The sequence below is a fragment of the Protopterus annectens genome, chromosome 1.part2 (genome assembly GCF_019279795.1).
Source record: "Protopterus annectens isolate FY-2018-M chromosome 1.part2, PAN1.0, whole genome shotgun sequence".
Lineage (NCBI taxonomy): Eukaryota > Metazoa > Chordata > Ceratodontiformes > Protopteridae > Protopterus > Protopterus annectens.
The window spans coordinates 928,331,884-928,476,062 of NC_056727.1; the positions used below are offsets into that span (position 1 = coordinate 928,331,884).

At 44.1% G+C, this 144,179-nt stretch overlaps 1 protein-coding gene and 1 non-coding gene across 2 annotated transcripts; both read right to left on the reverse strand.

The window, feature by feature from the left end:
- Positions 1 to 33,399: 33,399 nt before the first annotated feature.
- On the reverse strand, positions 33,400 to 119,754 carry SRP9 (signal recognition particle 9). The gene is made up of 3 exons (XM_044059814.1): positions 119,560 to 119,754; positions 114,537 to 114,605; positions 33,400 to 34,963 (listed from the first exon to the last, which is right to left on the reverse strand). Exons 1-3 carry the CDS (start codon positions 119,629 to 119,631, stop codon positions 34,844 to 34,846), a joined length of 261 nt encoding a protein of 86 aa, XP_043915749.1. The 5' UTR covers positions 119,632 to 119,754; the 3' UTR covers positions 33,400 to 34,843.
- TRNAV-UAC lies at positions 41,960 to 42,032 on the reverse strand. The gene has a single exon. It is a non-coding gene; the product is annotated as a tRNA-Val (tRNA).
- Positions 119,755 to 144,179: the final 24,425 nt, after the last annotated feature.

Genomic DNA, 144,179 nt, shown 5'->3' on the forward strand with positions numbered 1-144,179 from the left:
TTCAAAAGGGGGCAACCTCAATTTAGATAATAAAAGGTTCAGATTCCAAGGTGATGTAGGAGTTCTAACTGGTGGTCTAATATGGAAAGATCCTTTTAAAAAGGCCTTACAAAGTCTGTGAGCCATAATAGGTGCCCCACATTCTTCCACATGAAAGTTGGAAATGGCAGCCAATTGCACTCCTTAAAGTGGCAGGAGAAGCTCCTTGATGGAACAATTCTGTTAAAAAAGTACAGTTTTGTACCTACCAAAAATGTAGATGTTCGAAGATCCACATTGCTGCAGTCCTTACTTATGGGTAGTCCGCTGTCCTCGGTTGGCCCAAATACCAAAGTATTAGGCTGACGTCAGTCATGGGCGCCTAGATCTGACATCAGAGCGTCAGGGTATAAAGGCGCATGACCGACGTCATATCCTCAGTCTTTTCTTGCCCCAGATGTCAGAAGGCCAAACCAGAAAGGCCACAGCCAAAAACAGAATACCTCCCAAAAACATGCCCAACAACAACCATCACCTAAAGCATAGCACCAAGTCAAACTACAGTGGGGAAGGAGGGTATTGACTGCAGCAATGTGGATCTTCGAACATCTACATTTATGGTAGGTACAAAACTGTACTATGTTCTTCATCTCACATTGCTGCAGTCCTTACTTATGGGTAGAATCCCAAAGCAATGGGAAAGGAGGATGGTAAAATCATAAAGCATTAGGGGCTGCTAAAATGCCCTGTAAAATTGCAGTGGCAAATCCAGCCCTAGACTTAGAATAAAGAGGAAGGTGGTAATGTTTAGAAAAAGTATGCACTGAACTCCAAGTAGCTGCCTCCAAAATGTCCTTTGTAGCTACCCCCCTTAGAAAGGCCGTAGAAGTAGCAGTAGTCCTAGTGGAATGAGGCCTGATTCCAGCAGGAATCTCCTTACCATGATGGGAATAACAGAAAGAAATACAAAACCCAATCCATTTAGAAATAGTTTGTTTTGAAACAGGTTTACCCTGTGAACCCAAAGCAAAAGAAACAAACTGCTGAGACTGTCTGAACTCCTTGGTTCTGCTCAAATAATAATGCAACTGCCTGTGAATATCCAAAGTATGCAAACTTTTCTCCCCTTTATTTTGGGGGTTTGCATAAAAAGTAGGCAAATGAATAGTTTGGTTTAAGGCCACACTAGAAACCACTTTAGGCATAAAGGAAGGATTAGTACGCAAAGATACCCTATCCTTATGAAAAAGCAGGAAAGGCTCCACTGCCATGAGGGCCTGTAATTCAGAAACCCTTCTTGCAGAGGTAATGGCCAACAAAAAAGCAGTTTTCCATGAAAAATACTTTAACTCGGCAGTAGCTGCAGGCTCAAAAGGTTGTAGAGTAAGTTTTTCCAACACAAAATTGAGATCCCAAGCAGGAGTAGGAGCTCTACTTGGGTCTTATATTCTTTGGCCCCTCTAAGGAATTGCTTAAAACAAAGGATGAGAAAAGATTGGTGGTTCTGTATTGGAACTTGAGCAGAAATGGCAGAGGCATGAATTTTTATAGATTTAAAGGATAGGCCTTTATCCAGCATATCAGTCAAGTATTGTAAAATCTGGTACTGCTGTGTCAATTCCTTTGTGCCTGTTCCTTTGTGCCTGTTTCCTGCCACAGAATCTCTTCATCAATTTTCCAGCATAATATTTTCTAGTACTAGGCCTCCAAAATAACACCCATCACCGCAGATTCGGTGAGAGGTGTGGCTTCAGGCGACTACATTATCCACCATGGTGCCAGATTTAAGGTCTTGAGTTGGCTGTGCAGGATTTGATTGTTCTGGCTGGGACAGTAGATGAGGCACTTGAGGTAAGGTCCAGGCTGGGCAGTGAGACGAGCTCCTTAGGATTGGAGGCCAGGCTGGGGCAATCTCAGTATCATTTATTGGCTTCTCCTGCCTGAACTTTATGAGTAATCTTTGAGGAGGAAAAGGCATATACTGTTGGTTTTTCAGCTGAAAGATAAGGCATCCACTTTCTCATGCTTGTCTATGACAAGACCTTGCAGAATCTTAGTGGGCAGTTGTGAGGTGAGGCAACATGGGATCTATGTCCGGGCATCCCCTTTCCCTTATTACCATCCTGGAAGACTTGTGGATCCATAATTTCCACTCATGGGGATCAATGAGGTTTCTGCTTAGTTCTGTCAAAGTATTTGTCTTTCCTGGCAGGAATTGCACCTGCAAATGTACTTGGTAAGCCAATGCTATGTCCCCCAAAGTCATGGCTAGTATGCAAAGGAGGCACGAATGAGTGCCTCCTTCGTTTGTTTATATACCACATGACCATGGTGGTGTGGTATCAGTAGTTGTCTCAGATAAAGTATGCCCTTGAAGGTTGTCAGGGCATTTTGAACAGCTAGCATCTTTTTGATCAATACGTAGATGCATTTGGTTTACAGACCATGTGCCTTGAATACATTTTCCTGCCAATGGGGCACCCCAGGCATAATCCGGCTACATCCATTATTAATGTCTGTGTGGCTGGGGTAGAGTAAATGGCTGTCCCCGGGTTGTGGTGATAGGCCAATCACGCACCATCAAAACTCCTGTTACAGGCAGGAATGAGAGCAACAGTTATGTACTTACTCATAACAATCGAGTGTTATGTGGTCCATCTCACCTACATTCCTTACTCACAGGTTCAGAGCAGAGAATCAGCCCAACTCGGCCAAATTTCTCTAGCACGAAGTCTCCAATTGGGTGGACCTAACGAGTATCCCAGAATGCACCTCACCCTAGCCCCAGATCCTGTTTGTAATGATAACGCCATAACCCATACTCAAACAGCAGAAGAAATTCCAACCAGATAAGGAGAACTAAAGCACTGACCCTGAAGGGTCCATGAGCCACATATTCTTCCAAATCTTCTAGGAAGGGGCAGGTGGAGGGTGCATAGGAATGTAGGAGAGATGGACCAAATCAATCATTATGGTAAGTACATAAATAGAAGTTATGTCCTTACCATAACGCTCCATGTGGAGTGTTCATCTCATTTGTTCTACATTTGTTCGAGCCGATCCTCGCTCGCGTGTCGGCCGCTTGCAAGCTCTGCATCGAGAAGAAGCTCGAGACAACCCAATACCCACAATCCCCCTCTGCCTTTACCTCAGATCTAGTTTGCAAGCAAACCAGCAGTCAGAGAGAGCACACTCATGCCAAAATTACACAAAGCAAGAAATCATCTCTCTCTCTATATGTATATATATATATATATATATATATATATATATATATATATATATATACACACACACACATGTACATCATACATATACAACCACTGCAAATGCAGAATACTCCAGACCAGGCACCAAATGAACGTTCTTCCTGAGGGTGGGAATGTAAGAACAAAGGCAAGACGAACACTCCACATGGAACGTTATGGTAAGGACATAACTTCTATATGTGAGAGTGTTCAATCTCGCCGCTTGTTCTTACACCTGGCAGCCCTAGCTCCATGTTCCTGAGGAACTCACGAGAGAACGTTCTTGAGCACAGTGGAACCAAAGGTTGCCCTGTCCCTAGAAACCCTGTCCACTTTGTAATGAGAGATGAATGTATGTGGTTTAGCCCAAGTAGCAGCTGCACAAATCGTGTCCAATGGTAGGCGAGCTGCATGAGCCAGGGATGTAGACACTGATCTTGTAGAATGTCCTTTAGGTTTGTCAGATAAGTTTGATTTGAAGAATCATAAACGTATATAATACAATCAGTTAGCCATTTGGAAAGAGTTCATTTAGTAACCGCTACACCTTTCCTGCTGTCAGCAAAGCCTACAAAAAGTTGATCAGATTTCCTGTGATCCTTTGTTCTATCCAAATAAAACCTGAGTTGTCTATGGACATCCAATTTGTGTAACATACACTCTAACTTATTAGAGTGATTCTTGAAAAAGGTAGGTAATTCAATGGACTGATTAATATTATTGATAGAGCAAACTTTGGGGAGAAAGGATGGATTAGTGCGAAGAGACACTCTGTCAGAGTGAAAGATCAAATAAGGGTGTTTAATAGAAAGTGCCTGAAGCTCAGACACTCGCCTAGCAGATGTAATGGCTACCAAGAAGAGAGTCTTCCACGATAAATACTTCAATGGACAAGAGGAGGCTGGTTCAAAAGGGGGCAACCTCAATTTAGATAATAAAAGGTTCAGATTCCAAGGTGATGTAGGAGTTCTAACTGGTGGTCTAATATGGAAAGATCCTTTTAAAAAGGCCTTACAAAGTCTGTGAGCCATAATAGGTGCCCCACATTCTTCCACATGAAAGTTGGAAATGGCAGCCAATTGCACTCTTAAAGTGGCAGGAGAAGCTCCTTGATGGAACAATTCTGTTAAAAACTCCAAGATCTTGTTTAACGGAGCTATGACAGGGTCCAAATGATGTGAATTTGCCCAGAAGACAAAACGCTCCATTTACTAGTGTAGGTCTTTGTAGTGGAAGCTTTATGAGAAGCCACTAGTATATTCTGAACTGCCGTGTAAGAGAATCAGACCTGGCTAAAGGAAGCGGAGCAGCCAAGCTGCTAGATGGAGTGATTCGAGTGAGGGGTGAGGAACCCCTGACGAGTGAGTCAGTAGATCTGGCTCTGGGTCCAGGATCCAAGGTCCCCGAATGCGGTGTTGCAAAAGAAAGGGGAACCAAATTTGACGAGGCCAGAATGGGGCAATGAGGATTATCGTCCTTTGTAGGTTGTTGGCTTTCTGCAGAAACTTTGCAATCAGGGGAAAGGGAGGAAAAGTGTACAGGAGACCCGGGGGGCCAATCGTGCACCAGCACGTCCCTGGGGACTTGCCCTGGAGGGGGTAATAGGGCAAAGTAGCTCCTGGATTTGGCGTTCATTGGAGACGCAAAAAGATCGCAGGAAGGCTGGCCCCACTTGCGAAAAATCTTCGCAACTGACTGTTTGAGGGACCACTCGTGAGGCAACAGGATTGCTCTGCTCAGCCTGTCGGCTATGACGTTGGATGACCCCAGGATGTGCGTTGCGATCAGAAAGCGACCCGTGGACTCCGCCCATTGCCAAATTCTCATGGCCTCTCTGCATAGCTGATAAGACCTGGTTCCCGCTTGCTTGTTTATGTACCAGACTACAGACATGTTGTCTGTCTGAACTGCAATAGTCCCTAGAGGAAGAAGGGGAGCAAAGTGTTGCAACGCTAGAAACACTGCCCTCAACTCTAGAACATTGATGTGCAGACTGTACTCGAAATTGGTCCATTCACCTTGGACTGTCTGTCCCTGAAAGATGCCCCCCCCCCCCATCAGGGAAGCATCCGTGGTCACCGTAGCTGTCGGCGTGGGTAGCACAAATGGTCTTCCGCTGGAAAGGTTGCAAGTCTGAAGCCACCAGGTTAGATGTGATTTGCATGTGTTTGTAATCAGAATTTCATGTGTCAGAGGTAGCTGTTGGAATGACCATTGTGCAAACAGTAGCCATTGTAGAACTCTCATGTGCAGTCTTCCCAATGGTATCGCAATGAGAGAAGCTGCCATGAGACCCAAAACCTTCAGAACCAGTTTTGCTGGGGATTTTCTGGATGACAGAAGGATAGATATGTGACTTTGTAGTGAGGCTATCCTTTCTGGAGGGAGCCTTATAATTAAATGATGCATATCTAATTCCGCTCCTATGAATAAGATATGCTGTTATGGCTGTAGTAAAGATTTTTCGAAATTTACGGAAATTCCGAGGTGAACACAAAGTTGTCGAGTGTAATCCCTGGCCTGTATCAGTTGATGCCGGGTGGTGGCAGAAAGGAGCCAGTCGTCCAGATACGGAAACACCTGGAATCCTAGGCGTCTCAGATGAGACGCTACCACTGCCATGCATTTGGTGAAAACCCTGGGGGCTGAGGTCAGACCAAAGGGCAGGGCTCGAAACTGATAGTGACTGGCTCCCAGCTGGAAGCGCAAATGATCTCTGGACACCCTGGCCATTTTGATGTGGTAGTATGCGTCCTTCAGATCTATTGAGCACATCTAGTCATCCTTCTGTAAGAATGGAAGGATCGATTGAAGCGTGACCATTCGGAACTTTTCTTTCTTGACGAAGGTGTTGAGGTTGCTTAGGTCCAGAATCGGCCTCCAGTCCCCTGTCTTCTTTGGAACTAAAAAGAACCTTGAGTAAGTTCCGAATCCTATTTGGTCCGCTGGGACTGGTTGATGACTCTTTTTTCTAGCAGCTTTGAAATTTCTATAGCTGCTGGGTCTCGCAGATGGGGCGGCACATCTGGGAGTCTTCTTTGGAATGGGAGTGGATAGAAAGGGTATTCTGTAACCTCTGGTAACCACGCTTTTACCCAGTTGTCTGTAGTAAGATTTTGCCAGGCCTGAGGGTATAAAGCTAGCGACCCCCGACTGCCTCCAGAGTAGGACAGTCGGGCCTCCTCTCAGGAGTGCTGGAAAGGTTTTCCAGGGGTGTATCCCTGTCACCTTGATTTGCGGACCCCTCTGCCGCCAGGGCGGAGTCTTCCACCTCTGCCCCTCCTCTGCCTCTAGAGGGGGCATCACCCTGCGTGCCTGGGAAAGATCCTTGGGGTTTTCGAAACCACATTTTTCCACCGCGTTGCCCTTTGGGGTACGGTCTTGATGGGGTGGAAAAACGGACTCCGACAGCAGACAGAGTCTTTCCCTCCTGTTCACACCGGGTAAGGGTCTCCTTTTACTTTGGGGCCAAAGAGTGGCACCATCAAATGGGGCGTTAGTAAAAGAAGACTTGAAGGGTTCCGCAAATGAACATGAGCGCATCCAGGATTGTCTACAAAGAGCAATCGCTGAAGCCGCTGCCCTACTTGATCCTTCGGCTGCGTATGAGATCAGCCTCATGGATGAGTTAACAATGGATGTAAGGGTATTGAGATGTGCTGTAACTTTCTCTGAAACAGCAGCATCTATAGTACCCTGCAGGGTATCTCCCAACTCTTTGATTAGATCCCTCTGTAGACGTGTAAAGTGGGTCAAATAGTTCAGGGATCGCATAGAAAAAGCCGCTGAACTAAAAATGCGCTTACCATCGTCCTAGAATCTTTGTTAGGCGGATGGACAGATGAGGAAGATTCCAACATCTCCTTTTTCGTGGCCGCTGCCACCACCATAACGTCCACTGGAACTCCCTTTGTGAGGGAAGCCTTGTTTTGGGGTGCAGTAATATACTTAGGCTTTCTAGGGACTGGTTCCACCGTGTCAGGTGTCTCCCACGCCCTTCGAGCAATCAGCTCCATTAACTCATCGAAGGGTGGAGTGACCCAGGAGGAGGAAGGGCGAGCACCAAATGCCTTCAGCAAGACTGACTCATCCTCAGAAGGGGGCAGGGACTGCCAATCACCTCTCTGTTTTAGGATCTCCAAGATGTCAGCAAGAGAGACATCCTCTGAAAGTGACTTTGGGGACCCTTCTGACTCATCCAAGTCAGTGTCAGATGTCAATGATTCTTGTGGAGAATCTAAGTGTCTCCTCTTACACAATCTTTTCTTCGGGGGGGGGGCATCCGAAGAAGCCTCCGAGGAAGAGGGGGCACCCTCCAGGGGTGGCTGAGACACAGGTGCTCGACGCTTTGGATGTGGCCGTTGGTGCAGAGGAGGATAACAGTCCTTTATGGGGAGGAGAGGCTGCTTCTACTGATGTGGTTGTCTGGGTAGACAACACCTTCCTCATGAGATCGAAGGCCCCCGGGTCCCGAGTCGAGGTATCTCCCGGTTCCAAAGAAATGGGAAGAATCTCCGAAACATGCACCGAAGGTATCAACCCCGAGGACGGAACAGAGTAGATCCGAGCAGCGGCCCCGAGAGGGAGAGTCGGAACCGAAACATCGGTCCGACTCTCTGTCCTGGAACCAAGGATGGATCTTCGGCTCCGAGACTCCGGTACCAGATCCGACGGAGTCGAGGTGAATGGAGCCGACCGAGAAAATGACGGTTCTGGCACCGAGGGCTCCACAATCAGTAGATCAGCCTCTTCCGGCTCCAAAGACTGGACAGGTCTCGGAGGAGGAACAGATGGAGATAAGGGAAGGCCTTCAAGTCTCGACACCAATTGGGTGGAAACAGAGATGAGTTTGGATAAGGCCGTACTCTCCATTAATTTCTGCACCACGCGGTCAACATCGGTGTTGGAGAGGGGCCTGGAAGAACGGGTCGAAGGAATCGAAGACGGAGCAGACCTCAACAGTGTCGGGGGAGGGAGCTCCGTCACCGGTTCCAAGACTCGAGGCTCAGACACTAACAGTTGAACACTCGGTCCAGAGGTCTGTGGAACCGGTGATCGAACCTTAACCAAAGAGCTCGGAGCCGATGACTTGGGCCCCGACGTCTTCGATTCCTTCGAGGATTTGGATGCCTGGTCTGAAGCATCCAGAGCCTCTTGAAAAGAAGGATTTAATAAACCCCTATCCATGAGTGTCCTGCGCCTATCTGTCATGACCCTCCCACTGAAAGAATGACAAATAGAGCAGTCTTCTTGCAGATGGAGAGGGCCAAGACAGTAGACACAGGAACTATGATTGTCAGTAACTGACATTTTTTGCCCACATTGGCAACGCTTGAATCCAGATTTAGCCTTCTCAGACATCTTAAAGTTAATGTGGAACAAAAGGGGAGAAGTCCAGTCCAGCTAGCAAGTCCAATCCGGTGAAATTGTCAAATCCAGTTAAAGAAAAAATGTCTATCCGGTAGTCAATTCAGAAAGGGGTGGTAGGCCCCAAGGGAAACTAATAAGTTTAAAATTAAACTTAAACGGAACCGAGAATTCTTCAACCGTACCACACACACTTAGTCACTAAACAAACTTTATAGAATAAATTTATCCTGAAATAACAAGAAAAAAATCTTAATCTTAGCTTTAGTTGTTCGAGCTCGACCCAGTGATGCGAACGCTGCAGCGGCAAACTAGATCTGAGGTAAAGGCAGAGGGGGGTTGTGGGTATTAGGTTGTCTCGAGCTTCTTCTCGATGCAGAACTTGCAAGCAGCCGACACGGAGCAGAGGATCGGCTCCGAACCCAGGTGTAAGAACAAACGGTGAGATTGAACACTCACATCTGCTGTTACGGGGTCCTATCTCACCTACATTCCTTACTCACAGGACAGCATCCCCAGCACCTCTATCCTGGGAGGCTCATAAGAAGATACTCCTGAGAACACTAGAACCAAAGGAAGCCCAGCCCCTAGAAGCCAAGTCCAGCTAATGAGTAATAAAAGTGCTGGGAGAAGCCCAAGTGGCCCACAGCACAAATCTTATCCATGGCAAGCTACTGCTGTAGACATAGCCCTGGTAAGTGAGCCTTGACAGGGAAGGGTAAAATTCTGACTGCTGATGAGTAGATGAATGAAATAAAATCTCTAATCCATTTAGAAATTGTGCACTTGTAAATAGGACAACCTGCTCTGTTCTCTGAAAAGGCAAATAGTTGATCAGATTTCCTAACAGGACTAAGCATATGTAAATAAAATCTCAGTTGTCTGTGCAAATCCAACTGATGAAACCTGAACTCTGCTTTATTGGAAAAGTTCAGAAAAAACACTGGTAGCTCAATAGATTGATGGAGATAGACAGTGGACGAGAGAAACTCTGTCCTTATGAAAGATCAAATACAATGGTTTAATGGACAAGGCTGAAGTTCAGATACCCTCCTGGCTGATGTAGTGGCTATCAGAAAAGCTGTCTTCCAAGATAGGAATTTTAAGTGGCAGCCAGTTCAAAGGGTGGTGACATAATAGCTTGTAGTACAAGGTTAAAGGGCCATAGGAGTACAGGTTCAGAAACTGGGGGATGAAGTAACCAAGCACCTTTTAGAAAGGCTTTACAGAGTTTGTGGCTCATAAGATGTGTCGAAATTGCAGCCAACTGTACTTTAATGGTAGCAGGCGCAGAGCCCTGACAGAACATGGTTAAAAAAAATCTAAGACCAACAGAATAGTGGCTGTGAAATGGTCCAAACCTTGGGCCCGAGCCAAATGGAGAATCTCTTCCATTTGCTGGAATAAATCTTCCTGGTGGAAGACAAGATGTGCACCACTTCAGGTGAAAGGGAATGCCACCTGCCTAGCGATGGAAGTGTAGCAGCCAGGCTGTCAACCTGAGAGTTCACAGGGATGGATGAAGTTGTCCTGACATGTGAATCAGGAGGTCTGGCACTGGATCCAGAGTCCACAGACCATCCAGTGCATACCATTGAAGAAAAGGGAACCATACTTGTCGAGGCCAGTGTGGAGCAATAAGTATCATCCTGCGTCCCAAGGATATGGCTTTCTGCGTCACTCTTGGTAACAAAGGAAACAGAGGGAAAGCGTAGACCACACCGTGAGGCCAATCATGAGCTAGAGCATCCCTGGGTGATTTCCCCCTGTGGGGGAGTGAAGTACTTGCTGCATTTGGCATTGAGGGGACTGGCGAAGAGATCACAGCAAGGCTGACCCCACCTTTTGAAGATCTGAACCGCCAGTCAGTTGTTCAGGGACCACTCCTGAGGCATCAGAATAGCTCTGCTTAGCCTGTCCACTATCACATTGGACTTCCCCAGAATGTGCTTTGCCACTAGGAACCGTTGGGAAGACACTGCCCACTGCCACACTCACACGCCCTCTCTGCAGAGGGGATAATATTTGGTTGGCCCCTGCTTGTTCAGGTACCACACTACAGCCATGTGGTCCAAGTGAATTGCAATAGTTCCCAGAGGTAGAGAGTCCTGGAGTGCTCGCAACACCACTCATCTCCAGAACATTGATGTGAAAAAAAGTGTACCTCTTGATCTTGCCAGGTGCCTTAGACCATCCTGCCTAAATAATGCCCCCTCCCACCCCATCTGGGAGGCATCCGTGGCCACTGGAGGCATAGGAACTAAGCTCCTTCCTGTCCAGACTGGAGGAGCATAGCCACCAGAGGAGGTCCTGTTTGCATCATTCCGTGAGAAGTATCAAGTGGGAAAGAAAAAGCTTTTGAAAGGACCACTGAACCGACAAGAGCCACTGTAGGATCTGCATGTGTAACCTAGCCAGAGGTACTAGCATGATGGTGGAGGCCATGGATCCCAAAGAGCTGAAGAATTAACGTGGCCTGAACTTTTGAGAGGCAACAGTGCGTGGATCTAAGACTGCAACACTCTTATCCTGTCCTGTGGCAGAAAGGCACGCATTTGAATAGAGTCTAGCTCTGCGCCTAAAAACAACACACTGAGGGCTGCAAGGCAGCCTGCCCAGTTCAAGTAATTCCTAGACATTGGCAAAGTGAGATGGTCGTCTGCCTGGCTTGGACGAGCTGGTGGGGACGGCAAGAAGCCAGTCATCCAGATACAGAAACACCTGGAATCCTAGACGTCTCAATGTGAGCAGTCACCACTGCCAAACACTTGGTATACACCCTGGGGGCTGTGGTAAGACCAAAGGGCAGGGCACAAAACTGGAAGTGACTGGCTCCTAGCCAGAAGCATAAATGACTCTTGGATGCCTTCTCCATTTTGATGTGGTAGTAGGCATCCTTGAGATCGATGGAGCTCATCCATACTCAGTTCTCCAGCAGTGGAAAAATGGACTGAAGTGTGACAATTCAGAACTTAGTCTTCAGAACGTAGCGATTTAAATCGACAGATCCAGAATGGGTCTCATGTCCCCTGTCCTTTTCGGCACCAAAAAGAGTCATGAGCAAGTTCCTGATCGGACATAGTCTGAGGGAACTGGCTGGATGATGACTCCTAGCAACTTGTAGTGCTGCTTGATCACGTTAACTGGGTGGGATGTACGTGATCCTTCTGACTGGAGGGGGTGTCAACGCAGAGAGAATAGTGTAACCTCTGGTAACTATTCGGAGCACCCAACGATCCTGGGTGATGCTTTCCCAGGCTTCCGGATGTAATGAAATTCAGCCCCCAACTGGCACCGGAATAGCACAGTCTGGAAACAGCTCAAGAATGCTGGAAGGGAGAACCGTAAAAGGAACCACAGTATCCAGTGTTGCAGGGGGCCCCCTCTGCCTCTAGGATTGAGTCTTCCAGAATAATCCCCCCCTGCTTCTGGAGGGGGACTCACCTTGAGCTGCAGGAAAGGACCTCAGAGACTTTTTGAACCACATCTTCCCTCCTCTCTGAGCCTTGGGATAAGGCCTAGAAGGGAGAGAAAAATGGGCCCCTACAGCAGATAGGGTCTTTCCCTCCTGTTCACATCTGGTGAGGGTGTCTTTCACTTTGGGTCCGAAAAGAGAGGGCCCATCAAAGGGGGCATCAGTGAAGGAAGACTTAAAGGCCTCTGCAAAATGACACAGGCACATCCAGGCTTGCCTTCTGAGAGCTACACCTGAGCTAGCTACCCTACTCACCCCTTCCGCTGCATAAGATATGAGCCTTATAGACAAGTTGACAATGGACCCTAGGGTAGACAACTGGGCGTTAACAGTCGGTGCTACCACCTCAGGCATGTCACCCGTCAGAATATCTCCTAGCTCCTTCAGGAAAGCTCTTTGGAGCAAAGTGAAATGACAGGTAATTCAACGACCATAAGGTAAAGGTCGCCAAAGACAGGGTACACTTCCCATACCAGTCCATACTCCTGGACTCCTTGTTAGGAGGGTGGACTGAAGAGGCCTCTGCAACTTGCTGCTGCCGCCAGCACCAAGGCATCTACCAAAACCCCTTTGGTAAGGAACTCTTTGCCCGGAGGAGCAGACAGGAACTTGTCTGGGCACCGGTTCCATAGAATCAGGGTTCTCCCACACCCTTCGACAAATCAAATCCAGGAGTTCAAAGGGTGGAAACACCCAGGAGGCGGAGGGTTGAGCTCCGAAGGGCTTGAAGAATAAACTCCTCCTCAGAGGGGGTCTTGGACAGCCAGTTGCATCTGTCTCAAAATCTCCAGGATGTCAGAGACACATCAGAGGAAGAATTGGGGGATCCCTCTGATTTCGAGGTCGGTATCCTAAGTGAGTGACTCGTCCTAGGATCCTAGGAGTCGATGTGCTTCCTCTTGCATGACTTCTTACTGGGAGGCTCCTCAGGAAGCGACTGAGGGGCCCTCAGAAAGTAGGGGACCACTCAAGGGGGTATCTCCAGACCTTCAGGCTCCACCATCCATGGAGAGGTGGACATCAGAGGCTCTAGCCAGGGTGTAAGGGGACAGAGTGACCAATGCATATGATCTACCTGATGACCTGGCCAAGGCGCTCCTCATGGCCTCAAAGGCCAGTTTCCCCCCCAGAGCCCTAGGACCAACCAGTCTCAGAGACCACGAGCAGAGTCAAGATTCCTCAAGCCAAAGCACCGAGAGGTAGGCTTAGAACTGACAGGAGTCCCGAGGTATCCCCCTCAGGTCTGAATGAGGAAACCAGAGTGCCAAAGCCAGCTCTGATAGATAACCCCAGGTGAGTCTGAGCCAACACCAGAACATCACTCTGTGCAGAGCACTCCAGCTCCAACAACACATGGGTGTGTAGAGGAGAAATCATCTGTACAAGAATGGGAAGCAGCTCTGGCACCGAAAACAGTTTAGCTAACACCAGCAACTGTAGGAGCCTCTGGATCACCCTATCCACATCCAAATCAGACAGCCTAGAGGATTTGGAAGAAATAGGAGATATAGATCTCCCGACTGGAAACTCATGCCTGACGCTGGGTGACCTGCTCTGAAGAGGTTCCAAAAGTATCAGAGCAGAGGTCTACTCCAGTACAACAGATACCTCCTGCAGCCCTGAGGACAATGGAGCAGAGGAGGAAGTATCCATATCAGAGTCCTCCTTCTTCAGCCCCAAGGCCAGTGGAGCCAAGGAGAAAGTATCCAATTGACAAAACTTCTCCGATGGCTCCGAAAAAGCAAACTAAGCCGGAGATCTTTTCTTGGCCTTAGGAGGCTTAGACTTGGTAGTAGAAGGGAGAGAGGACTCCACAGCCTCCTCAAAGGAGGGCTTGATCAGACCCTTCAAAATCAGTTTATTTTTACGTTCCTGCAGTACCCTAGAGCTAAAAACATGACAAACTGCAGGACTCTTGCAAGTAAGAAGCACCAAGACAATAAACAGATAGAGTGCCCATCTGTAATGGACATTTTATAACCACATTTTGTACACTTTAAACCCAGGTTTATGTTCCTTTAGTACTTTAGACATGGCAATCAACCACGCCACACACACAACAGAGTCAAACACAAAAGGAGGGCAGGAAGACCAACAAGCACTTAAAAGGACAAGGAAACTAACTTAAAACACTTCCTAAAAGGGAGTTAACCACTAACAACAGCATAACACAAGGGAACACACTGGAGAGGACTAGGTCCTAAATGGGCCTAGCCAGTGAAAACAGTAGGGATACCACAAAACACTAAACTCTCAAAAAACCTCACAACTATTCAGTAAGTACAAGATTAGCTATCAAAAAAGCTTCTGTCAAAGGAAGACTGCTAAAATACTAAAAGTATTTTAAAAAGGGTACTTTGCCACAGCCAAGCGAGACCACATCCTAAATCTACGAGCGGCAAACGAAATCTGGGGCTAGGGAGAGGTGCATCCTGGGATACCAGGTTAGCCCAGCCAATTAGAGACTTCATGCTAGAGAAATTTGGCAGAGTCAGAGCAGAGAACCAGTGAGTAAGGAATGTAGGTGAGATAGGACCACATAACATCTATTGTTTCCAGGCTGTAGCAATGAGGAGTCCAAACACTTTTTAGGTACCATTGAAGTTTCCGCATATGCAGTCTTGCATATGGAATTAGTAGAACGCAGAATGCCATGAAGCCCAAAGCCTGCAGAATTTTTCTTGCAAAAAACTGGGGCGGTGTTGCCAACAGTTTGAAATAGGTAGTCCGTTACCTTTGTCTGGCATGAGATAAGCCATCTGGGCAGTTGTATTTAAGCTTGCACCCAGGAATATTATCTCTCGAGAGGGTACTTGTTTTGATTTCTGTTCGTTGACTATGCACCCTAGGCATAGCAGTAATTTCATTACAGATGCTGTAGTAGAATGTCCTTGTTCTCTGCTTGAATGAGGGAGTCGTCCAAGTAAGGAAATATTTGTATTCCTGTCTGCAGAATGCAATTACTGGTGCCAGGCACTTTGTGAAGACCCTGGGTGCAGTAGATAAGCCAAAGGGCAGTGCAGAGAATTGGTAGTGCACTGAGCCAGCTTTGAATCTGAGGTATCTTCTGCATGTTTGTCTGATCTTTTAGATCAAAAGTCACAAGCCAAGCCTTCTTGCCAACATGGGCAGAAGCTGCTGTAGAGTCAACATTTTGACTTTTGTAATATCCAGGTGTGTTTAGAATGGAAAGGTCCAGTATTGGTCTCCAGGCTTTGTCCTTTCTGGGTACCAACAGTCAAATAAAATCCTTGTCCCTGCTCTTGCTCTGGTACTTGTTGAATGGCCCTCATGTCCATTAGGGATGAGACTTGTTTTTGTGCCTCTGCCCATTGATGTTTTGGCAAGTCTGGCCAACCGTCTGCCATTGGCAGTGTATGGAAGTGATGTTTTGGCAAGTCTGGCCAACAGTTTGCCACTGGCACTGTATGGAAGTGAAACTTGTAGCCTTATGACACTAACATAAAGACCCATTTGTCCTGGGTTATGTGCCAATTTTGAAAAAAAAAATGCTAGTTTTCTAAAGGTGCTGCCAGAAGATAAGTGTTTGGCACAGGCAGGGGGAAGGTATTGGGACTGTTTCCTGTATGGCTGTGATTTGTCTTTTCCAGTTTTGAAGGTAGAAGCACCCCATTGTTTAGACCTGTACGAACCTCGGGGCTGGGATCTGCCTCTAGGGCATCTGTATGTGCCCCTTTGTGGCCTGACACTGGAAAGGACCAATTCTTTGTAGGCCAGTGTCTGCTAAATCTTGGTGGCTATACCCGTAAGAAATCCTTCACTGTTTGCATGGATTTAGCTTTGTCCTCCATTTTCTTTAACACCAAACAAAACCTCATGCTGTAATGGAGCATCTAATAATTTTGCTTTAACATGATCGGGTAGATTTTGTTCCTTTAACCAAGCATGTCTCCTAATGACAGAACCCGTAACTGCGGCCCTGCAGGAGGCCTCCAGAGAACCAAAACCACATTGCAAAGTATGCTTTCCAACTTTTTCAGCTGCATGCAATAATTCCTTCATTTCTTTGTTTTCTGCACATTCAGAATTTATCAAAATTTTTGTATAAGCAGTGACATAATATATTGCTGATATTTGAGCATATGAAACTGACAATTTAAAGCCCTTATTGCCAGGGTAGCAGAAGTGTAAATTCCCCCCCATCTGTCCAGTACCCTGGAATCCCTGTCAGAGGGAGTAGGGATTTTTTTTGCAGTGGAAGCCTTGACCCCTTTGGGATCCTGAGAGATAGTTTCTGGGTCAGCAGAAGGGTTTTTGAAAAGGAATTCATGAGAGTCAGGAACCCTGTAGTACCTGTCCAGCTTAACAGGAGCTGGAGGCAAGGAGTCAGGGGTCAGACTGGACTGTGAAAATACATCTACAATGTCTAACAGGTGGAATAGCCAGGGGCCTGTGTTGTGATAGTAAAAGGAAGTCTGAACCTTTTCTTAGATTCAGAATAATCTTGGCTCTCCCAGTGGAAATGCACCCTCATGGTATGTAAAGTTTCCCCCAAAAGAATAATCCTCAGGAGGAGAGGCTGAAGGGATTGATTCTTCAGCATCAGAATCCGCATAAGGAGGAAGAGAATATTCCTAATCAGAAGAGGAATCAGATGAAATGAAAACCTAATCTGAAGATTCAGGTTCTGTCTCTTGCCTAGGCCTTTATCAGGAGGAGGATGGGAACGCCTGATCAAAGTAATTAGGTCTTCATGCATAAAAAACAGATGCTCGAAATGGCTGGAGGCCTGTCCATGAGGCTATTGCACTAGTTTCAATGTCAAGATGCTTTAGTCTTTGCCTTTGAAGCTGAAGTCGTTTTAACATATAATTGAGTAGATCTGAAAACACCTTTAGAAGCAGATGCCTGCTCAGCAGCTTTGCACCCATCTGACGGGAATAATTTCCTAAAGGTCCAACACCTTAAGCTTCCAGCGGCCTAGTCAACTCCACATGGGGGTCTGTAGTGGCCTGCAAGTCTAAAGTAGCGGTCATCAGGGGCTGCAAAACCACCTCAGAGAACCAGCAACTGGCTTAGAAGCCCAGTCAGTTTTGGACTTCGGATGCCTGTCCTTTTCCTTGCGTTTCTTGTGAATTCCGGTAGTCTGATGGCTATCCACGGACATTGTATAGTTAAATCTTCTGCCAAAATAGTGAAATGCAAAATCGCACCAACGCTTAATAGTGCATTGGTTAAATCTAGCACAAAACCGACAACTAGCAACATCGGGGTCAAGGGCTAGGCAAGGAATACAGTAAGAATGAACGTCCTTATGAGGTATTTGCTTCCCATAAGAAATACAATTAACTTTTTCTGACATCCGTCTGGAGCAAGAAAAGTTTTCCCCAACAGGGTACTTGGCTTTTAGTGAAGACTTCAGATCTGAAATTTGAACACAAAAATCTCAGGAGTCAGCCGACCGGCACTTGCCAACTGCTTTTGCTTCAGGCACCACGCAGCAAGAAAGACTGAAGAAAATGGCAACGGCTGCATCTTTTATACCCCTGGTGCACTGACGTCAGGGAAGAGGCGACAGCAACCAACGCCAGACCTAGACTTTGGAATTCAGGCCAATTGAGCATAGCCTGCCAGCAGGATAACCCAACTGTAATGACTGCAACAGTGAAACACGAAGAACATCCAGACTTAGCAAGGCCAGTAAGGAGCAATGGGGATCAGGGTACTCCAGTTTTGCTTTTTTTTTTTTTGTCACTTTTGGAATAAGAGGAAAGGGTGGAAAAGCATAAAGGAGTCAGAGACCAATTGTGGGACCAGAGCATCCCTGGGTGAGGAATTAGGTCAAAGTAGCTGCTGCATTTGGCGTTCATGTACATGGCAAATAGGTCGCAGCAAGGCTGGCCCCATTTGCAAAAGACCTCTTCTGCAATTTCTGAATTCAGGGAGCACTCGTCAGACATCAGAATTGTTCGAATGAGTTTGTCTATTGGTCTTCCCCAGGATGGGTGTTGCTACCAGAAAGCACTGGGTGTCCATAGTCCATTTCCAAACTCTTAAAGCCTCTTGACAAAATGGGTAAGATTTAGTTCCCCTTTGCTTGTTTATGTACCACACTACAGACATTGTCTGATCGCAATTGTCCCAGTGGGGGAGAGCTATGAAGTGCTTGTAATGCATATAGCACCACTCCCATCTCCAGAACATTTATGTGCAAGTGGTTCTCATGATCCTGCCAAGTAACTTGGACCATCCTTCCCAGATAATGCCCACCCCACCTTATCTGGGAGGCATCTGTGGTAAAGACTGCATTTTCTTGAGGGGAAGCAAGTGGGCGACCTAGATGAAGTTGATCCATACATAACCACCATGTTAAATCCTTCTTGCGGGAGTTTATGAGTATTTGGTGAGACAGGGGGAGATCCTGCATTGACCACTGGGCAAATAGTCGCCACTGAAGTACTCTGGGTTCCCCTAGCCTGTCACCACATGAGAATGGTGGAAGCCATAGGCCCTACGACCGGAAGGACTATCCTGGCCTGTACTTTGTCTCTTCAGCAAGAATCTGACTATTCAATCATTTCTGGTGTCAATTTTGCTGTCATGGTGGTTTAGTCTATTTCTGAGTCTAATACAATGTGTTGCGATGGAGATGAGGCTGATATTTTTTTTTTTTTTTAGGTTTATTGTAATGCCTAATCTGGCACACAAGGATAGAGTCTCATCACTGGTTCGGATTAGTTGGTGCTTGGTGGTAGCAGTGAGGAGCCAGCCATCTTGCTATGGAAACACCTGGCACATATGGTAGAGACCAGTTTACCAGGGGATCAGAAACTAAGGGAATAAGGTAACCTCTGGATATTCTGGTTTGTACCCAATTATCTTGGGAAACTTGTAGCCAGGTGCTGGGTACAGTGAAAGACAACTCCCCAACTGCCTCCAGAGATGGAGGGTCGGGCAGCACCTCAGGGGCATATGGCAAGGACAGAGAAAGTATCTCATCTCCCACCTCCTCTGGAGCAAGGTCAGAGTCTTCCATTATATCCTCCCCCTCTGCCTCTAGGGTTGGGTTGACCTTGTACCAGAGGGAAAACTTTATGGGATTTACAGAACACATTTTCACTCCTGTTTGACCCTTGGGATAGGTTCTAGAAGGAAGGGAGAAAGACAGACAACAGATAAGGTTTTCCTTTCTTTTAGACTGCAGGTAAAAGACTGACCAGGTGTGAACAGGAGAGTTGATCAAAGGGGACATTGATAAAGGAAGACATTAAGTTACAGAGACACATCCAGGAATGGCTCTAGAGAGATTCCCGCTGCAGCTGCCCTGCTTGCTCAGTCCACTGCACAGGAAATCAGTCTCATGGAGGAGTTGGCTATAGCTGTAAGGGTGGAGAGCTGCACAAATACCTTATCAGTGGATCCCAAAGCAACTGAACTCTGAAGGGAGTCTCCCAACTCCTTCAAGGAGATCCCTTTGAAGTTTAGCAAAATGGGACAGCTAATTCAGCGAGTGTAAGGTAAACACCACTGAAGGTACACTTTCCATACCTATCCATCCTCCTGGACTCCAGGAGGATGGACATTAGATGTCTGACAACTCTTTAGTGGCCACTGCTACCACCACAGCATCCACAGAACCTTTAAAAAGAAGATATCTTCCGGAGCAGTCAAATTTGTTTGGCCTCTTCAGGACAGGCTCCACTGTGTCCAGGAAGGTCCAGGCTTTCAGAGACATGATCCCCAAAAGTTGATCATAAGGCAGCATCACCCAGGAGGTGGAAGATCAGGAACCAAAGGCCTCAAGGTACACAGATTTGTCCACGGAAGGGTTAGAGATCTTCTAATCATCCACAGAAGGGTTAGAGGTCTTCCAATCACCCCTCTGTCCAAGGATTGCAAGGATGTCAGCAAAGGAGACCTCCTCAGTAGGGGATCTAGGGGACTCTTCTGACTCCTCCAAATCAGTGACAGACTGTAGTGAGAACGTGATTTTTCTTACAAAGTCTCTTCCGAGGGAGCTCGCCAATGGGATAATCTGGGGAGGTCTCTGAATAGGGCACCCCTCCAATGGGGGCTGCTTGAGTCTCTTGTTTCCCTACGCTGAGTGGGTGGCAGCGAAGAAAGAGTTGCTGCCGGCAGGACATCTGGTCCAAAAGTGGGGCTCTGGCAGTGAACAAAGCTCTCTCTTGCTTGAAAGGCCCCTCCACCCTGCTCCAAAGACTACCTCTCCTCCAAGGAGATGGAAGGTCAGCTCTGAGCAGGAGGGACAGGATCCAAAGCAAACATGGGAACAGAGCTCATAGAGCCAAAGCACTGAGAGGGAGGGTCGGTTCCAAAGGAAAATCAGGGTGACTATCCCCCTCAGAGTAGACTGGAGGGCCATCGGCTCCCAGATCCCCCAACTCCATACTGAGCTGCTGAGGATAGTTATCAGTTCTGAGAAAGCAGGAAGAATTCTTAGAACCGAAGGATCCAACACAATAACCCGAAGCGCTCGGCTCACAGAGCGAAGCACTCTGAGGAGGAGCAATATACTGGGGATGGGATGGCTCCAAAGCCTTTGGGTCCAGAAGAGCTAACTTTTTAGCCAGAGCCACCTCTTGACCACCCACTCGATATCCTCATCTGAAAGTGTCGTGGAGGACAGGATATCTCCTCCTTTCTAAAATAGACCACCTCAACATTGGTGAAATAAGAAGAGCTAACTTTTTAGCCAGAGCCACCTCTTGACCACCCACTCGATATCCTCATCTGAAAGTGTCGTGGAGGACAGGATATCTCCTCCTTTCTAAAATAGACCACCTCAACATTGGTGAAATAGGGTCGATAACTAGGGGGTCTTGATACCGAAGAAAGAGACTGCACACAGCCAGAACTCCTCGGCTCAGTTGCTTTAAACTTTTTAGATTACTCCAAAGCTGGAACCAAAGATTTTCTCTTCAGTTTTGGGAGCTGACCAAATTCCATCTGTTCCTGGAAGGAACTAGTCATAAGACCCCTATCAATTTACATTTTCTCTCATGGCAAAAGGTACAGGGTTCTTGTAAGTGAGCCTCTCCCAGATGGTACACACAGCTGGTGTGACTGTCAGTCAATGACATTTTTTGTGAATGCTTGTCACGTTTCTTGAACCCCAAAGGGTGGTATTCCTTATGTTCTCTAGCTTTCTCTATGGACACACTGCCAAGAAAACAAAGCTACCAACTATAACCAATAGCAAAGTTATGGAATTCCTTTTATTTAAAAAAAAAAAAAGAAGATTACTAGCACTTGGGGATTAAAGGCCCTCTAACTAAAACGGGCCGCACAATCCTAAAACAGGGAATAGGGGATCAAGCACTCACACAGGAAACAGATGACTATTAAAGTAGAAATATGAAGAAAGAGAGAAATAAGATTTATCAAACAATCTTCTACTTGGCCAACAAGCCAGTAATGGAGACAACCTCATAGCTTTCGCGGCAAACTAGATCTGGGGAATTGCCATGAGGCACCATGGGATAGGAGTTAGCCTCTAACCAATAAAAGCTCTCGAGTTTTAGTATTGGGTGATTCTGAGCCCATCCAGCAAGAATTACAGCGAGATAGGACTACATAAAGATACGCATGTTCCATCTGTGTTCATCTTCATTCATTACTGATGGGGCAGAGTCCCTAGCTACTTTGTCCAGGGAGGCCCTTATGGAAGGCCATTCCTGAGTACCACTGAACCAAAGGATGCTCTCCCCATGCATACCAAATCCAATTTTTAATGAGTGATAAAGGTACGAGGTATAACCCAAGTTGCAGCTGCAGACATAATCCATTGAAGCCCTTGAATGAAGCCCTTGAATGAAAAAGCTACACAGGTCTCTACTGTTCTGGAGGAGTGTGCTTTGACTTTATACTCATTAGAGGAATTTGATTAGGGTGGTAGACAACATACACAATTTCTCAACCACTTAGATAAGCTCACTTTAGAAACAGTTTGCCCAATTTAAGAAATGGAAACAACTGGCCTGATTTACATACTCATTTAGTTCTGTCCAGATAAAAATCACAACTGTCTACTGTCTATGTCCATCCAGCAAATGAAGGCAGTATTCTCCTTTGAGTAGTTTGGGGGGGGGGGGAAGACCAGTAGGCCAATGGTCTGGTTAACTGTCAATTCTGGGCAGGAAGGGTTAATCTGAAGTGATACGCAGTCCTTAAGGCACTTTATGCACAAGGCCTGAAGCTCAAATACGATGGTCTTGCTGAGGTGATGTTCTTATCCTGGAAATCCCTACTTGTAGTAGCTATCACAAGTGGCAGCAGGTTTGAAAGGTGATAGAGTCAGGGAGGGAAGTATTAGAGCCAAGGATTGCAGTACTAGTGTTAAACACCAAGGTTCAATTGGTTCATTGAAGGGTGGTGCGACATGAGAGAACCCTTACAAGAAGGGGTTAGAGAGACATAATGGGAGATTAAGGATGAGTCTTTGAATCCATTATGGAAGTCTGAGATAGCAGCCAAATGTACTCTAATGGTGGGGGCTGCTGCTCTTGAATGAAGACCGGACAAATAATCCAAAACTATAGTAACAGGAGCGAAGAAAGGTTCCAATTCTCTGTTAGGACCAAATAAGGAATCTTTTCCACTTGCCAAGATAGATTTTCCTGTTGGATGGTTTATGTGAAGCCAGAAGAATGTTACATACTGGGGAGGTAAGGCTATTCTACCTGGCAATTACTGGAAGTGGAGAAACCAAGTGGTCAGCTTGAGACTGGCTATGTTTGTGTGAATCAACCCCTGCGGGTGTGAGATTAATTCCAGAGTTGGATCCAGAATCCATGGTTGGCATACTAAGTGAGGCAAAGAAAAGGAAACCAGATTTGTCAGGGCCAGCAGGGTGCAATGAGGGATTACTCTGCTTCTCAGCCAAAGGGCCTTCTTTAAAAATTGTGGGGTCAGGGGAAGGGGAGGGAAAGCATACATTAGTTCCGTGGGCCAATCGTGCATTACAACATCACTCTGACTCCCCTGAGAGAAATTAGGGCAAAGAAGCTGCTGCATTTGTGAATTGCTGGAGGCACGAATAGGTCAAAGAAAGGCTGGCCCCAGCAGCTGAAGATACTCACTGCTATGGCGGAATTGAGGGACCACTAGTGAGGCAGGAGGATGCATCTGCTCAATCACATTGGAATTCCCAGGAATGTACGTTGCTATCAGAAAGCAGTTGGAAGCCATCACTCATTGCCAAATTCTCATGGCCTCTCAACAAGGAGACTTGGTTTCCCCTGCTTTGTTGCTGTACCAGACCACAGACGTTGCCAGACTGGATAGCAGTTATCCCAGATGGGACAGATTGGAATGCCTGCAATGCTAGAAGCTCTGCCCTCAGTTCCAGAACACTGATATGCAAGTTGGCCTCCATAGTTGACCAAGTGCCTTGGATCATCTTTCTCTGAAAAATACCCCCCCCCCCTAGAGAAGCGTCAGTGGTGACTGTGGCCTTGGGCTGAGATGGGGAGAAAGAACAAAGTACAGTTTTGTACCTACCATAAATGTAGATGTCCGATAGACATGCAACTGCAGTCATAACATGTGGGGTTGTCCTGCCTCAGGCAGCCCTCGGTCAGCCGGATTCCAGTCTGGGTCCGACGTTGGCTGATGTCGCAGCGGCTGGAGTACATAAGCATCAGCCGACGCCATTTTCTTCAGTGTTTCTTGCCCCAGATGCCAGGTGCCCTCCAAGGAAGGCTGTAATCAAATTGGAAGACAAAAACAGGATTCCAAACAAATAAATGAGCAATAAAACAAATACACCATAACAGATATCCCCAGCTAAGAGTAACAGGGATAGGAGTGGACCCTAGGCATAGAGGGGTATGGAGGGAGGGAAAATCCGACTGCAGTTGCATGTCTATCGGACATCTACATTTATGGTAGGTACAAAACTGTACTATGTCCTTCAAGAATGCAACTGCAGTCATAACATGTGGGTAGAATACCATAGCTTAGCTGGGGGAGGAGGTATGCACTAGGAAAAAGATGGTGTGGCAATCAAACCCTGCAGGACTGCCGAAGCAAAGCCTGCTCTGGATCTGGAATATAGAGGGAGATTGTAGTGTTTGGAGAATGTATGCACGGAGCTCCATGTAGCAGCTTCTAGAATGTCCTTGGTAGGCACCCCTCTTAAAAATGTTGTAGAGGTGGCTGCAGCTCTGGTGGAATGTGGTCTGACATTGGCTGGAACAGTCTTTCCATGAAAGGAATAACAGAATCTGATGCAATGTCCAATCCATTTAGAAATAGTCTGTTTTGAAATTGCTTTTCCTTGGACTGCAGGGGCGTAAGCTACAAAAAGTTGTTCAGACTTCCTACTGGCCTTGGTTCTGTCCAGGTAGTATCGAAGTTGTCTGTGAATGTCCAAGGTATGCAAAAGTCTTTCCCCCTTATTCTCAGGATTGGGGAAGAAAGCAGGCAGATGAATGGCTTGATTTAGAGAAACCCTAGATACCACCTTTGGCATAAAAGTAGGGTTGGTCCTTAATGAAACCCTGTCTCTGTGGAAAATAATAAAGGGTGGTATTGCCATTAGGGCCTGTAGCTTTGAAACCCTTCTTGCTGAGGTAATTGCCAACAGGAAGGCTGTCTTCCATGAGAGAAATTGCAGGTCAACTGAAGCTGCTGGCTCAAAAGGTAGAGTCAGTTTTTCTAAGACAAAATTGAGGTCCCAGGCTGGCACTGGGGCCTTTCTTGGTGGCTTAATGTTCTTGATTCCTCTGAGGAATTGTCTTAGTAAAAGGGTGAGAGAAAACAGGAGGATCCGTGCTGTATCCAGCTGAAATAGCAGATGCATGTATCTTTATGGAAGAATATGAGAGGCCGTTCTTTAACATATCTGCCAAAAATTCCAAGATAAGTGGGATGTTCAGCAATGAAGCATCATGTCCCTTGCTGGTATTCCAATTGCTGTATCTTTTCCACTTTGCTAAGTAAACCTTTCTGGTGGATGGTCTTCAAGCCTCTGTTAGTATCCACTGAACTTCCTTAGAGAAAGATAAGCTGAAGTTATTTATGGGATCTCCCAAGCTGTTAGCTGCACTGTCTGAAGGTTGGATGCAGTGTTTCGAAATTGTGTTGAGTCAAAAGTACAGGCCACTGAGGGAGGGCCCACCTCCTGGTGTGACATATGCTCCATAGTAGTGGGTACCAGTGTTGTCTTGGCCAATCCGGAGCTATTATGATTCCCTTGGGCTTCTCTGCTTTGATCTTTAGTAATACTGAGGTCATCAGTGGCAAAGGTGGGAATGCATAGATTGCTAGGGAGTTCCAGTTGAATGAGAGGGCATCTATTTTCCAAGCTTTTGGATGGTATGTCTTTGTGCAAAATTTTGGTAGAAGATGGTTAAGGTGAGAGGCAAATAGGTCCACTTCTGGCTTGCCCCATGTCGAAGTGAGTTGTCTGAAGGCCTTCGGGTGTAACCTCCACTCGTGTGGATCTGTGAAATTCCTGCTTAGGAAGTCCGCCAACACATTGTCTTTTCCTGGAACAAACTGGGATTGTAACGATGTTTAGGCTCAGTGCTTTCTCCCAAAGCTGCATTGTCAGTCTGCAAAGGGGGTAAGAGTGGGTGCCCCCCTGCTTGTTTATGTACCACATCACAGTGGTGTTGTCTGTCCGTATCATTAAATGGCCTTGCTGGAGTTGGTGTTGAAAAGCCTCGATGGCATGCATTACTGCCAGCATTTCCTTTTGGTTTATATGCAGATGTGTTTCCTTTGGAGACCATTGTCCTTGTATACACCTGCCCTCCATGTGCGCCCCCCATCCAAGGTCTGAGGCGTCTGTAGTCATGGTCTGTGTTATCTGTGGTTTTTTGAATGACATACCTGTGTTTTCCTGGCTCACCGAGGCCCACCATAGGAATTCCTTTTGTAGGCATGGAATGAGTGGTATGATTGTCTCAAGTTGTTGCTGTGCTGAGACCAAATGCTTTTTAGGTACCATTGAAGCTTTCTCATGTGTAGTTTCGCTAATGGAACCAGTAGGATGCCATGTAACCCAGGGCTTGTAGGAATCTCCTTGCAGTCATCTGGGTGAGTTTTGCTAAACCTTTGAAGTAATGAGTTAACCTCTCTTGCTTGTCTTCGGTCAGGTAAGCCATCTGAGAGGCTGTGTCTAGTTTGGCTCCTAAGAAGGTTACTTGCTGGGATGGCTGCAGTCTTGACTTTTGGAAGTTGACTGTGTATCCCAGAGCTTGAAGTAATCGTATGACATAATCCAGTTTTTTGTCAACATCAATTTGTCGTCCGCTTGTATGAGGCAGTCGTCCAGGTACGGGTAGATTTGTATACCCTGGAGCCTGCAATGAGCAATTACTGAAGCCAGGCATTTTGTAAAATACTCTGGACGCAGTAGATAAGCCAAATGGCAATGCTGAGAATTGATAATGCTCTGGCCCTGCAAGAAATCTGAGGTATCTTCTGCAGCTGTGTCTGATGGGGACATGCAGGTATGCCTCCTTGAGGTCCAGAGTAATCAGCCACAACTCCTTGCCCAGCATGGGAAGGAGTTGCTGTAGAGTCAGCATTTTGAACTTTGGTACCATGAGAAAGGTGTTTAATGCGGACAAGTCCAGTATTGGTCTCCATTGAGATTCTTTTCTTGGAACAAGGAACAGTCGAGTAAAATCCCTGTTCTTGTTGTGGAACTCTTTCTATTGCTTTCATTCGAGTCAGCAGAGTGATTTGCTTGATAGCCTCTGCCCTTTGATTGTGTGGTAGGTTTGGCATGCCTTGTTTTCTTGGTAAGGTATGAAAATGAAACCTGTACCCTCGGTCTATAATGTCCAAAATCCATTTGTCCTTTGTCAGTCTGTGCCAGTTTTCTGCAAACAGAGATAATTTCCCGCCCAAGGGAGTTTCTAGTTGTTCCCTGGTGGGCGGTAGTAGAGGAAAGTCATTGAGTTTGTGGTTGTTGGGCAGGTGAAACCCCTGCGTCACTTCTTTGGTTTCCTGGCTGCCATTGTCATCCCCTGTAAGGGCCTCTGTATTGGCCTCTTCCTCGGCCACGTCTGTTCTTACCCCTTTGAAACTTTTCTGGATTAGGAAAGGACCAGTTTTTCGAAGGCCAATTCCTACTGAATGTGGGGGGTTGAACCTGGAGGAAATCTTTCACAGTCTGAACTGATTTTGCTTTTTCTTCGATGGTCTTTAACACATCCTTAGCATTTGCACCAAAAAGCTTGTTCTTTTCCAAAGGTGCATCCAGAAGTTTTGCTTTTACATGATCTGGTAGAGGTTGATCTTTTAACCAAGCAGGTCTACGAATCACTGCCTCTGTCATAGCTGCCCTACATGAAGCTTCCAGTGCATCATATCCACACTGCAGGAAGTGATTGCTTACTTGCTGAGTGTTATGTACAGCTTCCTGCAAAGTCTTCCTGTCTAAAGGATCAGGAGAAGCTAATTTTTTTGTAAATCTTCTAAGAGGTAATCCTGATATTGTAACATATGAAAAAGGCAATTTAAAGCTCTCATAGATAAGGTAGTGGATGTGTAAACCTTTTTGCCCCATCTCTCTAATGACCTTGCTTCCCTGTTGGAGGGCAAAGGATTTTTTGAGGTGGAGGCTGAAACTCCTTTAGGCCCCTGTGAAATAGTTTCCAAATCAGCAGAATGGGCCCTAAATAAATGGGAATGAGTTTCTGGGACCCTGTAATACATGTCTGGCTTGGCTGGAGCAGGAGGAAGAGAATCAGGGGTAGCACTAGAGTCAGAATACAAATCATCCAGAACATCAAGTACAGGAGGAATAGCTAAGGGCCTGTGCTGAGGCTTCTTAAGGAAAGTCCTAAGGAGTTTCCTAGAATCAGAATATTCCTGACCCTGCCACTTGAAATGTTCCCTCATGGTGTGCAGAACTTCCCCAAAAGAAATATCCTCAGGAGGGGAGGCCGAAGGGATGGAATCTTCTGCATCCAAGTCCTCATAAGTCTGGAAGAGCTCTTCCTGGCTATCAGAGTGGACAGAGCCCTCAGAGTCTTCATCTGAAGGAGTAGGGTCAGAGGGTTCAACCCGGGGCCTTTTATCAGGAGGAGGCTGGGATGCTCTCTCAGGATGGGCCTGTGAACCTCTAATCATGGAAATTAAATCAGCAGCCATGGACATAATTCTCCGGAGTCGGCTGAGGTAAGGATTTAGAAGTAATATGCTTTGTTTTGCTGGCTGCCTTAGCCCTAGTGTAGGCCTTAATAGACATGGTCATAGGAGGCCTGGCAGCTCCACGTGCAGGAGTGACCTTGTCTACAGCAATGGTCTCAGGCATTTCCTCAGTTTCGGTATCCGGAGGAAAGTCTATATCTGGCATCGGAGTAATGACTGGAATGGGAGTCGTCAGTAATGTGGTGTCTTCGGTTCGGAGCGGTGGAGAGACAGTCTCAGAGGGAACCGGAGCACTCGCGCTAGGTTTTGGCGTGGAGTCGGTGGTAGACGTGGGCCGAGGATGTCAGTCCCGGTCTTTTCGCTTTTTGGGTGTTTGCGATGTCGGAAGATCCGACGGCATGGTGTAGGCAAATTTATCGCCGAAAAAATCTTCAGCGAACTCCACCCGGCGCCTGAGAGTGCGCTTGAAGCGAGCACAGGCTACACAGGCCGGGACGTCGTGGTCTGGGCCCAGGCAAGGAAATCCTTGAGAGGTATTTGTTTACCACAAAAAAGACAATTGTTAACTTTCAGTAATTTCTGACATCGACTGAGGCAAGAAAAGGTCCCCAACGGGGTACTTAGCTTTTTCGATGACTTCGGTATCGTAGAATACAGGAGCCGACCGACCGGCACTTGCGAACTGCTTCTGCTTCGGGCACCGCGCGGCAAGAAAGGCTGAAGAAAATGGCATCGGCTGATGCTTATGTACTCCAGCCGCTCTGACGGAGAGAAATGCGACATCAACCGACGTCGGACCCAGACTTTGGAATCCAGCCGACCGAGGGCTGCCTGAGGCAGGACAACCCCACATGTTATGACTGCAGTTGCATTCTTGAAGGACATCTCCATGGGATTTTTCTGGCTTCATGCACCAAGTTGAATCTTGTTTGCATCACTTTATGCATCTGAAAGGACATAGGATGGTGCAAAGGGGACCACTGTGTTATAGGAGTCGTCCTTGAAGTCATCTCATGTGTAGCCTCGGTAGGAGAGCTATTGTAACCGATGCTGCCAAGTTGGACAGCCCGAGTTGGAATCTTGCCTTGAGCGAGAGTATCACCCGGAGTTGGGACCTAGAATTTATCTGATCTGGCAGGGAGGCTAGGCAAGATTGGGCATGGAAAGTTGCTCCTACAAATTCCAAGGTTTGAGAAGGAGTTAACTTGCATTTCTCCCTGTTTACAGAGATTCCTAGGTATTTTGCTAGTTTTACAGTGCAGTTTAAAGCTGTAACCAGTAAAGGCTTGGTGGGGGTGGTAAGAAGCCAGAAACACACTGAATCCTTACAGTCTTAAGTGAGCTGTTACCACTGCCATGCATTTGACTACTCTGGGGGCTGTAGAGAGTCCAAAGGGCAGTGCCCAGAATTGGTAATGATTGGCTCCCAACCAGAAGCAAAGAAATCTTCTGGAGCATTTGTCCATTTTCATGTGGTAATGCACATCCTGCTGAAGATCTATTAAGCCCATCCAATAGTCTTTCTTCAGGAATGGTAGGAGACTGAACAGTAACCATCTGGAATTTTGTTTCCTTGACAAATTTGTTAAGAATGCAGAGATCCAAAATTTGTCTCCGGTCCTGTCTTTTTTGGCACTAAAGAACCTAGAGTAAAATCTGGATCCCATTTGATCTGATGGGACTACTTGGAAGACTTTTTTCAGACACCTTTTATATTTGAGCTACTGCTTCCCTTAGACTGGCTGGAACATCAGGAATGTGCCTTAATGACTTTGGACAAATACTGAAGGGTATGTGATAACTTCTGGCTATTACATTCTGCAACCAAAAATCTGTGGTTGTTTGCCAGGCAGGGTGGTGCAGACAGAAATGTCCCCAGATTGCTTCCAGAGGAAAGCAATCGGGCCACTCTTCAGGAGCGGTAGTAGGGCTGACCAGAGAATCTCTCTAGTTACTCTGATTCCCTTCTGCCACTGTAGGGGCATCTTCCAGATAAGCTACCCCTTCTGCCCCAGGGAGTAAACTCGCCACATGCGTCACAGAAAGGACCCTGGGATTTCTTTTGCCACATCTTTCCACTCCTCCGATTTCTAGGAGGATCGTTGAGGGGTGGAAAAACATACATCTATGGCAGACAGGGCCTTACCTTCCTTCTCACACCTGGCTAGCATTCCACTTTTGGGCCAAAAAGGGAAGAAGCTTCCACTGGAGCATTAAGAAAGAAGACTTAAAAGGGTCTGCAAAGTCACATCCAGACGTGACGTCTCATGATAATGCCTGAACTCACAGCTCTAGCCACCCCTTCGGTAGTGTGAGAGATTAACCGCATTGACGAGTTGGATATAGATTCCTGGGTCGCAAGCTGCGAGGCAACTTTGTCCCATACCTAATTAGAAACTGCTCTTGCTAAGGTTCTGGAGAATTCTGAGATTAGTCTCTCTGTAGCCTAATAAAAGAGACAGTGTGCCAAGTAATTCAAGGACCACATGGGAAAGGTCAATGAGGCAAACACTCACTTCCCTAACCCGTCCACCACCAGAGACTCCCTGTTTGGGGGGGGGGGGGCAGTCTGGCTCTCCTTGGCTATTTCTTTACTAGTGGCCGCCATAGCGACTAGCGGTAGGCCTTTAGACCAGTGTGCGCTTCCTTCAGTCAGGGACAAGATTTTGTCTGGTCTCAGGAGGATTGGTTCAATAATACCAGGACTCTTCCATACACGCTGCATGACAAGTTGGACAAGTTAGTCTGCAGGCAGGGTCACCCAAGTAGAGGGTCAAGCACAAAAAGCCTGCAAGAATACAGACCCCTCAGAGGAAGGGTTGGTGGGCTTCCAGTCTTCTTGCTGCTTTAAAAATTTCCAGTAAGTCTCCAAAGGAGACATCCTCAGGGGGAGACCATGGGGACCCCTCCCCTTCATCGTAGTCCACATCTTCAGTGAGGGACTCCTCAGGGGTGTCCACGTGCTTCCTCTTGCACAATCTTTTGCGTGGTACCTCTTCAGCAGGGACTTCTGATGAGGACTCCTAAAAGAGGGCACCCTGCGTTAGGGTAATCTTGAGGCTGTTGTGCTTGATGTCCCGATGTGGTGGCCTATCAGCTGCAGTTCAGACGGAGGACATACCAGATATCCCCGACACGGAATGTTTGCTTACAGGAGGCAAGGGCCCTCTCCATCACTTGGAAAGCTGGCTCACCTTAACAGGGATGGGAGCCCGGAGCAAAGGACAACCTTGGAACCAGAGTCACACCCTGCTCTGATAGGCCCACTCCCAAGGAAGGAGCCCCAAAGGACATGGTACTGCCAAGACTCCCAGAACTATAGTAGACTGGGCCGTAGGAAAAAAAAACAAACAGTGCTGTACTAGGGTCACGATGCCCACAGTCCAGTCATGATCCTGAGGATGTCTTGGCTCAGAGTGAGCCAAAGGTTCAGCTCCAGCATCACGGTGAGACCCACCAGTGGAACCAATGGAGTGGGAACCAAAATAGAAGTCTGTGCAGAGTGCTTAGATACCTGCAAGGAGGTCAAAGGAGGAGAATATGCAGGAGTCCGTGGAGAAAAACTCCCCATTCCAGTTGGAGGGGTAGTTCTGGAAGGTGTTGAAATCCCTTTGGCAGTCAAGCAGCTGATCCACAAGACGCACCACGTTCAATTCAGAGAGGCTCCTGGAAGATTGTGCTACTATCCCTGACAGAGAAATCTGGCCATTCCAAAAAAAAAAAAGAGGGCTATACTGCTACCCAAAGAAAGGATCTGCTGTGGGAAAAGTATCTGGTCAGAGGGGCAGGCTCTCCTACTGCCACTGTGGTCTCAAGACCAGTAACATGTACAGGGTGGGGGGGTAGTGACCGGTGCTGGATTAACTATTGCTGGTGCCAAATAGGATGGAACTGAAGTGCTTGTTGAATTGGTGCAGTAGATATTGTGGCTTTGGAACAGAGGATGGTGCCATGGAGGGCAGTTGAGGCCTCTGAGCCAAAGTCATTGGTGATCACCAGAAAGAGGTGAAGGAATGATCAGATAGATATGGGATGCCCAGACCCGAATTTTAATACAGCACATTATTTGCATGGTGTTGCTTCTCTTTGCCCCCATGGCTGAGAAGAAAGTGACAACATTCAAACAAATTCTTTATCTGGCATCACAAAATACAACACAAATAGAATACAAGTACAAACTCTAAAACTCTAAATGTAAAAAAGAAAATGGAAAAGTGTGTGTGTGGAAAGAATAAAGATGGCATGTAGTAGATTCAAAGAAAGAAAAGGGGAAGAAAGTAGAGAGAGGAAAGGCCTGTACCAGAAAGGGTACCCAGATTACCAAACTGGTAAGGAGGTAAGAAAAATTGTACTCACTAGGGGTAAAAGTTTAGCTACTAATAAGAGAAGGTATTACAAGAGCAAAAGGAAGAAATTGTGGAAAGAGACTTCAGAACAATAATTCTTAAAGTTTTTGGCTGGCACAAGCTTGTTATAAGGCCAACTTGGTTCAGAGGACAGAGCCAACACCCATCAATAAGGAATGAATGAAGATCAACATCAAATTTACACCTTAAGCTACTTGCTCAGTGTCACATGCAAGAGTCACCTAATGACTCTGTATGGTCCATCTTGCAGTAAGTACATATGGTATATGGGTATCACCACTAAGCAGTGTATGAAGTTTCCCTGATAGCCTAGCACTTTGTCCCCTTATGCTAGTTGCCCGGTTCCTCAAGTGCTTCACATCCACAGTCTACCAGCTAATCACCCTCCCACTATTATCTACTAAAGTCAGAAAAATCACCAACACCCCCTCCACCCAGGACAGGCATATTTCATCCCCCCTCACACTTCACCTCTACTTGAACTACTTGAACCCAGGTCAGCAGATCCATAGTTGAGGCACTATTGCTCTTTTGCCACTGGAGCAGCTAAGACTAGAATAAACACCTTGGTTGAGGTTGGTGCTTAAGTTTCTCCGCAGTACAACTGCTGTGGTAATCTAGACCCTTTTATATCAACTACAAAAATGCCGTAGTGTCCTGTTAATTTCAGACATCAAATCCCCATTACCCTAAGCACTGTTTTAGTGCCTACAAAAGGTAGAAGAAACAATGAGACAAGACAAATGTATCAGCAAGAACTCCAGATAGCACACACTGGATATTAAAACACCCAAACAAAACACAAAACATATTTCAGTCCTAACAATATCCTTAGCTGCCTTGTTTGATGCCATAAAGAATCAAAATCTTCTATAAATGTATATGACAGTTTACCAATTTTTAAAAGTAGCACACAAATGAGATGAAAACTATTAATTAGAACTTCACATGATTGTCATTTCATGAAAACAGATGGAAAAGATGCAATATTACAGCATGTGGTCACTCAAAATTTTAATCCCCCCCCCCCATTTGCTTTGTAGTAAAGATGCTAGTAAACAGCCCATAAAGAAAACTGTTAAGGGAAAAGACTTGCTTCATTACACAAAGGAAGTGGCAACTAAATTAAACTTCTTGAAATGGCTGCATCAGCCCTTAAATCCAACCTGAAAAACATTCCAGACGCTTAAAAGGAGGTTCCTCTGTTGCAGGAAATCTGCTAATTTTTGAATGCTATATAAAAACCTCTGAAAATGACCATTTGGGATTCAAAATATTTTACAGTAGTTTTCTGCAACATTTAAATATCTTACCTGGGAAGGTTTTGCACACCTGAGATAAATCGATCAAAATAAAATGTCCTCACAGATCCCACCACCACCACATTCAAAACACTGCTAAACTATATGGTGAAAGATAGACTGAAGAGATGTTTGCCCAACAGATTCTGGAATTATGCATAAATGTTCAGCACCAATACTTTAACATGGGCAGAAAATCAAGCAACATGCAGAAAGCCCAGAAACAAGTGGCAACACTATTCAGCAATCAAACACTGATGTTCCAGTTCTAAGGTGGGAGGGCAAAACTCACTTGATTCACTGCAGTGCAGATCCCCAGTAACAATCTCCATTCATGCCATACAGCAAGGAGGAATATGGCCTCCAAGGGTGAGGATCTACCATTAAACAGAAAAATAGAACACAGTGTCATAGCACATGCAGCAATAACAGTAGCCTGTTAACATAACAAACAGGCTCAACCAATGTCCATCTATCCAGTAGATAAGAAAAAAGTATAGGTTACAAGAAAAAAATATACATTTCAATATAAAAAAGTATCCTCGCTATCTGGGTGCTGTTAAAAAAACAAAAAACCCCACTAAGACAAGTATCTGTCTCCAAATCAAGAAGCTCACTTCCTTCAAAGGCACTACATTGTCACATCCCCCTACATAGTTCTCTGCTTTAAGGGCATGCCATCAAATTTAGTATCACTTGTGCAGGAGCCTCAAAACTAAACATGTACAGTTTTTTACGTTAAGAAACAAGAGTACTGTGCTCAGATCCAAGAGCTCTACTTGTTACTAGACATGTAGATTCAGTTATGCAGTACTATATATAAATCTTTGCTTGTTCTCCAAATAAATAGAGGCTTTCCACTGAAAGCAAAACTAAAAAAAAAAATTATGGCAACATCTCCTGAAGATAAATGTTCAGTCTGTTGCTGAATAAAGTTTACGAAATCACATGGTAATTTTGTGGTTTCATGTCTTCCTGGTGTAAACCTTCAAAAAAAGTCTAATTTCTGCATCATCAGTCAACATCCATGGCAGCACTGCGAGACTCCTTGGATACCATCAGCCTCATCAAGTGCACTTGAAATCGTTCTATTTTCTTAACATCCTGAGCCTGATCGGTTCTGTACTTGAGACACTGTTAAAACAAACAAAAAAAAAAAATCATAGCGATCATTTCACCAAGCACTTCATGTACTGAAATTAACTTGGAAGAATCCTCAAAACTGAAGGCAATTTCAAACAATATTGTTTGTACATTTTGACTAATCATAGAAGCATTTAAAAGTATGTACAATCACGTGTGCAATCACAAGATAGGACTTTCAATATGTGTGTGTGGGGGGGGGGGGGCACATTAGTTCTAGACAAAACGAGATTACCATAAATGTAGATGTTGAGTTGTTGCAGTCATTACATTTGGGAGAGAGACCGAGAGAGTTTCTCCAATACAAAGTTAAGGAGAAATTTTTGGCCCCTCTGAGATACTGCTTTAGCAGAGGAGGAGAGAAGGGAGGTTCTGTGTTGTAATGAGCTGAAATGGCTGAAGCATTGATTTTTATGGGGAAAAAAAAAATTTAAAAAGGGTCAGGCCCTTGTGAAGCATCTCAGTTCACTATTGCAAAATCTGAGGTAAATTGGGCACTGCTGTGCTTATCCCGATTGATTCCAGGCACAGAATCTTTTCCATTTATCATAAGATTTTCTAGTACTAGGTCTTCTCGCCTACAAAATGACATCCATCACAGGTTTGCTGAGGGATGCTAAGGGGAATTTAAGTGATTAGCCAGGATGCAAGATTAACTGCGGTGGTGGTGCTGCGGTAGCGTTGTCGACTCACAGTAAGACGTTGCCCTGTTAGATTTTCAGCTAAAGCGTCTTGTGTGGAGACGTGTGAATGGGCATACCTTCGTTGAAGGTTGTGTCAGAGCTGGCAACTGTGCACGTAAAAATCTACTGCCAATCATTAGCGGACCCCTAACTGGGAAAAGCTGAAAGACATCAACAAGTCAGGCTGCAAGATTCAAAGTTTGGAGCCGAGGGTGCAGAACTTGGTTGTTCTGCTGAGACAGTAAGGAAGGTGTCGGAGGCAAGTGCCATGGAAAGATTGGAGACAGACTGCATAGGAGTTGGTACCAGTGCTGGAGAGGCCAGTCTGGAGCAATCATTTTTGGTTTGTCCTGTAACCTTTAGCAGAAGTTTGGAGAGCAGAGGCAGAGGGGAAAAGGCAGAGAGTGATGTGTACCCCCAGCTTGTTTATGTACCACATAACTGTGGTGTTGCCGGTCTTTACCATTAGTTGTCCTGGATGAAGGTAGTCCTTGAAGGCTGTCCGTGCATTCTGTACAGATAGCATTTTTTGACTGATATGAAGGTGCATTTCATTTGGGCTCCATTTGCCCTGAATGCACTTCTCTGCCAGACGAGCCTCCCATGCATAGTCTGATGTGTTTGTAGTTAGGGTTTGGGCGGCAGGGGGTGGTATGAATGGTAGTCCCTTGTTTTGGTGGCAGGCCTCTGCCCACCATAGAACTCATAGTTGCATGCAAGGAATGAAAGGAATCATTGTTTCCAGGCTGTGACAATGTCGACTCCATAAACTTTAAGTACCATTGAAGTTTCCTCATATGCAGTCTTGCATATGGAATTTGAAGAATGCAGGAGGCCATGAACCCAAAGGCTTGCAGTATTTTTCTTGCAGATAGCAGGGTTTTTTTGTGGCCACCTGTTTGAAGTAGGTCACCAAATGACATTGCTTTTCTGGCGTAAGGAAAGCCATCTGGGCAGTTGTATTCAAGCTTGCACCCAGGAATGTAATTTTTTGAGAGGGTGCCAGTTGTGATTTCTTTTCATAGGTGTACCCTAGACAAGTTAGAACCCTTTTTACAAACGCCAGATATTTTAGAAGAATGGCCTTGTTTCCTGCCTGAATTAGACAATCGTCCTGGTATGGATATATTTGAATATTTCTTTGCCTGCAAAATGCATCTACTGGAGTCAGGCACTTTGGCTTATCTACTGCGCCCAGGGTCTTTACAAAGGGCAGTGCAGAGAACTGACAATGCAAGTAGCCTGCTTTGAAGCGGAGGCATCGTCTGCAAGATTCCTCGATTGGGATATGCAGGCAAGCCTCTTAAATCTAGAGTTGCCAACCAGGCACCTTTGCATAGCATAGGAAGTAACTAGTGAAGAGTCAGCATCTTGAATTTTGGAATGTCCAGAAAGGTGTTGAGTAGACAGATTAGTCTTTTCTGGGTACCAGGAAAAGTCTGGAATAGAAACCTTGTCCCTTTTCCTCTTCTGGTACTAGTTGAATAGCCCCCATGTTTAAGAGGGAAAGTACTTGTTTCTGGGCCTCTGCCCACTGATTTGGGGGCAGGTCTGGCCATTCGTTTGGAGTTGGCAACGTGGGGAAATGAAATCTGATTCCCTGGGATACTATATTTAAAACCCATTTGTCCTAGGTTACAAGTTGCCAGTTTTGTGTATGAAGAGCCAGTCCCCCCCCAAAGGGGCAGCTAAAAAGGTAAGTTCTTGGTAACTCTTAGAGGAAAAAGTCATTGAGACTGCTTACCATAGGGAGAGGTCTTGTTTCCAGATTTGGAGGAGGAGGCACCCCCATTGCTTAGTTCTGAAAGTCCCTTGGGAATGTCTGGTTTTGACTCTAGTGGCTCTGGAAGGAACTGGAAAGGACCAGTTCTTAGTAGGCCAGTGCCTACTAAATCTTGGAGGTTGCACTTGTAAGAAATCTTTCACAGTTTGCATAGATTTAGCTTCATCTTCCATCTTTTGTAGAACTTCTTCAGCCTTATTACCAAAGAGACTGGCCTGTTGCAAAGGAGCATCCAGTTACAGCAGCCCTGCAAGAAGCCTCCAAAGAATCAAAACCACATTGCAAAGTATGTTTTCCAACTTGTTCAGCTGAATGCAATAAATCCTGTAAATCTTTATTTTCCACACAGTCTGAAATAAACATTTTCTGTTTAAGCAGTCCCATGATATGCTGCTGATATTTTAGCATATGGAATTGACAGTTTAAAGCCCTGATTGACAAGGTTGCAGAAGTATAGGACCTTCTTGCACCATCTATCTAGTGCCCTGGAATCTCTATCAGAAGGGGTAGGATTTTTAGCAATAGAAGCCTTAATGCCCTTGGGGCCCTGAAAAATGGTTTCAGGATCGGCAACAGGATTTTTGCTAAGGAATTTGTGGGAGTCAGGAACCCTGTAGTATCTTGTCTAGCTTACAAGGAGCTGGAAGCAGAGAATCAGGAGCCATACTAGGTTCTGAAAACACATCAACAATGTCTAGAACAGGAGGTATAGCGAAAGGCCTATGCGGTGGAAGAAAATCCCCAAGCCTCTTTTTAGATTCAGAAAAATCCTGACTTTCCCACTGGAAATATTCCCTTAACGTATGTAAAGTTTCCCCAAAAGAAAAATCCTCAGGGGGAGAAGCAGAAGGAATAGAATCCTCTGCATCAGAGTCCTCATAAGTAGGTATACACAAATCCTGCTCATTAGAAGAGTCAGAAGAAATAAAATCCCGTTCAGAAGATTCAGTCAATTTCAGCCCTAGGCCTCTTTGAAGGGGGGGGGGGGGGAGGTGGCTACCCCTGATTAGAGTAATTAAATCTTCAGCCATTTTGATCACTTTTTTAAGGCATAGGGGCCTGCACATGTGGCCTGGGCATCAGTTTTTTTAGACATAGAACGAGATTTTGGCCTTAATATTGAAGATGATGTTGGTTTAATATACATATCTGTAGGCCTGAATACCCCCCCTCAGAAGCCAGTGCCTGCACAGCGGCTCCAGACCCATCCAATGTAGAGACATCCACGGGTTACATAATAAGCATCTCGTGGCATACCGGACTCCGAATGGGTCTCAGCAGAGGCAGCGGGTATCAGGGGCTGCAAAAGCACCTCACCGAGTACCGGTGAACTGGAGATTGGCTTAGAAGTGTTGTCGGCAGTTTTGGACCTCAACTGCCTGTCTTTTTCTTTGAGTTTTTGCCAACAGATGTCATTTCTGGATAATTAATCAGTGATCCAAAATATTTAGTAGCAAAAGTGTACAGACGACGGATAATGGGCTGATTAAATAAAGCACAGAACTGGCAACAAGGTATGTCGCGGTCAGGGCCTAGGCAAGCAACAGTACAAACGGAAATCCTTATGAGGTATTTGCTTCCCACAAGCAATACAATTATTAACTTTTATGGACATCGGAACGTTTCCCCAACGGGGTACTTAGCTTTTTAGTTGAAGACTTCGGTTCTGAAACTCAAAAATCTTCAGGAGTTGGCCGACCGGCACTTGCGAACTGCTTCTGCTTTGGGCACAGTGCGGCAAGAAAGACTGATGTAATGGCATCGGCTGAATGTTTTATACCCCTGACGACCTGATGTCATGGAAGGGACAGCAACCAACGCAGGACACAATACTTTGTTAATCAGGCCGACTGAGGGCAACCTGCCAGCATATTACCAAAATGTAATGACCAACAGTGAAACACTAAGAACATCTTCAACGAACATAGCAAGGTCACAAAAAACTTTTGCTGCTCTACAGCTGGTTTGCATGCCTGCTTGTCAGTATTACGGGCCCACTTCAGCAACATCTGCATTGGGTGGATGCGAAGACTACTTCCATCAAAAAGCACCAGGGAAACTGCCCTCGTGTTAGCAGCTCTTGCTCCCAAGTAGGAGAAAATCATGCTTGGGGAGGCACAATACACCGTAACAGTAAAAATGCCAAAAATGTTATACAAGCTACTTCAGTCGCATGCACCACTAGGTCATTTAAATCAACTTTCAACAATGTTCTATCTTAAACTATGAATTCACACTTTAATTACAAAAAACAAGGCAGACATACTTTGCATTCTAATTCAAAAAGTTTACATCATAACAGAAACAGACCATGGAGGACGTGCCAAGCTAACACTAAGTTGCTTATAAAGTTGCAATTCAGCACAGCATCAATTTGAAGGAGCATACAGTTTCAGAATGCTTATGTACTTTGACATTAGCAAGTTAATGGGAACTACTTAAAAACCTAGGTCAGGACTTCTAAATCAACAAGCATTTCCCATGCTAGACTGCAGTAAAGTAATTCTGACCTGTCAAAATGTCATGACAAGTCAGACAGGCTCGCAGTGAACAGCTAAATAAAACTGATTAAAACCTTACTTAAATTCAGAGCAAGGATGAATACATCTTCAACAAGCAACTAACCTACAAGAAGAGGGCCCCAAATGTTTTCTAAAGTCGTAAAGACAAAAAAAAAAAAAAAAGTGTTACATTAATCTTATTTACACTAAAGATTGCTTTGTCGTCCTCCAAGTGGCTTGCTGTACAATGGTTTTCAATATATCCTTTACTACATAACATACCATCTAAAAGAATTTGAGAGAGAAACAGGGGGGACCTGGACAATATGTTCAGGCATAATAATAACATTATCAGGCTGCTTTAATGGACAGGATACAAGAGACATTACTACATTCAGTTCCAAAGAGGAACTTTATTAAATGTTTAAGACAGTGACATAGGTACATATACATTAACAGAGGGAAAAAAATAAGAGCACGCTTCATGTAGGACACTTTACTATTATCATTCACTTATGAACAGCCCAATTTCTTCCTTCCCCTATACTTTACTACCACCGAGCATCATTCTGCATGTACTGTTCCCCCAAATTTCCAAATGGAGCTGATCAATGAAAGAGCACCTACAGCAGAAACAGGCTTCACTTGAGGGGAAAGCTACCCAAATGAGTAATCTTTTATTCAGTTCAGCACATTGAAAGAATTGTTAGAGTGGAAAGAAATCCCAAGACTCGCTAGCTAACCTGGAAATTAAACAACTTTCCCAGATTTCTCCCAAAAAGTGATAGGACACAGAAAATTTGATGAAAGTAAGGAAAGTAGAACAAGGACATGTCAAGAATTAAACCACCACAAAAACCGAATGCCTCGGTAAACCAATCAATGCCAAACCTTACACCCTCGAGCTACACTGTGACTACATAATATACCAGTAGGAGCAAATTTACAAAATCATCATATCTACCACAATACTCAATGGCACACCTCAGAATCCAAAGGCAGCTTGGGTGTTCCTTTGCTTGACGCGCAAGAGGAGTCTATTTGAAAAATTAGTCATGTGTTAGGTTACATATCTTCACAACAGGTCCTGCTTATTTGCCACTGAACATGGAGGTTTTTGATGTGGGTATTTGGGGTATTGCCAGATTTAGGGAAGATGAAGATCCAAAAAGGTGTCTTTCACATTAAAGGAAGGTTAGGCAGAGATTGCCATTTGCCACACAACTACCTATAAGAACCGAAATATAATGAAAAAAGCATTTGGTCTATCTGGATAACTAATCTTAGTCCAATTTTTCTTTTAGGGAACCTCCAAGTTCCCCCTAGCTAGGCAAGGTGTTTGGAGATATGAATGTCAAAGCGGCATTGCATTCAATGACAGGTACAATAAGGACTATACAAGGACTACATGCAGCGGGACCAAGACTTCCTTGGACCCAGAAGAGACAAAGCAGATTATCTGTGCTAGACGGAAAGGATGTTCCAACTGTTTACAGTGAACCTTTCCTTGAGCATGGTGTAGCAATGTGCCATGTTCCAACTGTCCCAAATTTTAAAAGGGCATCTTTTACATGGCAGGAGTTAGGATTCTATTTGGAAAGTTGGATTTTCCTACATTTTTTTGGCATGGCATTTGAGCCCATGGTTATTTACACCGGGCACAGATCTGATCAAGCCTTGAAATGCTAGCAGAGGAGTTAACAGCATCCAGTTTGTAGCAGTCAGGAAAGTTAATCCACAGTCCTAGGACTTCTGCTTTTACATCAGATAAGTAGATATATGTTCATAGATAGTTCATAGATTAGTACTAGGCTAACTACCCTTGTGGAACATTTTAAGCCTAGCCAATTGCCCAACATGAGAATCAAACCCTGCACCTTGTGTCTGTAAGGTAAACACCTTAACCATTATGCCAACCTCTCCCCTTAAATGTACCTCAAACCATGAATTTGGTTCCTGGAATCAAATCTGTTATTGTTTATCATGCCTACCCTAATTTTCTTATCTTGCACTGGCATAATAGTTCCACTGGGGATCGAACCCAGGACCTTCTGCGTGTAAAGCAGACGTGATAACCACTACACTGCAGAACCTACTCACTTACCCGCCATCAAAAATGACAGGGCCTATAGGACACCACCTTTTGTATGGAGGAGCTTCCAACAACCTTAACTTTTCAGGTCTTGTCAGCAAAGCAGTTAGCTATCCAAACAGCATGACTAATTGGTGATCTTACCGATATCTGCATGGGGAATAAGGTCAGTCCTTGGTCAGATCTACAACTGGACAGTTATCCAGGGCCTCAATAATCCTCTCCTAGAAATCAAGTGGATTGAGTAGACAAGTCCAGTCTTTCATGAAAAATGATGTGGATAAGAAATTATCCAGATCTGTTCAGTAATGATGCATTCCATAAACTTAAACACTATCTTTACAGATACTGCTGAGATTCAAGGGCATACAATTACAAGGATCTGAAATTTCCACACCTATTCAAATCATAGAATGCCACTTAAGTCTTACCTGTCACATGCATAAAGAGTTAGAGCCATGTCTTGGTGCACCTCCCTTGGAGTACTGTACTCAAGATCCTTTACACCCACAAGGTCAATAGTATTACGAGAACAGGAAGTTATTGATCCCTCTCTGCTTCTTAACAGTAGTGATGGGTGTATTTTTCTTTCTGCCTTACAACCCACAGGCATACTTCACTTCCACTAGGAAGATCTGATCTGCATTGGGTCGATGCTTCCACACGAGAACTTGTGCCAACAAGCAACCACATTAGAACGTATGCCAGCAAGCAACTCCCACCTCCTGACCTCCCCTGGTCTCTACTGCAAAAATTGCACCATAAATGTGTGCCCCCCCCCCCACTCCCCTGGGCACATGTCAGTTGAACAGTATACACCCCCCCCCCAAATGCTCCTCCAGTACTAGGGCCTCAAAATCAAACCCTAGACATCTGTGTTGCAATTAGAGCTCCATCCTTCTGCACAGTGGCAAACAGTTAATACCTGCATCTCACACAGGTGGTACGAGTATCAAGTGTAAAAGACTGCCTAAACAAATCAGATACAACACTGAGTATTGAGGCAATCAGGATTACTGACTAGACACTGGACAAAATAAGTCTCACAGTGAACATGGATAAATTAATTCCTTTGAGGTTCCCCCAGAGAGCAACAGTTTTATTTGTAGCTCTTATATTCTACAAACCAGTCAGATTACACCAACTAATCCCCCTAATAGAGCAAAACTTTTAGTTATGTACTCACCATAACTTCAGATGTTTGGGATCCATCTCGCCTACATTCTGACTGATGGGTTCGGAGCTGATCCTCGGCTCAGACTCGGCACGCTTATGCCAAAGAGCGAAGTCCCTTATTGGCTGAGCTTACTATATCCCAGGGTGCACCACTACCAGTCCCCCAGATCTAGTTTGTCCGCATACATGCACACACGCATGCACTGCTTATATAACATTGACAGATAAAAAAAAAAAAAAAAAAACAGTAGAACTCAAACCGTTCACTCTCTTCTGATCTCCAAGGCAGGGGGAAGGAGGGTGGGTTATTAGGAATGTAGGCGAGATGGATCCCAAACATCTGAAGTTATGGCGAGTACATAACTAAAAGATGTTATGTGATCCTATCTCGTCTACATTCGGACTGATGGGACAGCGTCCCTAGCACTTAAATCCTGGGTGGCTCACTGGAAAACACTCCTGAGTACCGTGGAACCAAATGATGCTCGTCCTTTAGATGCCACATCCAATTTATAGTGGGAAATTAAAGTGTGCGGGTTGGACCAAGTAGCCGCAGCACAAATCTCAGAAATAGCGAGCTTGGAATGGAATGCAATAGAGGTAGCCATAGCTCTAGTGGAGTGAGCTTTGACAGATGTTGTAAGTTGTTTATGTGAAGAGGAATAAGCTTGAGTTATGCAATCTCTGATCCATTTGGCAATAGTAGCTTTAGTGATGGTTTTACCCAGTTTATTATCTGAAAAGGACACAAACAATTGATCTGTTTTCCGAATTTGTTGAGTCCTATCTAAACAGAAGCGCAATTGCCTGTGAACATCCAATGTATGGAAGGTGTATTCCGCTTTGTTTGAAAATTTTGGAAAGAAAACTGGTAGCTCTAAAGATTGTTGGAGACAGATTAGAGCAAACTTTTGGGACAAAAGATGGATTAGGTCTAAGTGATACTCTATCCTTGTGAAAAATCAAGTACGGTGGTTTGATAGATAGGGCTTGAAGTTCTGAAACTCTTCTTGCAGAGGTAATTGCAATTAAGAAGGCAGTTTTCCAAGACAGATATTTCAACTCACATGTAGCAGCTGGTTCAACCAAATCAAGATCCCACGGAGGCAGGATGAAAAACTGGGGGTCTTAAAAGCACAGCACCTTTCATGAAAGTTTTACATAATCTGCTGCTCATCAACGGTGGGTCTATGGAATCGTGAAATTTGAAGATAGCTGCTAGTTGGACTTAAATAGTAGAGACTGAAGATCCTTGATTAAACAAGGATGTTAAAAATTTCAAGACCTCTGGTATCGGGGCAGTAATAGGGTCTAAGCCTCTGAGTTGAGCCCAGATAGCAAACCTCTTCCACTTACTGTGATACAATTTCTTAGTGGTGGGTTTGTGGGCTGAAGATAAAATGTGAATAACTTCCGGGTCCAAGGTGTGATTTCTGACTAAAGTCGGAAGTGGAGGAGCCAAGCTGTTAATTTCAAAGTGTGAAGGGACTGGTGCTGTTGTCCCGACTGATGAACCAGAAGGTCCGGAGTTAGATCCAAGAACCATCCAGAGTATATTTCTGTAGGTAGGGGAACCATACCTGACGAGGCCAGTACGGAGCAATTAGAATCATTGTGGACCCCAATTGGGAAGCTTTCTGGATGACTTTGGGGAGGAGTGGAATCGGAGGGAAAGCATAAAGCAGTCCTGTTGGCCAAGGTTGGACTAGAGCATCCGTAGCTGCCTCCCCTTGACGCGGGGTCAAGGAAAAGAACCTTCTGCACTTCGTGTTTCGTGGTGTTGCAAACAGGTCGCAGCACGGAATCCCCCATCTTTTGAAAATCTGAGCTGCTACTGTTTCGTTCAGAGACCACTCGTGAGGAGAGAGAATAGTCCTGCTCAGTCTGTCTGCCAATACATTGGATTTTCCTGGAATGTGGGTCGCTACCAGGAAGCTTGGTAGCCACTGCCCATTCCCACACCCTCATGGCCTCTCTGCAAAGGGGGTAAGATCTGGTCCCTCCCTGTTTGTTTAGATACCAGACCACTGACATGTTGTCTGTGTGGATGGCGATAATGCCTTGAGGGAGAAACTTGTGGAGGGCTTGTAAGGACAGAAGTACAGCCCTCATTTCCAACACATTGATATGGAGAAATGTTTCGTTTGGAAGCCAAGAACCCTGAACTGACCTGCCCAGACAATGCCCCCCCCACCCCGTCTGGGAGGCATCCGTTGTCAAGGTGGCCACGGAGGGGTATAACAAAGGGTCTTCCCAGATTCAGATTGGATGGCAGAAGCCACCAGCGGAGGTCCCGCTTTCTGTAATCAGTATGTGATGATTGAGGAGATCCTGAAAAGACCATTGTGTCGATAACAGCCACTGAAGAATCCTCATGTGCAATCTTGCCAGAGGAACTAGGAGAACCGTGGCAGACATTGAACCTAAAAGTTGCAGGACCATCCTGGCTGGGGCTTTGGATCTTAGAAGCAGGGCTCGGACTTGATCTTGTAATGTTTGTATCCTTTCGGAAGGAAGATTATTAATTTTGAGTCTATCTCTGCTCCTATGAATCTTATGCGCTGAGAAGGCAGCAAGACAGACTTTGACCAGTTGAATGTAATTCCCAGAGAAGCACCCAGGAGATGGTGGCTTGTAGGTTCTCTAGTAGTAGATGCCTGGTGGTGGCAGTCAGGAGCCAGTCGTCCAGATAGGGAAACACTTGGAATCCGAGACTCCTCAGGTGAGCAGTCACTACTGCCAAACACTTGGTGAACACCCTGGGGGCTGTGGTGAGACCAAAGGGCAGTGCACAAAATTGGAAATGACAGTCTCCCAGGCTGAAGAGATACCTCCTGACGCCTGATGTATCGGTATGTGATAATAGGCGTCCTTGAGATCTATGGAGCACATCCAAACATCTTTCTCCAACAATGGGAGAATGGATTGTAAAGTGACCATTCGAATTTGGACTTCATGACGGACTGGTTTAGTTTGCTGAGATCCAAAATGGGTCTCAGGTCCCCTGTCTTTTGGCACTAAAAGAACCTGGAGTAATTTCGGATCCGATCTGGTCTGTGGGGACCGGTTGGATGACTCCTTTTCTAGCAGCTTTGAAGCTTCTACGGCTGCAATTTCCCTTTGACTGGGTGGTGGGTCCGGGATTTTTGGATGGTGGGGAGAGTGTGAAGGGAATGGTGTAACCTCCGTAATCGCACCCAACTGTCCTGAGTAATAGACTCCCAGGCTTTTAGGTGCTTGGCAAAACGGCACCTGACTGCCTCCGGAGCAGCACAGCCGGGCAATCCCTCATGGAGTGTGGGAGGCTGAAGAGCCACGAAAGGACTCGCAGTCTCCAGTGTTGCAGAGGCCTTTGCTGCCTCTGGGACGGCGTCTCCCAGAAAAATTTCCCCGTCCTCTGCCTCTGGAAGGGGAATCTTCCTGCTGTTGAGGAAAGAATTTCTGTGATTTGGAACCACATCTTCCCTCCTCTTTAGCCTTGGGATAAGGCCGAAGGGAGTGGAATAACCAGATAAAGTCTTTCCCTCCTGCTCACAGCGGTAAGAGTGTCTTTACCTTGGGTCCAAACAAAGAGGACCCATCAAAGGGAGCGGCAAAGGAAGACTTGAAGGCCTCCGCTAAATGACACGGAGCCAGGCTTGTCTCCGTGAGCGCATATGAAATGAGCCTCATGGACGAGTTAGAAATAGAGGTAAGGATAGCCAACTGAGAGCTAACCGACTGGGCTAGCTGCTCAGGTAGGTTACCTGAGAGGGAGTCTGAGAGCCCTTGACCAGATCCCTCTGTAGTCTGGTGAAATGTGCCAAATAATTCAGGGACCTCAGAGTAAAGGCCGCTGAAGTCAGGGTGCCCCGCACGGGTCCATGCTCCTAGACTCCTTATTAGGAGGATGGACGGACGGAAGCCTCTGCCGTCCTGCTGGGTAGCAGATGCCACCACCATGGCATCTACAGCCACTCGCTAAGAACTCCTTCTCGGTGGGGCAGACAAAAATTTGTTAGGGCGAGAAGGCACTGGTTCCACAGTATCTGGATGTTCCCACCCCGACAAACCAAATCCAGGAGCTCGGCGGGCGGAGACACCCAGGAGGCGGAGGGCTGAGCCGGCCTTGAGGAACACCGACTCATCAGCGGAGGGGGTTTGGAATTCCAGCCGCCTCGTTGCTTGAGGATCTCTAGAACGTCTGCAAATGAGACATCATCCGACTTTGGGGACCCCTCCGCATCATCAAGATCAGTGTCCGATGTAAGAGACTCATCGGGGAATCCACGTGCTTCCTCTTGCACGATCTCTTCCTTGGGGCTCCTCGAAGACAACTCCGAAGACCCTCAGGAGGAGGGGAACCCCAGTGGGGGTAACCTCAGCCCGGGCTCCGCTGCCTAGAGACAGGGAACTGCCAAAGACCCAGTCGCCATGCCCAGGGAAGGTGCGAGATGGTCAAGACTTGGCCAAGGCACTTGAAGGCTGGACCCCAGAATCCTGGGAGGGTCCAGTCTCCGAACCATGATAGCAGACGGAAGTCCTTCAAGCACCGAGAGGGAGGCTTGGAACAGACAGCATTGGTCCGGTCCGGCCGAAGAAGTCCCGGACCCGAAGGCGGCGGGTCGGAGCCGACCCTAGGATCTCCACTGGCTCCATCAGCACCTGCTCCGACAGAGCGGTCGGAGGAGGAATGGCAATGGAATGGGCTATCTGCGAAACAAATTTCTGAAAGACCGGGGACAAAGTGACTGACAGGGGAAGGCCCTTCAACTGAAAGGGAACCTCTAGTCAGAAAAAAAGGCGCAATCACCACACAAATACTTCACAAAAATATCCAGTCATACACAAAAAGACGAAATAGCCGTTAAAACAGCTTTTTGTTGAAATTCTAGGAAATCCCTGACAGGAAAGTAAGTGAAAAACACTACTTAGCTCAGCCAGCTCGAGACCACGTCTTTGCTTGTTAGTGGCAAACGAGATCTGGGGGACTGGTAGTGGTGCATCCTGGGATATAGTAAGCTCAGCCAATAAGAGACTTCGCTCTTTGGCATAAATGTGTGCAGAGGATCGGCTCCGAACCCATCAGTCAGAATGTAGGCGAGATAGGATCACATAACATCCAGATTGTTACCCATTTTTCTGATCTGCAGCATGAAGAATGCAACAAAATCCCATTTTGAAGGGCAGACTTCTAACACAAGAAATATGCAGAAAAGCAATTGAATTGCTTTCTTTCATTTCATCCGCTCCCTGACAAAAAAAGTTACAATCCACTGCTACAAACACTATGTCACTAACTTGTCAAAGTGAAGGACCTAGACAGGGTGGCAACTTATGAGGAAAAACTATGGTAAATAAGTAGGTAAACAAGCCAAACACCCCAAGTCAAACGCACTAAAAAAGGTACAACAATGCATGGGTAAATTTTCAACTAAGGAAGCTAAACTATGCATACAAGTCAGCAAAAGCCTCTAAAATCTTCCTATATACACAATCTACTTATAAAAAGACAGCTACGGACTCCTGGGATTAAATAGCAAGACCTTAAGTTATAGGCTAGTGAGATCAGAACCATCAGTACCACAACTAAAATAACTTTTACGGCAATACCATTTTTACTGGGGTGTGTGTGGGGTGGGTTCAATACTATTAAATGCAGTTGCATACTTCTAATTAAGCTGGACCCCCCCCCCAAAGTTCATTTTCAGATTTCAGCAATTCGTTAGTCTCCAAGACACCAAGATGCCCTGTTCACAGAGGAGCCAAAAATCAAGCAAGCTGTCAAATCCATACCAGACTAAACAGCAGTTGATTTAGAGCGACTGCCCAAACATGTGCAAGTTTTGCTCACCTCTTGCAACAGCATTTAGAAAGGAAGAATCTTCAACAGGCCTCCCCAACTCGGCCACAATTCAAAAATACTGCTCTATTAGAACTATGTAAAGATCTAAGCCTGTTAACAGGTGAATACTTAGGAAGCAAAAGCACTGAAAAGATTTAAGCAACAGTGGTACAGAAAAAATGGCCAAAATTTAGGGGTTGATCACTGCAACAGCATGGCTCACCTTAAACGTCTAATCCAGTTCCCACTGGGCAGTTTCACTCAGGTGTTTCAGTCTTCTGTGCTGGCAGCAGCTAGTATTACAACTAGCCAAGACAAGCTGGAGAGAGAGAGAGAGTGAGAGAGAGAGTGAGAGAGAGAGTGAGAGAGAGAGAGAGAGAGAGAGAGAGTGAGAGAGAAAGAGAGAGAGAGAGACGGGAGAGAGAGAGAAGAGAGAGAGAGGGAGAGAGAGGAGAGAAGAGAGACGAGAGAGGGAGAGAGAGAGAGGGAGAGAGAGTGAGAGAGTGAGAGAGGAGAGAGGGAGAGAGGGAGAGAGGGAGAGAGAGAGAGAGGGAGAGAGAGAGGGAGAGAGGAGAGAGAGAGAGGGAGAGAGAGAGAGAGGGAGAGGGAGAGAGAGAGGGAGAGAGGGAGAGAGAGGGAGAGAGGGAGAGAGAGAGGGAGAGAGGGAGAGAGGGAGAGAGGGAGAGAGGGAGAGAGGGAGAGAGAGAGAGAGGGAGAGAGAGGGAGAGAGGGAGAGAGGGAGAGAGGGAGAGAGGGAGAGAGGGAGAGAGAGAGAGAGAGAGAGAGAGGGAGAGAGGGAGAGTGAGAGAGTCACCACCATTGGTCAAAGCCCTACCTTTCTGGGTGACAGTATCCCATTACTCAGGCTACCACATGCTACAAGATATGGTCCATGAGGCGACCTCACTCTGGTCCAAGGACAGCAACAGTCTGACATGTCCATTTTGCAGGTTACGCAAAATATACTGCTGAGGACAGGCATCTAGAAGCACTGAAAACAAGTGATGAAAAAGTACACTTGTGCAAATCCTACTTGCCTGCAACAGATGTACAAATTTCACATTCCCCAAGCGGGACATGGGATCTATGCCTGCACAAATACACATTATTAGCTTTTCAGAGTTCGGAATCCCCTCCTGTGACTCAGATTGGCTAAGCCTCTCCCTTCAGGAGAAGCTCAACCCATCTTAAATTTATTCAGGTTTAGTGCCAGGTAGAAAGCCAAAAACAAGATTTGTCCGAAACCAACCAATTCACAGCCACAAAAACACAAATACAAATAACCAAAGCCAACCAACAACACAAATGTTGGATACCATTGAACTATATACAATTAAGGGGGCTGGATGGATGCTGCCACTAACGCAGTATGAAATTTGAAAACTGGTATAGTTGTGTAAAATCTTACCACATTCATTACATGTGTGATTCCCTGTTGTGGAAGCCCAACATCCAGTCTACCATGGACTCCTGTCGCTTTAAAAAGCTACAGTGAACATCACCCAAACTCTCCATGCATAGCACAGGGCATAAAGACATGCAGGCCTACCACAGTTGAAACAGATTGCCACAGTAAGACCACCAGTCCAAAGAACCCAAATGGTAATCTGTACATAAAGAAAGGCAAATGACTGGGGGGGGGGGGGTAGGAGGGAGGGAGCAAATACTGCAGCAGTAAAGGCAAGGCCATCCATAGTTATGGTAAGATTTTACACAATTGTACCATGTCCTTACATTCACTGCTGCAGTATTTTTAAGATAAGAGAGAGTGCCAAAGTTTGAGGAATCTAGGGAGGGGAAGCAGAAAAGTGCACCAAAAAGCCATGAAAAAATAGCACTAGCAAAACCAGCCCTAGCAATACCAAGCACTAGAAGTTGGATTGTAACAGTATGCAGAGAAGTCCAGGTAGCTGCTTAAAGAATAGAATTAGTATCCAAGCCCTTGAAAAAAAAAAGCATCAGAAGCCACAGCTCTGGTAGAATAAGCTTTGACTGAAGAGAGAAGGCTCTTGCCATGAAAAAGTGTAACAAAAAGAAATAGCCTTAGAAATCCAAGAAGTAGTTTGCTTGGATAAGAAAGTCCCAAAGATCTAGGATAAAACAGATGACCAGATTTTCAACAGCCTTAGTCTTATTCAAATAAACCTTGTGTTGCCTATGCATGTCCAAAGTACACATCACCCTGCGTCAGTTTGCAGAGAAAGGACAAGAAACAGGCGTGTGTCACTTGAGAACAAAAATGCATTCAACTGGCAGAAAACAGATGCAGGTAGACAGACTGAAGAGATGCAGCCTGGCAGTAAAGGAATTCTGCCTATGGCAGGCCAGAACGTCATCTTTACGTCCAATGTCATACAAGTAGCGTTTGGGTGACATTCAGCATACCTTTAACAGGTGATTTGGGTAGATTGGCTGGACGTCAGGCTTCCATGGTAGGAAAGAAATCAGATAGGTTAAGGATACTGCAGCAGTGAATGCAAGGACATCTACTGTTACAGGACTTTAGCAACTGTATGCTCAGCATATGGCTAGATTCCCAAAGCTCGTCCTACCTGGAGGGAGGAAGGACAAGACTCTAGGAGCCCCTGGAGAATGGTCCTCTCAAAGCCTGCCCCAGATCTTGAGAAGGAATCCAGTTTTTAGCACTCGGTAAAGGTTAAGAGCAGAGGACAAGGTTGCTGCTAGAATACTCCTGGAGTCCATTCCTTTCAAGTAGGCCACCAGACAGGATAAGGTGGTAGTAGAATGTGGAAAATCTATTCCAGGCAAGGTTAAGGCATTGTGGCCAAAATACAGCAGAAGACCACCAATAAGCAATCATTTGTTTAGAGACAGGTTGACCCTTCTTAGCCCCAGAATAGGAAATAAACAGCTATTTAGCTTTCCAAGAGAGCTTAGTTTTGTCAAGGTAGTAGTGAAGCTGCCCGAGTACCAACAGCCATGTAGAATATTCTCCCTTGTTTTTAGGTTCTAGAACTAAAACTAAAATGGATGGCTTGACATGCTGATTTGGGGTAAATTCAGAAAACTTTTGGCACAACAGATTAGTGTGTAGAAACAATCCTGTCTTTGTGGAAAATTACTTCTCATGTAACCATATTTTAACTTATGTAAAATATGGTTGCATGATATCCGATCAAAACTGGTGTTAAAATGTGGAGCTTTTCTCCCCTGGCCTCTGCTGAAAAATAAATTGTCCCACCATGAGAGCTTGCAGCTCAGAGACCACCTGCAGATAAAGAATACCAAGCAAAACAGGCTTCCAAGTGATGACCATCAAAACTGGCCAGAAAATCAGGTTCAAAAGGAGACCAGGTAAATTTTTCCCCAAGAAAAAAGTTGAGATCCCAAGGAGGAATTTGCTTTTGAGGGGGGTCTGAAGTAAAACACTCTTTTCATACACTGTCTCAACACAAAGACATGAAAGAGGGATCCATGGGTCTGGCAAGCTGAGATGGCCACAAGATGCACCTTGACAGATATGCAAGATAAGCCATCACCGAGTGGTTGAGAAGCATTTTAAAGCCAGAAGGGACAAGTGTCATACCAGTCTCTGATATCAGTTATGCACCACCTTGAAAACCTCTTCCACTTGTAAACAAGGTTGTCTTGCCTCCAACACCTGACGCACAAGGTCATGTAACCACTGCAAACAAATCAAGAATCCTTCTACATGGCACACCTTATCATAAAAGGGTTCTCAAAAAAAAAAAAAAAAAAAAGGTCATCATTCCCCTATACCAGACACTTATTAGACCCATTAGAGTACAACGCCCCTTTTAGAATGTACCTCAAGACATCTTCAGCAGCTGGAAAGGCCACAGAAGTACCTCACAAAGAAGATTACTGGACTCAAACAAATGCCCTACACTGACCACCTCAAAAATTTCCAGCTTTACTCCGTAGCATATCGCCTACTCAGAGGTGATCTCTGCTTAACATATAAAGCTCTAGGGACCTAAACCTTGTTACCACAATAAACAGGACATGCTGGAGGGATAGATTCCTATCCCAGAGACTTCCCATACTCTGGAACAGGCTACCCATCTATGTCAAGCAAAGTTCTTCATTAACACTCAAGAAAAATCTTGACGAGTGAATGGGAAATAGGAAATGCACCTCGGGGACCACTTGTGTCTCTGCTCGACAGTGGCACAGGAAAATAACTTTCTTGGGTGGCGTAAGCCAGGGAACCTTGTTGGCTACGCTTACGTAGGCCCTTGGGACGATAGCCTAGTACCTACCTATGAAGAAAGAATCATACAGGCAGTCAGTAAGAGTTGCCCTTTGTTTGGGGGTACCAGTCATCGCAGACCACTGTGTAGGCAGCTCCGAGTGCAAGTAAGTTTGCAGTAATTGACCCTGGCCAAAAAAAAAACACACACACACACACACACACACACACACACACACACAGCAAAACCTACTTTATCTGGGCCAAAAGGGTGTCACCAGAATGATCTTACATTCTTTCTGAACCTCAAGTCTTTGGTATTGATGGAAATGCATAAACTGTTCCTCACGCAAAATCTGAAGTGTCCCATCTGGACTGATTGAACTGGGATCTGGTGGGAAAAGGGCAGGTATGGATTAAGGGATATTGGATCCCTCTACCACTAACTCATTTAACAAAAATCAGGCACGGTACCTGGAACTCCAAAGGAAGCAGGTGCTGGGCCCAACAACTTTAAGAGTTACTGAAAAAGAAGTTGAGTCTTACCATAATGTTCCATCTGTGTTGATTTTCATTCATTACCATTGGGAATAGGTTCGTTCCTCTGAACAAAGCTTTTTTTTTTTTTTTTTTTAACCAAGCTCACGCCAGCCCTAAACTCTCGAGCTAGGATTTTACCCACAATGCCCTCTTCCCCATTACCTCAGATATATCAGTAAAGCAGAGTGCCTGGTCAGAATAAACCTACTGAACAGCCATATGACGCAATGCAATCCCCCAGGAGAAGTAATGAATGAAAGAGGATACACAGATGGAATGTTATGGTTATCTGATGTTGTTAAATTATTCCTTACCATTGGGACAGAGTCCTTGGCTACCTTTGTTCCTGGGAGGCCCTTATGAAGGATGTTCCTGAGCACCATTGAACTGAAGGATGCTCTTACCTGGAGGCCAAATCCTATTTGTAACGAGTGATGAAGATATGAGGGTTGGCACAAGTTGCTGCTGCACAAAGGTCATTCAAGGAGGCCCCGGCATGAAAAGCCACAGAAGTGGCTACTGATCTGGTAGAATGGGCTCCGACTCAATGGGGCAGAAAGATATTACTTTTGTCAAATGAACATGATGCAATTTCTCAACCAAGTAACTTTTGAGACAGGACACCCCATTCAGGATCCTGAGAAGGCTACAAATAACTGGACAGTTTTCCAAAAAGGTTTTATTCTGTCTAGACAAAAACGTTTTCTATGCATGTCTAAGGAGTGAAGACAATACTCCCCTCTATTTCAGCAGATAGGAAAAAATACTAGTAGATTGTCTGGTTAAAAATAGATAGTTCTGAAATTACCTTGGGCAAGAAAGATGGGTTAGTTCGGAGTGATGCTCTATCTTTATGAAAAGTCATGTAGTGGCGTTTGATGCACAAGGCTTGAAGTTTTGATAAGAGTCTGGGTGACATGGCTATTAAAAACAGCCACTTCCAAGATAGGAACTTTAGGTTGCAATCTGAGGCAGGTTCAAAGGGAGGTCCTGTTAGAGATTGCAATACTAATGAAAGATCCCAAGGTTCTATTGGTTCTCTGAAAGGAGGTCCAACATGGATAACACCCTTTAAGAAAGTCTTGCAGGATCTTGTAGGACATAAGGGAAGACTCTTTGAATCCATTATGAAAATTCAAAATGGCAGCCAAGTGTACTTGAATAGTTGAGGCTGCAGCTCCTGAAAAAAAGGTATGCTAGGTTCATAGGTAGGTACTAGGCTATTTGCCCAAGGGCATTTATAAGCCTAGCCAGAGTGTCAGTTTTAGCCACCCCATTGATTAAATTAACTGAGCCTCTGTCAAGAAGAGCCAATGAAGTGATCCCAGGGGTGTATTTTCTGTTACCTATCCACTCGTCAAGGTTTTTCTTGAAGAGTTAGTGAGGGGCTCTGCCTAATGTAGTTAGGAATTTTGTTCTAAAGCATGGGGAGTCTCGGACAGGAATCTATCCATCCAGCATGTTCTATTTATTGTTGCGGCGAGGTTTAGCTCACTAGAGCGAGTGGCTCACAGTGACTTGGATTTCTTTAGGTGGAGCATGTCCATCAATTCTGAGTTGGACATGGCTTTGCAAGTAAGGCAGAGATGACCTCTAAGTAAGCAATATGCAACAGAGTACAGCTAGAGTTCTTCCAGTCTGGCTGCATAGGACATATGTGAGGCCAGTAATACTCTTGGTGAGGTACTTGTGGTCTTTCCAGCTGTTGGTAGTGCCTTATGAGGTACATCCCAAATGGGGCATTCTACTTTATGATGGGTCTGATGAAGAGTAGAGTGGCACTATAACCTATTTCTAGACGCGAACCCTTTAGTAATTAGATGGGCTACATAGAAGGATTTCCTAACTACTTTGGCAATATGATTGTCAAAGGAAAGATTACCATCTACCTGGGTCCCCAGATCTCTTATTACCTCTTCTGTATTAAGGGGGCTGCCACCTATGTGGCAATTCATGGGTGTTTGTTTTCCCCCAAACGGGATGACTATGCATTTTTTGACATTTAGCTTGAGACCATGACTTTTGACACCAGGTGTCACTCAGTAAGGCCCTTTTGGAGAATGTCCTCGTCAGCCACAGTCAATTATGGCTCCCAGTTTGCAGTCATCGGCAAACTTTGTTAGCCATAGTCCTCCTGTGTTTGCCTGTACTTCTGAGAAGTATACGCCGAACAGTAAGGGTCCCAGGACCAAGCCTCGTGGGACACCACTTACTCGGACCTGGAGCTCGCTATTCTTACCGTGTGAGGTCTGTAAGCCAGTTGGCAACCCATCTCGTGACATGGGGGTTTATGCTCAGGCTGGTGAGTTTCTATAATTCCCAAGTGGGGAATGGTGTAAAAAGCCTTGGTGAGGTCAAGGTAGGCTGTGTGAACTACCTTCCCCTCATCTTTAGCCTTGGTGATGGTCTCCAAGAAGTCAACCAGGTTTAGTAGGCATGATCTGCCCTTAAAGCAGAACTGGGTTGGGTCAAGTGTTTGGAGGTTTCCAATGTCTTTGTTAACGGAGTTCCATGATGATGCGCTCCATAGCCTTGCAGACCAGGCTAGTCAGGCTTATGGGGAGATAGTTACCAGGGTCAGTTTTGGCCCCTCCTTTGTGGAGCAGAATAACTGTTGCTGTGCACCATTCTATGGGCACGCAGCTTGTGGAGAGGTTGAACAGTGTGCGTTTAGGTGGGGGGTTAGTTTGTTCTGTAGTTTGTGCAAGATGCAGCCTGGGACACCATCTGGCCCCATTGATGCTGTGCTTTTGAAAGGGCCATTTTCACCTGTGCGTCTGATTTCCGGGACACTATACCTTTCCGGTATTGTTGTGGGCCCTTTTGAGGGTGAAGTTTGCACTGAATCTGCCAGAATGTTGGTAATATCAGTGGGTTCAGTATATTTTGCGCCAATTTGCAGGTTTTTATTTAGAGCCTCGTATGATTGTGTATTTTTTGCCAATGCTGGTTTAGTATGTCTATGTGAGGCTGGAGGTGTGGTGCAAGTGTTAACCCTCTCCTCATGACTGCCCGTTCATCTTGAGTGAAGAGAGCTTAGCCTCCAATTTAGCTATATAATTGCATCTCTCGCATATGTTAATGTTTTGTGGTAGGAGAAGAGGGTTGTAACATTGCCTCAGGATACACAAGTTCACCAGCTGGACTGGAGAATACACCCGAAATTGCCCTTTGGTCATGCCTGAATAGTAGGGTGAGCTGCTTAGTTGGTGAGGGGTGAATAATTAGAAGTTATGTACTCACCATAACGTTCCATCTGAGTAGGTGTATTCATTTGTCTGCAACCTGTGGGTTATGGATCCGATATCGGATCCGAACCGGCATGGTTTACCAGCTATGGATCCAAGCTCTCAGCTCCTCCCCTCACCCATAATGCCCTGCTCTACCCTCATGACCTCAGATCGAGTTTGCCAACAGCAAGAACACCCTGAAAAGGGTAACACATAATATGCAGGAAACTGAAAGGCCAGAGGGATAGGAGGGCGGGATGGTTGCAGACAAATGAATACACCTACTCAGATGGAATGTTATGGTGAGTACATAACTTCTAAATCTGAAGTAGGAGATTCATTTGTCTGCAACCTGTGGGACAGAGTCCCCAGCTACCTGAATCTTGGGCGGCCATCATGGAAGGATATTCCGGAGCACCGAGCCAAATGATGCTCTACCCTAGATGCAAGATCCAACTTGTAGTGGGAAATAAAAGTATGAGATGAAGCCCACGTGGCTGCTGCACAAATATCATCTAGAGGAATCCTAGCCTTAAAGGCTGCCGAGGTAGATACTGACCGGGTTGAATGGGCGTGTACACCCTCCGGTGCGGGCCTTCCTGAAGCTTGATAAGCCAATAAGATACACTGTGAAATCCAGCGAGACAGAGAAACTTTAGAAATTGGCTTGCCCAAATTAAATTTAGCAAAGGAAATAAACAACTGGTCGGATTGCCTATGACCAGCCGTTCTGTTTAGATAAAATCTAAGTTGCCTGTGAACATCTAAGGAGTGAAGCTTGTATTCACCTTTGTTTTCATATTTAGGAAAGAAAACAGGGAGGTTAATGGATTGATTAATGTTTGCTTCAGAAGCTACTTTAGGAAGAAAGGACGGGTTGGTCCTGAGGTAAACACGGTCCGGATGAAATACCAAGTAAGGAGGTTTAGCTGATAATGCTTGAAGCTCTGAAACTCTCTTGGCCGATGTAATGGCTACTAAAAAGGCTGTCTTGAAAGACAAGAATTTGAGATCCACCGTAGCCGCTGGTTCGAAGGGGGGGGGCGGTCAAGGCCTGGAGAACTAAGGAGAGGTCCCAAGGAGGAACCGCTTGTTTCACAGGGGGCCTGAGAAGGAAAGTACCTTTAAGGAAAATTTTACACAACTTGGCTGACATGAGTGGACTAGAGTCATGACCAATGTGATAATGAGAAATTGCCGCCAGTTGTACTTTGACTGTGGAACTGCTGGCACCATCGTTAAAAAGAGAGGTTAGAAAGTCAAGCACTAAAGGGAGAGGAACCATGAAGGGATCCAGGCCTTGCCGCTCCGCCCACAAAGAAAACCGCTTCCACTTGCTGCGGTAGACTTTCCTAGTGGACGGTTTATGAGCTGCCACCAGGATAGCCTTAACAGGGGACGAAATACTGGGAGTCCTGATTAAGAGTGGAACTGGAGCAGCCAAGCGGTCAGCTTCAGGTTGTCCAGGTTCGGAGGAGATATGCAGGATGGGTGGGATATCAGATCCGGAATGGGATCTAGAATCCAAGGAGGATTCACCGAGTGAGACCTTAGAAAGGGGAACCAGATCTGTCGAGGCCAAAACGGAGCAATGAGAATCATTCTGCAACCCACCCGAGAGGCTTTCTGAAGAACTTGGAGCATCAGAGGCAAGGGTGGATAAGCGTACAGAAGACCGGGTGGCCAAGCATGCACCAGAGCGTCTCTTGGAGAACCTCCTGGAGGGGGTATCAGAGCGAAAAAACTGTCGCACTTGGTGTTTGAGGGAGAGGCAAAAAGATCGCATGAAGGAGTTCCCCACCGTGCGAATATAATGTGCGTTGCTATAAGAAAGCGGTTGGTGGAGATTGCCCATTCCCAAACTCTCATGGCTTCTTGACAAAGGGGGTAAGACCTTGTTCCCCCTTGCTTGTTGATGTACCAGACAACCGACATGTTGTCCGATTGAATCGCAATTGTTCCCAAGGGAAGAAAGTCCTGAAGTGCTAGCAACGCTAAGAGCACTGCTCTCATCTCTAGAACGTTGATATGCAGAAAGGTCTCTGAATCGTTCCACGTGCCTTGGACGGTCCGCCCAAAAATGCCCCCACCCGAGGCGGGAGGCGTCCGTGGTCACCGTGGCGAGAGGGGGAGAAGCACAAAATGGGCGGCCTCCGTGGAGATCTGGGAAGTGAATCCACCACAGGAGGGACCGCTTGCAAGCCTTGCTGATCGCAATGGGATGATGCATAGGTAGAGCAAGGTATGACCATTGTACTAAGAGAGTCCACTGGAGGATGCGCATATTGAGCCTGGCAAGAGGAAGAAGTGCTATAGCAGACGCCATGGACCCTAGAGCCCTCAGGACCAACTCCGCCAGAACAGAACTTGAGTGGAGAATGGCCCGCACCTGGAGCTGCAGATTTTGAACTCTGTCCGCAGTGAGGAAGGCTTTTAAACTCCTTGTGTCTAACCTGGCCCCTATAAAATCTAAGAGCTGTGTGGGCGCCAGGTTGGATTTCTTTGTATTTATTGTAATGCCCAGAAAGGGAGCAAGATGGAGAAAGGAGTCTCGCGCCAATAGTAGTAGATGCCTTGTTGGGGCGGTAAGAAGCCAGTCGTCCAGGTAGGGAAGACCTGCACCCCTGAAGCCTCAGGTGGGCCGCTACCACTGCTAATACTTTGGTGAACACCCTGGGGCTGTGGTGAGACCAAAGGGAAGGACCCGAACTGGTAGTGACTGGCTCCCAGCCGGAAGCGGAGGAACCTCCTGAGCGCCTGTCCATCAGGATGTGGTAGTACGCATCTTTGAGGTCTATAGAACACATCCAGTGATTTTCTCCCAGAAGGGGAGAATAGATTGCAGAGTGACCATTCGAATTTTTCCTTGGGGACTGCCAGGTTCAAGAGAGAAAGGTCTAGAATTGGTCTTAGTTCCCCAGTCTTTTTGGCACTAAAAGAACCTGGAGTAGAACCCTGATCCGATCTGGTCTGGGGACGGGCTGGATGGCTCTTTCTTTAGCAGATGGCCAATTTCTGCCAAAGCGGCCTCCCGCTGACCGGGTGGAACGCCTGGGAGGGACTTCAACTTTGGTAAGTGAAGAAAGGGATGCGGTATCCTCTGAATATGATTTGGAGAACCCAGCGGTCTGATGTTATGGACTCCCATGCCGCTAGGTGCCCCGAACATCCCGACTGCCTCCAGAGTGGAGCAGCCGGGCAACCTCAGGGTTGCTGCGTGGGCCGTTCAGAGAAAGGTTCTCTGGACCCGAAGTTCCTGGGAGCCCCTCTGCCTCTAGGGCGGCGTCCTCCCTGTCCTCCTCTGCCACGGAAGGACTGGTTGTCCGGAGCAGGCTGGGATTGCTGCGACTTCCGGAACCACATCTTCTTCTGACCCTTTTGGTTCCTAGAGTAGGGCCTCTGGGGTGCAGAGAAGCGGATTCCGACGGCAGACAGCGTCTTCCCGTCCTTCTCGCTCTGGGTCAAAGTGTCGCGAACGGTTTTGCCAAAGAGGGCAGAACCATCAAAGGGGGCGTTCGCAAACGACGCTTTGAAGGGCTCAGAAAAATCGCAGTGACAGAGCCAGGCCTGACGTCTAGTGACTAGGCCTGCCCCTGCGGCTCTAGCGGCGCCTTCCGTGGCATGGGAGAGTAGCCGCATAGAGGTATTAGTAACTGATCTAAGAGTGGCCATGCGGGTGGAGTGCAGCATCTTGTCCTCCTCCGACATGGACACTGGGGGAGATGCAGCGCATTCTTTAATGAGATCTCGCTGCATCCTAATGACGTGTGCCAGGTAGTTCAGCGCCCTTACCGAGAAGGTCGCTGAACTAAACATCCGCTTCCCCAAGCGGTCCATCATCCGAGACTCCTTGCTCGGGGGATGGACTGAGGGACTCTCCTGAGCAAGTTCCCTCTTGGTGGCCGCCGTCAACATGGCATCTACCGGAGGCCCCTTACTCCAATGGGCACAGTTGGACGGTGGGCTGAGGATCCTATCGGGCCTCTTAGGGATTGGCTCCACGGTGTCCGGTTCCTTCCACGCCCTGGTGGTAATGAGGTCCACCAGGGGGTCGGCAGGAGGGGACACCCAAGACGTAGACGGGCCCGCTTCAAATGCCTCCAAGAACACTGACTCGTCCGAGGAAGACTTGGGGGCAGACCACCCCCCCCTTATACGGAGCATTTCCATGATGTCCCCAAATGAGACATCCTCGGGGGGGGGGGTGACCGTGGGGAGCCTTCCCCTTCCTCCAAGTCAGTGTCTTCAGTGAGAGACTCGGGGGAGTCAATGTGCCTCCTTTTGCACGTATGCTTGCGAGGAACATCCTCTGGGGGGCTGTCAGAGGACTCCTCGCAAGCAGCAACCTGTTCCAGGGGAGCAGCTTGGGGCACAGAAGCGGGCTGTCCCAAGGGCCGGATGGTGGAAGCCTGACCCAGTGCAGAGGGAGCGCGGGACAGAGCCGAAACAAGTGCCGGGGGTCCGGAGACCCTCAACAGGGCCCTCTCCACTACATCAAATGCCGAAGGGGAGCCGACCTCGACCAAAGGATCCGACAATCGGCTCCCTCGGATCCGGAGTGGATCGAGCGCGCCGGATCCGGCGACAGTGCGCTCCGACACAGACGGCGCTGAAGGAGCACTGATCCCCCCGGATCCGAGGCTCGGATCCAGGCTCCGAGAGGTCGGATCCGATGCACTCGAGGGCAGGGTCGGATCCAAAGTACAAAGTACTATCGGCGCCGACCCACCCCGCTCAGGCTGCTCGGCTCCAGCTGCTCCGAACCCGGTAGCGGGTCGGAGAAGGAGCAAACGGTTTGAAAAAGGGTGTTGAGCTCCCACCCAGAGGGGGGGGAGGCAAGAGCACTCCCATCTGCATCTGGGCCTGGATGAACCTTCTCATCATCCGGTCCAGATCAGCATCCGAAAGGCTATACGTAGATCTCGACGAGGCTACCGAGGTAGGCCTAGAGTGCCTCCTCGATAGCCTCGACGGAGATTGGGTCTCCTCCTCAGGTCCCGGTGAAAAACACACTGGTGACCGGAGCCGAGGAGGAGGAGACCAAGCAGACAATGGAGCCGACAACGGAGCCGGGGGAGAAGCCCGCTTGGCTGGCGGGGCCGAAACAGAGGTCTCGGCCCGCCGCTTATGGTGCTTCTCCCTCCGGTCCCTTTTCTTAGCATCCCTCTCCTCCGAACCAGAAACGGGAGGTTTGAGTCCCAGGAGGAGGAGGGGGAGCCGCAGGAGGAATAACCGTGGGTACGGTTACTCCCGAAGGAGCGGAGGTCGGAGCAGAGTCCGGCGGTAAAAGGCCCGCCAAAACAAGCTTGGACCTCCGCTCCTTCAATGCCCTGGGGTTGAACCCTGCACAAATGGAACATCCAGATGTGAGGTGTTCAACCCCCAGGCATCTAACACACCGAGTGTGGCCATCAGCTGGGGAAAGCTCATGGCCACACTCGGAGCATTTAGAAAAAATAGACTTGGGCTGCTCAGACATCCCAATCTACAACAGTAGTTACTATAACTAAAAAGTAACTAAAGAAAACACAAAATCACTCACAGGCCCAACACACACACACTACGCTAACAGCGAGGGGAGGGATATAACTTTTAGATTAAACTCTAAAAAAAGTAAATATACCAAAGGGGAACCTACACTTTCACACAAATAACCAAGAAAAAATCTTAAATTTTACAATTTAAATACTGAAAACTAGCACTTAGCTTGAGAGCTTGAGAAACAATCCGGTCACCATGCGCGGCAAACGAGATCTGAGGTCATGAGGGTAGAGCAGGGCATTATGGGTGAGGGGAGGAGCTGAGAGCTTGGATCCATAGCTGGTAAACCATGCCGGTTCGGATCCGATATCGGATCCATAACCCACAGGTTGCAGACAAATGAATCTCCTACTTCAGATTGAGCCTTGCCTGCTGGTATATTAGTGCTTGCTATTAGGTCTAAACCAAGTGCTGGACTGTAGGATGCTTTTTAAGTGCTTAGGTATTCAAGAATACCAGAAATAGGGGCTGTAAAAGGGTCTAAATTACTTTTCTGTATCTATAAGAGGAATCTTTTCCATTTGCTGAGATAAGCCCCTCTGGGTGGATGGCGTATGAGAAGCCATAAAAAAAATCACACACTGGGGGAGGGAGGTTATTCTGCCTCACTGGAAGTGGAGGAACCAAGTTGTCAAGCTTAAGACTAGGAATGTTTGGGTGAATCAATCCTTGCGGGGGAAGAGAAACTCCAGGGAGGGATCTAGAATTCATGGTTGATCCAGGAGGTGAGGCCAAAGAGAGGGGAACAAAACTTGTTCAAGCCAATGAGAATTACTCTGCTTCTCAACCGAAGGGATTTCCTCAAGAGCTACGAGGTGAGGGGAGAGGGGAAGTGCGTATAGAAGACCCGAGGGCCAGTTGGGGACCAAAGTGTCCCTCAGTGACTCATACGGAGGGGGGGGGGATTAGGGCAAAATAGTTCCTGCATTTGTGGTTTACTGGGGAGGCAAAAATGTTTGCAGCAAGGCTGGCCCCAGCAGCTGAAAATTTTTGCTGTCAAGAGGATTGAGGGACCACTCGTGAGGCTAAAGAATGCATCTGTTTGTGTCTAGATTATATTGTCGACAGGTGAAAATGTCGACTCTCACTGACACCAAAATGTCGAACTACAAAAACGGCCAAATCAACTGATTTTTCTTTCCTTTGGAAAAATCGGTGGGCAAACACCAACGGCACACCTAAACAAATATATTTTAAGTGAGGGGCTGTGTCCCCCACAACCCCCAACTAAATATTGTAACTCTGAGACCGCACTACAGTGAGGGAAAGGGCAGGTATAAGAACGGCCAACCGATTTCTCTCTCCATTGGAAAGAATTTGTGATTTGGCCATTTGCTAATTTTGTAGTTCGACAATTTGGTTTCGAACAAGTGAGTCTCGACATTTTCACCTATCTACAACATAATATAGACCCCATCTGCTCAGCTTGTCCACAATCATGTTGGTGCTCCCAGGAATGTGAGTTGCTGTCAGAAAATGATTGGAGGCCATTACCTATTGCCAAATTCAAGGTTTCTTGAGAGGGTAAGACTGGATTCTCCCTTTCTTATTGACGTACAAGACCACTGATATGTTGTCTGACTGAACTGCAACGGTCCTGGATAGGAGGATGGAATGAAACACTTGCAATGCTAGAAGCACCGCCCTCTGTTCCAGGACACAGATATGCAAATCGGCCTCCGTCACTGACCAGGAGACAGTCTTTCCCTGATATAGCCCCCCCCCCCATCCATATTTACCGTGGCCTTGGGTTGATGGAGGCAAAAGGGGCGAGACCACCATCATCCAAATAGCTTCATCCACCACATAAAGTCCTGTTTGCAACTCTGCGTTATTTGGATTTGGAAAGACAAAGGGTGTCGTAAGGGGGACTACTGGGTTAGCAGTAACCATTGCAGACGTCTCATGTAGAACCTCGCCAGAGGTACTATAGTAATTAATGCTGCCATAGAACCTAGAAGCTGAAGTACTGATCAGGCCAGGGATAGACCTTGAGAGTATCATTCAAACTTGGGATCTTATCCTTTGGAACCTGAGATCTGGTAAAGATGCTAGGCAATTTTTCACATCTGGGACTACACCTATGAATTCTAGGGACTGGGATGGAGTTAGTTTGCACTTCCAGTTTATGGATATTCCCAGGTGTGCTATTTTCAGAGTATACACAAGGGTCTCTTCCAGTAGACGTTTGATGGGGGTTGTGAGGAGCCAATCATCCAGATATGGAAACACACTAAATCCTTGAAGGATCAAGTGAGCTGTTACTACTACCATACACGAACACACTGGGGGCTGGAGAGAGAGTTCAAAGGGCAGCACTCTTAATTGAAAAAGGACTGGCCCCTAGGACAGAAGTGGAAGTATCTTCTGGAGCGCATGTCCATTTTTATATGGTAATATGCATCCTGAAGATCTGAGGACATCCAATCGTCTTTTTCCAGTAAGGGGAGGATAGACTGAAAAGACCATCCAGAATTTCTCATTTGACAAATTTAATATGCTGAGATCTAGGACTGGTCTCCAGTCCCCTGCCTTTTTTGATAACAAACAGAATCTAGTGTAAAATCCAGATCCTATTTGGTCGGGTGGGACTGGTTGGATGACACTTTCTGGAGCACCTGTTTAATCTGTAAAGCTGCTGCTTCCCTTTGACTGGGTGGAACATCAGGAATGGGAGAGCCACAACCCTGAGAGAGACTGTCGAATGCACCACAACCCTGAGAGAGACTGTCGAATGCACCAGAAGCCAAAGGGATGCTTCCGACACCATGGTGAGGTCCACCAGTGGAACCAAGGCAGTGGATGCCCAAAAAGCTGTCTGATCAGAGGGCTTCGAAGCTTGCACAGAAGTTGGAGGAGAATAACCTGGAGTCTATGGAGAAATATTGCTACCTCCAATACGGAGTGTAACCTTAGCTGGGGATCCCTCTGGCCATCAGCAGCTGATCGACAAGGCGCACTAAATCCAATTCTGAAAGGCTCCTTAGTGGAACGCACTGACATTCCCAATGGTGATTCAGGCCTTTCTAAAAAAAGGGCTATACTGATGCCCCAGAAAAGGGTCTATTGAAGGTGGATACCTGGCTCTGACTGCTGTAGTAGGTATCGAAAAATCCAAGGAACCAAACCGTTCTGAAGCAGAATATGGTGCCAAAAGGGTCAGTGCCGTGAGTGCTTGCACCGATGACTTCAGCACAGAGATTGGTTCAGTGACTGCTAAGGTCAGCGCCAAAGCAATAGTCTTTTGCTATATCTCAGATTTCTACCTTGATGCCAAAGATGACGGTGCAGAGGCTGGAGCTGAAGGAGATAGAACAATCCGGTCCAATTTGGTAGGCTCAGTCATTTTTAGTTATCTTTGCCTTAGGTTCCTTTTGGTCTCCAGAGGGAGACGATGGAACAGAATGGGATCTTTTCTTGTGATCTTTACTAGGAGGGGATGAACCCTCCGTCCCAGAGATAGCCTCTGAAAAGGGAGTTTTGAGTAGGCCTTTTAAAATCAACTTATTTCTACGCTCATTGAGAGAGGTCTAGAAAGAAAAATTCTTACAAATCCCACAAGACAGACAGTTTGACAGAGAGCTGCAGGACGCCCAAACAATAAACACATAGGTCATGGATATCTGAGGTAATTTACGGCCACATTGGTTGCACTGCTTGAAGCCAGTGACGTCTTTTTTGCCAACGGACACCAATGCTTGTGCACACAACGGAAGGAAAATTTTATTTTAATTTTTTGGAGAAGAAAAGTAAAGAGAAAGAATAAAACTGTGGTAGCCCAGAGGATACTTAGTAAGGCAAGAAGAGAGATTACCACAAAGGGTAAAGAGAGGAAAAGGGAAGTTTTAAGAAAGGCAGGGAGGGCAGTGGAAGTGCGATAAGGCCAATAGAAATGGTTTAGGCAGAAAGAGGCAAGAAAATTCAAAAAGGGACAGTTAAATAAGTTAAAACACCTGCTTTACGGCAACGTGACAAGATCTGAGGTAACAGGGAAGAGGTCATTGCGGGTAAAATCTTCGCTCGAGAGTTTCGGGCTGGGACAAGCTTGGTAAAATGCTAGCTCTGTTCCGAGGATGGAACCAATTCCCAATGATAAGGAATAAAATGAAGATTGACATCAGATTCTTTCTTACGTGGATTCTGGCCAGTGGGGTTATGATGATCACTGATGCCATAAGGTCTGAACAGAGTCTTGCACAGGTAAGCTCCTTGAAGGCAGAAATCCCTGAAAATATTCTAAACAGTCAGGACTTTAGGTCTTCTGGTAGAAAGGTCATATTTTGTGTCCATCACATCCCCAAAGAAGAAAATTCTTTGCGAGGCTGAGAGATGGGACTTTTGTAGGGTAGACTCAAATTTTGAACCGGAATTTGATAAACATCCTTCAGATAAAAAAAAAAAAAGTCACCACTAAACAGTGCTCTGGAAGAAAGGGTAGGGACAATCTACAGGATGAGCATTTTGAATTTGGGTAATTTTAGAAAGGTATTTAGGTATGACCAATCTAGCACTCGTCTCCACAACAGTTTATTTTTTTGGGTACCAAAAAGATTCTAGTGTAAAATCCTTTTCTTTAATCCCAACTTACAACTTGTGAAAGAGTACTGGAGATAACAGATGGACTGTCTAGTGGGTGGGGGTCCCCTGAAGGGAGGAGGATTTTCTGTCCATTGCTAAAAAGTAATGCAAATTATATTCCTAGGCTAGTATTACGCTATGTGCCCTTGCAGGCCATTTTAAGCGTAGCTAAACTTCCCCTCCCAAAAGGGTACGAATAAAACCTTATACCTTGTGTCTAGGATGTAAACACATTAACCATTATGCCAAACCCCAAGTATTTGTGGCCAGGCTGCTGGGTTGAGTGAAAGCCTAGGGAAGTGGACAGGAGAGGGAAGAGAGGAAGGAAAGAATAGTAGTGTAAAGTCATAGATGTCCTTCTCTTCTATATGTCGCAGTACTCATAACATGGGAGTCCACCACAGGAGGACTATCAGACCAGTATACAAAAGTGTAAAGCTACTGCGAGTTGCGTGCGATTTCGCACATAGAACTATTCCAACATCAGTCAAAGTGGCGTTTGGTATAAAAGTGGACATCAGCATGTACCAAGGCTCAGAACTGAACACCCCAGGAAGAACACCGGCACGCGATAAGTGAGGAAAAACACAACCACCAGATCAGGCAAGCATCAGGGGGAAGAATACTGCAACATATAGAAGACAAAGGACATCTATTGTTATGTTAAGATTTTACACAACTATTCTATGCCCTTCTATTCATATGTTGCAATATTCATAACATGAGGGAGAAGACCAAAGTTTATGCAGAAGGATTGGGTGGAGGGGCTGTAGCACTCTACAAATCCCTGCAGAATAGCTCTTGTAAAACCAGCTGTAGACCTGGAAAGGTCATCCTACTTGTAGTGTTTTGTGAAAGTGTGTACAGAAGATCAGGTAGCTACTTCTAATATAGAGGAAGTGTCCTGACCTTTGAAGAAAGCAGCTGAAGAGGACACAGCCTCTAATGGATTGAGCTTTTACTGGTGATGCAAGAGTTTCCCCATGAAACACAGCAAAAGTAAATGGTTTTATATAAAATCGAAGAGGAGACGAGTCTCTTTGGAAACAAGCCTGACCAGGGCCCTAGGGTGATGGGAAATCTGATCGCCTTTTCATTTCCTAATAGGCTTGGTTTTGTCCAGAGTGGTCTTTACATACCCAAACTATGCAAAATCCTCTCGCTAGAGAACTGTGGAGATGAAAAAAGGTGGGCAGATTAAAGAGTCCACCACCTAAGGCATCAAGGTGGTGTTTGTGTGCAAGGAAACCCTGCCCTTGTGGAAAACAGTAAAGTGGGGGGGGGGGGGCATAAATGCCTGAAGGTCCGAGACCCTTCTGGCTGAGTTGATGGCCACAAGAACAGTTTTCCAAGTACAATGCTGAAGATAAGAAGAAACTGCTGGTTCAAAAGGGGACAGTTTCTCTAGAACAAAAATTTAGATCCCAAGGAGGAGGAACTGGTTTCCTTGGTGGTCTGATGCGAAGGATGCCCTTCAAGGTTGAAAGTTAAAACTTTTTTTTCCCCCGAAGTTAAGGGAGAAGTCATAGGCAGACAAGCAGAGATTGCTGAAAGATGAGCTTTTACTGAAGAGTACGACAGTCCACTCTTCAATAATTCACACAAAAGTGAAACAGAACCACTGGAACATCCACCAACAGTGGTTGTAGGTCCTTAGAAAGACCAGATTGCAAAAAAAATTCCATTCCATTTTGAAATATAGGACTTCCTAGTATTGGGCTTTCTGCAGAACGTTTAGCACATCCTCAAAAAAAAAAAAAAAAAAAAGTGTCTGAAAGGGATCAAAACCCTTTCATCCACTGAGTCAGCTGAAGGGTTGACATTGTGACTGTATTAGAGACGTCTTGTCCTGTGCGAATAAGTCCACTCTAACTTGGATTGCCCTTTGCTAAATGCAGAAGGGGAACTAATGCAGTGTTGGCCAAAAGGGAGTCCAATACGATTTTTGATTGCTCCTGTTGATCTTCAACAGGACTTTCTGGAGAAGCAGGAAGGGGTGGGAAAGCATAGAGAAACATCACCTTCCAAAGAGAAAGATAAAGATAGGGCATCCACCTTCCATGCCAGAGGATGGGGAAATCTGGGAAGTGGTCTGTCCATAGGGGAAGCAAAAAGATCCGAGGCTTACCCCACTGGTGGACAATGTCCAGAAAGACATCTCTATGTAACATCAATTCATGGGACTGAGTCACTGACCTGCTCAATGTGTCAGTCACAACATTTTGACTGGAAGAAATGTAAACTGCCTGAAGGGTTAGTTAACACTGAGTAGCCAACTCCCAAACTTGAGAGCCAGTCTACACAGAAGGCAAGACTTGGTCCCTCCCAGCTTGCAAACATACCAAAGGACTGTGGCATTGTCTGTGAAGCACTTTAGGGAGCCTGGAAGAACAGGTTTGAAAATATGCAGACCAGAAATAAGTGCTCTCATCTCTTATGTTTGTGTTCCCTCCATTGGAAAGGATGCCACACATCTTGAACTTTACAGGATGCCAAGGTTGCTCCCAATCCCAAGCCCGAAGCATCTGTGAACAGCTCCTGAGTGGGATGGGGTGTTTGCAATGGTAGGCCTGGATTTGAAGTAGTCTGCTGAATCCACCTAGTCCAGTTCTTTTTTTCACGCAGGGAAGAAGGGGAATGAAACTCCAATGGGAGAGTATGTTGCATCCATACAGACCTGAGGCACCACTGGAATTTCCTAAAGTGCAGTTTGGCTAGAGATAGCATGGGGATTATGGATGCAATATAGCCAAAAAGGTGAAGAAACTCCCTGGCAGCCAGGACAGAGTCTGAAAGTATGGACTGACAGCATGAAGTATGGAGTGAGTGAGGCAGGGTGGTAAAGAAGCCAACATCCTGTGTCTTTTTCTACACTCTAGAAAAACATGGTCTTGTGAATGAACAAGGGTATTTTTTTAGCAGATGGTGAAACCCAGACTTTCCAGATTTTCTTGGAGTGTCTGGAGAATGGGCCTGGGAAATCTGAATGTCCTGTAGTTTGCAGAACTAAGTATTCTGTGAAAACCTTTTGAAGTTGTAGACAGTCCAAATGGCAAGGCAGAACACTGAAAAATGTGAGGAAGCAATAGCAAAGCAAAGACATTTCCTGAACAAAGGATGAATAGGGATGTGGAGGTAAGCATCCTTGATGCCCAGAGACCACATGTAGGCAGAGTGAAATCCTTTTCCTACTGTGAAGGAGGAACCTCCTGAATGGTTCCCTGAGAAAGAAAGCTGAGATTACTGGGGGGGTTCCAACTATGCTTTTGGAGGTTGTGGAATACCCCTGAAAGGTTGAGTCTCAGACACCATGAAGTATTCCTTGGAGAATAATGGAAAGAACCAAGTGTCCTGGGTGATCCATTTCCAAGCAAGTAGAGTGAAAGATACAAGGAAAAAAGGGGTTTGGCTGCAAAGAGGTTGGTAGTCAAAGACTACCTGGCTTGCTTGGAAGGAGTAGTTTCTGAGCAGCAGTAGTAGAAGAGGACTTGGCAGAGTACTTCTTTCTACAATTTTTTACTCTTAGAAAAAGGGGTGCTGGATGGTTTCCTTACAAAAACCGGGGAACTGGTGACCAAAGTGTGTTTGAGATCTTGAAGCTCTTTTCCTTTTACTTGCAAGGACTTAGTGCTGCAGTAGAAGAACCAAACAAGGCCTTTGAGTCTAGAGGTGCATCCATAAATGTTGCCTTTATATTAGTTGGTAAAAGGCTGTAGTCTCAGTCAAATGTACCTCCCAAGGACAGAGCCTGAAGCAGCAGCTCTGATAGGTGCCTCCACTGCATCGTAGCTACACTCAACTGAATGACGTGCAACTTGGGCAGAACAGCTCAGAATATAACATAATGGAGACTTGGTAAAGAAGTCTAGAAGCTCTGAAATTAGCTTAAAGTCGGAGAGAAGGGCTAAAGAATATTCTGCCATGTGGGTTTGGTAATTTATGGCTCTAAAGGCCAAAGTGGCAGATGTATACACTTTCTTCCACAACCTCTCCATTACTTTATTCTCTTTGTCTAACGGGAGAAGGGAAGTAGAAGGCAACATCTTGGAGGCCTTAGCAGACACAGGAAGTAGGGAGTTAGGACACTTGCAGGCTGCAGAAAATGCATCCAAGAGCATGGCAGCACAGGAGGAATTGCAGATGGAGTTAGGGGGAGTCCCATCTGTAGAAGGCCATATCATCTTTTTTGAATTTCTGACACCCGAGAGCAATCCTATTTAAAGAATTCCCTCATTTTAAACTACAGTTTCCCTAAAAGTACTATCCTCTCTTGGAAAGAGTCTATGCTGTGGGATTCCTATTCAGGGGAAGCATATCCTAAGGAAATTGAAACTTGGGCAGAGTATGCCAACGGATTCATCCCCAGAATAATCTTCAGATGAATTTTCCACAACAAACTCTTGTGTGGAGACACTGGAGAAAAGGAAGATGGTCTCCGGCCATAGAGACATTAAAGATGACTTGTGAGAAGGCTTACCAAATCGGCAGACTGTTCTTGGGAAACAGCAGAAGAATGCATAGTTTTCTGCTTATGTGGGACATCCAAACGGTGGAAGCACGAGGAACCCAACATCTACTCTGCATTCTAATATTGCGCAGGAAATGAACAAGCACTTTAGGAATGCCATGCAGACCATCAGAGACAATAAGCCTGGGCCCCCCCCCCCACGTCAGTAGTGGATGCTTGCATACCCCCCCCCCCCCGAGGATGTGCTAGTAGGATCCTTCACAGCTGTACCCGAAGAATCACCTACAGACTCAAGTCTCCAGACCAACTTCAGCCTCGGAAGAAGTCTGGAATTGGAGCAGCAGCAGGTAACTCTGGCCTAAATTTCTTGGCCTTCTTAACTGGCTCACCTGAAAGGCCAGACATCTTCCATGGTATCATATGCCAAGCACTTGACTCTGGTTCTCTAAATACAGACTGAGGGAAGCTAAATTGACTGTGCAGGGTCTTGGGATAAAGGGCTTGCAAATAACAAGAAATATGGTCGTGGTTACAGCCTAGGCAGAGAGACAGAACATGCGAATCTATGTGGAATCTGCCTTCTGAACCTACACTTGCCTTTTCTAGCAGACATGTAACCTCAACCACAACAGTAGCACACAAAAAAAACAGGACACTCATCTGGATCGGTATCCACAACTTCGACGAGTAAATGACCAGAGAATACATTCCTACTGGTGACAGGAAATTTGAGGCTTGGTACGTGCCGACTTTTACTTTATACACAATGTCACTTTATGACAGATTAGTTCCACGTACAATGTCACATGTAGCTTTAGGGTTGTGTATACTGGCCAGACATTTGAGGCAGCCGGTAGCGGACCCCCTCATCTTATGAACTGAAGGACACAAGGATCTCCCAAAGTATTGTATTTTCCCCCTTGCTAAAGAATTTTTTGGTGAAAGGAACTCTCTTTACTTGATTTGGAAAGCAGTACCCTCCTGCTATTTTTGGTGCCCCAACTCTTTCAGCAGGCAGAGATATAGCAAAGGCATCTAAACTGCAAACACACTGCAAAGAAATTTCCACATGAAGCCCTGAATTTAAAGTTTTAAAAAAGACTGGACAAAGCCAACTATTCTCCTTCAGATTCTAACCGCTTAACAATTTCATCCAGCAGTGTAGGGTTAGAAGAATGCCAAAGTTCTCAAGAGTGTAGCTACAGACACCACAACCGGGTCAGCTGCCAAACTAGCAGAGAGCTGCAAGATCACACAATACACCTTTATTTCCTCAAAAGGTGTTTCAGGTACCTGTTCGTCAGCCAAAGGGATTTTAAATGCAGATTTCTAGACATCTGAAGCAAGGGATTTTAAATGCAGATTTATAGACATCTGAAGCAAGGGATTTTAAATGCAGATTTATAGACATCTGAAGCAGATAGGAGGAACAGCCAAATATTTGGAATCCTCATTAAATCAAACTCTACCAAACTCTGGCATAGTTTGGAAACAGACTGGGCAGACTACTGTCTGCATAAATCCCCACTGAAATCTGCCACATCAGATTGGGGCCAACTCCTCTGGAGATCATTGTCTCAAGCAGGAGTATAAATCTCAGATTAGCTGACTGAAACACTCAGCCAAGGAAACCATATCACTCTACACATGGTAATACCCCAATTGTCATACGGTAAAGTTGGTTTCTTCTTACTATGAGCTACAGTAGAGGAGAAAATATTAGGGGGCAGAGTGGTTTGGCAACTAGTGTATTATCCTAGACCTATCTTACACCCAAAAAGGGTTGTTTGGCCATACCTGATCAGGTACTGGATCAGCCCTAGAGGATGCATCCGATTCCTGTAGCAGATGATGGAGGTTCACAGAGGGTGACGGGGGGGGGGGTGGAGAAGAGGCAATTGGTCTGTGAGCTGGCTTAAGACAAGAGATTCACAAACCATAGGCAGAGGCAAGCTTTTGTTAAGCTCTCTCTTTAGGTGCAACTGCATTTGATAGGGGGCAGCCACATCAAACTCCAAGTCAGGGGAGAAAAAAAACACCAGCCAGAATAATGCACTGACATTAAGGACTGACTAAGGGCAGCAATAGCAAAAACAGTTTTAAGCAGCACAAATCACAGTACGGGAGTAAAGCTCTGACATAATGGTATCAAAACATATACAAGCAAGCATTTACTTCAAGATTAGTGTCAGAAATGAAATAAAAAATCCATAGGAAATGCAAATAAAGTGTGAGAGATAAAGATAAAAGCTAGTGACATAAAATTGTGATTTAAAATAAAAACAGCTATAGCAATATAATTCATAAACATATAAATGAAAAAAAATAAAAAAAAAGCAGTATTTTCCTGTCAGAACATTTACAAATGTAACAAATAGAAAGAGGCCTACTGTTCAAATGACACTACAGAATTTAGTTTCAGTACAAGTCAAACACTTGTCCACAAAGCATAGAAACACTATTATAAAAGTTAGGAATTAATAGTAAACAACTCCATTAACGCACACACAAACATATATATGCATATACACACAGGTAAAATATTTAACAGCAGCAGCACCCAGAAAGGAAGTTTCTAAGGGGATCTTAATGTCTAAAACATCCACCAACCAAAGTCTTGCAGCTATCAAAAAAAAAAAAAAAAAAAAAAGACTGAACTGATGTTCTGTGACATGGGGTTAGACTGCCTCTGATGGGAAGGGCTTATCCAATCCCCTATCACAGAAAGTCAGAGGAGAGGATTCAGAGCTCTGGAAAGCTGTAGGAACACAACCCATATGCCAGAATGGCAGTGTGAATGATTAACATCTCTAGTGTATCTTAAACCAGTCATGTAGATACAGCACCTCCTTTGTTCTAGGAAATTATGAAAGCTTTGAAATCTTCACATCTTCCCAGTTTTCTTCAACCAAAGGAAGGATTTTACTTGGTTCTATGGACTTTTGTTGCATACAATATGTGACAGAACATGCGTTAAGGCTACTCCCCCCATAACGTACGAAAGATTAGATCTCAAACTACAACTATAAAAGACTTGCACCAAAAGTGTTGGACTGTTAAAACAAAAAAAAAAGCCACAAAGCCGTTGCCACCACCACCCCCCCCCCCATTTCTACAATACACTACTTCCAGCACCTTCAATTTTGCAACAAGGAAAAATAAAGACCAGGACAGGCATGAGATACTGGGTGGGTTACGGCCTGCAAGTAGAGTGCTACTCATGGTGCACAGCCCTAGCTTTAATTATCTTCATTAATGGTTAGGCTGCAGACACCACAAGCAAAACACAGAATTTCCATAGCTGGATGGCCACACCCTTAAAGAATTGCAGCACCAAAGGAAGACCTCGGACTTGGATAATACCACATAACTTGCAGCATTTTAAGGTGGTGTTCAATGATGGCCACGTGGAATCTGTACAAATGGTTATGGAAAGTTCAGCCACTCAAGAAGTTGCTAGTTTTATTTTTAGTTTACTTTTGCATTCTTTGAAGGGAACTAGCCATCTTTTCTTAGGGCTCATTTCTGGGCATACCAGTACCCAAGCTACCAGTGCACAGCCATGCAATGAAGCACACTGTGCAATGGGGATAAACATACTATACATGAACTGCCTAATTTCAGTCCATCTCTGTGGCCATCACAAGCATGAAGGTAGAAATTGTATGCAATAACCCCCCCCCCCCAAAAAAAAACTTTTCACAAGACTAGAGACTAAATTTAACAGCCATCAAGCAGTTGCTAAGTGCTGAAACAGCTAGTAGAAATGGGAAAATGTGTGAGCTCTAACAAATATCGCAAAGGGAGGGGAAACCGTCCTTACAGACAAAGAAAGGAGTCACCAGGAAAGCAGGCCTAACACTTACAGGTGACTATACTTAAGCATACAGACTCCACAATTGCCAGACTGGACCATAGCGCGATTAGAGTGCTGCCAGGATCTGTAATATCACAAGGGTCCCAAGGGCCCTTAAATCAAAGGCTACTGGTTTCACCCAAGGCATGACCAGACGTGCTCCATCCAAAATGGACATGCAAAGAAACATGATGGAACTTACTACACAGGTGTATTTGCTACAGGCAGAAAGGCAGTGTTCTTAGCATCATTCTGGGTAAAGGCACGAAGCTGCTTGTACAGATGCCAAGGTAAGATAACTGGCTTTAACAGTGTTACACAACTGGTGCCATTTTAAAAAAAGGTGGGGGCACAATTTACTGGTCTGGGATGAAATTAAACGGATGGCCTAAAAAAGTTCAACCTTTGTCTCGGACCGCAATACATTTTCCCCACATGCTTTTGGGAGACTTGGATGTATTGTTTTGCAAATTTTAGCCGGGTCTGGATGTTCTGTGTAAGAAAAGGCTTCAGTCTTGCAACCCTACCCCATAGCCCAGACATGTAGAGAATACAGAAGATTTTCACATTTAGTACACAACCAGTACTTGCCAGAAATTCCTGCAGCTCCTTCAGTGTTGCTGTAGGTCTCTTGGCAGCCTCCCTGACCAGTTTTAGTCTTGTTTTCATCAATTCTGGAAGGACGTCCATTTCATTGCACAGTCATTTTCCCAAATTTTCTACACTTTTTGACGACTCTTCACTGTGTTCCATGGTATATCCGATGCTGTGGAAATTTTCGTACACGTCGCCTGACTGATCCCTTTCAACAATGAGATCCCTTTGATGCTTTGTAAGCTTTCTGCAAACCATGCCCTTTGCTGTAGCAGGCAACTGAGTAAAGGTCAGGAAAATCCTACTAGGACAGCTGGACTTTATTTGAGGTTGATCAGAGTCTCTCTGATGGCAGGTGTGTACTCAAGAATAAATGCTGTAATTTAAAATCAAAAGGTGCTTCAACAAAAAGTATTAATTTAAGGGTGTGCACACTTGTGCAACCAGCTTATTGTACATTATAACATTCGGAAATAACTAGTACCAGCTACCTCAGTCAGTTACTCTGCTTTGCAGTTTTCTGATGGCGCTTTTAAAGTTCCTTGCTGGCATGTTTCGTTAGCCTTGAGGAAGGGGATGTGGAATTTTTAAAACTTTCTCTTGTACAACTACTAGTACAAGAATTTACCAGAAAGGCTCACACTTGAATTTACTCTTAGATTAGTACTGACTTTATGTAGCAGTTCTAGGTGTTGAGGAGTACAGTAGTCCCCCATTTAGGCAAAATTCTTAATAACCCCCACAAATAAGTCTTTCAAACTGAAGTTTGACCTGGAGAAGTTCCTAAACATCAGTGTTTGGTGGTGGCATGGTACTACTGGGACCAATGACGATCTGAAGGCCAATACAGCTGAAAGCACAAAAGTTAATGTGCTCTTTTCTTTTACCCTTGTTTATTTGGAGATTAAAGTTATATTTATAACAGTTCTATATAGCCGTGGTGGCTCACTGAGAATACTCTTTACTGTATTTGTTCCAACAATTATTTCTTTTACTGCAATACTGTTTTGTAAATAAAACACCCAAATAAACTTGCCTAGCTGGTGTCATTCCAGTTGGATCCAATACACGTTAACATGGGAGGAGATGCTAGACAGTCACTCGCACATTGCCAGAGATGGCCTGCACATTTCAGGGATTTCCCCATACTGCCTTTTTAGGCAGAGCCCAGCTAACAAAGCAGCAACACACATAAAGGTGGCGCTGCTCAACCCCAGGATTTAAAACAATCTGTCTGATCCTGAGGCCCTACTGTATTTGGAGTACATACATATGCTTGTTATTGCAGAAAATATAGAAAAAAAAACACTCCCTCCATGCCACGGCACCTTCCACATCTTTCGGTCCAGTGTTAATGGCTAAGGGATTATCCACATTTGTTAAAGACAAAACCATTTCTAGGTACATCCTTGGCCACTGAAAAACTGATCTAAACTAATTAAGATTCAATTCATACTATATAGGAACTACCATCAGATCACAGCATGCAACAGGACCCCCTCCAAGTTTGAAGTTCATCCATTGTGTTTAGGAACCAAAGACAAAACAGGTGATAGTTCAAAATTTCCTGTACCAAACTTGAGCAACATACTAGAAGACAATTCTTGACCTGGCCCCTCCCAACATGGCATCAATATTTAGCCATTTCCCCCTGGTAGTCCCTTCTCTAATTAAATAAAATAATAAACTGGTAAGCTTCCGTTAAGATCTCTTCAAATGGATACAAATAGCAAGAGTTTACAGACTTCAAAACTGCTACATTTCTATCATGCTGCCACCAAATTTAAGTTTAACTGTATTACCAAAAATGCCAAGAAGTAGTTATGCAAACAAAGTAAAAAACAGCCTGGTGGTCCACTCTCAAATAAATACAAAGCATAATTATTTAGCAGAAAAATCAAATCACGGCTAACATTCAATAAGCAACACAGAAAGTCAAAACATACACAATCAGGAAAACAACAAAGGCATCATATGAATTTTGTTTAGCATTAAAAGGCAAAACACAAAAAGTCCTTTAGGACCATTAGGAAATGAACATCCATCGGAGTGCAGAAGTTATCCAAAAACAGCACTACACAGAGTGCAAATTGCACCCTTGAATCAAACTATAGAAAGCACATATAACGATCCCTCAAAGTCATCCAAGGTGAGTTTTGAAAGAAAAATTGCCAAGGACTCCAAACCACAAGGCATATAGCCATGTCAAGAATCTAAGTGGCAATGCTCTGATCTGCTCGGAGTTGGTGCAGAATGGCACAAAATACACTAAGCCAACCATCGCCAACATCCTGGCAGACAGGTTCAGCGCAAACTTCACCCCCCTCACCCCCAAAAGGGCCCATAACCATACCAGAAGAATGTAGAGCCCCTGAAATCAGACACTCTGGTTAAACAGCCCTCTCCAAAGCCAAAAACTCAATGGGACCGGAAGGTGTCCCAGGCTGTGTCCTACACGAGCTCAAAGACAAAACTAACCCCTCACATAAAACACACTGTTCAAACTCAGCCTCTCCACAGGCTACATACCCATAGAGTGGCGCACAGCAACAGTTATTCCGCTCCACAAAGGTTGAGCCACAACAGACCCCAGGAACTATCGCCCTATAAGCCTGACTAGCTTGGTCTGCAAGGCTATGGAGTACATCATGATGGAACTCCTTAACAGAGACATTGGGAACCTCCAAACACTGGACCCTACCCAGGTTGGCTTTAAGGGCAGATCATGCCTCCTAAACCTGGTGGACTTCTTTGAGACAGTTACCAAGGCTACAGACGAGGGAAAGGTGGGACACAGCCTACCTAGACCTTACCAAGGCCTTTGACACCATTCTGGTATTACAGATAAGCTCATCAGCCTGAACAAACCCCTACGTCACAAGATGGGTTGCTAACTGGCTCACGGACAGAACCCACATGGTGACAAGTTGCAGGAGCTAGGTCAGTCTCTAAACAGGTCAGAAGTGGTGTTCCCCAGGGCTCAGTCCTGGAACCCCTCCTGTTCGGCGTGCACTTCAGAGGTACAGACAAGCACAGGAGGACTATGGCTGACCAAGTTCGCAGACAACTGCAAACTAGGGGCTATAACTGACTCTCCAGATAACAGACATCCTCCAAAAGGGTCTCACTGAGACTGATACCTGGTGTCAAAATCATGGCCTCAAGCTAAATGCCAAAGTGCATAGTCATCCCCTTTGGAAAAACAAAAGTACCCACAAACTACCACATAGGTGGCAGTCCCCTAAATACAGGGGATGTAATAAGGGATCTGGGGACCCATGTAGATAGTAATCTCACCTTTGATCATCACATTGCTAGAGTGGTTAGAAAATTCTTCTACGTGGCCCATCTAATCACAAAAAGGTTTGCATCCAGATCAAGAGAGGTCATTGTGCCCCTCTACTCATCAGATCCATCTTAGAGTACAACACCTCATTTGGGATGTACCTTAAGACACCTGCAACAGCTGGAAAGACCACAGAAGTACCTCACTAAGGGGATCAATGGCCTCAGATGCCCTATGCAGCTCGACTGAAGAAACTTCAGTTGTATTCAGTTGCATACAGGCTACTCAGAGGTGATCTCTGCCTGACATACAAGGCCATGTCCAACTCAGAATTGATGGACATGTTCCACCTAAAGAAAACCTTATCCCCTCGAGCCACACGCTCTAGGGATCTAAACCTCACCACAACAATAAATAGGAAGTGCTGGAGGGATAAGATTCCAGTCCCAGAGACTTCCCTTGCTTTGGAACAAGATCCCAATCTACATTAGGCACAGCTCCTCGCTAACGCTCTTCAAAAGAGACCTTGACGAATGGATGGGAAACAAAGTTTACCCCGGGGATCACTTCAGTGGCTCTGCTTGACAGAGGCACAGGGAACTAATCTAAGGGGACAGCGAAAACCAACATTCTGGCTATGCATATAAATGCCTTCGGGCAGATATGTTCATAGGTGGGTACTAGGCTATCCTACAGAAACTTACCCCCCCCCCCGTCACATGAAAAATGCATTTATTATATGGCTTGATAATATACCCAGTTTACTCACAAACAGTATAAAATACACACCCCTAGGGGGATCTGCTTTTTCAGCTATGCAACCGGAGCTTAGCCAATGGTTTTGAAGTACGCCACACAGCCAATGGGATGCCACCTCACAATGGAGGACTTGCCACTGAACCCAGAAATTACAGACTCAACAGCCCGACTAGTTTGGTCTGCAAAGCCATAGAGCATAGTGTGTGAATCTGGTCACTGAGTAATGCAAGCTAATGTACAGTGGACATGCTGCCCATACAACATAACGACTTGGCTATTGCTTTTAAATGCCATACCATATGTTAACAAGCTAAATGAGCTCTGCATCGATCCCTACACAGTTAGGGGGAGAGCAAGTTAGTGGAGAAATAGAACACAGACTGTGGCAAGTTTGTTCTCAGCAACTATGAAGGTGACCAGTAGTGTTCCTCAGGACTCTCTGCTAGGACCTCCACTATTCGGCATCTAATTTAGATATCTCCAAATTGAAATGGAGATCTCTGGCTAAGCAAATTTTGGGGACAAGTATAAACCCGCATTATCTGCAAGCCCCCCCTTACACCCAAGAGTTCCAAATGAAGATGCATTTCAACAACTGTTGCTCAAAAATGTATTAAAACTAATGCTGAAGTGCAATAATGTTGCATTTGGTAAAGCAATACCTTCATCCATTAGTACAGACAAAACTTTACTTCAGAACGAAAGGATCATGACAGACTTTAGAAAGTGTGTGAATAAGTTCCCTTACCTTTGACCACTATGCTGCAGCAGTAAGTAGGAAATTTACCTGGTTCAGAGGACCACAAAAGATATTGCATCTAGATGCAAAGAGGTCCTTACCCCTCTATAGTTCACCTTGATCAGACCCATTAATGAACACAACGCCTTTTAGGAGGTTACCTTCCTAGGAGTAAACTTAAGACATCCAGAGGCTCCTACAAAAAGGAGCCAATATTTAAAAATACAAGACCTATCAGAAGGGGCTGGAAGCACTGTCCCAATGTCCTATAAACTCCTTGGGGTCAATCTAAACCTTGCCTTTCAGGCCATCAGGGATCCAGTACCTCATCGCCACAAATCAAAGAAGTCCCACTAACACTAAAGTCAGGGTAAACCTGGTTAGGACAGAATTGTAACAAACGATTCTCAAAAACCTACTCCACATTAAACAATGCTGACATTCTTCAAAAATGAGTTGGACAGCTACACATCACCCCCTGGTAAGACTGCCCTTCTGCTCCTTGAAAATGGAGGTAAAAGGTCTAAGGATGGGCGTTGGCATACTGTAAATGACCATTGGCCCAGTTGCCTTGTATTTTCTAGGACTACGTCAAGGTACAATTAATATCTGAATTGGTACACCACTCCTCCAATCACACATACTCTGTACTAGCAATGGGCAGAGCAAGCTCAGTGCCTTAAAACTGAAGTTTAGAGTCACAAGATCTAGGACTAATAAACCAAAAGGGCTCAAAGTCCAAACACTCATTCTCTGGTCATAACAGTATGAAAAACATGGCTGCAATCAAATCCAGACTGCAGGGCTTAATCCAGACCTGCACCTTCATCCAGGCTGAGGAAGTGGTCTTCCGTCCATCCTGCAGGAACAGGCACTAAGCATCCTAGTCTACCCAGATAAAGGCTGCCCTCCAAGCCTGGCTCAAAGAATCCAAAGTTAAATGGAGATCCTGTTAAAGACTGCACCCACTGAGGTATCTAAGCAAAGGATAGCATCAGGGAAACCCTTCACTGAAGCATAAGGAGTTAATCATCCTTGTTAAAGAAAATGCAGGGGCTCTTCTTTAAAGTCCATCACAAAGGTCAGTACCATCATAAATTACCAGGGTGCAGAGAAAATGTCACTACACAGAAGGTGGGTCCACACAAAACAATCATAGGTAGGTCGCAAAAAAACAGTATACCAAAATGCATACATCACATCTAGTAGCACTACACAAAACACTAGTGCAAGAGACATTCCATGGAGTGACACCACGCAGAATTGATAAGGACAGCATCCCTTGAGAATTGGCGTGGTCCTGTCTCAGGAGGCTTTGCAGATAGTAAACCCCTTTCTATAAAAGTAGAAAAAGACCAGAGATACAGAAGCCTAGCGGCATGTTAAAGTACTTCTTTTGTGATGGCTATTAAAGGCTAGCACCATCCCATGAAGTACTTCACAGCAGTACAGATAGTGTCAAGCTGTTAAAGCTATACAGCTGACAGGCATAGCAAGGTGAGAATACAGTGTTGCCTATGGGCCCTTTCCAATCTACAAAAGGGGCTTCCTTCGAGAGCTGAAGGACAACAGCATGGACCAAAATGGGAGAGACACACACAAGAGTTCCTCCATAATGTCTGGGGAATTTTGCCAAACAGGATCCCAATACACCACCTGCAGGGGACACCCAGAATGGTCTACCACAGCTTTAACAGGAAATCAGCAATCTAAACGTGCATATTGCAGACCCAAGAGGACTGCTGCAATTCTGTCTGCATTGATGCTATGGGCAAGAGCCTCAGCAGCTTTTCCTTAACCATCCCCCCCAAAAAAAAAAAATTGTGAAGGATTGGCATTTTCCAACACCTGGTAATCTACAGATGAGCAGAACCAAGACAGATAACCCCAATGAAAATACAAACACTTCTGCACAGTGCTTTTGGCCTAATTGGGAGGATACAGCAAAATGTACTAACTGGGACCTATGCTACACCTGAAAATACTTAGGTCTTGCGCCATTCATCCACCTCCATTCCTATGAAGTACATATACACCAAAAGCAATGCCTGGATACTTCTAGGCTGCAGATGTGGTAGCTCAACACTGACTTCTGTGGCTTAATCTCGCTCAGATACATGGAACTTCTGGAGGTGGTGGCGAGACAGACGGCAAGTTTCACACAGGAGAGTGTCAAACAAGAGGACAGGCTCAGATCAGATAATGAAACAGCACTTTGTGCCACCTTTATAGCAATGTACATAGGACTGGAGAAACCTGTACAGGGACTCGAGATGGTACAAACCAGTGTTCAACTGTTCCAGTGAGAATACATCCCAGGCAATAACAGAGATATTCAATGCTTGGGCCAGTTATGCCGAGAGAGAAATTCCAAGTAGACTCTTAAAAGTCTGGGTTACTGACCCCTGTTAGGACATAAGCGAGACCCAAGTGCTACCATCAAGAAAACAAAAGTGCAAGACCGGTTCCCTGAATGCAAGCTAGTGCAAGTACTGGTCACAAAGGAATGGGCAAGGCTGACAAACACGCAAACCCTCCGAAAACTGCTTCTAAAGGCACACCTCCATCATGGGCCACTCACGTTTAACAAGGAGATGCTTCCAACCATACCCTTAAGACAAGAGCTAGCAACATGTTAAGCTACATTTTGGATACCATCTCCAGCATAGTGACATAAGGACCCTCAAAAAAGATTTTTTTTTTTTTAATTTTCTCGCAGTGCTAACGTAAAAAGCTGGCCAGCAGAAGGGACCTTACTTCTGATTTTATGCTGCTAAAGACCACCACTCTCAGAAGCCGCACTGAGAAGGTTTTCACACGTGGACAGCATGAATCACCATGCATGAGGTAACCCCCTCCAAGACATCAGGATCTTTTAAACAGGCATCAGAATCAAGATATTGTGCAGGTAGCACAACACACACCACACACACTCAGCGATATTCTGGCAAAAGTTGTCCCTCCCACCTCTACATAACTTCATTGTCAGCTTAATGTACAAGTACAAGGCTTATGCACACGTGCCAGAATAAAATAGCATTAAACAGCAGCATCAATTTCTCCATTCTTAGGTTCATAGGTTAGTACTAGGCTATCTGCCCCAAGGGCATTTATAAGCCTAGCCAGAATGTTTTGGCTTTTGCCACCCCCTTAGATTAGTTCCCTGTGCCTCTGTCCAGCAGAGCCATTAGTGCCTGGTGCCACTGTAGCAATTCCCAGGGTAAATTTTCTGTTTCCCATCCACCAGTCAAGGTTTCTCTTTGAGAGAGAGTGTTAGTGAGGGGCTCTGCCTGATGTATATTGAAATCCTGTTCCAAAGCATGGAGTCTTTGGGACAGGAATCTATCCCTCCAGCATGTCCTATTTATCGTTGTGGTGAGGTTTATATATCTCTAGAGCGTGTGGCTCTCCGGGATTTGTTTTTGAGGTGGAGCATGTCCAGCAATTCTGGGTTGGACATGACCTTGTATGTCAGGCAGAGATCTCAGAATAAAGAGAATGCAACAGAGTACAGCTAGAGTTTATGGGCTGCATAGGGCATCTGTTTGAAGCCAGTAATCCTCTTTGTGAGGTACTTGTGGTCTTTCCAGCTGTTGCAGGTGTCTTGCAAGGTAAATCCCAAATGGGGCATTGTATTCTATGATGGATCTAATGAGTGATTGAGTAGAGAGGCACAATAACCTCTTTGGTTCTAGATGCGAACCCTGTTGTGATTAGGTGGGCCACATAGGATTTTCTAACCACCTTGGCAATATGATTATCAGATCCCTTATTACATATTTATTTAGGGGACTACCGCCTATGTGGTAGTTCGCGGGTACTTTATTTTTTCCAAAGGGGACGACTATGCATTTTTTGGTATTTAGCTTGAGACCAAGATTTTGACACCAGGTATCTGTCTCAGTGAGACCCTTCTGGAGGGTGTCTGTATCAGCCAGATAATAAATGATGGTCCCTAGTTTGCAGTAGTCTACGAACTTGGTCAGCCATAGTAGTCCTATGCTTTCCTGTACCTCTGGAAGTATATACCGAACAGGAGGGGTCTTAGGACTGAACCCTGGGGAACGCCACTTGTAACCGGTTTAGAGTTGGACGTAGAGCCTGCAACTCTCACCATGTGGGTTCTATCCATGAGCCAGTTGGCAACCCATCTTGACGTGGGGGTTTATATTCAAGCTGGTGAGCTTGTCTACAATACTAGAATGGGGAATGACTAGGGAATGGTGTCAAAAGTCCACCAGGTTTAGGAGGCATGGTCTGCCCTTAAAGCCAAACTGGCTAGGGTCCAAGGTTTGGAGGTTCCCAATGTCTCTGTTAATGAGTTCCATGATGATGTGCTCCATAGCCTTGCAGACCAGGCTAGTCAGGCTTATAGGGCGATAGTTCCCAGGGTCCCTTGTGGCTCCACCTTTGTGGAGTGGGATAACTGTTGCTGTGCAGCACTCTGTGGGTATGTAGCCTGTAGAGAGGCTGAGTTTGAACAGTGTGTTTAGGGGAGGGGTTAGTTCATTTTGGAGCTCTTGTAAGACACAGCCTGGGACACAGTCTGGTCCCACTGAAGCTTGTGTTTTTGGCTTTGGATAGGGCTGTTTTAACCTGTCTCTCTGACGGGGCCCTACAATCTTCTGGTATGGTTATGGGCCCTTTAGCGGGTGAAGTTTGCACTAAACCTGTCTGCCAGAATGTTGGCAATATCAGTCGGTTCAGTGTATTTTGTGCCATTTTGCACTAACTCAGAGCAGATCAGAGAGTTTCCACTTAGGTTCTGGACATAGCTAAAGAATGCTTTGTGGTTATCTTTGGAGTCATTGGCAACTTTTCTTTCGAAACTAGCCTTGGATGATTTAGCGAGGGATCGTAGTTTCTTGCCAATACTGATCAGGGATGTCTTTCCTTCTTGGGATTTTACTCTTCTGTACTAGTTTCCTCTAGCTTGTTTATGGCAGGGATCCACCAGACTGGCTTCCTATTCTTGGAGAAGCGAGTCTTGGTTTTACTGGGGATAGCATGATCCATGCTTTCCTGCAGATGCTCAGAGTGCCTTTGTAAAGGTTTCAGCAGCTTGGACAGCATTGTCCTTTAGCATGGGGGCTGTGAACCTTTCCACCTTGGTCTTAAGTAACGTGAAGTTTGCTTTTGTAAAGTTTTTCACGGTGGTTTCCTTGATTGGGGGCGGAATGTGGATACCCAGAGTGATTAGTCTATGGTCTGATCTAACCAGTGAGTTGACCTCCGGTGTGGAACACCGGTCACCCATGTTGGTGATGACCAGGTCCAATATGTTCTCCCTCTGGTGGGGGCATTGACCAGTTGATCAAGGGCATTTGAGTTTATAAATTCTAGGAAGCGTTGGGCAAGGGAGTTAGTACTTTAGTAGTTCTCCCAGTTTGTTTGGGTAATTGAAATCACCCAGTATTAGGGTGTTTGGTAGGACCTTCATATTTCCCAGTGTCTCCAGAAATGCGGAATGGGGGTCATGGTGAGTGATCGTCTTGCAGTAGCAAATTCAAATCTGGAACGTATACCTGGAAAGCACTAAATACTTTAAGACTAGCAGTAAAAAACACAAAGAAAGGTAGAAAAAAAAAAATACACCCACAAGACATAGGAAAACTAGCTTACTGAGATGCATCTCTCTATACAAATATGAAATGCAGTACTCTGCCATTAGAAGCAAAGCCAGCATTGCCATCTAGTGGTCTTCATTCAAAACACTAGCAAGTTTAAAGTACCAGTTGCTGAACAAGACAGACTGATGCAAAGCATTTTCAGACCAAACTCTGTGGCACATTTTGAATGAAGTGGTATGGTGTACAATGGCAGCAGTATGGTGCAATTCTTCCTGTGGCTTGAGAGAAATTTGTAGCCTTAAATCATACCACCTACAATAAACTACTGGCAACCTAACGGAGACACATTAGGGTATCAGGGGTGTCAAGCTTTTTGAACCTTAAACAAGTTCCTTAATACGATGTTACAAACTTTGCAGAGCAATATCTGGTTACCTAGGGCAGTGGAGGAGAGAACCTACATAATGTGGGCCTTTGACATAATCCTACTGTCCTGGGAGCCAGACAGCAAACACAGTTACTAACAATGCCCATTTGGTATAGCAATAAGAAAGGCTTACACTTTCTGAACTGTTAAGTGGTTTGTAATGGCCAGAGTAAAAAATCTTTCTGTGCATCACTTGGGCAGTTTATAAGATTCACACATTCTGTCAAGTGTCTAACCTACACCAATGGCTTCTTGAGGGGACTTCAGATAGTTAAATCGGGCTGGTAGATGCACATGTACCATGCAAGTAGCTAGCAGCATACAATATGCTTTGCCAACAATGCTGGATGCAAGCTACACGACTCAAGATATGCAACTGGCAGACCATGCAGGAAATCTCAAAACACTCCATAAAGAAAAAGAAAAGCAAAATGTAATGGAGCATTATTCTGACCATGGATAGGCCACTTTTCATGCCTAGACATTTCAGGAAAAGCAATGAAATACAGTGGAGAGAGACAGAACACGATCTGCCATATTAAGCAAAACAGCATTGTGCAAACACAGCAGCAGGTGAACACCACAGCCTGGCCTTTCATACCACTCATAAAAAGCAGTAAACAGGCAAAAGGGGAGGGTGGGGGAAGACATGGAGCAGTAGTACCAGAGATAAAATAGATGCAAAGTACAATACACTACACCACTGAAGACATGTCATCTGGTCCAGAAGTATCGGCTACAACACCAAATTAAAGATACAAATTGTACCACATCCAGGCTATGCTGGGCAGTACATGCACCATACCTACACAGGCAGGGCAGGGAGTAGTTACTGCAGCATTAAATAATGGGTAGTTTCATGGGAAGTGAACATGGCAGTCATGAACTCAGGTTGTGGGGGGCAGGCTCACATCCTCCACTGGTAGAGTCATTCTGACATAACATGACCTTTGGAAGTGTCACTGCATAATACAGTCTACAGTGAAGAAGTTGACCTACTAGACCATACATGTGTGTTGAGCATGAACATCTTTGTCTATAAACACGAGTGACAACAGGGGAATGTGTGGGAAGGTGGCAGGCTGTGCGCCTAGGATGTTATCACTTCCCAGTCTTGCCTCAAAAATATGGCTCAAATTCACACACTTATGGCATGTCCTTCCACTTTAGTATATTTAGGTAAAACCTGTACTTCCTGAAACTGTAGACATTACTCTGCAAAGTCACATTCTTACCAGAATCCACAGACGGGTGGTCATTCATTAAGAATGGGAATGTGGCCAGTGACCAAAAGAGGTGGCATTGTTTGAGAGAAAATTGAGATTAGCACACTGAATTAAAAAAAGATACAGGAGCTCAGTGTGGCCATCAGTGCATGTATGACTATTTGTAACAGAGTACCATATTCAACCAACTGGCACAGCGAGTCCTCTTAGCACTGTGAAAGCACTGACAAGTCTCATGCTTCTCCCCCTTAATATACCCCAAACCTGGTTTGTACTTGGTAAGAATTAGTTTAACTGCACTTGACAGATGTCTGCTGTATTAAAATATTAATATTATTAAAAACTTTGTTTCAGAGAGACATGTAAAGAGGCTCTTTTTTGGTCTGCCACTAATTGTGAGTAATCCCAACGGAGTAAAACAAGTGTGCATCTGTCACAATCTGGTACATGCTTTGCAGCATTTACATAATGCACATTAGGTGGTATGGTGTACCATACTTTAGTTCATCCGTTACCAGCTTGTTTCAACTTTCACTGGCACCGTGGTGCCTGGGCCAGTGTCAACTGCCTAATGCTCAGTTATTTCCCCATTTCAGGCTTCCAGTCGCCAGAAATGTGGGCACAACATAACATACCAGAGTCAGAACACCTGCCAGGCTCAATTATGTGATTTAGGTGCGTTTCAGCTGCAGTGAAGTGTTCATCATCACATTAAAGTGGCTCATTCTGCAAGTGTAGATTTGTCATCCTTGTACGCAGTTTGAGACTTTCCACTGGCCACATCCACATAGTCATTTGTGAGTAAAGATTTTGAGATTAGTGCCCCAGGATACACTTGCTATGCACTGCTTTGCTTCATGCCACTTTCCCACACAAGTTCTTACCACCCACCCCCTTTAAAAAAAACACTTTTACCTGTTCAACACTCACTGCTGCTTTCATTGTGGGAACTAACTTGGGACACCCCCCTCCTATGATCACTGCATATACCAGCCAGCTCTACTACTACACCAAACTATAGACAAAAATGACAATGACAAACGGCCAGGGAATTAATACGTCACCACTCAACACTCCTTGCTGTTAAACCAGACCTCTTCCCTCCCACCAGATGCTTCCCCTCAGCTTTTCACTCAGTACCCACACTTTCAAGCACAGCAGCACTATACACTCCGCACATCTCTACCCACTCATCCCAACCCCATTTTCTCTACCCACTCATCCCAACCCCATTTTCTCTACCCACTCATCCCAACCCCATTTTCTCTACAATAGCCTCCTAAAGAGTCATTCACAAAATTCTTAAAGAAACCCATCCCCTCTACCTCACACGCTTTACTCCACCTCATAGCACTTACTTTCCTTCTGTTTTCTATGACCATCTCCTATCACTGTGCTCTCATATCATGCTAGAGATTCCCCAAATTTGCATATACCTACACACATACCACATCGTACATATCTTTTGACCACTCATCACTCTTTAAACCTGATGTTAGTCAACCCAGTGAAACCACTTGACCTTTCCTTCAAATCAAGTGCTTTATCCCACCAAATAAAATTATATGCCAAAGCCCATACACCCCAACAAGCATACTACTCACTCTACAGCAATAACTCCTACTCGGGAGATGCACATCCCAAGCCAGACCCAGAATCTACACTACCTACTGATTCTAACCTGCTTACCAAATAGCCACTTCTCCATTCCCTTCCAAAACTACTGCACAACAGCAGAAATTTATGCAATAAACTATACATTCCTTCACACGTGGATATTGTTCCACAGCCTGGCATCCTCATGCTAACAAAATGTTTCCAGTGAGCAAATATTCATAAGCAGCTTCAATATTCTTAGATTTAACAGACTCCCCCCAAGAGGACAGGTGCCACAGTAATTACATTTTCGAACAATTCTCCAAAACAAATCTCCCCTCCATTTGCAATGTTGAAATACTGGCATATGCCTTACAAAATAAAGGGTCATAAAAAACACACATCATAGCCATTTACATTATCCCTTGGACTTCCAAGAACTACTTGCACAACACACCCAACTAGAATACCCTTCTATTGTTGCCACCATTACAACTTCAAAACCAAAATTAAAACGTCTCTACTAAAATCAAGCCAGTGGCACAGATGACCCAAAATGGAAATTCTACCTCAAGGCAATCATCCGATACATCACACACAGTGTCACCCAAACCTACCTTACTCAACTTTTTTTAAATTAGCAAACAAACTTTGAATAACTCTCAATCCAATAAGAGATCAGGCATCACACAATATCCTAAACCAAACAAGCCTCAGTGTCGAATCTAATCTTGTCCCTTGGCGAGCCAACTCTTAAACTACCCAAACCTTACACTAAACTACCATCTACAAAAATGTAACAAAAGCCAAAGTCACCTCTGGTGAAAAATAGAATGCCACTCACCTCCAAGTCAAACTCCAACATGAAAACCTTCTCTACATCATGATCATAACTTGCTTCCCCACACACAACTCCTGCAATCACTGAAAATCTAAAATTTGACCTCTTTGTTCAGAGAACAAACATTGGACTGCTGTACAGGGAAAAATGCTTGAGTGCCCTTACAACTCACAGTAAATACACACTACCTATACTCTTATACCCCCATTTTCACAAATCTTCAATCAATCCAGCTTGCAAACCTCAAAACAGTGCTACAATAAAACAGGCAAATTTGTTACAAAACCACAAAATAATTCACCACTGCACTGCCATAACTGGCTCAAGTACCCAAATAACCATAGCTACCATCAACTGAAAATAAAAATTTACAAGTCTCAACAGCTGGCCTTCCCTTCAGAAAAAATGTGTCTTTAAAATTCCTCATCACTCCCTCCAATAACCACTGTAATTTTTTTACTGTAGCTACACTGCTAAAAATCTGGAACTCTCTACCCACGTCCATCTGACAGAGCTGCAGAGAGTCCTCACCAAAATCACACTTTTCAAAAATACCTTGGTATGCCACTGTACCACCCCCCCATTCTAGACAAACCTTCACATAGGACTTCCACTCCCATCTTACCTCCAGTGTAGTCAAATTGTGGTTATGCTAATGAAGCTAGTCAGTATCACTGCTGGTATACAATGTGCTAGCCAGACGTTACCAATGCAAAGCATGCACATCTTGCTGAAAATAAAGCACACTTTCTGAATGCTTCTGTGCAGTCCTGGACATTTATTTTTAGTGCTATGGTACAAGACATGACACGACAACCAAGTCCAAGCACACACAATTCCCACTTTGCACCTCCACTATAATGAGTACTGAGTGACCATAGCTACTTCAAAGTCTGGGAAATGCAAGGCTCCAGCTTGGTGTGCCAGAGGCAGCAGGCTTTTCTCTATTAACTTTAGGGACTGCCTGAGCACCTCTGATAGCTTATGCCAGGCATATAGTGAGTTACCAGAGATGCCAAGCAATGTTACTGGCATCACCCCTTCTTGTGCAAAAGCAGCATAACTGCAATGAAGTGCCAACACGACCCATTTCACCAATGTAAGCCACATATTTAGATGAGCAAGTCAGACATGTACTACAAACAAACATTTTCAATACCTTTTCCCCTTGCACCTTACCTGCTGTACACAAACACTTTTTTTTTTTTTTTTTTTTTATATAAAGTACTTTGTTTTCAATGGCACCAGGTCTGTCTTTTGCAGCAGCTAGTCTTAAGCACATTCCAGACTGCAGGGTGTAAGTGCACTACAGGGTGGTCCAGTTCACATCTACACTGGTGTCACTTGTGTTCTCATTCTGCTACCCTTCTGCAGGTTCAGTGCTTGCCACCTTAGTTTTCCATCACTTCATTCATCTGGTGCCGGGTCAACAACTGCCACCCCACTTGCCTTAGCATGCAATGGCAGAAAGGGGTGAGGTGATCTGCAGGAGTCACTGGTGCCCTCTGCCTGGGGGCATGTGTAGGCTCCTGTTTGGAATGTAAACAAGGGGGGGGGGGTCTCAATGCACAGGCTTGTAGCTTCTGACGTGGTCAGTTGCTAGATGCCAATCTAGGAACCCAAAATGCTTTCTGCAGAGGCTTACTTACATGAACAGCAGGCTCCTTTCACTGACCAGAGGAGCAAACAGATTGGTACCACTGCCTACCAAGGTGACAAATGCCTGGGTTTGCTGCTCTCTAGACATGTATGGCAGCCATACCAGGAAACCACTCCATTCCCAATTCTAGTGTGCCTCCTCCATCATTTCTTATTCTTGTTCTATAAACATAGAAGTACAAAGGTTAATAGGGAGGGATGCACATTCACTGTCCTCCCCAGCTTTTGGATGTATACTAGTATACATATATTACAAGTTTGTCTTCCCCTGCTACCCACTCTTCCTCCATCCCATCCCCAGACATCCCTCAAGAGGCTGGGAAAGGAGCTCTTCCACCCCAACAAAAAGACTCCTTTCTTCCATTCCAACCTTTCATCTCTTATGTTAACCACCTGTGCTCATTACTTTCTGCCAGGTTATACACTGGACAGGGCTGCACTGTGTTCTACACACCCATAATGTCAGGCCAGCTACGAACAAGCTACAACTATACATCACATTGTGATGCACAGTAATCAGGTTGTGGCAACTTGTCATTGGCCACACATTTCACTAACACCAATTGTGCCACACTGCAGCCCTCTAGTCTCTCCAGCTACTTCTGTACAAGCTTTACTCAGTAACTATCGGCTCCCCAAAATTAGCTGTGTGTGAAATGATCACCTTGTAGAATACCACTGCACAGCAATGCTGTGTCTGTCTTAGTGAATAGTTCTGTACAGCTTCCATTAATGTGTGAAAGTTACATACTACCATTGATAAACATGCACAAATTAAGAATTTCACCTGCAATCAAAGGTCAAACACCCATGTTACACAATACATGTAAACATATACAAATGTTTCAAGCACATGCATTTATGCCCTTCTGGCTTGCCAAAAAAAGCCACACACACACACTTGTTCCAATCATAAAATGTCCAGGCTGTTCTTAAAAATATCTAAACTAGGTACATGCTTTAACGTAATTTGGTAGTCTGTTCCAAGCATCAGCTACTCTGTGTCAGAGAAAAAATTAGTACACTTCTCATTCCTACAGAATCTTCTACACGAGATGATTCTCTAGTACTTTTTGACAACTCCCAAAATTCCCAAAAGGTAGTTGTCCCCAAATGCCCTATATACATGAAAAAGCTCTCCTCTTAAATATCAGAGAGACACCGTACAAGTACAGATATTTTAGTCTTTCATAATAAAAACTTATATTTTCACATCCATGGATGCCCTTGGTATATTTCCACTGTACTCATTCCAGTTTAGTCATACTTGTCTCCATATTGTTATTCCATACTCAAGTTTGGTACGAGTGCGTGTGCAATTTCAAGTCAAAGAAGTTTAAAAAGGCACATGAACTGCACACACACAAAAGTGACATTACCAAAAGTTAGTATGTAAAGAGGATCGTAATGTGTTAAAGTCTTAGAACCATAAAGCATGTCAAATGTATATTACCTGGACAAAGAAAGTGTTACTAGAAGCTTTCCTTGTACATCTGATTACATCAAAACAATGCCCCTATTCATATACAGCACTCTATGTACCTCACCAGAAGAGCAAGCTACAAGCTGAAACAATTGAATGCTGCCATTTATATAGCTACAAGACTACACGGTTCTAGACCCCATTTATAGCATTGCTAACATTTTCTCGGTTACCGTAGTGTTTCTTTTACATATTTACTTGCTGGTCAGAACCGCTTTAGAATATGGGACTATACTTTCCCCAGAGGAGATTTTGAAAGACACTGTTTAACCCATGTTATATCAAGGTCACATGCACAGACCAAGTCAGAGAACACAGTGGTACCACCATTATGAATGCGAAGTATGCATTCTTAACTTTACAGTACTGACATTCCAGACACATTGGTGCAGCAGTTAGATTCCACACAGCCTTTGGTTCTCTGGCTTGATTGCCATAAGAGTGCTTTTGTAAAATCTGAATTCCTCCAAGTTTCTAATGGGTACACCAATGCAGTTTCTCCCAAACAAGCCACTATACAAGGGGCTAGCTTCCAGATTGCCAGCAGGTATTAAATTAAAATGCAACTGTACATTCCTCTGAAATGGCACCACATCCAGGGTTACTCTGTCTTATGCCTTGGAAAGGCCTCTGGATGGCCAGGAACGGTGAACTTAAAATGCAAGCATCACAAAGTGACAGTTAGGTACCATGAAGCCATTATGTGAAATTAAAGGAAGCTCAAAGGCTAAAAATAAATCAAGTGCACAATCAAAGCAAGTTACAATTGTACATTATCTTGTACTCATTCCACTGTGTACAGATCCACATTAAACCGATTTTCCATTTAGCGCAACTTCCACAAAATCAATGCCCGTGACGATGTTGTTTGTTTTGCATGCATTACTAGCAGAGTTAACTATAAACTTGCAGTGTTAAGATTTCACTGCATTTTATTTTAATTTTCTGTGATTTAATTGTTTCATAGATGAGTGTCGCTCTCTCTGTAGTTACTTTTCTATTTAATTGTTTCACAGAATACTGCGGTCTCTGTACATAGTGGGGGCTATTTGTGTTTCATTTCATTGATATTCAGTGTTAAAAACAGCCTAGAGGGTTCCTGTGTATTTTTAAGAGTTAGTCACATTCTTTGAATTTATTACTGCTCAATTTGAATTGTTTGGCTCCCGCTACATACCTACAGTCAACTGCATTACTAACGGAGTTAATTAGAATCTTGCAGTGTTAAAGATTGCACTGCATTTTATTTTTCTGTGCATTTAATTGCGTCATGGGTCTGTCTCTCTCTCTAGTTATTTATTTTTCTATTTAAATTGTTTCATAAGAATACGGTGGTCTCTCTGTCTCTGCAGAGAACCGCCCACCCTCCTTGTTCTGGTATTAATCTTGGTGGCTTTGGAATTGCCCACCCCTCCTGGGTCTCATTTGCTCACTCAGCCGAGTACAGTGAGATCATATTTTGACTTCAGGCACTCCTACCAGTCAGATCTGTTCATCTCTGTCCCAGCTCTATTCCAGTCTAGTGTCACTAGCTTAGTCTACCCAATACAGAGAACATTTGTGAAAGGCAAGCCACTCAGGTCCTTAATTTTGAATTATCTTCCGTTTCTCCTTCCTCCCTTTCAAAAAAAAAAAAAAAAAAAAAAAAAAAAATTCCCCAAGCTGGTTTCCTGAATTTCCTGTAACTAGTTTAGTCCAGATACAGATTTGCTGTAACCAGGACTGTTAGTAAGCTTCTGAGCTCCCAAAGCCTCTCTGCGTTGGAGGGAAACCTTCTAGCTAATCAGTGGGAGTGTTAAGCACTAGGTAGCCAACCACAAGGTCCAGGCACAGATTCTTTCGCACTTGAATTTACTTATTCGTGCTCAGCACTTGTTCAGAAATTGTTAGCACTAAATAAGCTACAGCACTCAACCTTCCTCCAACTACAGAGGAAAACAGTTTTTGTACTTACTTCCCTCACTTGCTTAGAGAAAAACAGCTCTTTATACTCACTTTCCTCACTCGTCTAGAGGAAAGTACAGTGTTCTCAGTCTGATTAATCTGGGCATCTTGAGGCAATGCAGCAATTGCCTCATGTACACAGACAACCCTCTCCTCCTACCACCCAACAACACAACCTGTAAGAGATGCACTTATCTAGCCAAACTGGAGGTAAAGCTCTCTCCAACCAAGACTGCACTTGACAGTCAAGAGGAGAATGTAAACACCACACCACACCGTCCCACTAAACCTACACCACCAAAACCCACACATAGAAACAAACATTCGCAGAGGCTTTCAATATTAATCTGCTCAAGCAACAGAGACCTCCAAAGCAAAAACATAATCTAACTCCACCCCCCAACACAACCCAAATGACATAGCCCACAGACTCAGTGCACCAACATATCCAACACGCTAGTCATAGGTGACTATAGTCAGGCACACTGATGTCCCACTCACCAGGCTAAACAAGGAGAAGGTTACTGTCAGCTATCAGTCAGGTGCCACGATCCACCACAACCCACACGCTCAGGTTATGCCACAAGTACAAATATGACACTCATTGTCCATATTGGTGTGTACGACCTGAGACGTACTTCCCTGGACTACATGGAGAGACCTGGAATAGCTTTATCTTGTAGCCCAGACAGGTATGAACCTAGCCCCGAGTAGCATCCTGCCATCGCCCAGAATTATACCGTGGTACAAGGACAAAATGCTCAACTTAAACAATTGACTAAGCTTCTGGTGTCATTCTAAGGGGATCCAGTATCTCTCTGCCTGGGACTGCCTGGGACGGCATGGTGGACAGACCATGATGCTTTGCCAGAAATGGCTTGCACCTGTCACCCATGGGATTCCGGATACTGACCAAGGCTCTTGCCACCCATATAGTGCCTTTTTAGGCAAGGTTCAAATGACAAATTCACCACTGTAAGAGGCACAGGCAAGCAAAAACCAAGGGTAATGCTAGAAGTCTAAATCTCAAAATGCACTCACTTAAGGCACTTAAAATGGAGAACATAGATATCTGTGCAGTGACTGAGGCCTGGTTCAAGGCGCTAGAGAGAGTACTCCTGCATTACCAGGCTATAACTCATACCACACTTTTCGGCCATCTAGCCTGGACCAGAACACCAGAGGCAGAGATGTGTGTCCATATTCATTAAGGATAGCCACACCTCCAGGCTAGTGGTGCAGCATAATGCATCTGAGGTTATCCAAGTGCAACTAACTCTGGGTAAAACTGCAATCCAAAATTATAGCTGGCTACAGATCCCCCACCATGCCCCAGGATTCTCACTCCTTTTCTTGATATACTGGAAAATATTAGGGTTCAGCCAAAAACCTAATAATGGGCAATTTCAGCTACCCCACCATTAACTGGGAAAACTACTCGTGTACCAACTCCTTCGCTCAACGTTTATTGGAATTTATAAATTCCAATGCCCTGGATCAACTTATCCACATCCCCACCAGGAGCAACAATATCCTAGACCTAGTCATTACCAACATGAGTGACTGGCGTTTCACACCCGAAATAAACTCCTAATTGGTCAGATCCGACCATAAGCTAATCACTCTATATATCTGCATCCCGCCACCACCCACCATTAAGGAAATCAGAGTAAAAATCTTCTCCAAAGCCAACCTGCTTCTTAAGACAGAAGTGTTGAACTTCATGACACCCTTGCAGATGGACAATACAGTTACAATTGCTGAATCCTACACAAATACACTAAGCACTTACACAAGTGCATAGATTGTGCTATCCCCAACTGAACCAAGACGCTATCCTAAAAAAAAAAAAAAAAGGGGGGGGGGGCAACCACAAAGCATTCTATGTCAAGAATTTCAATGGCAACACCCAGATTGGCTCAGTTACAGCACAATGGCACAAAAATTACAGAACCAACTGATAATTGCCAACATCCTGAAAGATTTACCGTGCTAACTTTACCCCCTCTCACCCCTTAAACGGCCCATATCTATACAGGAAGAATGCAGAGTCATAGGTTCATACTAGGCTATCTGCATTTATAAGCTGCAGCCTAGCCATATATGTGGCTTTCACCCACCCTTTAGTTGAATAAAAACTATGCATCATCATTTGCTTGTGCATCTGTCACAGTGACACTGAAGTAATCCCTGGGGTATATCTGCAATTCTTTGAACAAGGAGAGAGGTGCTCTGCCTCACATGTACCGGGATTTTGTTCCACAGCATAGGGAGTCTCTGGGTGATTAATCTGTCCCCTCCGTTACGTTCTATTTATAACCGTGGTCAAGGTTAGTCCCGCCCTTGTGTGTTTCTGATCTAGATTTTTTTGAGGTGAAGCACATTCATCAAATCTGGGTTTGACATGCCTTATATGTCAGGGGCACAGGTCCTCTCTGAGCAAGCATGCCGAGACTGAATAGAGGCTGGAGTTTTTTTCAGTCGGCAGGCAGCAACATATTTTTGAGGACCCTTTATCCTTTTGGTGAGGAACTTTTGGGGCCTTTCAAGCTGCAGCAGGTGTCTGGTCAGATACCGTCATTCAGCATGGGCATTTGCTCAAATCATAGGTGGTGAGTGAGGGAGTACAGGGACGATGACCCCCCTTGATCTAGATGAATCCCTTCATGATCAGGTGGGTGATATAGAAGGTTTTCCTAACTACTTTAGCAATGAGTGTCAAAAGAAAGGCTAACCTATATGGTGTAGCTAGGGGTAACCTTTGTTTTTAAGAGGTCTGACTGCATTTTTTGGCGTTTAACTTCAGGCCATGGCTCTGGCACCAGTTATCCGTTTCTGTGAGGCCCTTCTGGAGGATATCTGTGTCAGAGTTTTTTTACTATATGGCCCAGTTTGCAGTCATCTGCAAACTTTGTCAAGCCATAACCTCCTGTGTTTGCTTGTACTTCAGAAACACCACTTGACAGGCTTTAGAGTCTGACATGGCTCCCTCCTGACCCTGTGGTGGGTTCTGTCATAGCCAGTTTGCAACCCATCTTGTGATGTATGGGTTTACATTCAAGCTGATGAGTTTATACCTGAGGTGGGTATTGTGTTGAAAGGCCTTGCCAGGTCGAGGTAGGCTGTATGGACTGCCTTTCCTTCATCAATGGCCTGTGTGACTCGAAAAAAAGTCAACTAAGTTTAAGAGGGATCTGCCTTTGACAAAGCCAAACTGGGTTGGATCAAGGCTCGTCAAGCTAATGGGTAATTTCCAGGGTCTGTGGTTATGAAGTGGGACCACAGTCTCCACTCCTTGGGTTAACGTATCCTGAGGTGAGGCTAAGATTAAACAGCTGTCCTAACTGTGGGTTTAATTCCTTGTTGAGTTCATACACCATCCGGTCCCATGGATGCTGTGTTTTGCCTTAGTGAGGGCAGTTCTCACCTGGGCGTTGGAGATGTTTGGGGGCTACAATCCTCTGGAATAGATATCTCTCCTTTTGGGGGGGAGAAGTTTGCACTGAACCTGTCAGCCAGTATGTTGGCAATGTGTGTAGGTTCAGTAATTTTCACATCATTTTGAACTAATTCTGAGCATATCTGGGAGTTTCCTCCTAGGTTTCTAACATAGCTAAAGAAGGCCTTATGATTCTCTTTAGAGTCCTTGGCGATTTTTCTCTCAATTTGCCTTGGATGATTTTATGAGAGCTCTTAGTTTTTTACTTATAATGATCAAAGGTGTCTTACCTTTCAAGGATTTTGCTCTATCTTGTAGTAGAGCTTGTTTATGGCTGGGGTCCACCAGACTGGACGCTTGCCTTTGGTACAGAGAGTCTTAGTTTTGTTTGGGATTGCCTGATCCATGCAGTCCTGTAGGTGCTGGTAGAAGGCATTTGTAAGTGATTCAGCGGTTTGAGTAATGTTTACCACTGGCTCAGGGGCCTTAAAGGAGACCACACTAGTTTTTAGAAGTGTGAAATAGTTTTTCACTGTGGTCTTTTTTGTTTCAGGTGGGGGCAGGATGAGGACCTCCAGCGAGATTAGTTTATGATCTGATCTCACCAGTGAGGGGTAGTAATTACATCTATGCAGGTAAAAGCTGCACTCTTGAACCAAAAACATGGCATCCATGGGACCGGACAACATCACAGGCTGCGTTTTACACGAACTTCAGATTGAACTGGCTCTCCACCTAAGCACCATGTTCATAGTCTCATGTCAGGCTTTGTGCCCACTGAATGGCGCACAGCAACAGTTATCCCACTTCACAAAGGGGTAGCCACCACTGATCCTGGGAACTACCGCCTTATTAGCCTGACGAGCCTGGCCTGCCAAGGCCATGGAACGCATCATGGAACTCAGACATTGGTAACCTCCAAACTCTGGACCCCACCCAGTTCAGGTTTGTGAAAGCCTTCTGAACCAGATTGACTTCTCTGAGGCAGTCACCAAAGCTGTAGACGAGGGTAATGTGGTTCACACAGCCTATCTTGACCTCGCTAAGGCTTTCGACACCATCCCCCATTCTGGAATTATAGCTAAACTCACTAAACTAAGTATAAATCCCTACGTCACAAGATGAGTTGCCAACTGGCTGACAGAACCCACACTGTAAAAGTTGCAGACTCCAAATCTGACTTCAAACCAGTGACACGTGGAGTACCACAGGGTTCAGTCCTGGGACCTCTCCTGTTTTGGTATCTACTTCTCTGAAGTACAGGCCAACAGAGAAGGCCTCTGGCTAACTGAATTCACAGTGGACTGCAAACTAGGAGCCATAGTAGAGTCCCAAAATGATGTGGACATCCTACAGAAGGACCTCACAGAGATGCCTGGTGTCAGAGACATGGCCTCGAGCTCAAAGCCAAAACGTACATAGTCATCCCCTCTGGTAAAAACACTGTACCCATGAACTACCACAAACGGCGGTCTACTTAATGCAGAATGTGAGAGAGACCTTAAGACCCAGGTGGACAGTAGTCTCTCCTTTGATGGTCACATCGCCACAGTAGTTAGGAAATCCTTCTATGTGGCACACCATCACAAAAGGTTTCCCATCCAGGAAAGAAAGAAAAAAAAAAAAAAAAAAAGGTTGTTCTCTACTCGGCACGCATTAGACCCATTAGAGAGAGTACAACACCCCTTTTGGAATGTACCTCACAAGACATGTGCAGCAGCTGGAAAGGCCACAGAAGTACCTCACAGGAAGATTACTGGCCTCAGATGCCCTACACAGAGTGTCAAAAAACTCTAGCTTTACTATGTAGCATATCGCATACTCAAAGGAGATCTCTGCCCAACATATAAAGCTATATTAAACCCGGAGCTGTTGGACATGCTACTCCTTAAGAAATCCCAATCCCTCCTAGCTACACGCTCCGAGGACCTAAACCTAGTCACCACAATAAACAGGACACGCTACAGTGATAGAGTCCTGTCCAAGAGACTTCCTATACACTGGAACAAGCTACTCATCTACGTCAAGCAAAGTTCATTAGCACTCAAGAAAAATCTTTGATGGGAAATAGGAAAGGATCACTTCTGCGGCTCTGCTCAACAGGGGCACAGGAAATTAACTTTGAGTGGTGTAAGCCAGGGAACCTTGTTGGCTAGGCTTACTTAGGCCCTTGGGTTGAACCTATGTGCAGGAAGTAGTCCCTTCCTGAAGTTCGGCAGACTATGCTTTACATCTATGGTACCTACCTCTTCTAAAAACAAACAGAGAAACATTCTAAAACTTAGAATTTAATATCAGAACTCTGAGATTATTTTGGGGGCGTGGCCAAGGATGAACACAGGATAGCAGCAGATTTCTTCAGCTCCACCAATTTCATTACACTAACAGGAATTAATTACTTAAAAAATAAATTTTTGAAGTAATTTTCTTTCTAAATATGTTTGTTTTATATAGTTCTTGAACTATATCTAAAAAAGAAAGGAAATTTTTAACAATATTCCTGTCAGAAATCACATTGGAAATGTTCCTGTCAGTTTATCAGTCTGAAATGAGTTCCAGTAAGACAAATTCTCAAGACTCCAGCATCAAGAAAGAACTACAGTCTCTGATAACTATAATCCAGCAACTTACTGCTAAGATGGATAAAATGGATACTAAAATTGATACCTTCATAGAAAAAACTACAAAACAAATAGACTTGTTACATATAGACCTGCAACAGAAGATCCAGATGACAGGCATAGAAGAAGCTGTGAATGACATGGAAAATAGAATCCAAGAAGAGGAAATCAGAGTTTCTGCTGAAACAAAATACACATTTACAAACAAAGCTGGATGACTTGGAAAATAGATCTAGGCGCAATAACATTAGGATTTTTTGACTGCCAGAAAATATTGAAGGTAACAATATTACTTCTTTTTTAATAACATGGCTCCCTAAAACTTTAGACTTACCAGAAGCATTCTCTTTTGATATCGAAAGAGCACATAGATCTATAGCTAATACTAACTCTAACAAAAACTATCCTAGATCAGTTATAGTTAGATTTCTATCATCTTTTGATAAAGAGATGGTTCTTAAATCTGCTTGGGCTAAAGCTCCTGTTAAGATTAATGAGACAACTGTGCGTTTTGACAATGACTATTCTTCCTTGGTAATAGCTAAAAGAAAAGTGTTTCTGCCACTAATAAGGGAGCTTAAAAAAGCACAGTTTAAAACATACCTTCTGTTTCCTGCCAAGCTAAAAATCTTCCTTCCTGATGGTCCTAAAATTTTCGATGACTTAGACTCTGCTTTACTGTTTATCAAAAAAAATAAGATTTTGGATAAAATAGAGGAAATGGAATGGGCTAGTCCTTCATTAAAAGAGACTGGCAACTGAAACTTCGTGGAAGACTTCAGAGAAGAAGAGACTAAAGAACAAATGATTTGTTCTATGTTTTTTTTCTTTTTCTCTCTCATCATTTTACTTCATTATTAATTTTTTTAAATATAGTTCCTGCATTTCCAGAAAGCCACAAATGTTCTGAAAAAGATTTAAATCAAAGTTATTCTGTGTGCAAAGAAATGCTTTGTTTCATAACCAGTCAAAATATCTGAGGAACTAATAACAAGCTATTATTCAATTTGTTTCTCTTTCTGAAAAAGAGAAGCAAGGTCAGTAATTTGATACTTTTTCTTTTTTCTTCTCCTTTTCTTTGTTTAAACAATGACATTCTATTTAGATTATGTAGTGGGTAAAGGGTGGGGGAGGGCAGGGAGAGAAGAGTAATGAAAATATGATAAATGGAATAACATTTATTCCTTGTAAAAAGTTTGTGTTCTTCAAATGCTATTCCTAATTATACTTTCTTGATTATACTGCTTATGCTTGTTTGTAAATAATCTGTCATGCTTTAACTAATAATAATTAGAACTAAATAGTAAATGTTTTATTTTTAAATATTCCACTGTATATACTTCTTATAGCTTTCTCTTACATTTTTTTTTACTTCTGCTTTACACTCTTATTTTCTACTCTCTTTTCTTTATTCTTTCTCTATTTCTTTTCTCATATTAATATATAGAAATGCTTTTGATCATATAGACACAGTAAATAATAAGATTTGCATAAAAACTGAGTTGGGACAAAAATATTGAGTTTTATTACTTAATAACTTTGGGCTTAATTTCACTTACATAGAGTCTGTAATAACCTGTAAAATACATCGCAAAGGTTTTGTCATGTTTAGATGCATTTACAATGCTAAATGAATGTTTGTCACTAGTTTTTAACAAGATGTTCGTCGTCTCCCATTGCTGCAGTCCTGACTAATGGGTACTCCGCTGCCCTCCATCGGCCCGAATACCAAAGGGCTAGATCTGGCGTCGGTCATGGCGCCCGAGACTGACGTGGTGTCAGTATAAATGCGCATGACCGATGCCATAACTTCAGTCTTTCTTGCCGCATTGTCCTGAGCAGAAGCAGAATTTGCAAGTGCCGTTCGGCGTTCTGGAATTGTCGGTTTTCGAGTTTCAGACCGGAGACCAAGTTGGGCTAAGTACCCCATTGGGGACATTTTATTTTTTGTCTTTTTCTTGTCTCAGTATTGTCGGATGTCAGAAAAAGTTAATAACTGTATTTCTTGTGGGAAACAGATTCCTCACAGGGATTACCATTCACTCTGCATTCCTTGTTTAGGGCCTGAGCACGACGTTGTTGGGTGTCGCTTTTGTGCTACTTTTAATAAGCGTACTATTAAACGTCGGTTGGACTGTGCTAGGCTGGTGTTTGGTAACAGTTGTAATTACAACATGCCGTCGGATTCTCCGACGACTGGCTCTTCTAGGAAGCGCAAAGAAAAGTCTTTGCGGTCCAAGCAGGATGGGCGTCCGCCCGGACGTCGGTCCTGTTGAACCACTGGCTGCTTCAGTGGCTCTTTCTGACGGTGTGCCTGAGTGTCAAGGGGAGCCTTTGTTACTACAGGGGGTGGCTTCTCCTTAGTTAGGCCAGGTTGAGGGTGCTCCTCTGTTGTCTGTGGCTCCCTCCCCTCGTAGGGTGGTTAAGCCTCCTCCTTCTCTAGGCAAAGGCCATTCTAAGTCCAAATCTGCCCCTGCGGGTGCTTTTCCCCAGGGTCCAGCTCCTAGGAAGCACATGCTGAAGATTTGATTTCTTTAATTAGGGGTTCCATGCCTCCCCCTCAGAAGAGGCCCAGGGTAGAGACAGAGTTGGAGGGTTTGGTTCAGTCTTCCATTGAGTCTGATTCCTCTGTGGAAAGCCTTCAGGATTTCCCTCCCTATTCTGATTTGGAGGCTGAGGATGCTTCTCCCTCAAGTCCCCTCCAGAAGATTTTCTTTCTCTGAAACTTTGCATTCCATGAGGGAACATTTCAAATGGGAGGGCCAGGATTATTCGATTCTCGTAAAAGGCTGAGAGAATTTTTGTTTTGCCTCAGCACAGGCCCTTGGCTATTCCTCCTGTACTGGATGTTGTTCAGGATGTGTTTTCTGAGGCTGCCCTTAACCGGATTCTCTGCCTCCTGCCCCTGTTAAACCAGATAGATACTACAGGGTTCGAGCTCACAAGTACTTGTTTAAGAGCCCTAGGGCTGATCCTGAAACTATTTCTCAAGGCCCCAAGGCGTTAAGGCCTCTGTGGTTAAGAATCCAGTTCCTCTGGACAAAGATGCTAGGGCCCTGGATAGGTGGGGTAAAAAACTGTATACCTCTTCTACTTTGGCTAGGAGGGCTTTGAATTGTCAGTTTCATATGCTCAAGTATCAGAATTTTTTGTTAAGTCAATTGAAATGTAAAGTGGATGCTTTAGCTGACGGTATTGACTGTAAGGAGCTTCAGGATTTAGTGCATGCTTCAGACCAGGTTGGGAAGCATTCTCTGCAGTGTGGTTTTGATGCTTTACAAGCTTCTTCCAGGGTGGCTGCTACTAGTTCGGTTGTTCGCAGACATGCCTGGCTTAAAGATCAGTCCTTGTCGGAGCATGTTAAAGCTCGTATTATGGATGCTCCTTTGCAGTCTGATGTTCTTTTTGGCCCTCCTGTGGAATTAGTTTTGAAAAAAATGTAGGAAAAAGCTAAATCTATGCAGACAGTGAAGGAATTTTTACAGGTTCAGCCTCCTAAATTCAATAGGAATTGGCCTGCTAAGGGATGGTCTTTTCCCTCTTGGATTTTCATTCTAGAGGCAAGTCGAGCGTAGTAGAGGTAGGGCTTCCTTTCAGGGCCCTGTTACTTCTAGGTCTTTGAGTTCCTCTACCCCTTCTGCTGGGGAGGCAAGGGTCAGTGCTTTCGGAAGCAGACCCAATGACCTGTGTCTTGACTGCGGACTCTGCTTTGCTGGCAGCTCCTCTGGAAAACTGGGACTTTAGGAAAGTGGCATTTGGTTACCCAGGACAAATGGGTGTTGGACATTGTAACTTTCGAGGCTACAAATTTTATTTTCACACTTTCCGCCTTTCAGGTATGCGGATGTGCCTCATCAGCAAAATTGGAAGCACAGGCACAGATTTCTTCTCTGCTCCAGTTGGGAGCAATACAGGAAGTTCCTTGGAAAGGGGCACAGGGTTTTATTCCGTCTTTTCTTAGTGCCAAAGAAAGGAAATACTTGGAGGCCCATTCTGGATTTATCCATTCTAAACACCTTTCTAGAAATTCGAAATTCAAGATGTTAACACTGCAACAGCTGTTGCCTATGCTGGGCAGGGATCACTGGATGGTGACTTTGGATCTCAAGGAGGCCTATCTTCACATTCCTATCAGGCCCAGTTGCAGGAAATTCCTGAGGTTTCGGACTGGGAATTTGCATTATCAGTTCTCTGCATTGCCCTTTGGCTTATCTACTGCGCCCAGGGTATTCACGAAAGTCCTGGCTCCAGTAATAGCTTCTCTCAGACTACGGGGAATTCAGAATGATAATACTTCGTAAAGGTATGTACAGAACTCCAGGTAGCTGCCTCTAGAATGTCTTTAGTAGCTACCCCTCTTAAAAAAGCAGTAGATGTGGCCGTAGCCCTAGTAGAATGAGGCCTGATCCCAACTGGAACCTCTTTACCATGATGAGAATAACAAAAAGCAATACAATGGCCAAGACAAGCACGACCTACTTCGACATCTGCAGTGTGTGATGACAGTTTTCAGATGCCTGGGGTATTCTGTGAACGAAATAAAGTCCAGTCTAGTACCCTCACGAGAGATGTGTTTTCTGGGTGTGAGTCTGAATACAGCGACTCAGATGGCATTTCTTACCCCGGACAAACAAAGAAATCTTCACCAGTACTTCCTACAGCTATCAGTCCTGTCCAGGCTGACTGCAAGGACAGTCCTTAAAGCCTTGGGGTTCATGGCATCTTGCATTCTAGTACTTCCCAATGCCAAACTGCATATCACGGAAGCTACAATGGTATCTCAAAAGCGTTTGGACTCAACACAGCCACGATTTGGACACTGTCATTGATTCTTCCTTGCAACCAGAAGGAATTTGTGTGGTGGGCTCAGGAATGTCACCTAAACAAGGGACTCTCTGTGACCCAACCAGAGGCAAGTCAGATATTAACGACAGACGCCTCGAGTCAGCCTGGGGTGCTCATTTCAAAGGAAAATGGATTCAAGACCTTTGGCCCCGGAGTTGCTTCACTTGCATATCAGTATGAAGGAGATGCTGGCAGTTCAATTTGCCTTAAAAGCATTCAAGGATCTGCTTCGCCCGGGACTGGTGTTGGTTCGAACAGACAACACAACTGTCATGTGGTACATCAACAAGCAGGGGAACTCATTCTTACCCTCTTTGCAGACAAGCAATGCTGTTATGGGAAACTGCTTTGGATCTGCACATCACTCTTCGAGCACAGTTTCTGCCAGGGGAACAAAATTCGTTAGCAGATGTTCTGAGCAGACAAATGGTGGATCCTCACAAATGGAAGTTGGATCCTCAGGTGTTTCGTCAGTTGACCATGGCTTGGGAACTCCAGACATAGATCTGTTCGCTTCTCCTCTGAATTTCCAACTACCTCTGTTTTGCACAAGGCTGTTTCATCCGAAAGCCTGGAAAATAGATGCACTATCCTTCAGTTGGAGCAACCTTCACGTGTATGCCTTTCCTCCTCTGCCTCTCCTTCCAAAAGTCCTGTTGAAAGTCAGGAGGGACAAACCGTGCATGATCCTTATAGCACCGGATTGGCCTCGTCAGCATTGGTACCCTCTGTTGAGGAGTTTAATTCAGGAGGCCTTGGCCATTACTGCAGTTCCTCACTTATTGTCTCAAGAAAACAATCATTTTCTCAATGTCAGGGTGCGATCCCTGCACCTGACAGCCTGGCACATTCAGTTTTAGAGAATGAGGGCCTTCAGCTCCCTCAACAAGTTTTGGATGTTCTTTTGGAAGCCAGGCGTCCTAGTACTCGAAAAGTTTATGCTGATAAATGGAAGAGATTTTTCTTTGGAGTTCAGCTAAAGGCTTTGAGGTCACATTGCCTGATTTGAGTTGTACATTGCAATATTTGACTATGTTATTGGACAAGGGTTTGTCTTTCTCTTCTATTAAAGTGCATGCTGCAGCTATTTCTGCTCACTATGCTGGTGACCCTCCTTTATTTTCACATCCATTGCTTAAACAATTTCTTAGAGGGCAAAGAATATAAGACCCCACGGAGGGCTCCTATTCCTGCTTGGGATCTTAATTTTGTTTTGGAGAAGCTGACTCTGCCTCCTTTTGAACCTGCAGCTCGACTGACTTGAAGTTGTTGTCTTGGAAGACTGCTTTTTTGTTGGCTGTTACTTCTGCTAGAAGGGTATCTGAATTACAGGCTCTCATGGCAGTGGAACCTTTTCTGATTTTTCACAGGGACAGAGTTTCCTTGTACTAATCCTACTTTTCTGCCTAAAGTGGTTTCTAATGTGGCATTGAACCAGTCTATACATTTGCCTACTTTTTATGCTGACCCCCAAACTGAAGGGAAAAAGTTTTGCATTCTTTGGATGTACATAGGCAGTTCTGATATTATTTGTTCAGAACCAAAGAGTTCAGAAGTTCTCATCAGTTGTTTGTTTCGTTTGCTGTGACTTCCGTGGAAAGGCTGTCTCGAAACAAACTATTTCAAGTGGATTGGCCATTGTATTGCTTTTGTTATTCTCATCATGGTAAAGAGGTTCCAGTTGGGATCAGGCCTCATTCTACTAGGGCTACGGCCACATCTACTGCTTTAAGAGGGTAGCTACTAAAGACATTCTAGAGGCAGCTACCTGGAGTTCTGTACATACCTTCTGAAGCATTATCATTTGCCTCTTTATTCTCACGTCTAGGGCTGGGTTTGCCACTGCAGTCTTACAGGGCATGTCTGCAGCTCCTCAGGCTATTTAGTTGTCCGACCTCCCTTTTTGTTTTTCCGTGGCTCTGGGATTCTACCCATTAGTCAGGACTGCAGCAATGGGAGGCAGCAGACATAGTACAGTTTTGTACCTACCATAAATGTAGATGTTCGAGGATCTCCATTGCTGCAGTCAATTCCCCTCCCTCCTTCCCCTTTTCTTTTTAGATTGGGGTTTTTGGGTGGTGTTTTATTTTTGCATTCTGACATCTGAGGCAAGAAAGACTAAAGTTATGGCGTCGGTCATGCGCATTTATACTGACACCACGTCAGTCTCAGGCACCATGACCGACGCCAGATCTAGCCCTTTGGTATTCGGGCCGATGGAGGGCAGCGGAGTACCCATTAGTCAGGACTGCAGCAATGGAGATCCTCGAACATCTACATTTATGGTAGGTACAAAACTGTACTTTTCCCACCAAAATGTTAAGGGAGACAATCTGGGATGTGGGCTACCTCATGAACAGTGTGTCCATGAGCTGTTTCAAAAGCTTCAACTCTTCTCAGAGAAGCTGAAAGCAGTCAATCTGACCTTTGACCCAGATATCACACTGGCACATCACAGATTCAGGAAGAACACTCTACTAAGAAGTAGAACTGATGCAAATGCGACTATGTGAAGGAAAATGAACTCTTTGACATTTAAATGTGAGTTATTTTATATAATTACTTAAATATCTATGTTATAATTCATAAAATGTCAGTTATAATGATTTTAAATGATGCAGTTTCCTGTAGTAAGTAAATGTCTTATTTTAGAAGGCATAGAAAATGAAACATTTATTCAAGTGTTTTTGAAAATCTACTTGACTGCAGCATACTAATCGGTGTTATGTTTCAAACACATACATTACTATAACTCATTTAATTCATCTGATTGACAAGCATAAATAACTTCATAACTCTATACTGGAAGAAATTGTCATGTGATATATTTTAAAGCAGTAGTATAGACATACAAAATACAGATTTTTTTTACAATAATGCAAGTGTTTGAGAATTTGCATAGCTATGCAGTATGATTTATAACAATTTCTATAAATATAATATTTTATTCTACCGACAATAATGAGTATGAGTAAAATGCTCATATACAAGCAATTCAAGGTTTTTTTTTTGGAAGCTGCTGACTGCATTTACATGACAGAAAATAAATGCATCTTAATATATGTAATGTCTGAACCATATTAGCCAAAGTTTTTGATTTAAATGAATGTTAGAACTTATTTTTACATACTTTGAATAAATTAATATGTAAATATACCTTCCTTTTTTTCCCTCTCTTTCACTCTCTCTCCCTCTTTCACGTCTCTCCTCTTGGTACCCAATATCAAGTTTATTTGAATGCTATTTGAATACAAGTGTATTATATTACATAGATGTATATAGTAGTATGAATAGTTTTTTAAAAAAAAAAAGTTTATATGATGCTGTTTTATCAAATGTGTAGTCTTGTCTTGCTAGATAATTGAATTGAAAGCTGTTAAGTTAAATATAACCAGTATTAAATTGATAAGGTGGTAGCTGAGGTACTACTGCTGCTTAGGGTAGGGGGTTAACTTTAGTGGTAAATACTACTCTAAGTTGGAGTTTTTAACTCCAGGCTGGATGCAAGGTTTAATCCTTACATTAATTTTCACTTGTTCATTGTTATATGTATATAGTTTTGACATCCACAATATATTTTGTACACTCATTGCCACAATATATTTTGTACACTCATTGCCACTACAAACAAAATTGAATCCTATACAAAATCCCATAAGAGATTCAATAAATACAGCTATATTTAAAGGTACACCTAAAGGAGGAGATGTAACATTACTTATGTTGTTATTTGTTATTTTGATCATAAGATTCTTAAGATTTAAAAATGGCAAATGACATCTTTAAAAGGAATTTCTTTAAACATTAATGGATTGAATAATCCGTGTAAAAGGGCAAGCCTAATAAGATACATTAATTTACATAAAAGGCCAACTTAGTCTTCCTGCAAGAAACCCATCTCTTGAAAAAAGATATTGATAAACTAGCCACAAACAAATATGCAGTATTGGTTAGTTCAGAGCACACTCAGAAAAAAAGAGGAGTGGCTATTTTATGGAATAAAAGTATGCCCATTCCTAAAACCATTAAGTCTTATCAGGATGACAAAGGAATGTTTTGTATGGCTACAATACAAATTAATGGGAAGACTTACACTTTAATTAATGTATATTGGATACCTGGAATTGGTATTAATACAGTGAAACATCATCTTGATAAGATCATATCATTCTCTATAGGAGATATTATTTTAGCTGGTGACTAATTGTATACTACCACTATAGGAAAAAGAAGAATTACATCTAATGCAAAACATTTAAATGATTTTGCCAATTCTTATCATTTGAATGATATTAATAATCAGATAGGAATCTAACAGATACAAAACTTATTCAAAAATAGATAGGGTCTTTATTTCTAACCAGATGGTGTGTGTGTGTCTTTCGGCTTTTCCCGGTTAGGGGTCGCCACAGCGGAACTCCGGTCCGCTAATGATTGGCAGTAGAGTTTTACATGCTGGCTTGCCGGGCCTAACGCACAACCTTCAACAGGCGCGACTGGCGATCTAACTGTGAGGCGACAATTAATTCCAAAATCATTTCATGTCCTATATCTGATCATAATTCATTTGTTTTTGAATTCATGATAAAAAATACTCATAATGTTCAGATCAAAAGGATACCAGCATACTTAACTCAACTAAAAGACTATAAAGAATATATACTTCCAGAAGTACAACATTTTCTAGACATAAATTATACTCCTGAAGTCTCCATTGTCTATGTTTGGGATGCCTTAAAATCATATCTATATGGACAAAGTATAAGATGATATAATAATAAAAGGAAATCTTGGGATAAGGAATTGTTAGATATTCAAAGTAAATATAAACATAATAAAGAAAATAGTATGGATAAGAAAGTCATTGAAGAAATAAACAAACTAAATGAGAAATACAAAGAAATTTTAACTCAAAGTTAAAATAACTCTAGAGAAATACAAGTTTTTGTCTTACTCAATAAGCCCCAAATACTTGCACAGACTTAAAAATAAAACAAAAAGGTTGAATAAACAAAACCATATCAAAGAAATCTTTTCAAATACTAGATGAATTTAGAAATCACTTTCACAATATTAACAATAATAACATTAACATGGAACCTAAAGATAAAATAAAGGAGTTTACCACAAACATGAATAAAAAGCTTAATAAACAACAGATTAAACTATTGGACAATTTTCATATACAGAGGTTTTACACAAAAAATAAGCTTAAATCAAACAAAGCACCGAGTAATGATGGTATTATACCAGAGATATATAAAATCCTTTCTAAAAGTACATATTCATTAATACATAAGGTTTTTATTTTGGCCCAAACTGATTAATAACCCCCCCATCTTGGCAATATACATTTAATTCGCCAATTTTAAAACCTAATAAAGATCCAACTAGATGTACTTCATATCGGCCCATCTCATTACTTAATGTTGATTATAAAATGTTTACGAGTATTTTTGCTGATAGATTGAAGACAATCATTCCCGGCATTATAGATGTAGATCAGACAGGCTTCATTGTAAATAGAAATACTTTTGATAATATAAGAAGAACTTAAACATTAATTGATTTTGCAAATAGGAAAAAGAAAGATTTAACACTGGTCTTGATATAAGTTCAGCATTTGATTCAGTAAGTTGGGACTATCTGTTTACCTTACTGAAGTGCACAAACTTCTCAGATGCATTTGTAAATCTAATTGAGCATTTATACAAAGGAACGTTGGCTTATATTAAGATTGGAACATATGTTTCACAAAAAATACCCATTCTTAAAGGTACAAAACAAGGATGTCCACTTTCTCCACTATTATTCACTTTAGTAATGGAGCCTTGGGCTAATTTGATCAGAAACAGTACTGACAGAGGGTTTTGAAATAGATGAAAATACAACATCCAAAATTCAACTTTTTGCAGATGATGTTCTAATTACATCAGCAGTATCTAATTCTTCTATGCAGTCTCTATTTGATAAAATGATTAATTTCAAAAGTACTTCTGGTTTAATATTCAATGAAGAAAAAACTAAAATACTACCTATATATACACGAAAAAATATTCTCATTAGTGATTTTACTAAATATGTACCCAATTCAGGTCAGATAACTTATTTAGGTATAATACTATCTAAAGATATTAAATCTATTATATATAATAATTATAATACCTGTTTTCTTAATATACAAGATCTTTTTAATACCTGGAATAATATGTTTTTTACTATGGAGGAGAGACTTACAATTATTAAAATGATAATATTCCCCAAGATTTTATACTTAATACAATCAATAATACTTCCACCTACAAAAATAATCAAGAAACTGAATACACTAATGTTAAATTTCCTACGGGCACCTAATAGACCTAGGATTGCATTAAAGAAACATACTAATAGCTGGTCTCAAGGGGGTATTTATTTTCCAGACTTTAATTTTTATACTATCTCTTCTATTGTAAAAGTTACTTTATTAATAGATCAGTCATATGTCGCAAAATGGAAAGATTATTGGGAGCTAATTAGTATGCACTTCATGAAAATCTCCTTAGCACATAAAAATACGATTGTAAATAACTCCATGTTATGGTTACTAAAGGAATTTTGTACTTCATCTATTACACCTAAACATGTGGTTTGTTACCTTTATATTCATGCACCCTAAGTATAGGGAATGGAATTTTATTATATTCCCTATAATGTATACTCAGGGTATGCTTTTGTCATCTACTTCTGAAGGAACTCATTTAGCTATAGATAATGATCTAAAGTACTGGTATCAGCTGATATCTGATAATAAAGTTATCAATCTAGATTTCTTAAAACAAGAATTTGATCCAAGAGAAACTTGCTGGTTAGAGGTTCAGACCTTTAGACATCTCATTGATAGAATACATCTAATGTCTATAACAGTTAAAGAATCTATTCCAACACTGTGATTACTTGATATTAAATTTACAACATAAAGTTTCTGATAAAGGTAAACTTAGGAAACTTTTTTACAGTGTAGATACATACTGGAATTATTTCACTTCTATTAATGGGGACCCACCAAATCAACAAGATAAACAATATATATTGGAATCTGCCTATAGAACTACGTCTTCCATTGTCTGGAGACTTTATACATGGAAATTTTTACATAGATCTTTTTATACACCTTTGATGATGAATAAAATAAATAATAAAGATAATCTATGTAAGAGATGTAATGTAGAAATTAATGCTGACTGGGCTCATATGTTTTATGACTGCATAAAATTGAAAGAATACTGGAAGTCAGTTAATGAATTTTTGCAGGCTCTTTTTACAGATAATTTAATTATTTCTAAATCTCTTATATTATTCAACACACCTGTACCTCAAAGTGTTAAAAAGGTTAAGCTTCCCTTGTTATGGTGTATTCTAGCAGTGGCTAGGAAAATAATAACCAGAAATTGGATTTCAGATACACCTCCTTCGTTCAATGAATTTAAAAATGTTATGAATATAGTGTGCCATATGGAAATAAACACAATTAGGTCAAGAACAACTAGAAAAACATCTTATTATATTGTATGAGATAATTTACAAAATTTGTTAAAAAAAATCCTAATTTCAATAGCATGGTATTTTAGTTTAATTAACTGATCTGATTGTAGTGGCTGTCTTTGTAAATACTTTAGTTTTGTTGAATGTTATAATCATATCTATTTTTAATTACTTGTATAAAATTGTTATGATATTTCTCTTGTATGTTAAAACAATAAACCTGTTTTGGAAAAAAAAAAAAAAAAAAAAAAAAAGAACTCTGTGATTATAAAAAGCAATTTCAAACACTTCTCACTGACCCATAACAGGACAAAGTCAGTCCTGAAGTGCACAAGAAATCTCATTTGTTAGCATTTTTGCCATTAGAAAAAGCTCACTTCCAAACAGACAAAAAACAAGACTATATATTATACTATATATTATTTTGAGTTCACCTATATAGAGAGAACAGAGTCCTGGCTTTTGTTTCAGAAGTGGGTGAGTTTACAGGAAAAAAAGCAGATTAAATGCGCCCAATAATTTGACTTTTTTGCTTTTAAAATCTACATCTGAAGAAGCTACTCACCACCACATCATCAGTCACTTTAATACAGAGATTACCATCACAGTGTCTATACTTCAGAACCACTCGTACCTGAAACGAAATAAGCACAATCATTTAGACTCACAAAAAGCAGCAACTTTATGCTTAGAATTTTCAAAAGGAGGCTAAACACAATCAATCTGCAGTTTAATCTCAGTAGAAAGGTCAATATTTCCCACTCTAAAAGAAATAGAGAGAGAAATTAGAACCATTAAAGAATGCTAGTGATGTCAGAGGACACCACATTGAGAGAGACTGTACCCTAGCTAAACCCAGACTTAGGCTGCCACATTCTTTTTTCGTGAAACTCTGCTCTTTAAAGCTTCAAGAAACATAAGCCAACATAATGCATCTGGTGTAAAGTCGCTTTTCGGAGACATGCTCATCTTTGACGCCATTCAGTATTTTTTATATTCATGCACACAATATTGTAATCTTGTACACCCCCTTTCCAGAAATCATGAATAAATTCTGAATAAATTTATAAAAAAAATAATCTCATATAATGAAATGCACAGCATGCATCAACCTACACAGCAAGCAGAATGGCTCGCTCAAAGTTTGAGATTTTATCTGTACCACCCCTTTCTCCATTTACTTTTGTCATACACAATACCAAGCTTGTTATAATATATCCATCTTTATCTTAAGTTTCCCCTGCTTCTTTTACCAAAAGCCTACTCCACTGTGGTGCTCAGTGCTTCTATCCAGCAGTCTCATATCGCTCTATCAGTGTACAGAAAAACATGCTAGACTTTCCATCTTTTTTTTTTTTTTATTATTAAAAAGTGTACACATACTGTCACTCACTTGTTAAGCAAATTCCTTACCTACAATCCCTTTCAAACTGTGTGTACTTTAATCGGGACTACCAACTATTACACAAGCCCCCCCACTCCAAATGAAGGGGCACTGCTGAACACAACACAGGCAAGTTAAAAATTCCACGAGACACCATGCTACACATGCTACCAATCCATCATACGCCTGTTAATTTCAAATGTTTTGCATAGTCTTGTTACTCGTATCATAAGAACATCAAGTTGTGTGCAGTTTCTAGGTCATATTCCTTTGACAAATGGCAGTGCTTCATCCATTTACCACTTCACTGCCACTGCATCCTGCAACAAGCATCATACATATCACATTATTCACAGCTTCCCCTGCCAAGACCACCCAACCACTTGGCTCACCCATACCAAAACTTTCACAGCTACATTGGCCCATCAGCAAACAGCTTCTTATGTTTTAATAATCTAAAACTTTCACATTCCTTAATAAAACTCTTTACATAAAATGCATCCTTCTTGTTAGAAAATCAAATCAACCAGTGCCATATGCAAGAAAAGATCAGGCACTTAATCTTTTCAAAAAGTGCATGATTGCCTACCAACTCAATTCTACAACCTTGATGTCTACTGTAACCAGCTAGTATTTCACTTTTTCTTCCTGGCCATCAAGTTCTTCCATTTTCATATTTCAGTCACTGCTGACCAAGCAAGAACTTAAACACTGATCAGTGACAGTTCCCTACACATACTGCCAAAAAGTATTTAACATTCAAAATACATTACTTCAGAAGCAGCTACTCCTCCAAAAATGCTTTCATTATTCTTTTTTTTTCATCAAAATCCTCCATATTTTCTGCCAACTATTCTCATTAAATAACCTTGTTTCTTCAAAAACCAAAGCATTGTGTACGGAGCGACCATGGAAACAACCAGCCTAATCGCATACAGTGAGATCTCCCAACAAACTGTTGCACTCACTGTACTGGTGCATTGCAAAGCTGCCAGTCTAATTTTGCTCTCATTGGTATCTTTGGTCTACTGCCAATACCCTAGATCGAGACCAGTTTTATCCACACACTCTTGCAATTGTTTTATTCAGTTTCACATTTTTTTTTAGATAGCAATATACTCTACAAAGTGTGGCATTATAGAATAGCAGCTATCACCCCCCCCCCAACCACATCACACCACTGTGTGGCATTAAGGAAAATCCAAAGGTTTGACCTTAACCATACTGCTGCTATTCAGTTAAAGATGATGTACTGAAAAGGCATTGCTATGGTCCAACTCAAGAGTCCACATGCCGACAGAGGATGATATGCCTATTCTTTAGGGATAGGTAGGACTGCAGCATGGTTGCTGGAGTGGAGGGACACTACATCAGCTAGCCCAATGCACTCCTTTCCCTGGGGTGGGTGCATAAAAGGGGTGAATCCTTAGAGGCAAAAAAACTACGTGGCAGTGTGATACACTGCCCCAGGATACTGCCCCCAAGATACTGCAGTCGCCTCACCAGCCCCAAAACATATCACTCCTTCCCCCAACACCAAAATAACAATTCCTGTATTCTTTTTACCCAGCTTCACTTCCTCCTACTATCCATTCACACTGAAGTCTGTCCTACCCTCTCCCTATCCTATATGGTCCACCCCATTCTCACAACACCTCCTTCCACACGCCCAATACTGCATTCCCCCATTCCCACACATCCAATACTGCATTCCCTCATTCCCATTAAGAGATGCAATGGGATCCATACTCCTATGCATACTCCTATACAGCTGTTCTACTTCAGACACTAATCTTAAAAGTACATTTTTATTCCATTTGTCCATAGATATATTCTAGGATAACCACCACCAGGAGCCTATACAAGCCTAGCCATACAATCCAACTCAATTGTGTCCCTATGCATCATGGGCATTTATTAAGAGGGAATATGTTAGGAGGTTTCTAGTGGTTACATGGGGGCTATATTAGAGGCAGACAGTAATGTCCAAACTATCAGAGATATGGAGGCCAGACTGAGGGGGGGGTTGAATTTCCCATCCACTGGTCAAGGTTACACTTAAAACAGGGTTAGGGATGGACTCTGCTTCACATGAATGGGGGGCCTGTTCCAGAGCATGGGGATCCTGAGACATATCAGTCTTGCCAACAAGTCTTACGTCACAAGTAAAATTTAAAAGCTTGTTATCTAGAGTTTGATTATGCTCATTTTGCAGATGTGCAAAGGGTCCAGAGCTGGATCCAAGGATGCCTTGAATGCGAGGCATAGATTGCCCCCTCAGCAACCTTTAGGAGAGGGAGTACAGACGCACGGCTTTAAGGTAAACCATATAGGACAATGCGTTTTTACCCTGATAAAGAATCTTTGTTTTATAAAAATTGTTATGTTGCACACCCAGGCCAAACCCAAAACGGACCCATTAACAAATCTAATAAAGTAAACATAGGTGGCAGATAAGATTTGGTAGATCCAGTGAATGAAGACACCTTTGGGAGCCAACAGCCAAGACTAGTCATAATGCTGCAAAAAGTACCTTCAAATACAAAGCTCACAGCATGATTAAAAAACCACACAGTTCTCATACTATTACATCATATTCATAAAAATATTTTTATTTACCATGGATGGGCACCATCATTAACCCCCTTTATTCTGTAAATAGTGTTGGGAGTGTCACATCAACAATGACAATTACCTTGAGCCAACGTTCACACCACTGAGTGGCTGTTTACCATGGATATTTGTTAAAAGAATTGGAATGCTTGGCAGCAGGAGACTTTCAATGTAGCTAGAAAATTTGATTTGATCCTATGTGGCTCTGCTCAACAGGGGCACAGGAAAATAATTTTCTTGGGTGGCAAAAGCCAGGGTACCTTTTTGGCTAGGCTTATATAGGTCCTAGAGCCAATAGCATAGTACCTGCCTATGAACCTATATTATACCTACCTATGAACCTATATTACTGCATTCTCAGTCTGCTTGTCAAAGTCTCAACATTTCTAGGAACGTTATCCCATATGCTGGGCAAAACATATGAATACTTTTCAGCTCTTACCTCCCGCTCGCACCTCTCAACTTTCTAGATTTTTGCCTCCTATTTTTTTTTTTTTTTAACTGGTCCTCAAAATCTTTTTTTTTCCTCCTGACAAATCACTGAGGATTGAAGTCACTACACAATGACATACATCAATTATACCCTTCAGAAAATGCATGCTAGCACAAATTCTGTTATTGTAGCAACTTTAAGTTAAGAACAATATTTAAAAGCAGTTACTGTTTTTTGGACCTTCTCCTCCCTTTATTTTGAGCTTTATTTAGATTCCTTATGCTAAGTTGTTGAGAGGTATGGCCAAACTTAACTTCTAAACAAGTTATGGGCAGATAAAAATGGCAAAGTTTATAATTATCTGTAGAAATATTACCGTTATGGGCAGATAAAAATGGCAAAGTTTATAATTATCTGTAGAAATATTACTACTCCTCGAAGCTCACAACATTGGTTAACAAATGCAATACATAGGTAAAGCTATGATAAAAAAAATAGATTCAGTTAAACACGGACACAGCATGCCTGGTCACCCCTGTGTTTCGATGTAGCGCATGTTTAAGCTCAAAATAAGAAGCATAATTTAAGATATACAGGTTTACACAGCTAAACCAGCAGTTTCAGCGGGTGGTCTTATAGCTCATACAGAGTACGATGGGCGCGGTAGACACTCGGACGTGGTTTACTACTGCTGGAAGTGGGTTCCAATCCAATGCTGGCTATGAAACGGGCAATTTAACAAACTTCTTTAATTCTGACGAAATAAAACAAATGGTGTTCTTCATGCTACGATGGGCGTAGCCCAGTCTTAAAGTACGCCGGACTTCAAAAAGGTGCACACTTTAGAGTATTGCGAGCCCTATAATTTATACAATAACTAAGGTTGGGGTACACGTATACGATCAGACTAAGAACATAGGAACACATACGGATCAGACTAACAAGAAACTAAGAAATACAGTCAACAAACGTATACAGCATCTCACGATCAAACTAAAAAGAAACACTGCACCCACACTTATAACCAGCTTTGATAAACACACCTTCCAAATAAATACAAGTCATGTCTGGGAAAGGAAATCACAAACGGAGAACTTGCCTCCACAGCCCACATCTGAATGACATAGATACTACACACTGCTTCTATAGCATACCTACCTTCATTGGTTCGGCAAGATATAATTTCTCTGCCGCTCTGGAAAACTCTTCCCATGACTGATAGTATGGCATCGTGAAATCCTGTGCTAACCTACAAGAGTGACGATATCTTACAAAACAGTGTACTGTAGTGAAACCATGAAGTACACAACATCACACATCAGCATTAACCATTCAGTTGAAGAAAACCAATATGTCTACCTCCACAGATGATTGCAACAAATTTGATTGGATGAGACACTTCAACCAATCCTTTTACGAAATAGGTCAATGCACCAACAACCGCACGAGCTAGAGAGGAAAAAAAGTGTGCTGGGTAAACATCATCTTTAACTAATGTAGCGAGCGCGCCTTTTATAGGTAGGGATGATTCCTGCTATAAGACTGAAGGATTCAGGATTTACGGCCTTACCAGTTGACTGCGAGTTTAGGACTCGCTTAATAATGAATTGAGTTGCTTTGGCTTCTCTGCATACCTCTTAGCACGAGAAATCTGGGCAAAGGTAAAAATAATGGGGGAGACAAAGGTCCAAAAATTGGTGAAAATTTTAAATGTTGCCCTTATAAATTTACGGTTGGGGGGTTGGTATAATCGTTAGATCTTTACCTTACATACACAATGTACAGGGGTTGACTGTCAAATAGGGTAACTGGCTAGGCTTAAAATGGCCCCCATGGGCAGTTAGCCTAGGTTCGTACTAACCTATGAACCGATAAGAAAGTAATTAGAATAAAAGGTGGTAATTTATCTTGCATTTTTCTGAAGGATATGAAGTCTGAAACTCAAATGCCTTTCATTATTTAGTGACTTCAATCGTCAATGATTTCTAAGAAAGCCACAAATTTTATGAGGAACTGACCAAAAATCTGGGCATTTTGTGAAAAATCTGGACAGTTGAGAGGTATGCGTCTTCTTCTTTCCAAATTATTTTATTAGGACCATCCTGTCCATTGTGTTGAGGGGAAGCAAAACACCTCTTGATCTCTTAGGGCAAGAACTCTGGACAAAGACCAAAAATAGGGAAAGATTTTAATTATTGCGCTTATAAACTTTGAGAATTGCTAGAATAACAGGCTTTAGGTAAGCATGCGTTTTCTGAATGATAACAAACTATGAAACTCAAATGTCTATCATTATTCAGCAACGTGAATCCCCCCAATGATTTGCCAGACAACCACAAACTTTATGAGGAACAGACCAAAAATGGGTCAAAATCTGGACTGTTAAGGGGTGGAGCAGCATCATCACCCTATATAACTATACTCTGGAATAGCACCATTTATGGGAAAAGGGACTATGTACACAAGTGTCGGAGTTAATAAACCTGTGGACTGAAAGGTGATTTTTAGAAAACAGGAGCTGATTCAAATCACTTTTAGGTGAGTCCTGCTCTTCACAAGCAGAAAGTATTTCTTCAACATCCTCTTTAACTATCTGTAAACAAGCTATAATGCATAGCATAGTGGGAGAAATAACAAACCACCTGGGGGTGTTAGCCTCCCCACTCCTGGAAGGTCTCTTATTTCAGTGGTGTAATGCCCAAGCTGGAGGTCATTACTCCACTTAGAAAACAGGATATCTATTAAGTTGTTTTGTGTTTGTACATATTACAAGATTTTTAGTTTACCTAATATCTGAAAGTTGGTATGGTTTATGATGTATAATCGTTGTTGGTAAAAGTATTTGCATCCAAAATATAGAGTATAATAGCTCCAGACATAACCATCTTACATATTTGATTCAGGTTTCTCAAGAAATTCGCCTCAACAGCAGAGTGAAATGAAGTTCGAAAGGTGAAATTTGACATTTATACTGAGATCACATAATAAGCAGCTATGACTGTAGAGAACCAAGAATAATTCTTTGTAATGCATGAAGCTTGAAAATAAAAGTGCAAGAGCGTGAAACACAGCACAACTACAAAGACAGCAGACTGAATAAATGTGTTCCTCTGATTAATGAATGGCTTTAAAAGCATTCAGAAACTCCAGTCTGCCTCATTTTGTGTGTGTGTGTGTGTGTGTGTGTGTGTGTGTGTGTGAGAGAGAGACATGGAGCATATTTTAAATATGTGACAATGCTGCAGATGCTGTTCTGTCATGTTTTCCTTAACAGAGTTGTCTTTCACAAATACGGAGTGAAATGCAACATTCCATGCAATACAGACAAGTTTGTAAACATTTAACAGATAATTTATAATGTCTACTCACACACACACACTCCAGCACATACACAGCTACAGAAACACATATACATATACACACACAAACACACACACACACACACACCATCCCTCCCTCATAAGCACACAGCCATGGATATTATGCTTTTTTACTATTATTAACCCACATCAGCTTTTATGGGTTGGGGTTGGCATAATGGTTAAGGTGTGTACTTTATAGGCACAAGGTGTAGGATTTGATTCTCACCTTTAGGAAACATGGCTAGGCTTAAAAAAGGTACCTTTGGGGTTGTTAGCCCAGCAATCATCTGTGAACCTGTTATGCTTAGGAAGTGGTCTGTATAAGGTTGGGAGGGTGGCCTAATGGTTAAGGTATTGTCCTTACAAACACAAGGTGCATGGTTTGAGTCTCACAAGGGATAATTAGCTAGGCTTAAAATGGCTTGCAAGGGCAGTTAGCTTAGTACTAACCTATGAACCTATATGTCTGTTCATTTGACATGAATTATTTTGAAGACATCTTTCGCAAGATCACCTATTTAAGCTATCAGCACTGAATTGAGCACAACTCAAGTGTTGTTAGCTTAAACACACAGGGCAGGATTCACAAAGGCTTACACGGAGTTTAAGAGTAGTGTAAGCCTTCGTGTAAGCCTCCCGATCCAGGAACAGCCCAAACCTCCGTGTAAGAGACTAGCTAAAACATCTCTTACACGGACTGGCGTCAAATGCTCAATACCTCATTTGCAGCTCAAAGATATGCAAATGAGGTATTTGAGCGATCCAGGAAGCCCAAACCAGTCCGTGTAACGGACGTTTTAGCTGCAGAAATGTACTCAGCTGACAACTGAGTACATTTCTGCAAAATTTACAACGGAGCTATGTCAGCTCCAAATAAAGGTTGCACATGTGTCATCTAGCATGCCAATGGCCAAATATGTGGCCATTGGCATTAAAAAGTGATGCAAAATTATTTAAAATAACATTTTTTTTTTCGGGGGAGTTTGATGTTTAACTGCAGCGCACACCCGTGCAAACAGGGTGCGCTGCCTAAAAGTGAAAACCGAAGCTTATAAGCCCACAATTGTGGGTTTTATGTAGTACATGGAATGACAATGCAGGGACTAGCAGACCAAAAACAATATGGCCACCGTGTAGTGGTTGCCAAGGGGGGGAAGCTCAGTGTAAGAGATGTAACTAAACATTACTAGGCAATCCTATGTAAATGAGGGTTACAATACTGAATCACACTGCCACATAGCTAATGAGCACTTTTCAAGTAGTGTAAGAGTTACAGAAGAAGGAGGAATAGAGTAAGAGGTAGGTGACATCACGGGGGGGAATGATAGAAGTAAATGTATCACATTGGAGAGCAGTGTAACATGACAGATGACAGACAGACATCAGGGAGAGAGGTGTGTCCCAACAGAACACTAGGAAAGTCAAGAAATAGATGGTGTACACTATCCCTACACTCAAACTTTCTTGATATACGTGCATGCGCGCGTGTGCGAGCGTGTAAGGCAGGTTCACCATGTGGGAGCGTGTCGCAAACCGTTTAAAACGGTTTGCGCAGGTGTGCACGTGTGTAAGGCAATGTAAACATCAGGAAGCCTGTTGCCTGATGTATAAGGTTGTGTGCACGCGTTTTACCATGAATCAGCCAAGTCCAAACCGTGTAAGTATGTGTGCACGATTTTAAGTCACTGTGAGCGTGCTTATGCTGGTGTGCACATTGCTCCCCCTGAGGAAACAGAGAGGAAAAAGGAAACAACCAGATTACAAGGAAGCTGTCAGAGAATACTGCTGGAGTTAATTGGTGATAACAATTAGAAGCAGGCAATTACACAGGCAGACTAGAAGCCCAACCCAGCACTTAAAACACTGCAAACAGCAGTGCAGGGTGTTTCTCTCAAGAGATACTGCAAGAAAGGAGTAAGCTATCATAGGTTAGGGTTCATGATTAGGCATAGGTTTATACTATCCTATCTATAGCTATTATTTTATTTTGCCTCTGGCTAGTTAATTGTTGCCACCCTTCTATTTGCCCCCTGCCTATTGTATTATTTTGCTGTCCACAAGTCCAGTGACACTGAAGTAATCCCTGGGGATGCTCTGCGCCAGATTTTTGCTACAGTCAAGATTCCTCTTGAACAAGGGGCATCTGAGATGCTCACCTCAACCGATTTTAGATTGTGAAAGGGGAGTCTCCCAGTCCCTGGTGGATCTGTGGTTCTGATGGTTTGATGATGTTCACATCTGTGTCATGTTTCTGTGATTCATCATGTGGCATTTCTTACGTGTACAGTTACAGTCAAGCGGTCAGGGTCTATGAGATCTATATGTTTTGTACAAGCAAGCACCCCTGCACTTTGAGCAGGCCTGATGAATTTAGCTAGAGTTGCAGGGTCGGGCAGCGGGGACCAAGGACCTTATGGTTGGGCATTTGAGGAAACTTTGGGAGCCTCTCCAGCTTTTTTAGTGAGGCCAGCAGGGGCATTCAATGGGGCATCCTTGATCTAGATGATCATAATGGATGATGAGGGGGGCGGGGTAGAAGGTTTTCCTAACTACTTTAGCAACAGTCATGATGTGGAAGGGCAACTCCTCAGGTTTTCCCCCATACTTTAGTGACATCTGTGTCTGTCAGCAGTGGACTACTGTCAACCTATGTCCCAGATCCAACCTGACTTTCTGTCTGTGTGATGACTGCCCCCCATGAGCTGTTTAGGACCTCATTGGTTTTGAAGAGTATGACTGATTTCTCCTTGCATTTAACACTAGCTATGTCTTCTGCCAGTTTAGTTCCATTTCTGTGAGGTCCCTGCTGAAGGATATCTGTGTCAGATGCAAGCTCGCTCTGTATGGTGTTTTCATTCATGCCGATCTGCATACTTTGTAGTCATCTGCAAACCAGCTTTGTTGTAACCCACTCAGGAAAAGGTGTGCCGAACAATGGTGGACTAAGGACTGTGCAGCTGGGACACCACTTGTGACAGCCTTGATGCAGCCTTCTTGTGGGTTCTGAGGTTCTGTCATCTGTTGAACAGCCAGTGATGAACCCATCTTTTATTCAAGCTGATGAGTTTTGTGAATGATGACTTTTGTGTATTGTTTTGCTACATTTTGGCAGGTGGTGGGTGAATGGACTGTATCGCCCTCTCATCAAACAAGGTGTGCTCTGCACTGTCTTTAAAAATCAAGTTGGAAAGTAAAAGGCATGATCTGCCTTGACAAAGCCTATGACTGGCCTTTGACATCTTTATTTATTCCTTCCATCTTAGTCCTCTCAAGGCTATTGATCCTAAGGCTTTCGTGCAGGGGCTGTCGGTAAGCCACGGGACGGTAATTTCCACTGGCCTTGTGAAAGCGGGACCACACAGTCGTCTAGTGCCGGGCGCTGCCCTGGGTACGGAGGGCCTCCTTGAAATGATTAATAACCAACTGTCCTTGAATTCATCAGATTTCCATTGAGGGACACAAGCACGACACCATCCGTGGATCCCATGCATGATTTTTTTTGGAGCCGGCATGGTTTCTGGAGATGGCGTTGGAGATGTTTGGGGGGCCTCAATCCTCTGGTATAGATATCTCTCCTTTTGGGGAGGGGGGTGAAGTTTGCACCAGACCCGTCAGCCAGTATGTTCGCAATGTGTAGGTTCAGCAATGAACTAATTCTTTGAATATCTTCTCATTTTCCTCCTAGGTTTCCAACATTTCTAAAGAATATAGCTAAATTACTTATAGTTGTCTTTTTGAAATTCTGCAATTTTCTCTCAAAATTTGCCTTGGATGATTTTGTTGAGAGCTCTTTTTTTTACTTTATAATGATCAAAGGTGTCTTACCTTTCATTTTGCTTGTATTTTGTGTAGTAGCCCTCCTTTTGTAGTAGCTTGTTTATGGCTGGGGGTCCACCAGAATTAAAAACTGAAAAAGCTGAACTCAGAGCAGAAATGCTAGGGACTGCCATAGCTGTTATAATCAGGCATAGGCGAATTGCTGAGGGTGGTGAGAATGCAGATGCTGACAGACAACCCAGAGTGAGGAGAAGGAGAAGAGTATACAGGCCCAGGGTCACCTACCATGGGTTACATGAGCTGGAGATAGTAGAGCGCTACAGAGTGGACAGAGACCTTCTGCAGCAAATTGTTGAGCTGTACAGGCCACGTCTCACACATAGAACCAACAGAGGGGAACCCATTCCAGTGGAAACCAAGGTATGTGTTGGCCTAAGAATACTAGCAACAGGTACCTTCCAGAGACCAACTGGTGATATGATGGGGATATCACAGGCATCAGCCTCCAGGGTACTGCACCAGTTCCTGGATGCCATGTCAGCACATGTCAGTGATCATGTATATTTCCCTAATGCCCATGAGGTTGTGGCCAGCAATATACGTCTCTTCCAGCAAATAGTGGGATACTCTGAGGTACTAGGTGCAATAGACTGCACGCACATACGTATCAAAGCACCAGCCGGTGAGCGGGGTAGAGCCTATATTAACCGCAAGGGATTCCCCTCCATCAACTGCCAGGTCGTGTGTGATGCCCAGGGCATAATAATGAATGTGTGTGCTGGCTGCCCTGGGAGCTACCACGATTCTCACATCTGGCATCTGACGCAGCTGTACCAATCATTTGCCAGTGGGGACTTTCCACACGGACACCTAGTGGGGGATGCAGGTTATGCACTTGAGCCGTGGCTGATGACACCCATCAGAAATGCACACACACCTGAACAGGAACGCTATAATGAGGCACACGCACAAACATGTAATGTCATAGAGCGTGTGTTTGGGCTGCTCAAGTCACGGTTCCGGTGTCTGGACATATCTGGTGGAGCCTTGCAGTACACACCAACTACATATACCCAAATGATCATGATATGTGCTATGCTACATAATATGATCCTGCGGAAACAGCTGCAGCAGGACCAGCATAGGGCTGGGCCAAACATACCCCCACCATTGCCAAGGCCACCACAGGCAGAGGGTGACTCGGAGGAGGAACAACCTGACCTTGCCCCAGTAGGCAGAAGGAGGCGTGCCCAGTATGCCCTGGCCTTGGCAAAGAGGCAACGCATAGCACATACACTGGCTCAGTAGGAGCACTGGGACTGATACCTCCTCCGACTCACTCATATAGTAACAGGGACGCCTAACATGACACAACCTGCTTCCAAACATGTACAGGGAGTGTAGTATGTGCATCCGACAGAGGCAGCCCTGCAGCACCGCCTGAGGCATGAATGCCATGTGTTAAGTAATGTAACACCATGTACCATATGCACACCTGAGGACCCTGACTAGCATCCACCCTCACCAATTATGAACCACAAAAACACAAACCCACCTTCATAGGTACCACAAGGGATAGGAACCTAGATGTAATGCTACCCAATGCCAGAAGTATAAACAGCAAGATGCATGCAGTGTAAACGCACACAGTATAGAGAATGTAGATATCAGTGCTGTAATAGAAAACTGGGTCAAAGCCCACATCAGCACCCTAACACTACCAGGTCACACCTCATACAGTGATGTACAGCTGCAAAACATGGAACAAGCTGCAAAACGAGGGTGACTAGCAATAAAGGTCATGGATAACCACACCCCCATGTTGGTACCACAACAAGAAGCAGCATGGATTAGCCATGGTCAAATACCAATGGCTAAAACTGATTACCACTATATAGCTTGCTGCAGACCACTGTCCTAATAGCAGGAACTGCACCAGGCCTATGTTGGAATACATGAAGATATCAAGCCCCCCAAACCACATTATATTGCTTGACTGAAAATACCTACACATACACCATAATTTCATAGTTTACTACTAGGCTATCTGCCCTAGTGCATTTATAAGCCTAGCCATAGTGATGTGGCTATTGCCACCCCTTATAGTGGTAATAAGTGTACAGAATAGATTCCGAATATTGTGCCTCTGACTTAGTAGTGACACATTATGACCCCTTTACTTAATCGAATTAATTGACTGTGCCTCTGTCTAGTAGTGACACAGGGAGGACCCCTGGGGTAAACCTACGATCTCACATCCACTTGTCCAGATTTCTCTTGAAGAGAGTCACTGAGGGACTCTGTCTAACATGAACTGGGATTCTGTGCTAGAGTGTGAGAAGCCTCTGAGTTATGAATCTGTCCCTCCAGCATATCCTATACATGTATGTGCTGAAGTTCAAATCTTTAGCTGTCATGGTTCTGGTGGATTTGAATTGCTTGCAGTGGAGCATGTCCACCAAATCCTGATTGGACATGGTCGTGTATGTCAGGCATAGGTCACCTGTAAGTAGGCGGTATGCTACTGAATAGAGCTGGATTTTCTTTAGTCTGGAAGCATATGACATGTGTTGTAGACCCTTGATCCTCTTGGTAAGGTACTTTTGGGGTCTCTCCAGCTGTTGCAAGTGCTGGGTGAGGTACATACCAAATGGGGCTTTGTATTCAATCATGGGCCTGATAAGGGAGAAGTATAGGGGTACAATGACCTCCTTTGATCTGGATGGAAAACCCTTCATGATAAGGTGGGCAAGATAGAAAGTCTTTCTAACCACTTTGGCAACATGGGTGTCAAACGAGAGGTCACTATCTACATGGGTCCCCAGGTGTCTGATTTTTTTTCTGTGCTCAGTGGGTTGCTGTCTATGTGTTAATTTGTGGGTACTTTGTTCCTCCCAAAGGGATGACTACACATCAGTTGCATTCAGTTTCAGGCCATGATTCCGGCACCAGCTATCTGTTTTGTGAGGGCATTCTGTAGGATGTGTGTGCCGGCTGATGTATTCACTATGGTGCCTAGGTTGCAGTCATCTGCAAACTGTGTCAGCCACAACCCTCCTATGTTTGCTTTCACATCTGAAAAGTAAATGCCAAATAAGAGGGGTCCCAGGACAGATCCCTCTGGGACACCACTTGTGACTGGCTTTGAATCTGACAAGGCACCTGCAATGTCGACTTTATGAGTTCTGTTTTTTAGCCATTTTGCAACCTATCCTGTGACATATGGATTTATATTTCAGCTGTTGAGCTTGTCTATGATGCCTGAGTGGGGTATTGTGTCAAAGGCCTTAGCCAAGTGCAGGTAGGCTGTGTGGACCGCTTAGCCCTCATCAATGGCCCTACTGACAGTTTCAAAACAGTCAACTAGGTTCAAAAGGCAGGATCTGCCCTTTACAAAGCTGAACTGGGTGGGATCAAGAGTCTGTAGGTCACCAATGTCTCTGTTTAAGAGCTCCATAATGACTCTTTCCATAACTTTGCAGACAAGGCTGGTTAAGCTTGTGTGGTGGTAGTTCCCAGGGTCTGTGGAGGCATCTCCTTTGTGGAGTGGGACCACTGTTGCTGAATGCCAGTGTTCAGGTACATATCCTGTAGCAAGGCTAAGGTTAAATATCATTTTTATATACGGGTTTAGCTCCTCTTGGAGTTCACGTAGCACGCAACTGGGGATACCATCTGGTCCCATTGATGCTGTGTTTTTGTCTTTGCTGAGTGCGGCTCTCACATGGACATCTGAGATGACAGTGAGGTTACATTCAGCTGTGATAACTATCGTCTTTTGGGGGTGAGGGAGGGAGAAAATTGCACTGAACCTGTCTGCCAGAATGTTGCCAATATCTGTCGGGTCACTGAAATTTATGTTGTTGTGTACCAACTCTGAGCATATCTGAGGGTTCCCACCCAGGTTTCTGACATAACTGAAGAAGGCATTGTGGTTATCTTTATTGTCTTTGGTGATTTTTGTCTCAAAGTTGACCTTGGATGTCTTTATGAGAGAATGTAGCTTTTTACTAGTGCTGATCACAGCTGCCTTCCCTTTAGGAGATTTAGCTCTGTTTTGCATTAGTATCCTTCTTTTGTGATACAGTTCGTTTATGGCTGGGGTCCACCAGACAGGCCACTTTCCCTTGGTGGAGAGGGTCTTGGTTTTATTTGTGATTGCATGGTCCATGCTTTCTTGGAGATGTCCGTAGAAAGCGTTTGTGAAGGAGTCACCATTGTGTGTTGTGGTTTCCACTGGCCCAGTGGGCTTAAAGGATACCATCTCAGTCTGAAGAAGTGTGAAGTCAGCTTTTGAGAAGTTTGTTTGTAGAAAATTTCCCAGAATCCATCAAACAAAATGGACATGCAAAATGTAACACTTCCACAAGAGGGGTAAGCATACTGGATGTGATAATCAGAAATATGTGTACTGGATGTCAAGATGAGAAGTGTATCCCTCACTGTTAAGACCAGACCATAGAGTAATCACACTGTAGTTACACATCCCGACCCCAGTCCCTGGCCAGAATACCACAGTGAAACACATGTATAAAGCATAGCTTGCACCCCTACAAACCAATGTGGAATCCATGAAAGGCCCTGTGCAAGTCCAGAATATGGGACACACTGCAGAACATGTTATACAGGCATTCCATGAACACAGCCAAGAGTGCTTGGAGTCTGCAATCACAAATAACAACAAGACACAATGCCATACACCCAGGCATCTGGCATGCTGGACTCCAGTAATTACTAAACCATTGAAGAGAATGAGGAAGGTACCACATGATAGATCAAACATAAAAAGTGAAGTAATCAGTGATCACTAGTATGGCAATAAAATGTGTCCACACATACAATCCACTAAGGCCAGGCAAAACAAGTAGAATCTGTGAATCCAGAGGCAATGTGACACCTGTCCCAAGTACACACACAACAACAACTCACCCCAATAAATACAAATATATGTGATAGACGCAACCAGGTAGCCAAACCGGAGCCTGAGCACCCCCAAATCAGTACTGTCAAAACTAGTCAGGAGGAGAAGGTAACCACATACACCACAAACCCAGTCCCACACAGACCTACAACGACTGTAAACCAAACATATAAACACAAAAACATTCCCAGAGGCCCTAATTACAAACACACAACACCAACACAAGCCTCCACAGCAGACACCCAATAAAACAACCTCCAGACATAGCACATGTAACACATAGTACACAAAGCTGGTGTGCCAAACAGTCACAGGACAGAAGGAGAAACAACATGCCTGATACAGTCGTAATAGGTGACTCCATAGTGAGACATGCTGCTGTTCCAGGGATGGCTTGCACCTGTTACCCATGGGCGTCTGGATATTGCCTGAGGCTGTTGCAACCTACAGAGATCCTTTTGTAGGCAAGGCCGAAAAGACTAACCCACCACCATAGAAAACAAAACTGGAAAGAAACAGAAGGGTAATGCTGATCAATGCCAGACGTGTAAACCTCAATATGCATGCTCCTGAGGCCCTCCCCAGTATGGAGAACATCAATGTCTGTCCAGTGATAGAAACCTGCTGCAAGCCTCGTGACAGCACACCAGCACTACCAGGTAATACCACATATCATGTGTTATGGCCACAAAACCTGGAACAAAACATAAAAGGAGGGTGAGTATCCATATTCAGCACAGACACCTATACGTCCAGTTAACTGACAATGCTTACGTCATTGCAGTCCACCCATGTGCAACTAACCATAGGCAAGACTGCTGTACAGTCTGTAGCATGCTACAGACCACACTCTCACACACAGGAACCCCACCCCGCTGTCCTGAAGACAGTGGACAGTATGAATGTACCACCAAATACAAAACAAGGTACACACAAATTACCACATAGGTGGTAAACCATTATGTATGGAAGGAGTAATCAGGGACCTAGTGACACAAGTGGACAGTAACCTGTTATGTGACAGTCACATTGCCAATCTGGCTAGGAAGACTGTCTATATTGGACACTGTATCATGAAAGGAGTCACATCTACGTCAACAAAGGTCATTGTGCCCCTATACTGTTCCCTTATCAGACCCATAATGTAGTACAATGCCTCATTTGTGATGTACATTACCTGGCACCTGCAACAGTTAGAAAGACCTCAAAGGTACCTCACCAAGAGTTAGAAAGGGTCTCAAATATATGTCATATGCTGCCTGGCTGTAGACACCACAGCTGAATGCAGTCACATACAGCCTACACAGAGGCATTGTATGTCTGTTGTACAAGTCCATGTCCAACACAGAAGTAATGGACATGCTCCACCCCAGAAAACTCAAAGCCATCGGAGCTGTGTGAGTCAGAGATGTCAACCTCAACACATAATGAAATAGGATGTGCTGGAGGGACAGATACCTAACCCTGAGGCTCTCTACATCCTGGAACAGAATACCATTACATGTTAGGCAGAGCCCCTCACTGACACTCTTCAACAGGAAGTTGGCAAAATGGATGGATAATTGTAGATGTACACTGGGGGTCTTTACTGTGTCATGTCCAGACAGAGACACAGCTAAGTAAATCATAAATGGCCATAATATTCACATAGCAAGGAGTGGCAAAAGCCACACACACTGTGGCTAGGCTTACAAATGCCCTAGGGTGGATAGCCTAGCATAAACCTATGAACCTATTATGATACAAATTGTACAGGACACTAAGGATAATCCCAAGGCTGCTGCAACATGGTAGGAAGCGTGTTGTGAATTCCCAGATAACCTCTGGATCACTCAAATATTACAAACAACATACCAAACACACACATGTATTGCCAACATACATCCTGACAGGTGCAGTGCAACCCCCCCCCCATAATGCAAAATATCTTTCCCAGCAGACTGCTGCCTCCCTGACATTATGTCAGCCTTACCACAGGATATGTACCCAAAGAGCAGTGTATAACAACAGTGGTCGTTCTCAAGAAAGGTGTCACCTGAATGGATACTAAAAACAACCACCACAGAATCCTGAGAAGCTTGGTCTGCACAGCTATGGAAAGGATCAGCATGTACCGCAGACATAAAGATATTGGGGATCTATTGACACCCGACCCTACCCAGTGTGGGTTTATTAAATGCAGACCCTGCCCCTAAACATGCGTGACTCAGTTGAAACAGTAATTGAGGTCACTGATGAGGGCAATGTGGTCCACACAGCGTAGCTGGACCTTGCAAAACCTTCCATACAATACCCTACGTGTTCAATATAGATATGCTCACCAGCTTATATATACACCCCTATGTCACTAGAGGGGTTGCAAACCAGACCAACGACAGAACTGACATGGTCAGACATGCTGCAGCCATGTCAGACTACAAACCACATATAACAGGTATACCACAAAGCTTGGTCCTGGGACCTTCCCCGTCTGGTATATATGCCCCATAGGTACAGGCCAACATGTAAGGACTGTGCCTGAACATGTTTGCAGAGGACTACAAACTGCCCAACATATCTGACACTCCAGCTGACACAAGCATCCCACAAAAGGGCCACATAGAAACAGACAACTGGTGCCATAGCCATGTCAGCAAGTTAAATGGAGAAAACTGTATAGTCAACCTCTGTGGATATACAGTAAGTGGCCACCAATTACCACATAGGTGTTAACCCATTACATACTTAACATGTAATGACAGACCTGGGTACACAAGGTGATAGATATCCTGCATTGGACAAACATGTGGCTGTAGTGTTAACAGAAACAATCCATATACCAACCTAATCATGAAGGTTATGACATCTAGATAAGGGGAGGTCATTGTGGTTCTGCAGTTATCCTTCATCAGTGTTACATTTGACTACAACAGCCCCTGTGGGGTGTACCTCAGCAGACACCTCCATCAACTGTAAAGTCCACAACAGTACCTCACCAGGAGTATCAAAGAGCTTGAACAGATGTAATGTGTTGCCTGATTAAACAGAGTGCAACTCCACACACTGCCATGCTGGCCACCCAGACGCAAGCTGTGCCTGATGTAGAAAGCCATGTCCAAGCTGGAATCAATGAACATGCTGCACCTTGTACAATCTGAATGGCAGTGAGCTATGCACATGAGGGACCTGAACCCCATCACTGACATACATAGGACAAGCTGTACTGCATTATCCATAACACAGAAGCCACCCCACGCATGAGTAAACTACCAGTACAGGTTATCCATAGAGTCACTCATTGATTCTCCTCAACAGGAATCTTAATGAGTGGATGGGAGATGGTAGGTTTACCCTGGGTATCACTGTTATGTCACGGGTAGACAGAGGCACAGTATACTAAACATGACATATGTCATGGCAAACTACACTTACAATGTGTTGAAGGACAGACACACTCTCTGACTAGCATTAGAAATGGCCTAGGGCACATCGGTAGTGTTTGCCAATGTACACCTATGTTGTGGAATACACTACTGATGTTGGACGAGGCTGTTGTAAGTAGTTAATATCTGAACATAATGCAACATGGTCAGATGTGCACAACTGGACCCTAACCAGGCTGTTGTGCTCACTATGGAAATGTAAAGCAGTGATAGGACTAAAGCCCAGGATACTGTCCACCACAGTGAAAGTACTGAACCACTGCACTATACAGTACTACAGTTTTGGGTCAGTATAAACGGATGTTGACAATTGTATGCAAAGTATCCCATGCAAAACCTGCAGGCACAGTATAATCCCTGTTGTGTTCACACAAAAAACATTTGGACAGTAACTACACAACATGACACAGAACACACAACCATAAACAGGAGATATTTGTTGAAGTTCACACTCATCCACAAATGTGATGGGCTGCAGAGTTCAACATATGGAAAGCTCACACTGGGCATGCTCACACACTTTGATAAATGAGACATCTTTCACACAACATGCCATGGGAAGGCTGAACTGGGCATGCTCACACACTTAGTCCAAATATCAGTTTAGCATTTTGCCACATATATCTGGTATATGTACGTGTTATTCCAGTAACCAACAACATTATAGCAATCTGACCAGTGCTCACACTTAAATGACTATAGAGACATACATGATATAGTGGATTTCCCCCATATGCAAACATCTTCCACAGATACACAATTTGTTCATACAAACAGGAAATGTTATGGCAATAAAGACCTGCAAACACTGCTATCAGCACCAAATAATGTGCATCTGACAGTTAAACATATGGGTGTAGAGGTCAACACTAGGCTGTTTGCCCTAGGGAATGACAGCTTATCCAGAGTGTGTGTGTGTGTGTGTGTGTGTGTGTGTGGGTGATTGTGGTTGGTCTGTGTGCAAGTCTGTGAGGGAAATGTTCCTTTTAGCAACTGGGAAAACACACCACAGGATGCTCATTCACCTTTCTAAACACTGATGATGTCAGCACCCTATAAGTATATCAGGAGAAAGGAAATCTCCCAGTAATGTGAATAGTGTGCTCTGCTAATGCGTCTGTTTCTAGTGTCATAACATAGTTAGGTAGAGGTTTGAATCTAGTAAGTGGCAAGTGTGTGTGAAGGGGTATTAGTGTGTGTGTATGAAAGGAACGTCCCTTTTGGCAACTGTGAAAACACACCACAGGATGCCCATTCCCCTTTCTAAACACTGATGATGTCAGCACCCTGTAAGTATATCAGGAGAAAAAATCTTCCAGTAATGTGAATAGCGCGCTCCACTAATGTGTCCATCTCTAGTATCATAGCATAGTTAGGTAGGGGTTTGAATCCAGTAAGTGTGTATAAAAAGAACATCCCTTTTGGCAACTGTGAAAACACACCACAGGATGCCCATTCCCCTTTCTAAACACTGATGATGTCAGCACCCTATAAGTATATCAGGAGAAAGAAAATCTTCCAGTAATGTGAATAGCGCACTCTGCTAATGCGTTCCGTCTCTAGTGTCATAACATAGTTATGTAGGGATTTGAATCCAGCAAGTGTGTGTGAAGGGGGGTTAGTGTAAGTGTGTATGAAAAGAACATCCCTTTTGGCAACTGTGAAAACACACCACAGGATGCCCATTCCCCTTTCTAAACACTGATGATGTCAGTACCCTATAAGTATATCAGGAGAAAGGAAATCTCCTAATAATGCAAATAGTGCACTCTGCTAATGCGTCCGTCTCTAGTGTCATAACATAATTAGGTAGGAGTTTGAATCTGGCAAGTGTGTATGAAGGGGGGTTAGTAAGTGTGTATGAAAGGAACGTCCCTTTTGGCAACTGTGAAAACACACCACAGGATGCCCATTCCCCTTTCTAAACACTGATGATGTCAGCACCCTATAAGTATATCAGGAGAAAGGAAATCTCCCAGTAATGCAAATAGTGCGCTCTGCTGATGCAGTCATCTCTAGTGTCATAACATAGCTCGGTAGGGGTTTGAATCCAGCAAGTGTGTGTAAAGGGGAGTTAGTGTATATGAAAGAAACATCCCTTTTGGCAACTGTGAAAACACACCACAGGATGCCCATTCCCCTTTCTAAACACTGATGATGTCAGCACCCTATAAGTATATCAGGAGAAGGAAAATCTCCCAGTAATGCGAATAGTGCGCTCCGCTAATGCGTCTGTCTCTAGTGTCATAGTATAGTTCAGTAGGGGTTTGAATCCGGCAAGTGTGTGGAAAATTGTATGAAAAGAACATCCCTTTTGGCAACTGGGAAAACACACTACAGGATGCACATACCCCTTTGTAAACAATAGCACAATTATTTATGGCTTTTGATTCCAGACATGTCATGTGTGTTTTGCTCACACAGAATGCCCATGTGTGTGGGTTGTTTCTCACAATAATGCTTGACATTGATTAAACCAGTTATGGCAATGCACACATAATGTATGTGTGTGCCAAATACACATATGTACCTGTGACCTTCAATAGTTACCATGTGTGATGCCTGCCACATGTGAATACATGGTATTTGCACTGGGTAACATTATGACTGTGGTCTTCTGTGCAGGTGCTGTATGTGAGATGTGTATATACAGTGTGAGATGTAGATGCTATCAACCTAGCAGTGAGGGATACACACCTGGTCTGGGGCATATAGTCTACATGTTGTTGATGAACAGGTGCTGCATGTTTTCACCTGTTGTGGGAGTGGTAAGAAGTTGTTCCATAGCAATGCAGTGACTGCATGCTAAGAACCTTTCAGCTAGGGTGTTGTAGCTACAGTAATTCATTAGCATTCAGTAATATGTCAGCATTCCTGGTGAGGGTATGATGCCAACCAAGGTCAGGGTTCTACCAGCCTGTGCCACTTGCTCAGTGAGCCCTTCCATGTTCCCTATCATGTATTCCAGTGAGGGACATCACACGTCAGCTGTAGTGGCATGGACAATGACTGAGTCATATGTGTCCATGCATCTGACTGACCTGTATGCTTGTGTTATGTGGTGGACCATAGTGCCCCATGAGCATATCACTGTGACCTTCACCTTGTCCAGCCTGGTGAGCATGACCTCACTGTACCGGACAATAAAAGTACCTAACACAACTGCAGCAGGAGTGTTGTATAGCTGTACAGACTGTGCTTGTTTGGCACACAGGATTTGTGTGCTATGTGTTATGCGTGCTGTGTTCAGGCCTAACGTATGCCTGTGTGCCAGCTGCAGAGGTGTCTGCCACTCAGGCAGGATGCCATTCTTAGGCTCCACGAATGGCCCGGTGTGTTCCCGTGCTTGTATTGCTGTCAGTGTAGGTCTACATCAGACTGGTATTGCAGTCACTGTAGTATTTCATGCCAACTGACAGGTTATGCCAGTACTGGGTTCAGAGTGCTTAGTCCACAGTTTGGCTATGTGTTGCCATCTCATACATGTGTTGTACATCCATGGGTAGGGGATAGGGTTGACTGTGTACATGTGGCAGCTGTGACATTACTACATGACTCACATATTCCACAACTGTACCATAGAGGTGACTGACAACTGACCTTTGCACATGCTACCATAGTATTGAGATTGCATTGGTGATTAACAGCACATAGGGCCAATGGTGAACAAGATACATAGGTTCATAGGTTCATACTAGGCTATCTGCCCTAGGGCATTTATAAACCTAGCCAGAATGTGTGTGGCTTTCACCATGCATTGTAAATCTATCTTGCTATGCCCTTTGCCAAGGTTAGTATATTGTGCCTCTGTCTAACAGTGACACATAAGAGATACCCAGGGTAAACCTACAATGTCCCATCCAGTCATTAATATTCCTCTTGAAGACAGTCACTGAGTGACTCTGCCTAACCTGTATTGGGATAATATTCCAGAGTGAAGGGAGCCTCTGAGTTATGAATGTGTCCCTCCAGCATGTCCTATGTATATCACTCCTGAGGTTCAAGTCTTTCCAGCGTGTAGCTTGATGGGATTTGGATATTCTGAGGTGCAGCATGACCATTAAGTCAGGGTTTGACATGGCTTTATATGTCAGGCACAGATTGCCTATGAAGAGGCAGTATGCCACTGAGTAGAGCTGCTGTTTCTTTAACCAGTCAGTATGTGGCATCTGTTTGAGCCCTTTGATCCTCTTGTTGAGGTACTTTTGTGGTCTTTCCAGTTGCTGCAGGTGTCTGGTAAGGTGCATGCCAACAGGGGCATTGTAGTCAATTATGGGCATGATGAGGGATGAGTAAAGAGGCACAATGTCCTCCCCTGATCTACATGTGAATCCCTTCATGATGAGGTGGCCTATATAAAATGTTTTTCTAACCACTTTGGCCATGTGGTTGTCAAATGAGAGAATGCTATCAACTTGTGTACCCCAAGGTCCATAATTCCTTCTTCTGTACTTAATGGATTAACACATATGTGGTACTTTGTGGTCACTTTGTTTTTGCCAAAGGGATGACTATACACTTTTGGCATTCAGCTTGAGGCCATGGCTGTGGCACAAGTCGTCTGTTTCTAAGAGGCCCTTTTGGAGGATGCGTGTGTTGGCTGGAGAGTTGATTATGGTGTCCAGTTTGCAGTCATCTGCGACTTGCTCAGCCACAGTCCTTCCATGTTGGCCTGTACCTCTGATAAATATATACTGAACAAGACAGATCCCAGGGCTGAGCCTTGTGGGACACCACTTGTAACTGGTTTTGAGGCTGACATGGCTCCAGCAATTCTAACCATGTGTGTTCTGCCCTTGAGCCACTGTGCAATATATGTAGTGACATAGGGGTTAATATGTACACTGGTGAGCTTCCCTAGAATGCACAAGTGGGGTATTGTATCAAAGGCTTATGCAAGGTCCAGGTAGGCTGTGTAGACCACCTTCCCCTTGACAGTGGCCTTGGTGACTGTTTCAAAGAAATCAAACAGGTTTGAGAGGCAGGATCTGCCATTAACAAAGCCAAACTGTGTATGATGCAGTGTCTGTAGGTCCCCAATATCTATATTTATGAGGTTCATGATGATCCCTGCCATAGATTTGCAGACCAAGCTATTCAGACCTATGAGGCGATAGTGTCCAGGATCCGTTAAGGCACCACCTAAATGTAGAGGGACCACTGTTGCTGTACGCCACTCTTTGGCCACATATCGTGTTGTAAGGCTGGGATTGAACAGTAGTGTTATGTCTGGGTGTAGCTCTTCTTGCAGTTCATGTAGGACACAGCCTGGGACACTGTCTGGTCCCATTGATGCAGTGTTTATTGCTTTGGAGAGGGCAGCTCTTACCTGAGCATCTGAGATGTCAGGGGGGGCAGCACTCTGCTGGGAGAAATATTTGCCCTTTTGGTGTGGAGGGGGGGGGGAGTTAGCAGTGAACCTGTCCACTAGGATGTTGGCAATGTCTGTGTGTTTGGTATTTCTTTTGACATTTTGGACTACCTCTGAGCATATCTGGGAATTACCACCCAGGTTCCTAACATAACTAAAGAAAGCCTTGTGATTATCCTCAGTGTCTTGTGGAATTTTCTCTCAAAGATGGCCTTAGACAATCTTATGAGTGCCTGTAGTTTTCGTCTAATACTCATCAGTGATGCCTTCACATTTTGGGAGTTTGTTGTATCATTTAGTAGCTTCATCCTTCTATTGTATAGTTTGTTTATGGCTGGTGTCCACCACACAGGACGTCTGCCTTTGGAGGATTGGGTCTTGCTTTTATTTGGGATTGCATGATCCATGCATTCCTGAAGGTGTCCATAGAATGCCTTTATACAGGTATCTGCAGTCTGGTCCATATTTTCAACAGGCCTGGGGGCTTTGAAGGTTTCCAAATCATTTATGAGGAGTGTGAACTTGCTACATGAGTTGTTGACTGTATTCTTCTGTGCAGGGGGTGGCCTTGGGATGTGAATATCCAGTGAGATTAGTTTATGGTCTGATCTTACCAGTGAGGGATACACTTCTGGTCTGGAGCATAGAGTCCCCATGTAGGTGATGATCAGGTTCAGTATGTTTTCTTTTGTTGTCAGTATGTTTTCCCCTCTTGTGTGAGTGGTAACAAGTTGTTCCATAGCATTTTGGTATATAAATTCTAGTAATATTTGGGCTAGGGTGTTGGAGCTACAGTCATGCTCCCAGTCTATGTTTGGGTAGTTTAACTCACCCAATATAATGGTGTATGGACAGACCTACATATTTCCAACTGTTTTCAGGAAGGCCAAGTGCGGTTCTTGTGTTTGTGAGGGTGGTCTGTAGCAGGCTATAACCTGGAAGGCAGTTTTACCCATTGTTACTTGCATATGGATAGTCTCTAATGTTTGGTGCTTTGCCACCAACCTAGAGGTGTGGGTATCTTGGATGAATATCAATACACCCCCTCCTTTTGTGGTTTTGTGCAAGTTTTGGGCCTGAAAAGCATGGTATGAGGCATAACTTGGTAGTGCTGGAGTGCTGTTGGTAGCCCTGAATCCGGTATCTGTTACTGCACAGATAGCGATGTTCTCCATGCTGAGGAATGTTTCGAGTGTGTGCATCATCAGGTTTAGAGTCCTGCAGTGGCATATATGACTGCTCACGTGGACAGATGCCAGGTAAGTCATATGCAAAGTGTCACAGGCAACGTACATGTGAACAGGAGAAACAGTGACATTCTGTAAAGTGAGACATGAACATACATATAGTAAGCTATGCAGATGTCACTAGGAGTCCACAGAAGCTGTGTAACTCTGCATGGCAGGTCGGATCAGTATTCCAGGGTAACTGCAAGGAAACATGCATGCAAACATAGCTACTGTAAGCAGGGCTGCATGTAGTCCATTGTACAACAAACAAGCTGTACCACTTTCAGTAGGTAACACTGCAAATGCTCACCAGCTGACATATGAATACCTATGTCACCAAAGGTGATACTTACCAGACCACGGACAGAAATGACATGGCCAAACATGCTGCATCCCACATGAACACATAACACAAGCAACACAGACCTCGCAAAGTCAGTGTTCTTAACAGGCACAGCCCATAAGGCCAAACACAATGTGTGACACACCTTTAATAGGTGATGCCATAGTCAGACACACTGACGTCCCACTCTCCAGACTGAGCAAGGTGAGGGTCACATTTAGCTACCTGTCAGGTGATAGAATGTGCCACATAACACAAGCACTCAGGTCACTCCACAGCAAGTACAAGTATGAGGCAGTCATTGTCCATGCTGGTGTGAATAACCTGAGATGTACCTCCCTGGACCACATGAAAAGAGACACAGAGGAGCTCTTACATCACCCTCTCAAACTCAGGAATCCCATACAGCCTTCATGAAAACACAGGAGAGTATAGATTTCTCTGCAAACACCATCATACTGGGTGACTTCAACTACCCAAACATAGACTGTGAACATTACTCAAGCCACAATACCCAAGCTCTAGGGTTCCCATAGTTCAGAAACTCTTTAGCTATGGAACAAGTAGTCAACATTCCCACAAGAGGGGAAAATATACTAGACCTGATCATCACAAACATGAGTACAAAATGCTCACCACTTGAAGTATATCCCTCATTGTTGCAATCGAACCATATACTAATCACACTGAAGTACTGGATCCCCCACATATGCAAACCTCAAACACATCTATGTGTGTGGGAAATGCTCCTATTAGCAACTGTGAAAGTACACTACAGGATGCAGATTCCCCTTTTGAAACACTGATGATGTCAGCACTCTATAACTATATTACCTGAATTAAAGCTTCCTGGTAATTTGCATAGCGCGCTCTGCTAATGTGTCTGTCTCTAGTGTCATAATATAGTTAGATAGGGGTTTGAATCCTGCAAAGGGAATGTATATGAGTTAGTGTGAGTGGGGTTTGTGTGTGTGCATAATGCTGTGAGGGAAAAGTGCCTTTTGCCAACTGGGAGAACACACTACAGGGTGCACATCCCTCTTCCTAAACACAGATGATGTCAGCACCCTCTAAGTACATCATTAGAAAGAGTTTCTTTCACTAATGCAAATAGCGCACTCTGCTAATGTGTCTGTCTCTAGTGTCATAACACAGTTAGGTAGGGGTTTGAATCTTGCAAATGGAAAGTATGTGTTTTAGTGTGTGTGCACAATGCTGGGGGTGGGATGTGGCTTTTGCCAAATGGGGCTACGCACTGCAGGGTGCACATTTCCCTTAATAAACAGTGATGTTGACAGCACCCTATACAAACAACATGACAACAGACAACTGACAGTACTCAGTATAGTGCTACATGCTACTGTAACACGCACATGTACCAGAACATACCTAGATAGTGTTTTGAAACCTGAATGTGGCAAGTGTGTGGATGTGGGATGTTTCTGTGTGTGCATTTCCATATGGAAAACATGTTGGATGTGGCAATCAGGGAACTACAGTACCTGATGCACATTACACTTTTAAACTAATGAGTTGCCTGTACCCTGTGAGTATAGGTAGAGAAGAGGAAATCGGTAGTAATCCAAATAGTGCACTTTTCAAATGTATACCTGTCATGTGTCGACAGCTACTCATGTAGGGTAATAAATAATGGAAATGGCAGGTGAGCGTGTACATGTGTGAGGGTAGCAGGGTGTGTGTAAATGCATGTGTGACAGAACAGATACATATAGCTGAATCTACAATACAGCACATGATGCACATTCCCATAGTCAATGGCAGCATGTGATGGTGTGCAGCTGGTACACTTTGGTAAGTAGTATGGGTGCAGATAACAATTCAGGACATTCATACAGTTACTGCAGCAGGAATGCTGGGATATACACACAATCATAGTGGAACAGTGAACAGTTACCAACATGGTACTACTTATACACATCTATGTAGTCACCCTGTGCATCAGCAACGTGTTTACCTTTTCCTGCACTGATGTTGTAGTATGCAGGAGGTGGCACCATGTCATCATATGCACAGGGTGTGGGTTAGGTATGCCCAAGCCAGCCACTGGTACCACCAATTGACATGTGTGTGTATGTGTGTTTGTGAGGGGCAGCAGTACAGGGTGGACCAGTGTTGGTGCAGTGTGCGTGTGTATGTGTTTGCCCTAGGTGTTAAATTTCTGCATGTGTGTAAGCACGCACACAGTCCCACATAATGGCTGCCATGTACAGGGTTTTGTGGACAGCCACAGACTGCACCTGTCAGGTCATCCAGATCAGTGTCTGTGGGCACGGACACGGTACCTGTGCCTGGCAGGGGTGCTACGGACTGGTACTAACCCAGACTGGGTACTGTCATCGGAAGCAGGTGTGTGTTGACTGGACACAGTTCCCTGTTGGGACTGTCCAGAGCCACATGCACGTGGTCTCCTGGGGCGTCCTGATGACAGCACTAACACAGCATTGCTGGGGCTGTTGCTGGCACTTGAGGTGCATGAGTGGGCCTGTTGTCATCTGCGGCAACTGCCAGCTGGTGCTGTTGCCGGCATATGGCCACGTCGACGCCACAAACGCACACCATCTCCCTGGCCCATGGACATCTGGTTGTGAAGCAGCTGTTGTATGTCCCCACAACGTCTGTCAATGACATCTGTGAAATTACGAATAGCATTCGCAATGTCACGCATACCATCTGTCATGGCTGTGCGACATGCTGTCAGCTCCCTCAGACTCTGTCTGGTGTACCTTTCCATACGTGCCTGTGCCTGCATAACAGTCCGAAACATAGTGGAGGTTGACATACCTCCTTGGGCACGTCGGCCAGAGGCAGTACGGCCACGGATGCCCCCCACGAGAACCCATGGGCGACTGTCTGCATGGTACCATTGGAGGACCCTGCTCATGGCTGCTTTGTGGGGATGCATCTACCACAGGTACCACATTACCCTGATCTATGCCCAATGCATACTGTCCATCACCTAGGGACAATGGTGACAAAGGATGTAACGGCAGGATGACTGTGCACATTGAAGGGGTTGACAGCTGTGTACTGTCAATTGGCTGACCAATGGCAGACCCAGACACACCTTCCTGCACCATTATAGACATTTCCTCATCATCAGTACCTGGGGCACAAAATTCAGGTTCCCTACTGCAGGTCACCAGAGCAGCACCAGAACCTACGGGAGGAAAACAGGGGACACAGATTACAGTCTCAAGACATATTTTAAGGTGATGCACTTCAATACAAATGCACACATTCAGAAATGGACACATGCACTCATGGACACACACACATGCACACATGGGCACAGGCACATTTGCACACATGCACACCCCACAGTACACACACAC

Excerpts from the sequence above, each read along its gene's own strand:
- SRP9 (XM_044059814.1), bottom strand. The coding sequence starts at position 119,631 with ATGCCATACTATCAGTCATGGGAAGAGTTTTCCAGAGCGGCAGAGAAA. Across the intron at positions 114,606-119,559 it reads ATCTTGCCGAACCAATGAAG|GTACGAGTGGTTCTGAAGTA; the intron begins GTAGGTATGCTA and ends ATTTCGTTTCAG. Across the intron at positions 34,964-114,536 it reads AAGTGACTGATGATGTGGTG|TGTCTCAAGTACAGAACCGA; the intron begins GTGAGTAGCTTC and ends TTGTTTTAACAG.